General features: G+C 39.9%; 1 protein-coding gene across 3 annotated transcripts; it reads left to right on the top strand.

Annotated features, from left to right (window-relative positions):
* The first annotated feature begins 23,690 nt into the window (after window positions 1-23,690).
* On the top strand, window positions 23,691-85,817 carry BCKDHB (branched chain keto acid dehydrogenase E1 subunit beta). Of its 3 annotated transcripts, XR_016281785.1 has the most exons (12): window positions 23,691-23,849; window positions 33,045-33,122; window positions 36,075-36,143; window positions 37,817-37,950; window positions 41,578-41,733; window positions 43,237-43,345; window positions 48,854-48,951; window positions 50,905-51,015; window positions 59,208-59,294; window positions 77,961-78,109; window positions 85,157-85,298; window positions 85,500-85,817. XR_016281785.1 is itself a non-coding variant. In XM_089530858.1 (11 exons), exons 1-10 carry the CDS (start codon window positions 23,732-23,734, stop codon window positions 78,099-78,101), a joined length of 1,101 nt encoding a protein of 366 aa, XP_089386984.1. In that variant the 5' UTR covers window positions 23,691-23,731; the 3' UTR covers window positions 78,102-78,109; window positions 85,500-85,817. The 3 variants fall into 3 exon arrangements, 2 of the variants coding, with proteins under 2 accessions (XP_089386984.1, XP_089386985.1); XM_089530858.1 differs by lacking the exon at window positions 85,157-85,298; XM_089530859.1 differs by lacking the exons at window positions 85,157-85,298; window positions 85,500-85,817 and having other exon boundaries at window positions 73,445-78,054.
* The last annotated feature ends 58,362 nt before the right edge of the window (window positions 85,818-144,179 follow it).

Below are 144,179 nucleotides of genomic sequence, written 5' to 3'. Positions count from 1 at the left end.
GCATTCCTTCCATTGTCTTAGGTTGCATTCAAGGGGATCTGCATGGAAAAGACTGGGGGCAGGAGAGGAAGACTCATTATACCTCCCCAAGCTTTCTAGTGTGTTTGCAAGTAGTAAATGAAAGGAGGAGACTTCTACAGGAAATGTCAAAAGAAGGAGGTCAACCCAGTGCCTGCACATGACTTAGAAACTGCACACAAAATTGCAGGCAAGTCAATTGGCATAGCTGACAATGAAGATGTGAATATTTATTAAAATGAGGATTATGTTGGGATTTATATCATAACCTTAAAGTCTTGCACCATGTGCAAGATGTGTAATGAGTGAAGTGTCAAAAGCTAGCAGGGTTTGCATTTCCAAAGATGATTACAGAATCAGGTCACAGTCTGTATCAATGTGAATGATCAATTGTTCAGTTTCATCTAGCATGATACTCTCAGTGGTAGCCTCGTTTCTTAATTTTGTTTCTTAATTTTAAATGAGTGAAGAGGTGAAAGGTACAGTTTTCCACAGTGCACAAAAAGCTGTTAATGTTCTTGGAGGTACTCAAAATATTTCTGATTAAGAATTCCCCTTCCTTCATGCACCTGCTGTTTTTTTTAGCCATTTGTTGGTATGTTTCAGTCACATTGAAATAGGGACATAATTCTTTTTTCACCTTCCCCAATGCAAACAATCCAGATCACCTGAAGGCTCAGCACACAGCATGTATCCTGGTGGGGCTTGAAAGAAGATGACTGACCAGCTTTAACTGAGCAGGATTTAGGTCCCAAGTTTAAGGGCAGGCTTCCCCAGTCTGGCATCTTCCAGATGTATTGGACTACAATTCCCATAATTCCAGCTATCAGAGTGTGAGATTTATGGTTCAAATTATCTGGGAAGTGCCATAGTGACTATAGACTACAAAAATACTCCATTGGAAAAAGTCAGCAAAAATGTTCTCTCAGAGTTCAGTTGTGACATTCAAAATATATAATCCCATGGCTTCATTAAACATTAATATCTGATTAACAAATGAATAGGCAATCAACATCAGAGATTAAATTCTGTCTGCCTCCCTATGTTAACAACAAACTGATTGCTCAATGAACAGTATTTACAAATTAATTTTTAAAGTCATTATGGTAAGGCTGTGAATATAGAAGCAGGTAAAAGACTTTGGAATATGTGATATAAAGACAAAGTATTCCAACTTCTACATTTTCCTCAAGCCCAGCTATAGAGTCAAGAGTCTTGAAAAGTTCCAAGTCACATTTTTATAGCACCTAGATGCTCCTAGGAAACTTTGTTTGTAAGCCTCATGTAGAATTCTATTTCTGATGTCATCTTTGTGTTTATTGGGCTGTTAAATTGCCATTTAGTGTGATAACAGATTTTTAAGGTGAAGGAACTGGTATTTGCTATAGCCATCTGGCTTGTGTCATGGCCCAGAAGAGACTGTGGGCTCTTCCAAACTGGCGCAAACAGGCAAAAACTCTCTAAACAGGTATTGCTGGTTGATGCTGTTGCCAATGCATCCATCTGCCTCAGATCCTGCACGCTGTCTGCTATATTCTGGTGAAACATGCTGTCTTCTGATTTTAAAGAGTGGCTCCTCAACTCCTCCAATGAGTAGGAAGGCCCTGTTGAACATTTTTGAATCAGATCCGTACCCCTCATACTCTGACTCCTAGAAGAAGCCAATGGCTGCAGACAAAGGCACTGCTCCTTTAAAAACACCTGAGGGGGCAGAGCTAGAGAAGTACTCTTCTTCCAGGCCACAGTTTCTCAAACACTATTCCCTGAAATGCTAGAGTTCTCTGAGAGGTCACTAGGAGTAACACAAGAAATCATCATGAAAGAAATACACTTGTATTGAGCTGTAGCTATAATAATTTTTATGCAGGGGTCCCCTGAGAGTAAAAGGTTTTTCCAGAGTAAAAAGCCTGAGAAAGGCTGTTCCAGGCTATAAAGCCTTGGCAGTTGCTCTAGGCCAATACTGGATTAGCCTATCTTTTATCTTATTATCTGGCCATGGCCCAAAATCCAAGTGAAGGATCTTTGGGCCAATACCTGCAGTAGTGTTCAAGGAGGGGAAACAGATGAGTGGCTTAGAGGAGCCTCTGGCTGATCCAGCCGCAATCGGCCCCTGATTGGCCCAGGACCATAACAACCAGACAGTCTGCTCTGAAAGCGGGCCGCTGTCACAATCCCAAATGAGCCGCTGGCAAGGAGTGGATTTTTGCTGCTGTTTTTGCTAATGGCTTCGGGCCACCTTAGGCAGCTTCAGAGTAGCTTCTAGCCACTCTGGGGGCATGTGTCATCTGCACGCCATGCCCCAAAATGGTAGGAAACCACTCCTTTTGGCCTGTTCGTTTTGGGCCCAAGTTCTTGAATCTATTCTAGTCCAGATCTATTACACTCAGCCATCCAGTCATTCCTCCATCTTACCTCCCCTCCCCTCACTTCCACCTTGGGCCCATCTCATGAGCCGCTACTTTGTTTGGATGATGGAATCCGTAATAGAACAGGGTGTCACAACTGTGCTCAAAAGGGTATCTTGCATTACTTAAGGATGGTTTTTCTTATATGCCCATTAAAAGAAGAAAATGATATGAAGCAATTGAATTTCCAGTAAACAAATCTATGCATATACACACTCCCTGCCATTTTCTTTAATATGAGAGAATGAGTGAAGTCTTCAGAAGAGCCAGATGTCTGAATGGTGGAAACTGCTACACAAAGATATCCAATTGCACTAATAGTTATATGGCCCTTGCTCTGTTTAGTTGACTTTCATGTCTGTGAACTGGCACTGCTTCCTCCTCCTGCTGTTCAATAATTAAGGAAAGGGATTTCTCAGTCAAAGAGATTTTAGACAGGTAGCTGTGTATGTGTATAAGCCTGAGTAAGAATAAGGAAGGAAGATATGCTGAGGGTCAGGGAAGGTTATATTGCCTTCAGAAAATGATAAACTGATCAGCAGTTTACTTCAGATCACTGGTGTATATTTTACCTTTTTTGTCTATCATTAGAGTACTATTCAGAAAGGAGAGGAGAAATACTACAAGTGAACATAGCCTGAATCCTAGTCCCAAATAAAATAGGGTAATTGAATCAATGGAACTTACATCAGGGGTCAATCAGACATTGTATTTATTTTTTTAGCATGATGATGTTATGATTATTCAAACTAACTCATGCATTTCTCTAAAGATGCCAGCCCCAGGTACTGGTGAAATGTCAGGAATAATCTCTTCCAGAACATGGCCACATAGCCCGAAAAACCCACAAAAAATATCATGCATTCTGGGTTTGTTATTCACAGTATTTTTTCATCGGAGACACATCTCTTTGTATCTGTCCATGTTCTGTTGTTCAGCATGCTCACCATCCCTGCACCTCCCCCCGCCCCAGGGTGCCAGCAACCCCTGGGAGAAACTGTCCCCAGCCGAGTGTGTCGAGGTGGTGGCAATAGCGGGAGCCACTGGCTGCCAAGGGACAGTGGGGGGCAGGGGGGAAATGAGTGGGAGAGTCCTCCTCTCCTCTCATTGGAGGGGAAGGATGAAGCCAGGCATGCAGGGTTCAATCTCAGGTCTATTTGCATTGCTAACCATGCAAATGAAATGAAAAAAAAACTCGGGAGAAAAAAGGATTAATGCGGGTTCAGTGGGTTTTTTTGGCAGCCTCCCCAAAATCTGAATTGGGTGCATTTGGGATGCGTGTGAATGACAAAGATTCAACCTGGATTCATCCCAGTTTGTTTTCACCATCTGAATAGCCCCTAAGAGTTGACCAATCAAGTTGTCATTAATTCAATGGTCTGACTGTAGTTGAGAATAACCATAGGATTTAGACCAATATTCAGGGGCATGCTTTCCATTTTCCAGGCTGTGAATACTGAACTTTGAATCTAGCTAAAAACAAATTTGTTACACCAACACACACACTTGCCAAATTTACTAACTGAACTCCCTCCAGGGCCTTAACCTTTGTTCTATATCATTCATTAAGCAGTCACAAAGTGATCAAAATGTATCAGAAAATATGGTTAGGTGTTTGTAACAAGCATTAGCATCATTGGGGGTGTGTGTGCAGAACACACTGGGTGACTCCCAAGAAGGGGTTGACACCCAGTTGGCCCCTCACCCTCCCACAGTCACTCCTTGTGCTTGCTCAGGTGCTCCAGGGGCTGTGTAGGTGCTCCTTGACCCACACAGTGCCCCTTGTGGCTGTGCACATGCTCCTCGGGGCCATGAACATGCCATTTTGGCCTGCATGGGTGCCCCTTGGCCTGCACAGGTGCCATTTCGGCTTGCGTAGGTGCTCCTCCAGCCCACATCAGTGCTCTAGAGGCTGCGCGGGTGCTCCTTAGGACTCTGCAGGTGCCTCTAGGGGCTGCGTAAACACTATTTCAGCCCCCAGAGGTGCTCCTCCACGCTATGTGGGCACTCCTCCAGCCCTGGAAATAGGTAGTCCTGACACTGGAGGTCCAGCACCAGATGTTGCGCACCCCAAAAGTCCCGCCCACCACAGCAGGTGTCACCCGGTGAGGGACAGCCAGTGATAACAAGAACCCCCTCTGCTTTTGCACTGATTTATGGAGAGGTGATACCAATGTTGATAAATGGGTATCCTGCACAGGATTTCCAACAATGCTTCAGATTTATTCTATAGCATTCATTAAGCAGTCACAATGTGATCAAAATGTACCAGAAAATATGGTTAGGTGTTTATAACAAGAAGTAGAATCATGGGGTGGGTGTGTGGGGATGGGGGGGGGGGGGCTCCACGGTCTTTTTTAGGGAGTTAAAATAGCATCCCATGCTCCCCTTGTAGATCCTGAACACAGCACCTAGGAGATCTGTGGCCTCAGTAGCTACCCATGGACACCATCTGTGCTTATACTAAACCTGGTCCTACGTTCCACATGTTATTTGACCCTACTGTTCAATGCATATCTGATTGAAACATGCATCAAGAAGGCGGTGAGAATAAGGTTCTCTCTAATACAGTCTGATTCATTTGTCCTGGTTTCCTGAGCAAAATTTCACTTGCCTGCATTAACAGGAAAAAGATCTGGTTCCAAGACAAATGCAACTACTTTCCCGTAGGACTAACAGAATGGCCAAAAAGTCATTCCTAAGAGTCTGGGGAGATGAACTTCAGTGCCATCTCCATATAGAAGAGCATGCTGGCTTTGATCTTTATTGGAGATTAGAGCTATCAAAGCATAATAGGAAAATATCTTAGCTTGGATTTTATGTATTTCTTCAAAGCTGTCCCATGTTAAGTTACAACTTAATTAATCTATACCATAATTATCAGAAGAAAGGATTAATTGCAGGTAACCAGTTGTATGTAACTTGTAAAAGCCAAGCTCTCATTTTCATCAGAGCACACAACCTGGTTGAATGTTATTTCTCTTTCTCCATCTCTTTCTCCTTAGTTCATGTCACTTGTTTCAGCCATGTGAGGATTGCTTAAGCCACACCTTGGTTGGCTATGAATGAAAACAGCCTGGTGCAAATAAAGGTTCAAGGTAACAACTCAGGGTCACATTGCTGTTCAGTTTACACTGTATAAAATGATCAGGAAGCCTATCTTGTTAGAAAAAAACACCGGTAATTTGTATTTTACTGTTATAGTGCTGCTCCAACCAGTTCTTAGAGCTGCAAGCAATTTCTGATCCAGGTTCCTTCCAGGAAGCTGCTATGGCTTTCCAAGGGCCATTTGAAAAGAGTGGAAAATATTGCAGCAACTCACCTTCTCCTACCAGCATCCTCTATGGAATCCTTAACAGTGAAGAGCAAAGGAGGAGTCAATGGACCCATCATGATTTCTCCCTTCTCCCTTTGTTTCCATCTGTCAGATGTCCCTGTAGGGAGAACAGACGGGTTGTTCTGAAAACTCCAGACCTCATTTGTGTTAGAGCTTCAGAAGTGCTTCTGAAAACTGTCGCTTTTATAAGAAACCTACCTACATTTTTTCAGCTCCCTCCAGAAGACCAGATCCTACTGACAGAGCAGTGTTGGGCACCTCTCTTCATACTAGGCCTGGCTCAAGAACAAATCGATTTTGAACTGGAAGAGACCTCTGTTCCTAGTTTATTGAAAATGATCCTTCTTAACCAAACTCTGACAGATAATCAACAGCTACAAAATTATCTTTTCGGGGCATCACTGATGGAAGTTCAGAAGCTAAAAAATTTCCTGAGGAAATTCTGGGATTCAGATGTTTGTGCAAAAGAATATGCCTATCTCAAAGGAATTGTCCTTTTTAACCCTGGTAAGTCCCATTAGTGCAACAACTGCAATCTTGTCCCCAGTTCCTTGTGTTGAGTCCTATTAAATTCAAGAAGGACTTTTGGTTATGCATTTTGCTAATGGCCAGTTTGCACTCCAAGTGTGTACACTTTGGAGTAAGCTTAGAAATACATTGAAAGCAGTGTAAAAAAGCAATACTCTATCCCCATTTTGGGCTGAGTTCTAGGTGCATTTTTAAATTTACAGTTGACAATTTATAAATTCCATGGTGTAACCAGCTGTTTTGGGAGGAAGTGGGTCTGAATACAATAGTTACTCCTAACTACTATAGTAGATCCACTGACTCAGTGGGTAGTTTGGATGTGAACATTTATGTAAATTCCATACATTCAGTGAGTCTATTCTAGTTGGGAATAACAATTGGATCTAGGTCTTTGTATTTATAGCTCTTCAAATCCTTTAGGTAGGTACTACATTAGATAAACATGCACATGCTGGTATGTGTTCTCAATGAAATAAGGAGCATGTATATTTATGCTGCCAATTAAGATTTAAATTGTCTGTTGCAATGAAGGTGCTTGTAGGTGAGATGTTCAATGTATACACTGCACAGTTTAAATATAATGTTACTGCTCCAATGTAAGAAAAAATTCACTATGAAAATTTGGGATCCTCTTTGCAATTAACAACCAACCAAAATTCTGATTAAATATCAAGGACACTGTAAACTTTGTTTGTAAAATCAGTTGTGTGTGTGTGTGTGTGTATGTGCAATTCTCTTTTGTGTTAACATTGCCAAGGAAAAATCATTGGGAGTATTTCATACTTCTTTTTAAATCGATGGGGAGGGAACATTAATCTTGGTTAACAGGAAACTGGAACAGTGTGGGTAAAGAAGACAAACACATCAGAACTTTTCCAGTACATATCACCTGTAGTTCATTTATGTAAATAAAATGGCCATGTATCTTGCTGGCAGAGCTGTGTTGGGCCTCACTTTTGCTTTCTGCTTTTTGAGACCACCCGGGCATTTATGCAATCTGGCTGACTGGAAGGTTCATTCTATATTTGAGATTTCTTATTAAATATATTGTATAGAACAAAAATATGCTACATATATTGCGTACAACAACCTGCAACCTAAGACTCTGCAGGGATTCAGGGACTGCACAGAGTCCTCTGAATGATAGGGCCTACCTACTGTCCTCTATGCCAGTAAATGCATTACATGCCAAATAGGCAACATGTATGGTATGCATGGAACATTCCTGAACAGGAGGGGCAGGCAGCTAACTGCATGTATGGAACAACTACACATTAGAGTCCCTGAAGTTCTGAGAACATTGTATTTATCCCCTCCCTTTACCAAGCTATTTACATTTGCTGCCTAAGTAAAGGAATGTCTTACCATTTGGGAAAAAGCATTGCCCCAAAGATAATTTTAAAAAAGGAAAGAATAATCATTCATTTTAATACAGTAAAGTAATGATGTTAACTATTACTTCTCATTTCTTTGGAAAATTTCTCTCTTTGTTGAAACCCCTCCCGACCTCCAAGGGTTCTGATGAGGGCAATTTCATCACATTTTAATGGCCCTCTGGCCTGTTTGGGGCCCATATCCAACCAGGATGTGATAAGAAAACCTGCACCTAAAAATGGCTAAGACCTCTTAAAACAGAGCATTGCCCTTAAGGTTGGAGGAGAGGGGTTATTCCCAGGAAATGCCTTTGTTAAAAAATTACAGTATAAACAATGTTGGCAAAGATGACACTTAGGGAGGTCTGCACTGGGACCGCTGGGGCCTTACATGCAGTCTAGGGGCAACACATTTCCCATCTCAGCCTGGAGTACCTGTGCACAAGGGCGAGTTCAGAGAACGCAACGTTCCTTAATGTAAAGAGGATGTCATCTGCCATCTCCATAGCCCAACAAAGAAATTGCCATGTTTTGCCATGCTGCCCTGTCTTTAGGAATCAGCACAGCAGTGTGGCCCTGCCTGCAGTTTGTGGGAGCGGGAGCCTGGGAACTCTCCTTCTTCCCATGTCTATGTCAAGTACTCACCACAAGCTCCTATAGTTTGCTTTTACCAAGTTAACTTTATTGTTGCTAATTTCTCAAAGGTAACCTTCTTCACACTAGGGGAGGGGAAGAAAGACAAATGGAATAACCTACACCAATAACATCCAATAAAAGCTTCTCCCTCGGGTTAACATAAGCAGTCAGTAACTTTGTCTCTTCACTACTTCACAATCTTCAGACACGCCATCCCTTTTGGGAGTGGACCATGGGCCAGTCCATCTCTAGAGGTTTCCAATCTGATTTTTCTTTTTCATGGCAGACAGGAACTTCATGGCCGCTCAGTCCCTCAGAGGCTGGCATTTGTAGGTGTAAGAAGAACCCACCTCCTCCCCCCTTGATGACTCCTCTTGTTCATCATGAATGAGGCAGGTCACCCATAAGTGGACAGCTTATGGTCCTGTTGGGGCAGCGTTTCTTCTGAGTTTCCTCTTGGACTGCTGTCTCTGTTCTATGCTTCTCAGCACAACTGCCTCCAGGCCTCTCACTTGGTTTCGCAGTCCCTCAGTTTGTTTCTCCTTGACCACCTCTCCCTCTCCTTCTTCCAACTTGCTGCTCTCTGACTCCCCTGGTTGCTACTCTCCTCCATTCTTTTCCCTTTTTAATAGACCAACGCTCCCCATTAGCTTCACATCTATTGAATCCATCTCCTTCTGCTGCTTGGCTCTGGCACTTTCAGGTTCCTCTCACCTTCTGGTTGAGTCTTGGACGTCCTGGTCCCAGTGTTCTGATGCAGGTAAGGTCCAGGCAGGTTATCAGGCAACTGTAGGCCTGCTCCCTGACACAAGCAGCTATAAGAAAAATATATTTTCTTGGTTATATTTCTAATTTTATAGACCCTGGTGACCTAAAATATTGTCATTCCTTTACAGGCTTCCAGGACCTAAAATGCCGTACTTTCATCCAGACTCTTCAACAGGAAGCCCAACAAACTCTGATGGAGTTCATTTCAATGATTCATTGCAGAAACCTGAGGAGATATACTTGGCTGATGGAACTGCTTGGACTTCTGAGGAGTTTCCAAACAAATATTATTGGAGACCTGTTTTTCAAGCCCTTCTTGGGAGATGTCAATTTAAGCAGCTTATTTCAAGAAACACTCTACTCCAAATAAGATATTTCTAAAATAATTTGAGGACCCATCACAGAATATTTTTATAATGGAAACATGGCTATCAAATTGGGGGAAAAAAGAAAAATTGGCGGGGGTGAGGAAAGAAATATCTTATTTCTCTGGAGCCCAACTAAATTCCAAACAGAAATACAGCAGAAAGCATTACTGGGGCGGGGGAAGAGAACTTTTGTATGTGATCTACGAGGCTGCTGGAGAAGACCTTTCTTCCCATTTCTGGCACAGTGGGTGGCTGCATAGAGTAGTGAGCTACATCAAGAACTGAACCCACCATAGGATTGTACATACTTTTTGGAGTACCCTGTAGAAGCACACATTCCAAATTATGTTCCACATTTTAAACTAATTCAGGATGACTATTTTAAAAAAATAAACTCTAAATCAAATTCAGGGAAAATGTCTCCTGGTGGCCAGTGTTGTTTTTACTGAGGATGCATGTGTGTTCTTTGAGGAATGAAGCTGAAGCAAAGGAGAACTCACCTGGAGCAGATGATTCCTCATCTGCTTGTGGTTTTTCCTTGGCACAATCATGGTTTAACAGTACCATGGCACATCTGTAGAGCCAATGAGTGACTGAGGAGTCATCATCTGAGCTGCAGTTGGGCTGTTATCCTTCCAGATCTCCACTGTGTACGGCTTAACACTGGAGATCCAGGAAAGTGGCAGCTCTTGATTTTCCCAGCTGCCCAACTCCTGCTGAATGATGTCCAGGTTGCTTGCCCTGGCCACTAGTTAGCTAGGGAAGTGCACCAGTGTTGTCAAGCTGACTTGCATGGCCGCAAAGTGGCAAAAAACAGTGTACTAATGCTAGTAACCTTTATGCTGTACCATTTTACTGTTGAAACTCAGCCTATATTTGCAGATACGTCATTACATACCCAAACATGGATTTTATCCTGGCTTTTCTTTCCCAAGCTTATCATTTTTGAGACTTCCAATTTCCTTGGATGCTTTCCTCAAACATGCAGTTTCAAGAAAATTGACCTTTCCCACTTTAGATCCTATTTGGGCATTTTGAAGCACTCTCTGGTCTGTCTTGGCCTATGTACTGATTCAAGAGCATAACACTCTTATGGTTCACATGATGCAAACACACAGCAGTAGTATTCATAAGAAAACCTTCCTGATGAACAAAACAATCTTAGAAAAACAACATTAATTTTCAGCTAGCAATACATTAGCTTAATCTTCACCTGTACACTATCACAAATGAAGCAGCATTAATTTAGGTGTTTTGTAGTGTAATTGATGTAGATAAGTGGGTGTAATAACCCTCCCCATCTCTGTTGTGGCTCTCCATGCATGGAGAGTGAAGGTCTCAAGACTATTGCAAATCCATGTGTAGTTATGCTTTTCCTCTTGAATACTGAAGTTACCATATCCAGAAAACAGAGCAGTGGTTCTAGCATATATATTTTATATACTATATGTATATACATATACTATACAATAAGGTTTGACTAGAAGATGCAACATTATGGAAACCTCCAGCCTCTCCTCTCTCTATAGTGATTTAACTGAGTGTAATGTACTTTTGTATTTTGAACTCAGTTTGCAGCAACAGAAGTAAGCAGAAGACAGAGATAAAGGAAGGAGGAGAGGAAAAACAGAGACATTTTTAAAGCAGTTGATAAAGTAGGATGGCAGAGGATTAATCATGATGGTCTCTGCCAAGTTGGGATAGTATGGATTTATACACATACTGGTAACTAATATTATGTTATAATTCCAGCAGTTACAAAACTGCTGCTAGATGATTAGCAAAAGGTTAATCATAACCCCAGGTTGATCTTATCTCCATTTTTGTGAGCCCAGTTCTCAAAGGCTTCATGATGCAGTCAGTCCCTTGAGGGCTAATTAAGTGAATGAGATGGCAACGTTTTCTGGGATTTGATACTTTAAAATAGAATTATACTGTTGGTTTAGAATGAATCTTTATTTCTGCATTTTCAATTACATCTTTACATGATTTATATGCCTTTCGAAACAGTTTTCACGTGTTTTTAATGGAGGTAGGACTGAAGGAAGCCCAATTTTTGGGGTCTCAGGAATACTAAGTATACTAAGTATTGCTATCAAAGTATATTAGATTACATGTATCACAGAATCATAGAATCGTAGAGTTGGAAGAGACCACAAGGGCCATCCAGTCCAACCCCCTGCCAAGCAGGAAATCCAAATCAAAGCATCCCTGACAGATGGCCATCCAGCCCCTGTTAAAAGACCTCCAAGGTCTTTAAGTATATGAATATCATGCAATACTGAAACAGTATATACTACTTCACTAGTAGCACATGCATAACAAAGCGGTTCTCCTTTTCCCTTTTCCCCCAAGTGCTAGTTAAAATTAGCTAAGGTTATTGGTCCTAACTAGCATAGACCCACCGGCTCAATGGGGGTTACCCACCTGTTGACTCACAATTCAACCATTTATTCACTGGATCTACTTTAGTTAAGATTACTCAAGATGATGTCAGCCAATGTCTTTTATATCAACCAACAGTGGCTGGGATAGAAGTAGGTACAGTACTTAGCCTAATCAACACAGAAATAGGATACATTTTTATTTCATTTCATTTCATGATTTTCTCTTGAAATGGGACCCAAGGTGGCTTACAATGAGGCTGAACCAAGACAGAGCTAACATTCTGATAATAAAACAAATTAAAACACAATTAACAAACTATACATAGTAAATACACTGCCTACACAATTTTATAGCAATAGATAGAATAATAGAATTATAGAGTTGGAAAAGACTACAAGAGCCATCCAGTCCAACTCCCTGCCATGTGAGAATACACAATCAAAGCATCCTCAACAGATCCACCCTCTGTTTGAAAACCTTCCAAGGCGGAGACTCCACTACTAGGGGTGGCATGTTCCACTGTCGAACAGCTCTTACGATGAGGAAATCCTTCCTAATGTTTAGGTGGAATCTTTTTTCCCTGTCGTTGGAAGGTCCAATTGGGAATGAATCTTTAACTAGAGGATGACTGATGACCACAGATCTAAACGAACCTCCTAAAAAAGGCAAACTGGTTATTAAAATTATATGAACTTGCAGAAATAGTCAGATTGATTACTTTGAGAGAGAAAAACCCTATAGATTAGTTTTAAAAAGCCTGAGAAAATGTTGTGGAGTTTCTGGAGAAGAGCCAGAGTGATGTAACAGTTTTAGGATTTGAAACATAACAGAATATATTATTAAGTGGAAGTGGGACACAGAAGTAATTATTATTAATATAAGCATGTAGCTTTAATTATGAATTAAAGGGAGCAGGAATAAGAGATAATTATAACCATTAGTGGTAAGTTGTTTTATGTTAAAAATATTTTATATGTGAATAAAAACATATTTTTTAAAAAGATGTAAACAAACCTCCAATAAAACAAAGACCTGATGTGTTTGATGTGTTTTCTTCAGTAGCCAATATTAAAATTATTTTAATCTTCTAATTTTCCCAACCAGACTGAGTGAAATACATCAGTGTAGAATTCCTCACAGAATAAGAATAAAAATAACTCTTGCATTCCTCATCCACATTACTTGTCAAAGATCATGATATCCAAAATGTTTTTTTTAGGAATGGTCACACCACTGCCACTCTAAGGGTAGCAAAACCCACTCCTTCACACAAAAAATACATTCATTACAACTTGAACCCATGTGGCCATCTCCCTTTGGTTAGCTTTAATCAGCCATGAGGTATAAGGCTCAAGAGATGCATTACTGCAAGCACACTGTCCATGACTTTAGGCCACACCAATTGAAACTGATCCTATACAAGTGGGATAAATGTCACATTCTTCTAATGTGACTATATGGATTAGAATGTATTTAACATTGCTATATTATGTACACCTTACCTGGGAATAACACCTATTGAGTATACTAGGACTTCATTGTACTGCACTCAAATGTAATATAGATGTTACAGGGTGACCGTGTTGACTCATAAGTTGCATTCTTATGCATGTAGAACTTGACTTTGGGAGTCAGTTTAGTCTACTATAGGCAGTAAACCTTCTACTCTGCGTACACAGGGCAGCCACTCTCTCCTTTGTAACATTAAGGTGGTTCAACAGAATGAATATTTGATTCTGCCAACTGACTAGGAAGTGCCTTGCTTCTTGATAAATTCATCTTGTTGTTGTTAATTGACCTCGACTCAACCCTGACTCATGTATGAGACATTTCCAGGACCCCCTATCCTCCATTGCTCTCCTTAGGTCCTATAGATTCAGGCCCTTAATTGAGTCAATCCATCTGTCACGCAGTCTTCTTCTCTTTCTGCTGTCTTCTCTACCTTCCCTAGCATTATTGTCTTTTCTAGTGATTCATGCCTCCTCATAATGTCGCCAAAGTATGCCAATCTCAATCTGATCATCCTGGCTTTCAGGAAGAATTCATGCTTGATCTGTTCAAGGACCCAGTTATTCATCTTTTTGGCCATCCATAGTATCCTCACCACTCTTCTCCAGCACTCCATCTCAAATGAGTTGATCCTCTTCTTATCTGCTTTCTTAATGATCCAGCTCTCACATCCGCACATGGTGACAGGGAATAAAATGACTAGGAGGACTCTAACATTAGTGTTCAGTTGTATATCTTTATACTTTAGGATCTTGTCTAGTTCTTTCATCGCTATTCTGCCCATTCCTAGTCTTCTTATTTCTTGACTGCAGTTTCCATTTAGATCAACGTTCAATCTAAAGTATAGTAAATCTTAATTTCATTTTCCTCACTATCTAGATTGAATTTATGTAGATTCTCCATGGTCATTATTTCTGTCTTAATGTTGAGGAATAATCCTGCCGTTGCACTTTCTTCTTTGACCTTCCTTAGTATTTGTTTCATATCTGCAATATTTTCTGCTAGTAGGAGGAGATCATCTGCATATTAGATTGTTAATGTTCCTTCCACTTATCTTCACTCCTCCTTCTTCTAAGTCTAAACCTGCTCTCCGTATATTTTCTGCATATACATTGAACAAGTAGGGTGACAGAATGCAGCCTTACCTGATCCCTTTGCCAATTAGGAACATTTCTGTTCTAACAGCAGCCTCTTGTCCTAAGCATAGAGCTCTCATTAGGACTATTAAATGTAGTGGCTCTCCCATTTCTTTAACAGCAATCCATATATTTTTGTGATCTAAGATTTGAAATAAAACACATGCTGATTTTTTTCTGGAATTCTTTGATGTACTCTGCTAGCTATCAATTTAGACCTAGCTTTTTGTGCAAGTCAAATAGCTGACTAGTGTTCCAAGAAAAGAGATCATCAAGAGTGCTCAGGCCATGCTCAATTTCATGGTCTGCTGTTGAAGTGCAAACGCTTGAGGATTGGGCTATTCCTTTCCCACCAGGGCTTTTGACTGGCTAACCCAAAGTCTCCCTAACAGGTTAGTCAACTGGGTGTTAACATGGCAATCCGGCAGGCATCTGTTTGTTTTCCAGGTTACTGGGAACAACTCCCTTCAATCTAAGTAAGATAGAGACATATACACACTATAGTTCCTTTAGCCTTATGGTGTCCCAGAGTCTTAATCCCTTTCCTGACAGCTACTGAGGCTGTGCCTTTTGGAAAAAAAATCGATTCTTGAGTCAAGATGTCAGGATAATGCAAACAAATACACTGCATACAATATCAGCAAATGGTGATCCAGTATGTCTGGAATTCTACTGTAACAAATGAAAGCATGGGAGACAATAACCTTTTTCAGTGTAACTGCCCCCCCAACCCTTCAGTTTTAAGAAACCGGTTAAGTGGTGGAACAAATGGGCAGGAACACATGCTGCAATCTTGATGCTGGCCCCTGCTGCAGTCCCAAATAGACTGCTTGGGATCTGAAGTGTTTTGAATTTCAGATTAGCTTTTGGGATTTTTGAATACCTGTATTTGCATATAAGTACATTATAAGATATCTTAGAGATGGGGTCCAAAATCTAAATACCAAATTCACTTATGTTTCATATAGACTTTATGTACATAACCTGAAGGTAATTTTCTATAATATTTTAAAATAATTTTGTCCATGAATACACTGTACCATCACTGGTGTCACTATCTCAGCTACCCATAAAAGAAGTTTTGGCTTTTTAAATATTTCAGATTTTGGAATGCAGAATAAGGGAGACTAAACCTGTAATTGTAAAGTCTCTTACAAACATACCAGAAAGCATGAAAATGCTCAGTTAAGGCGTCTGCCATAGCTAGTGCCATATTAGCAGTAAATAAAATTCTTGTGTATTGTACCTGCCTGCAGCCTATGTACCAAGAAAGATACAGCAGCATATCTCCTAAATGTACAGAAGCAAACAGCATCAGAAATGTATGTTTCCTATTCTTACTCCCACCCTTCACAAAGAGCACCACCTGCCAATGTTTCTTGTAAGCTTGCTTCTAGCAAAATTGACTTTATTTGGCAAAATTAATTTTTCTTTTGGAAAGGACAATTGCTTATGTCAATCAATTGCGCTGTATAAGAAGCATTAGTCAACATGTCTTCCTTCCATTTCTGTTCTTGGAATCTTTCTTCATAGGAGTTTAATACATTTGTCTTTAATTTACCACCCATTAAAAACAGTACAGTCGGTCCTCCTTATACGCGGATTTGCCATGTGCAGATTTAAGCATACGCGCATGGCAAATCCAGAAGTTGTCCCCAACTCTTTCCTTCCCTCCCTCCCTCCCTCCTTACTTACCTTTTTGTCGCCGGTGCCGCGTCGCTGCTGCTGCCGCCGCCGCCTCAGCCGGAGCCAGGGGGAAGGCCGGGTGGGGGTTTTGGAGGCCAAGAAGCCTCCAGCCTGCCCTCCGCCGCCGCCGTCGCCAGCACCTCTGTGCAAGGGCCGGGTGGTGGGCTGGAGGCCTCTTGGCCTCCAGTCCGCCACTCGGCCCCTGCATCGAGGTGCAGGCGCCGGCGGCGGAGAGGGGGCCGAAGAGGCCCCAGGCGCTCGGCCTCCTCCTCTTCCTCCTCTCCGCGGTGTCGCCAACGCTGCCAGGAGAAAGGCCGGGTGCTGCTCCTGGAGGACTCCAGGAGCAGCACCAGGCCTTTCCCCTGGCTGTAGCCATGGAGGGGAGGCCTCTGGCGCTGGAGGACCAGCACCAGAGGCCTCCTCTCCGTTGCCACGGCTGACGGGGGAAAGGCCGCCAAACCACGTGGCTTCCCTTCGGAGGAAAAAAGAACCCGGAAAAAACAGGTTCTTTTTGCGCTGCAGGGCCGATGTAACGAGTGCACCACTGGCGCACTCATTACATAAGCACTGTGTGGCGATGTGCAGATGCCACATGGTGCTTACGTGACAATGGCGGAGCCAATGTACATGGGGCACTGCCGTTGTTACGTAAGTGTCGTGCCATGTTAGGGACCATGCAGTGGCCACACGGTCCCTAACTCTAAAATCGGCGCCAGCACTGTGCATTGACGCAGTCTGTACCATGCCAATGATAAACCTTGCAACCTTAAGCATGCTCAATCTCAGAAGACCAATATGCAAACATCTAGAATTGCCACCATCTCTTCTTCTCAAAGGCTTTAACTCTTAAAACAGGACTGCATTTGAGCAATGTTACTCCCTTACTGCTAGTGGCATTACTTTGTACATATCACCGACTGCAAAATCTAGAGCAAAACTGGCTTGTGATGGCACTGAAGGACAATAATTTGTAACAATATGGTGGTACAGTTTTAGTTTCCATGGCAGATATGAAGAGTTATGGAAAGCTGAATCATTCTTAAAATTGTGTTATATTAAGTTAATACTATACTCATCCCTGACAGGCACAATGAGACGACTTTAGAATTTGCTCTATGGCTTACATGGCACTGAAGTTAAGGTAGATGCCTTAACGGAGCATTTTCATACTTTTTGGTATGTTTGTAAGAGACTTTACAATTACAGTTAATACTATACTAGTCCCTGATGAGGAAATGAAACTAGAAATTTGACATTATGGGCACTTAGTGGGAACTAAGAGAATAGGAGAGATCAAAGGCAAGCTTTCTACACATTTACTATTCCCTGTTTTTGTGTGCCATCTCCTGGTCCATCAGAAAATTGCAGTGAAAATAATACACAATGCAGCAAATAGAGTGCTTGAAAATGTAAATTGGGTAGTGCAATTTAAGAACTAAAAAGAACCACCTTATACTTCCAATATGCTGTAACTAGAGATATGTGGCTGCTGTGCTGATGAAACAGTTATTATATCCTGTCAGAGGATAAAACAGTATGTTGTTGTTGATATGTGCCTTCAAGTCAATATGGGCTTATGGCAATCCTATGAAAGGGCTTTCTTGGGAAGATTTATTCCAAGAAGGTTTGCCACTGACTTCCTCTGAGGTTGAGAATGTAGAACTTGCCCAATGGGTTTCCATGGCTAAGCAGGGATTTGAACCTTTGGTGCAAAACACACTGCAGAAATAATCCAGTTTGAAGGCCCGAACAGCCAGGCCAAAATAAAGCTGCTTCGGGTCACTTTGGAGGTATGCTGTTTAAATGACACATGCATCTTAAAAGGCCAGACTGGACTGAAGCATGGCTTTGGCGTGGCTTCCAGCCTCTTAGGACACTGCATCATTTAAACAGCATACCTCCAAAGTGACCCAAAGCAGCTTTATTTTGTCCTGTCTATTTGGGCCCTCTTTAATTGCCCTGGTTCAGTGTTATGGAAGTCTGGGAATTGTAGTTTATTGTAGCACCAGAGCTCTCTGACAGAGAAAGCTAAATGTTTCACAAAACTACAGTTCCCAGGGCAGCTAAAGCAGTCACAAACTGGATTATTTCTGCAGTGTGTTTTAGACCTTTATCTTCTGGAGTCCCAGCTCAACACTCAAACCACAACATTATGCTTTCTCTGCAAAACTACACACACACACACACACACACATGTGCGCGCACACACACCTGCCTATCCACTTCTCCCCAAACATCCTGCCAAAACCTCTCCTCTGCCCTCCTGGGAGCAGTGTTGCCAATCACCTTTGAAGATATTCCCCAGGATTGGTTCCCGGGTTCCCCAGATCCTCCCCAAATTACCCAGAATGGGGTGGGGTTTCCGGTTTGGGGACAGGACTTCTGGTTCGGGGGTTCAAGGCATTATGGGAAGGCCTAAAGGGGGTGGGGTTTCGAGTTTTTGGGGGGAAGGCTTAAAGCTTGCAATAACTGGTAGTTCTTTCATCCGGACTTCCTGATTGGCCACTGTTTGGGAGGGAAGGTTTAATTCCCTGGAAATTCCCCGGAAATTTTGCAAACACAGAAATTAAATGGAAAGAGATTAAATCCCTGTTTCCAGGGAATTCCCCAGAAATTGGCAACCCTGGCTGGGAGTTGAATCCATGCTCCCTATATATTCCAAAAGAGGCCCATCCACCATAGAGGAGTGGGAGGTTGCCCAGTGGTATCAAACTCCCTGATCCCGCAACCCCTGTTAAGCCATTTCATTCTAGTATTGGTCAGGGGGAGGAGTCCTATCCATTAACCCCACCACCAAACCTAGGAACCAACACATGGTGCCAGTGACACACTTAAAATCTTTAGTGAATAGCACCAAGAATAGAGTGGGATTTTGCAAAGACAGAGACACATCTATGGGGAGATGTGCCCTATTTGCTCAGTTTCCTATCTCAACTGCTCCTTGTGATTTCTGAGGAGTTTATCACATGCGAAATTTGAACTGCAATCCAAAGCAAATCCAAAGGGAAGGGGAAGCAGAATCAATTCGAATCCAAGGCGATTCACATGATTAATTATCTCACGTGAAGAGTGGAATTGTGGTCATTCCTGAGGCAAAGCAAAGGGAGTGCAAAATAAATTATCACACCAGTACATGCCATGCAGATTCGACAATTCAAATTGGCACCCTTGCGCATGCTCAGTGGGGATCTGAACGCATCATAGAGAATAGGCTGGCCCAGCATCATCAGGAGCTAGCCTGAAGATAGAGCACCCTCCCTCCATAACTGTCATCTTTCGGCCTGTGAGGGAGAGAATAGGCTGGCCAGTTCCACCAGGGCTAGCCTGAAGAAGAGCCCTCCCTCCGGTCCATCTGCCTTGGTCCAGGCCTCAGAGGGAGAGAAGAATGCTGGACCTGATCCCCTCCCTCGCTCACCATTCCCTTCTACTTTTGTGTCGTGTCTTTTAGATTGTAAGCCTGAGGGCAGGGAACCGTCTGTTATCCCCTCTGTTGTAAACCGCTCGGATTCCCAGTGATTGGGTGGTATATAAATAAAAGATATTATTATTGTTATTATTATCATGAACTTTGCACTTCCAGGGTGAAGAAGGGGACCACTTCCTAATTCCAGTTTCACGTGAATGCTAGCCTCATGGGAATGATTGCTTCATGTTTCTTCTTCCCTTCTATTTTATTCTATTTTTACTCTATTTACTCTATTTCAACAATTTAGCAATGCCCGCAACTCCCGCCATGTGTGGTCTCGAGTATACATACAGCCACATGCCAATGTGTCCTCCCTGACATTCATGCTATCCCTTCATACAACATCCGAATGTGTCCTCAGTCTATCCATCCCTTCATGCAACATCCAAATCTGTCAGCCATATCCAAACATGTCCTCAGTCTAGCCATTTCTTCATGCAACATCCAAATCTGTCAGCCATATCGAAACATGTCCTCAGTCTAGCTATCCCTTCATGCAACATCCGAATGTATCCTCAGTGTATCCATCCCTTCATGCAACATCCAAATTTGTCAGCCACATCCAAACATGTCCTCCGCTCTTGAAGGGAGTACTGGAAGCAAATGGAGCAAAATTGCAGCTTTGCATGATGGGAAATTTGCCACCTTGGAGGTTTGGGGGGTGTGTGTACCAGGACCAAAGCAAAGTTACATTCCACACCAGACCAATTTGGATTGAAATCGAAGTGAGCTTGGAAACAATTTTTGTGAATTTGCTTGTTACCGAATTCACCTATATCAGGAGTCACTTTGGACTGACTTTGAATCTGGCTCGGAACTACTCCCCATAGAAAGCAATCACGTATGATAATCTATCATGTTTTAACGTGAATTCGCATGGTTGGACCAGGAGTGGCTTCGGATTGGAGCTGCAAAACCCATTGTGTGATATCATTGTAACATTTGCAGAGTAGTCCCATGGTGTAAACCCTGAGTCCTGATCTATAGACTCTATGTGCTGTTGTTTGTTGCTGAATTATACCATATTTTGGGGAGGTTTGGGGGTGGAGGCAATGTGGAAGGGATAGTTGTCAAAATGGGCCATGTTTTCTTAATTTGTTTATTACTCTCTCACTTAAGTCTACAGGTCCAGGAATGGTGAGGTTGGTGGCAGCATGGCTGTGAATGGAAGTGCATGGAAAACTTACTTTTCAGATCACAACTCCCAGAAACTCAGCCAATATAGTCCATTATATCACTCAGCTCCAAGCTACGTGAAGGGCCATATCTTCCCACCTGAGTTCTAGGATCCTCAGAGGAGGCACTTCTCTCAATCCCACCACTTCACAAGCATGTTTGATGGGACCATGAGAGCGGGCCTTTTCCATGGCTGCTCCCAAAGTCTACAATTCCCTTCCTAGGAAAGCTCAGATGGCTCTTCTTGGCCTCAGGTTTACTCCTTTTTCTTCCACCAAGCTTTAGGGAACGGGTGGTCCTGTACTGATTTTGTTCCTTGATTTAAAGTAATTTTAAATTATTTTAATTTTGTTATTAGTTTAATATTGTTTTAATCTCAACTTTTGATATGTTTTAACTGTATTTTAAAATTTATTTTGTAAGCCACCTAGAGTCTCTGTTTAGAAAAAAAAGCAGGGTTGTAAATGATGTAAATGATGTGATGGATGGACATGGTGACTAAGGATTCTGGGAGCTGAGGCTCAGAAAAATAACTGGCCCACCACTGATATACTGGGGATGTTCCAGTCATGTCATTGTTATGCTGGTTATGTGTCTAGTGTCCAACTAGTTTAGCAGGGCTTATCTTAAGACCTAAAGCCTGCCGTTTGATGCAGCTCCAAAGCAAAATGGAACCATTATGCAGTTAGGCATGCTCCAATAATGACTGATGGAAAGTAAGAGTAGGTGGTCTTGATCTGAGGGCCACATTTGCTGATGGCTTCATTCCTTGCCCTAAATGACCTATGCTATTCCAGTAATTTGATAATCAAATGTCAGGTTATTATTTGCTTTTCCTATAGTAATTCCTTCCCTTTCATAGTCATTCATTAATAACAGTCAGCATTACACAAAATTTCCAACAGCTGTCAGCATTGTTAAGTAACAGATGTACATATGGTGAATTGTAGACACAAGATAAAGAAATATGTGGAAGTGCATTCCTTGAAATGCAGTGGGCAACCAGGGAGCCAGAAGTCTGTCAACATTCTCTAGTAAGAGAAATGGCTTTATATAATGAAATGAAGAATGGAAAATATTTGACTCCAAGAATGCAATGACTTGACAAAATATTATAATACTAATAATATGGCAATAATCACTATGTGTTTGTATATACAAAGTTAAAATCACCAGATGGGACTTGCAGTAAGAAGAAATTCCACAGTTATTTTTCTACTCATTTTCACTGTTGGGTTTTTTATTTTATTTTTCTGCCTTCCCTCCAATCAATTTATATCTGCATGTATTTTGTTTTTGCAGATGTACATTTCCCATTGTACGTTTTCTGCCTCAAGAAGGCTGTGAGATGTGACAGCATTGGTTCTGTTTCTTAAGTAGCAGCATCCTGCAATCTGGTCACTCCCTATAAAGGAGTCTATGGCTGTAATCCTATTAGCAGTTTAAAATGGCATATCCCTCAGTTACCTCAGATTAAGACATTGCACCAGGTGGTTTCCAGTGCCACCTTGTGCAATGGTTTTGCCTTGGTGCACAAGGGTAGCCAGAGGTTCTTGTGCCACTGACTGGTCATAGGTGCATTGGGAGTGCCACTGAGCTTCCCTTATGAAGCTGGGAAGAAAGTGTCTGCAAAGTGAGGGCTGATTCTTATCTATGGGTGCAGCTGGATGACTTCTGGGTACACAACCACAGCTGGTTAGTGGCTGCATGGGAGAAGCTGTGTCCTGGAACATTTAGTTGTCATTGAACACCTGGACAAGAAACAGCAGCTGTTGCCTACCAAGCAACAGTGAGGGGATGCTGGCAGAAATTTACATTCCAGCCTGCCAAGAAGGCTTGGGCCCATTTTTCATTTTTATCTGCTTTCCCCACTGTCCAGCTCCACATCCATACAGAGGGATGGGGAACCCCATGGCTTGGGTGGTTCTAACTTTAGTGCTCAGTTCCTTATCTTTACACTTTAGGACCTTGACTAGTTCTTTCATCACTGCCCTTCACCTTCTTAGGTCCAAAACACACTGCAGAAATAATCCAGTTTGAGACCGCTTTAACTGCCCTGGCTCAATGCTAGGGAGTCCTGGGAACTGTAGCTCTGTGAGACATTTAGCCTTCTCTGTCAGAGAGCTCTGGTGCCACAATAAACTACAGTTCCCAGGATTCCCTACCATTGAGCCAGGGCAGTTCATGGTCTCAAACTGGATTATTTCTGCAGTGTTGATTGGACCATAGGCTGCATCCACACTGGAGAAACAACCTGTTTTGGCACCGCTTTAACTCCTTCTGGCTCAAGGCTATGGAATTCTGGGAGTTGGAGCTTGTTGAAACTCCAACTCCCAGAATTCCATAGCCTTGAGCCAGAAAGATTGTTAAGGTGACAAATCCATTTTATTTTACTAAGGTCCAAATCACATTGTAGAAACAATCCAGTGCGAGACCACTTTAACTGCCCTGGCTCAATGCTAGGGGAATTCTGGGAACTGTAGTTTTGTGAGACATTTAACCTTCTCTGTCAAGAGAGAGCTCTGATGCCACAATAAAGTACAAGCCCCAGGGCAGTTAAAGCAGTCTTGAACTGGATTTATTTCTGCAGTGTGTTTTGGACCTAACTGAGCATTTTAGGCAGCAGAAAGAATGGCCAGGAAAAAGCAGACCAAGAAACTCCCCCTTTCAACAATGGGAGTGGCACTCTATACTTATTAGTTTATGTGGCATCAACTGATCCCAAAGCGCTCCATCTTCAAACCAACACACTCCCCGCGCATGCGTATTGCACCACCTCCCTCTTCATTTCCCAGCTGCAGCTTCTCTCCTTTTACGCCCCAACAGGGGAGCATCCTGATTGGCTCCTTCTTCCCTCCCGGCCGGCCAATGAGGTTGCCCGAGAGGCACCCCCCCCCCGACTGTTTAGAACGTGGTCGCGCTCAAGTGTCCTCGAAAATGGCCGTTGCTGGGTTCGCGCTGCGTCGGTTGGCGGCAACGTCGCGCCTCCGCTCTCAGCCCCACAGGCATGCGGCGCATTTCGCTTTCCAGCCTGACCCGGAACCCACCCACTATGGTGAGTGGTTTGGTCCACCGCCCTGTTAATAGATAGGGAGGAGGGGTGGACCGTACCACTTCGCCTCTGAGGCGCGGGGGTGTGCGTGTGTGTTATTCATTCCAAAGACGCCACGCTCTTCCGTGGCAGACGCAGGGGCTGCGTTGGCACGTTATCCCCTCTGCCCTGCTCGCCAATGAGACTTGGGTTTCATTTGAGGAAACACTGGACTTTTTTTTACACACACACACCTGCCCCCCGCCATTGACCGAAGTGGTACAGTCCTTTCCTAGAGATTCCTAGAGAGGACACTCCACTAGGCATGTGTAGCCCCTCCAGCGCAACTCTATGGTCAATGTTTGGCAGATTTGATTATTCAGATTTTCTTAATAAGTTCTCTCTAGGAATCTCTAGGTCCTCCAGCGCAACTCTGTGGTCAACTTTAACCAAAAGTCACACTAAAGAACCTATAAAGATTCCTAGAGAGAACACTCCATTAGGCATTTGTAGCTCCTGCAGCACAATTCTATGGTCAGTGTCTGGCAAATGTTGACCACAGAGTAACACTGGAGGACCTAGAGATCCCTAGAGAGGTGTTCTCTCAGGTAAAAACATAGTGTTTTTGTTATTTGTGGTTTTTCCACATTCACGGGGTCCCTGTGCCCCTAACCCCAGCGAATGTGGAGGGACGGGTGTATATGACCAGGGGTGACTGCCTGTCCTCCTTTCCCAGGACACGTCCTCCATTTCAAGCCTTCTGTCCAGGAGGGATTTCCAAAATGTCCTCCATCTTGAGCATGACTAAGAAGAATGGATTTACATTTCTCAGTGTTTTAGGTTTTACTTGGTCATGTCCTGCATTTTGTCTCAAAGTCCCTACATTTTGTGGTGCCTTGCCCTCCTTTGTGGTGAGGACATCTGACCACACTGCTATGTGGCTGCGTACACACTGCAGAAATAATCTAGTTTGGCACTGCTTTAGCTGCCCTGGCTCAATGCTAGGGAATTCTGGGAACTGTAATTTTGTGAGACATTTAGCCTTCTCTGTCAAAGACCTTTAGTGCTGCAACAAACTACAATTCCCAGGATTCCTTAGGATGGGGCCATTGCAGTTCAAGCGGTGTCAAAGTGGATTTTTCTGCAGTGCAGGAGCAGGAGTTTATTTTAGGAAACACATATGCCTCATAGCATCTACCTGACACTATGAATCTGGAGCTCAATGCTGTCTATCCTAAAACTAAGGCTGCATCTGCACTACAGAAGTAATCCAGTTTGACACCACTTTAACTGCCATAGCTCAATGCTATGGAATCCTGGGAACTAGTTTTGTGAGACATTCAACCTTCACTATCTGAGAGCTCTGGTGCCACAACAAACTACAAAACACAGGATTCCATAACACTGAGCCAGAGCAGTTAAAGTGGTCTCGAACTGGATTATTTGTGCAGTGCCTGTGATTGCTTTCACACTGCACAATTATAGCACTATGATTCTGCTTTAACTGTCATGGCAGTATCCTGTGGAAACCTGGGATTTGTCATTTTAAGAGAGGGGTATTTTGAGATCTCTAGTGCCCTGTCAAGACTAAAAACCCTAGCATTCCATAGAATGTTGCCATGGAAGTAAAAGTGGAATCATAACTCTATTTCTTAACCTCTTGGATCCCAGGGTGGGAGAAAGGTGGATGCAAATTAGAGTGAGTGCTCCGTATCCACAGATTCAAGCATCCATGGCTTGAAAATATTCAAAAAATACATAAATTCTGAAAAGCAAACCATTTTACTATCCTCATTTTACTATCCATTGTATTTAATGGGACTTGAACATCCATGGATTTTGGTGTCCCTGGGAGGTCAAGCAACCAAACCACAGCAGATACCAAGGGCCCTAGACCATTGTATGAATGAATGTAATGAGATGTGGAAGGGCCCTAGACCTAGGGTTGCCATAAGTAAGGACCTCCAAACCGGGACAAATGTAGGGCAACATTTTCAAATGTAGGACACATTTTTTTAAAAAATGGAGGATGCGCAAAAAATTGAGGGTTTTTTTTAAAATGTTAATATAAATGCATGTTTTTTAGGCATGATCAAAATGGAGGACATTTTGCCATTATTCCTAGACAGATGGCAGAAATGTACTTGCCCTCGGGTTCAACTGTGCTTCTCAGAAGTGTGTACTTGGGCAAGGGACTGTGGTTTTTCTTCACTGCGCATGAGTTTGTAAAAATCACAGCAAGTTACATTGGCCGTGCCTCAGAGGCTTGTTGATATCAATATCACCATCATCATCATCATCATCATCACTATAATTGTCCAAGAAAGGCAGACTTGTTAGCATTCAAAGCGCCATAAATACACAGAAAATGCACTTGCATATATTTAATAATAAAAAATAATGCAGAAAAAATAAAAAACAAGGCAGAGGTGTATATATTTAATAATAAAAATTAATGTAATAAAATAAAAAAGCAATAATAAAAATTAATAAAATAAAATAATCAAACTGTGAGCGTGGTGTAGTGATTTGAGTGTTGGACTATGACTGTGGAGGTCAGGGTTTGAATCCTGGCTCAGCCATGTGATGTAAGCCCAGTGGGTGACCGTGGGCAAGTCACACTCTCTCAGCCACAGAGGATGGCAATGGCAAATCCCCTCAGAAAAAAACTTGCCCAGAAAACCCCATAACAGGGTTGCTGTCTGCAAAGAGGTCTCAGAGTGGGTGATTTCTGCAGGGCAGCCATAGGGTGAATCCACACTGTAGAAACAATGCAGTTTGACACCACTTTAAACTGCCATGGCTGAGTGCTAGGGAATCCTGGCATCTGTAGTTTCTTGTGGCACCAGAGAAAAAGAGAAGGCCAAGCAGCCCACAAATCTACAAAATCCCAGAATGCCATAGCACTGAGCCATGGCAAAGTAGTGTCAGGCTGGATGGTTTCTGCAGAGCAGAGGCAGCCATAGGATATAGCTATATCAGTGGTCCCCAGACTGTGCCCTTTAAGGGATTTGAGACTTCAGCTCCCAGAATCCCAGACTGTTGGCTAACATGGCTGAGGCTTCTGGGAGTGAAGTCCAAAAATCTCTTAAAAGGCATAGTTTGGGGACGACCACTGATCTCCACTGTAGGAACAATGCAGTTTGACACCACTTTAAAACTGAGTGCTGGGGGACCCAGAGATTTGCAGTTTTTGTGGTGGCACCAGAGAGAGGAGGCTAAGCAGCCCACAGATCCACAAAATCTCAGAATGCCATATACCACAGTTAAAGCGGCATCAAACTGCATTAATTGTTCAGTGTAGATGCAAACTCCCTGCTTGCTGGAGGGAAAAACCCAAACACTCCTGCAACATCTCTGGCAGAATAAGCAAGCTGCCCAGAAGGATGGCAGGGGCTTTGGGGGGCGGGGGGGGGGGAGTGATGAGCTAAAAAGGTGGGCTAAAAGCACCTCCCCACTTACTTTTTGACAGCCTCTATAGATCCAGGGATGGGGACTCCGCCTCCTTGCCTCCACTGTACTCATAAAGGACCCCACTGATGTCTAATAGCAGCCCTTTAATGCCCGCCAGGGCTTTTGCCCACTCAGCCATAACCCTGAATGGAAGCAAGAGCTGAGCAGGGCTATGGAGACACATGCTCAGAGCTTCCCTGCGCGCAATGGCCTCTGGGAAATGTAGTCCTCCCTTCACAACCATGGACCAAAAACTCCAGTCCTCCTGAGGAGACTCTGGCCCTAGTGAACTCTGCGACCTAAATAATAATAATAATAATAATAATAATAATAATAATAATAATTTATTTATACCCTGGCTCTCCAATGAGATCAAGGCTGCTTACAACAATATTAAAAACACTAAAATAATAACCACAAAGGAGGACAAGGCAATGCAAAATGAATGCACCACATTCCCAAATAAAAGCTCAAAACACTCCTATAAATAAATAAATAAATAAATAAATAATCATGCTTTTTAGTAAAAAAATTAATGAAATAAAATAAAACAAGCAATAATAAAAATTAATAAAATTAAAAAATTAAAAAGCAATAATAAAAATTAATAAAATAAAGTAAGTATTTTATATTTTTAAAAATAATTTAAAACCCCCAAAAATCCAAGGCAGACCTAATGGCCACTGACTCAGCTTTCCTCCTCCTCCTCAAGGCTATGGAATCCTGGGAACTGTAGCTCTGTGGACTATTCAGCCTCCTTTTGTCAAGAGAGCTCTGATGCCACAAGAAACTACAATTCCCAGAATCCCATAGCACTGAGCCATGGATGTTTAAGGGGGGGGTCAAACTATTTCTGCAGCCTTTTGCCACCCCAAAGCCCTTCCTATTTACAAGCAAGGCAAAATCTCTTCCTTCACCAAGCCATTGAAAACCAACCCAAATGGAAGGCTGATTGCTTCTTTCCCATTGGTCAGCTTTGGGAGAAATTTGCATATTACAAGTAAAGGTGTTTAGGGCCTCAAAAACGATCCTGTGATAAAGAATTACGAGAATACTGACGTGGTAGACATTTAAAAGATGAGGCATTTAGACTCCCAGTGAAACATGAACGATTTATGGCCTTTTTTCCCCCTCACTGTAACCTGGAAAGTAATGCCTTTTGCAAGACATCTATACCAAGTGGGCTGGCAATAGCTCTGAGTGGCAGGTCTCCTGAAGACCTGCTCTCTAGGCTATCCCAGGCAGGGAGGTGGGGAGGGTGGCCCACAGCCACGGGGAGGGAGGGGTGGAGATGCCTCCAGGGCCTCGCTGGGGGGGGGAGTCCTGGGGGCAGGGCCAAACCGGGACAGGACCATGTGGCCCCGCCCCAAACTGGGAAAGTCCCGCCCCCAGGCGGGATATGGCAACCAGTGTTGCTAATTTCGCGACTTTCACGTGAAAACGGGGACTTTTCAGAGCTTTTCGTGTGATTTTCGCACCTGGCTCTTTTTCAGTGCCTTTTCAGCGACTTTGGCCCTTTCAGTTCCAGTCTGCTGGAGTGTAACAGTCTTCAGCCAAGAGGGCTGGAGAAAAATCTCTCTCTCTCTCTCTCTCTAATGACTCCCTCTGAGAGCCAGGACAGAGCAAGCCCAACCAACCCCAACTGTTTGGAGGAACAGTTCAGCCAATCAGAGAGAGGACAGTGATTATTGCCCCCCCCCCCTCAGGCATTCTCAGGCTCCAGGGGCAAAGCTAAGTGGCTGCAGTGCTGGAGAGAGGCAGGGAGTGAGCGATCTTGGCTGGCTTCTAAATTGCCTTGGATTTCCAAGTAAGAAATAAGTTTTCAGGTACACAAAGGCAATAGTTGACAATGGTATCATGGCTTGATGTTGTGGACTTCTGTGTGTGCCTTAGAGTGACATTTGAATTTATGAATTCCTGAGCTTGGGCAGAGTGCCCCAAGCCTACCTCTCAGGGTCGTTGTTGTACTGGGAGGACCATTTGGGTTGTGTGATGTGAATGTGATGTCCTTGAGTGTGTGTGTGTGTGTGTGTGTGTTAGTGATTAAATATGCCTCTGAGCATGGGCAGAGCACATGGTAAGTTGGCATCCCTGCCCTGTCTTCCCAGAATTTTGTTTTGCGGCTCTCTTTTCGTTCCCTTTTCCATTGCCATCCATACTGCAGAAATAATCCAGTTTGGCACTGCTTCTAACTGCAAGGCTCCCTGCGATGATGGGATTCTGGGCACAACAAACCACCAATCCCAGAATTTCATGCATGGAGCCCTGGCTGCCAGTAAAAGCAGTGTCTCAACATGTCACAACAAACTACAATTCCCAGGATTCCCTGGTTGAACAAAGGAATTGCCTGCACGCTTCCATATCACAGCCCCAGAGAATGAGTCTACAGGATATCAGTGTTGCCAATTTAAGTCCAGTTCTTCAGCTGCATTTGGATTTAATAATGATAATAATGGTGATGATGACAGAGAGATCTTGTAGCACCTTTGAGTCTCACTGAAAGAAAAGTTGGCAGCATGAGCTTTCCTAGACTTAAGCGTATTTCCTCAGATGCATGGGAACTGTAGTTCATTGCGGCACCAGAGCTCTTTCTCACAAAACTACAATTCCCAGGGTTCCCTAGCACTGAGCCAGGGCAGTTAAAGCGGTCTCAAACTGAATTATTTCTGCAGTATGGATTGGACCTTGAGCATTTTTAATAACGAAGGTCCAAAACACTGCAGAAATAATCCAGTTTGTGACCGCTTTAACTCTCCTGGCTCAGTGCTAGGGAATCCTGGGAATTTTAGTTTGTTGTGGCACCAGAGCTCTTCTTGATAAAGAAGGCTCAATGTCTCACAAAACTACACTTCCCAGGGTTCCCTAGCACTGAGCCAGGGCAGTTAAAGCAGTCTCAAACTGGATTATTTCTGCAGTGTGTCTTGGACCCAACTCAGGCTGCATCTTCACTCCAGACTCCAGAGACAATCCAGTTTCATACCGTTTTTACTGCCATGGCCCAGTGCTATGAAATCCTGGAATTGTAGTTTGTTGTCACACCAGAGTTTGCTGAGAGAGAAGGTTAAATGTCTCCGAAAACTAGAATTCCCAGGATTCCCTAGCACTGAGCCATGGCAATTAAAAGGGTGTCAAACTGGATTTATTTCTGCAGTGCGGTTGCAGCCGAACACATTTCTATTTGGCACAAAGCTTCCTGAACCCCCTTCATGTCAAAATAAATATCTTAAAAGGACTGAAAGATTCTTTGTTTGGTTCAATGGTGATTTTGAGGGTTGAAATAAGTTACAATTATTTTTATTCAATTATGTTTACGTTTATTTGCAAAACATCCGCCATTTTAACATTATGGGAATTTTCCGGGAATTGTGACTGAATATTCCGTGAATATTATCTTTGAGGCTTGTTGGCAACAGTGATGGCAACCCTACCTAGACCAGGATGTACGGCCTAGATCGGCAAAGGACCCTCTACTTCTCTCTCTCTCTCTCTTTCTGTACCCTCTGGAATGCCTGACCACCTCATCTTGCAGCCCTCAAGGACCGAGGCGTTAGGTGCAAATATTGTTCCTTGGCATTTATAATTACAAGGAAGAGGCAAAAGTACTTGCCCCAGATGTGGACTCCAGGACTATATAAGTTTATATTTTGAGCATGGCTATGATCACATGAATCAAGGCAGACAGCCTTGGGGACTTTTATAATGGTTCTTCTGGAGGACATGGCACTTATAATCATAGGATCTTGGAACTGAAAGGGATCATGAGGACCAAATTATTTCAACCCCCTGCCATGCATCAATACCCAAATACAGCACTCTTAAAAGATGCTCATATAACTTCTGCTTAAAGACCTTCAAAGATGGAAAATCCACCATCCTCCGAGTGGTCGATTTCTTTTCCACTGTCAAACAGCTCTACACTTTTAGTTGCTCCTGAGTAGGGGAAGAAGGTTATACTAACGTCCCCAAACCATGTACACAGAAGGACTCGTATAATATATTTTTGTGCAGAAAAATGATTATGCTAATTTATCCATAAATTGTGCTAGCAACTTTTAATCTTGTTGATTTGTCAACCCATTTAGAGTTCCCATTTAATGCACGTCATACTGAGGCTTGAGCCCAGTACTTGTCCCTGTGCAAAGCATCTGTGGAGCACACAAGACCAGATTAATTCTGGTGGGGAAGTAGCCATTCCCTCTTGTGCATAATAAGTTGCATCCACAAAATCCTCCTGTTTAGTGAATGACTGCTTCCACTCATAGGGAGTTTTTAATCTGGTAGTGATGTTCCCACCGAATATAATGCTGAATTTAGCCCAGAATTTAGTAAGTGTACAGAGTAAGTCTACATCCTTTATGTGTCTGAAATGAGATCTTCAGAGTGTTACCATTTCTTTATGGCAGATGGATCATAGCTGGATGGCTGTGTTTGTCTTTAGCTTAATTACAACAGCACAGATATCTTTTTGAGGCCAATATTGAAGTAGTCCCTAGAGGTCATGTTGCTATTTTTTTTTAATTCCTCTACATATACTGGAACTTTGCCTTTGTTTAGGAATGTTGTTGTTGTTGTTGTTGTTGTGTGCCTTCAAGTCATTTCCAGCTTATGGTGAACCTATCGTGAGGTTTTCTTGGCAAGTTTCTTTGGGGGGTGGGGTTGCCATTGTCATCTTTTGAGGCTGAGAGGGTGTGACTTGCCCAAGGTCAGTGGGTTTTTAAGCTTTAGTGGGGACTCGAACCATAATGTCCAGTCATAGTCCAACATTCAAACTGCTACACCATGCTGGCTCTCCATGTTTATGCCAAATTGTGTACTTATGTGTCTGAAAGAGAAAATTTGAACTTCCCAGCAATTATTTTTGTTCACTGTTAAAATTTCAGCATGTTGTTTTTGGATACCTGAAAACAGTAACTTTTAAAGTCTTATCACACAGGACTACTGGAACAGTACAAAAGGGTCCGGGAAGGGAATGGAACGAGTGAGGGATGCATTTTATGGCATACAGGAAGTCCCTGTTCTGTTCCGTTCCCCATCCGTCCCAGAGGAGGAGATTTTTGAGGACTGTTCAGAACAGTTCTCAAAAATCTCCTCCTCTGGGACGGATGGGGAACAGGTGGGGAACAGAACGGGGACTTCTGGTGGCGGTGGTGGCAGCGTTCTGTGTGCTGTAAAATGCATCCCTCACTCGTCTCGTTCCCTTCCTGGCCCCTTTTGTACCGTTCCAGCCAGCTCTGTGCGATAAGACTTTTAAATTGGCATGTAGGTCAGCTTGAAAATACTGATGATGAATGAACACTGGAAATTTCATGTTTAAAAGCCATACTACACTTGGTGTGTTCCTCTCAACACATGAATGGCTCCTTCTGTTAATGGTGAAAATCGAGATCCACTAGTACAATATAGATTCCTATATTGTATCAAAAAGTCCCAAAACCATTTGGAAGAATATGGGAAGTGGCACTTGATGTTGTAGAGGGAAGGGAAAAAAATGGAGAAACTTGTTTTCTTGATTCCCTTCTAATGCCAGGTGGAAGTCTACTGAGTGTAAAATCTAACCCTGCCTTACACCAGCATAGTTTTCAGGTAGCCAGTGAATTTTGCTGTTAACTTATGGACACTTTGTGAAATATGGACAGTGATGGAAAGCTGTGAATAACTGAAGTTACAAGCCCTGCAGATTTTCAAATGGTCCATGCTGGTATTGAAAGTATTTGATACTTCAGTTTCTTAAACAATGTGCTTTATCTATATCTTCTCTTTGTACAGGCCAGACACAGAAGATGAATCTTTTCCAGTCGATAACAAGTGCCTTGGATAATGCCTTATCCAGAGATCCAACTGCAGGTATAATTTTAGCCTCATCTTTTGACTACAGACTCTTAAATATCTACAGAAATTTAATTATTTAATCAGAACTGTCTGATTAAAAATAATATTGTAAGCTGCCCTGAGAGCCATTAGGGCTGAAGGGCGGGATATAAATACCTAAATAAATAAATAATAAATAGGAAGATTGCTGATCTTTTTACCTTTACCACAGATGGGTGCTGCAACATGCAAGGGACTCGGGAGGCAAGTGAAGTAGTTTGCGTATGCATGTCCTTGGGTTGGTCAGAGTGGAGTCTCCTTCTTTAGAAGTCTTTAAACAGAGGCTGGATGGCCATCTGTTGGGGATGCTTTGAATGAGAGTTCCTGCATGGCAGGGAGTTGTACTGGATGGCCCTTGTGGTCTCTTCCAGCCCTATTATTCTATTATTCCATGAATTTTACCATTGAAAACACAGTTTGTACTTGTAGAGGAGAAGCATCTTCCTGCATAATTTCTTGTTGCTCTTCCTGAAAATTACTGTTGTGGTTTTCTTTCTAACAAACACAAAAGGAGTTCTGGTGGATCTAGGGTTGCCATAAGTGAGGATCTCCAAACCTGGACAAATGTAGGACAAATGTAGGGCAACATTTTCAAATGTAGGACACATTTTTATAAAAATGGAGGACGCGCAAAAATTGAGTTTTTTTTAAAAAAATGTTAATATAAATGCATGTTTTTAGGCATGCTCAAAATGGAGGACATTTTGGCATTATTCTTAGACAGATGGCAGAAATGTACTTGCCCTCGGGTTCAACTGTACTTCTCAAAAGTGTGTACTTGGGCAAGGGACTGTGGTTTTTCTTCACTGCGCATGAGTTTGTAAAAATCACAGCAAGTTACATTGGCCATGCCTCAGAGGCTTGTTGATATCAATATCACCACCACCATCATCATCATCATCACCACTATAATTGGCCAAGAAAGGCAGACTTGTTAGCATTCAAAGCACCATAAATACACAAAAAATGCACTTGCATATATTTAATAATAAAAAATAATGAAAAAATAAATAAAAAACAAGGCAGGGGTGTATATATTTGATAATAAAAATTAATGTAATAAAATAAAAAAGCAATAATAAAAATTAATAAAATAAAACAAAAACAAGCAATAATAAATTAATAAAGTAAAACAAAAACAAGCAATAATAAAAATTAATAAAATAAAATAAAAACAAGCAATAATAAAAATTAATGAAATAAAACAAAAACAAGCAATAATAAAAATTAATAAAATAAAATAAAAACAAGCAATAATAAAAATTAATAAAATAAAATAAAAACAAGCAATAATAAAAATTAATAAAATAAAACAAAAACAAGCAATCATAAAAATTAATAAAATAAAACAAAAACAAGCAATAATAAAAATTAATAAAATAAAAAATAAAAAGCAATAATAATTAATAAAATAAAATAAAAACAAGCAATAATAAAATTAATGAAATAAAATAAAAACAAGCAATAATAAAAATTAATAAAATAAAAAATAAAAAGCAATAATAAAAATTAAAAACATTAAATAAAATAAATATTTTATATTTTTAAATATAATTAAAAAACCCCAAAATACCAAGGCAGACCTAATGGCCACTGACTCAGCTTTCCTCCTCCTCCTCCTCCTCCTCTGGCCCGATTCTGCCTTGGCCTTCAGGCACCCTTCCTCCGGCTCCTTCCTCCTCCTCCTCCTCCTCCTCCTCCTCCTTATGATGGCTGGCGCGGGAGGAAGGGAAGCAGGGCAGGTGCGCGCGCGCGCGGAGGAAAGCAGGGCAGGCAGGCGTGCGCGTGCGGGCGGAGGGAACCGGGGCAGGCGTGCGCGGAGGGAATGGGGCAGGCGCGCACGCTGCCACTGGCCCCTGCTGAGGCCTGGGCGGCGCGTGAGCCCTCACAGTGGGGGCGCGGTGGCGGCGGCGCTTCTGCCGCCGAGGAAGAGAAGGAAGGTGGGGCCGGAGGAGGAGGTGGGTTGGCGCCGCAGCAGCCGCATTAGCAGCGGCGGCAATGGCCGGAGCGGGCCCCCAAACCGGGAACAAGGCATGGGTGGGGGCCCGGACCGGGACCGGGAGGGGCCCCCTGAAACCGTGATTGGCACGGGGGCCGCCGGGTTATGGCAACCCTAGGTGGATCAGACCAAGGAAAAAAATGTTAAATTTTAGGGTGGGAACTCCCCACAACATAGCAAACCACGGGCCACATTTTACATACTTCTGTTCAAAAAATGTATTATCTTCTGTCTTAGCCACTTTTTTTTAATGCTGAAAAATACTGAATATTACTGCTTTTCCTCATGGAAATTACTCTGGACACTTTATCATTTTGGTTACACTGTTGTACACATTTTTCTGTTGTATAGCATGCTTTTTGAGGTGCAGTGACCAGAAGTGTATTCCATATTGCATAAGGGCAGTATGATTTGATACGATAGTGGCAGCTTTACTTTTAGGCCATTTCCCAATGATTCACATCATTTATTTCTATAGTGGCATCAAACTTCCCAACATGGAATTGTTTTTCAAAATACTTCACATTTTCATTATCTAGTCATGCTTTCCAATCATAGTGTGTGATTTGTTTTGGCCACATTTACACACTTTACACTTTCTTACATTAAATTTCATTTGCCATTCTGATGCTTATTCTCCCACTTTCAAGAGATTGTTCTGGAGCTAGACTCCTTTTTTTAAAGTGGACTAAATAATTTAATGCCATGTTCCTTTCTTCTAATAACCACTGTAAACTATTGAAAGTGGCTGACATCTGGCGCTAAAAGGGGAGGTCTGTACAACCCCTCAGAAGCATGGAGTCTTGTAACCTGTAAGACTGAATTTGACATTCCTTTTTATTGTTATTTTTTTAATGATTCTAATTCTCACTGGCTAACAACCCATATTTGGGAAAGTATTTATTTCATTCCTTATTGTATACCTACAGTAATATTTGGGGAAGATGTGTCCTTTGGTGGAGTCTTCAGATGCACTGTTGGCTTGAGAGACAAATATGGTGAGTTTTCAGTATGTGATCCATCATCCCTCTGCCCCTCCAAAATGTATGATGAAAGTTTGCTTAAAAGGTTATTCTTTATATTAAACAGAGATAATGTGAAGGCTCTTTTAAAAATGAGCTATTCTGTTTCATTCTTGAAACTATTATTTTATTTATCGTAGATATGTGCTATTGAAGCAGAATAGAGATTTGTTTAGTTTGGCTCAATGACAATAATTCTGGGAATAATCAACATTCCCATATCTGTTAAACTGTAGATATTGACATATTGACTTACCTAAATTTGAGAAAAAGGGTGCACAGGTGTTGTGAGCACATGTGTTTTACACTTCTATTACAACATAAAGGAGAACTTGTATACCTCTTCATTCTTGCAGATTTCTTAGCATAATCTACGTGTTGGGAGACATAATAGGAAATTCTGAAGGTGAATGTGAAAATTTGAAGGCAGGTATTAGCATGCAGTTCAAAGGTTGAAGTAAAACCAGGAGCCCTGGTGGCGCAGTGGTTAAATGCCTGTACTGCAGCCATTCACTCAAAACCACAAGGTTGCGAGTTCAAGACCAGCAAAAGGGCCCAAGCTCGACTCAGGCTTGCATCCTTCCGAGGTCACTAAAATGAGTACCCAGACTGTTGGGGGCAAATTAGCTTACTTGCTAATTAGCTTACTTGCTGTTCACCGCTATGATCTTTGGAATAGCGGTATATAAATAAAACAAATTATTATTATTATTAATTAAACATGTAAATGCTGTGAACAAAAAAAACTTAGTAATTGTATCATTAACAATTATTAGTTTTCATGTTCTTTTTCTAAAATTATGAGTTCTGTATAATTCTACAGAATGCTGCTTATCTCCTCGGATTTTTAAAGCATATTTCTAGCATGGTTGTTGTGTGAGTTCAACCTATAACTTATGGCGGCCCTAAGTTGACCCTATCATGGGGTTTTCTTATCAGGATTTGTTCAGAGGGGGTTTGCATTTGTCTTTCTCTAAGGCTGAGAGAATGTAATTTTAATTTGGCCAAAATGACTCAGTAGATTTTAATTGCTAAGCAGGGATTTGAACCCTGCTATCCAGAGTTGTAGTCCAGTGCTCAAATTATTGCACCACGTTGGCTTTCATTTCTAGCGCTATGTTATAACTGTAATATGAGTAAGTTTGTGATACACATACCTTGACATTTTGTAAATACATTAAACCATAATTTTGTGTGCCATCATGTACATGATTAGCTGGATTAAAACCGACCTTATGATAAATGCATTTAAATCACTTGGATTTTATCTAGTGTTTTTAGTTCCTTTGATTTCACTGTTCTTACTATAAATATGACACGCTTTGGATAAAACACAATAAATTTTGTGTTTTAAGTGAGTAAAGCAAGCTTGAATTTGCTAAGATATTTGCTATCGTATATATCTTGTTTTTTCCAGACTTTAATTCTTTTATTTCTTTTAAACTTTAATGCTTAATTTCCAAAGATTTTTTTCTTTCCCTCACTATTTATAACTTAGAAGTAATTTATATAACACTTAACCACCTTGTGAGCCATGTGTTTCATCAGATACCATGTATTCAAAGTTATATTTTATGTTGTAGAGCATTTGCAAAGTCACCATACAATTTTTTTTTTAAAAAGTTTATTAAAAATACATAATTTTTTAGGCAAAGACAGAGTCTTCAATACTCCTTTATGTGAACAAGGAATTGTAGGATTTGGCATTGGAGTTGCTGTCGCTGGTGCCACTGCTATTGCAGAAATTCAGTTTGCTGACTACATTTTCCCTGCCTTTGATCAGGTGAGTGCATATTTTAGGATGCTGAAGATAAGAAAACTTGATCAGGCTATTTTTCTGTAATGTAATGAAAATGCACATAGATGAGATTGAGCATAGAAAGAAGAAAAACAGACTTAAATGTGTAACTGTGCTGGGTTGAATTGTCAAAACTATGGGGAATTTTACTGGGAGAAGCAGAACTGTGTTTGTGTGAATGCACCAATGGTTGTGGTTGCTGCTGCTGCTTCTAACATGGCAAAAAGAATTTACACTTCGATGACAAAATGGTACAACCTCAACAATATACGAGTTCACATTTAAATATTATTAAAAGTATGGTAAAATAGAGATATGGTTGCATTTGCTTCACTTGTTACCTCTAGAAATCTGTTTCCTTTGTGAAAAAATGATGAAATTAGGCTAATACTGAATTAGGCTAATACAGTGTTCGTTCTATCTTTCTCTCATATTCAGTGTAGTACTTGAATTCAATTGTTGCATGCTTTAAAAGAAGTTAGAGAAATAATAAACAATAGCATTTCAGGATTCAAGGTGATGTACAGTTTTTATGCATAGTAGACTGGTTCTATAGTCTTGAAACAGAAGTGGCTTCTTCACCCCAATCTCTTTATTTGAGGGACTTGCCAGTTCGTTGGTATTTGTCAGTTAGGCCCTGTCCAGACCAGCCTGAGAGGCCAGCCTAGGGACAGAGTCAGGGGCGTAGCGTCCTGATGACACCACTGAATCCACCCCCCAGGGTGCCCTGATGCCGTGCACTACTCCAGATGGCACACAGCATCATGGTGCGTCTTTGGCACTGCGTCTAGATGACTCAGCCCCAAAGGGGCGCCATATAGCCGCGCCGCCATGGCTATGGCACCCTTTCGAGGTTGCAAAAAGGAGCCTCTTTTTGTGGCTCCTTTTTACGCCCTCGAAAGGCCTGATGAGGTTGCCACAGCCCCGATCTTGATAGGAAAGGGCTGGCCTGTCGAGCCTCTTAGTTTGTATCTGTTAGAAAGTCCCCAAGCTTGGTCATGTTTGTTTCCAAATTTTGGGCATTGGTAAAGTCCTGGCAGGGAGGCATAATACCAATATTCCCATTGAACAAACTTAAGTGTTGGAATTTCAAAATTTCAGTCATGGAGTTGTAATAATTTTGGGTATTTATTTATATTAGCAAAACAGTAACATGCATTTCTACACTCCTTGAGGAAAATTATAGATATCTCAGTTTAGGTGCATTCTAATTTTAAATTTACATTGCATGTAGGGAATCAACTATCTTACACCACATTGGAACACCATGTTCACCTTAGGAAACATTACTAAGAGGAGCCATATAAACTTAGTCCAGTTTGGCACCTCTTTTAACTGCCTTGGCTCAGTACTAGGGAATTCTGGAAACTATAGTTTATTGTGGCACCAGAGCTCTCTGACAAAGAAGGTTAAATAGCTCACAAAACTACAGTTCCCAAAATTCCCTACCATTGAGACAGGGCAGTTAAAACAGTCTGAAACTGGATTATTTTAGTAGTGTGTTTTGTACCTTAGATTTAGTAAGGAATTAAACATCTCACACAGCCCTTTAGCATAAGTATCTGTTGAACAATTATACAGAAGTTTCATAAAGGTTTTACATATAAGGAATTATATTTCATATTGATGTATCCTAACTCATATTTCATATACGGAGGAGGCCCACTGTGGGGTTCTTCCCTCTGTAGAGCTCACACCCAGGTTGTTTACACTTTTTGTTCAGTGGCAGAACTGCTAGAGTGTCTTAACAACTGATGCAAAGGGAGAGGTAGTCAACAGGAATAACAGAAAAGAACTTGGATGGCTCCTGCTTCTTCTGCTTGGCATGTGGGAACAACCCAGCAGTTTGTGGATTACTCCTATGTGCCATCCAGAGAATAACAGTGACAAGTTAGAGATACGTGTCTGATTGGTGGCCTGTCAAAGATCAGTTAAGCCTTATATGATTGGATGAATAAAAGTCTTGTATAAAAGACCAGTAAAATCTCATCCCCAACTGAATGATGGGTGACCTTAAACAGACAATTATAAGTGTTGTTTAACTGGCCGATATTTCAGTTTTTCTGCCTAGCCATCACGGATGTTCTCCCTTCATTCAAAGCACCTTACATTTAATCAGAGAAGAATTAAAAATGGAAGATAGTCACAAAAAAGGAAAACATCTGATGAGGATTCAGATACTTCTCACGTGTCTTTCCTATCTGGAAAGAAAAGAAAAAGCAAAGCATGGAAAATGAAGAAATAGAATCCGATCAACTCACTGCTGCCTAGCAGATTTTGGTCTAGGAATGCAAACCTATAAATACTACTCAGATGACCACAAAACAGAGAATCTGAGGGTCCTAATGAGTAAATGTTTAAAAGATTTTTTATTTTTACCAAAGTGAGTGAATTTGAACAGCTGTTTTAGTGCCTATGAAAAAAAAAGATGCTGAAGAAAACAAATACAGGCTAATCAGACTGAAGCTTCCTTAAGGAAGGTAAAGAAAAATAAAGGAAAACAAACACAAAAAATCTGCTTTACTTGTTTGGCTGGGGCAAGGAACTACAGATTTAATGGTGGAGAGAATGCCAATAACTTCATTACGCTGCCATCTTGGGAATTGAAGTTGTAAAGCAGGGGATGGGGCTGAGTTATGCAGCATAATTAAGCTTTGACTCAGGCATGAGAGTTGATAGACAGCACCAATGTAAACAATGGCCCGGTACAGATGGCCCACAAAGCGCCATGTTGGCGCCAAAATTAGGGTTGCAGAGCGTCTGGCAACCGCACGTTCTGCAACCCTAATACGTATGGACGGTGCCATCCTTACGTGGCGCTGTCCATACATGACATGCTTACGTCATGAACATGTCACAGCACGCCAATGGTGCACTGATGACGTTCTCCCTATGTGCCGAAAAGAACCCGCTTGCTTTGGTTGCTGCGGGCTCCCTCCGGAGGGAGAATGAGGAAAAAAACACACCAATGAGAAAAAACAATGCCAGAAGGAAGCAACAAGATGCCAGAGCGGCATAAAGACACAACCTTCCACAATTTATTTTCTGAGGATTCATCCGCAGTAGATCAATCCTTACAGGTCCAGCCACACTCATCTAATAGAATAGAGAAAATGATAGCAACTTCCCAGGTATGCAACATAATGGATTATTCCCTCCCCTTCAAAGTAATCTGTATGTCCTAAAACCCTTTCTAGAGGATTGAGGGGATCTACTCAACATTGTAGGTTGGCTCTTATTGTCCTGCAGTATGTGTGTGTGCGTGCATGCGTACACCAGAATTATAAATCACATGGGAATGGTGCAAGATTCTGCTATCCAGTCTCACACAATTCCTTCTTCCCACTGTATAGTTTAAAAATATAATGCTTTGCAGTTCACTTGACCCTCTGAGGAATGGGAAAGATCCATTATGCCAGCTGCCTTTATTATCACATAATGTTGGACATTACCCTTGTATCATAGAACATAAATTATCTTAAAAGCGTAATATACAGGAATAAGTATATAAAATCTAACATATATTTTATGTTTTGGATTGTTTTTTCAGATTGTAAGTCTCTGTGTGTATTCATACACACACATATTTAACTATGAATACATTTTTTCCAGATTGTTAATGAGGCAGCAAAGTATCGTTACCGTTCTGGAGATCTCTTTAATTGTGGAAGTCTGACAATAAGAGCCCCGTGGGGTTGTGTAGGCCATGGTGCTTTATATCATTCCCAGAGCCCAGAAGCCTTTTTTGCTCACTGTCCAGGACTAAAGGTACCTTAAGGATTTTATCGTCATGTTGTGTGCCTTTACTATTTTTGTAACTATCTTTTCATAAGAGAGAAGGGGAGATAAGTCTCCAAGTGAAAGACAACCTACAGAGCACTTGAAGACTGGTGTCCTCTTTTTTCTTGCAGATTTTGTTGTGTGCTCTTCAGTATTTGTTTCCTTGCTATTTTTTTCATAAACCTCATTAATTTAAGAGATTTTTGCATGTGCATTGATCTTGTAATGTACTTGTGATTTTATACCTCAGGGGTTTTGTCTCATAAATGACGCATGAAACACATGAGAGCAAGTAATTTTGAAGACTTCACCTCAAAATTTAAGAATTGGAATCAGGCTTTTATTTTCCTTGGTGCATAAAAAGGTGCTCCTTTGTACATGCATAAGGAATAGTTGTAGCCCAGTTTGAAAGAACAGAGGAATGAGCAACATTTATTTATTTATTAATAGATTGCCTTTCAGTAGCATTCTTCTTGAATGTATCTTTTCAAGGAGAGGATCGTATCTTTGATTAATTCCTTTGCAAACCTTTTTGCATACATATACACTCCTCAGTGTAACACAGTTATCTGAGAACTTCTTACTTAACTAGTTGGTTACCAGAGAATGATCCCTGTAATACTCTAAAGATCAAGGAGTCAGGTGTACATGATACTGTAATACACATGTATCAAATAATAATATGTATCAAAAACTAATTTACCATTATCTAAAAAAATTATGATAATAAAACATGGTGTTCCAAAAATAAACCAGGGACATAAATCAATTTTCAGTTAATGTCCGTTAATGCAAACTTTCAGGTAATGTCTTCCAGTAGTGGGGCAAGCAGTACAGAGTATATGAGTACATCTTAGGTGCAGAATACTGCTTTGAGCATTAAACTCAAAAACTATCCTAAAATAATGGGTTTAAACAGTTCAAGTTACATATTAGTATTATGATGTTTTAGTGCTGGTGATTTTGAGGAGCTGTTTCTGTGTTAACCAAGCCATGGTTTTGTCAGCAAAACTTTCTGCCACACTAATACTCTCAGCTACTGAAGCAAGCCATTTTTCAGTTGAAAAGCTACTCTGACCCATTAATTGCTAGAGAAAAGTGTGGAGATTCACAGTTGCTTGTGTGCTTAAGAAATGCAGTACTCTGTGGTGTTCCTGATTTATCAAAGAATCATCCCCTTGCATTTTGTAGTAGTTGTGTGCACTCTAAGGGAAAAAAAACTTTTTGGCTGCACTACAGTCAAGGAGTATGCCTTCCCCATATATTCACAGTGTTTCCACTTTCACGGGGTCTTTCACCCCAACCCCTGCAAATGTGAAGAGCAGACTGTAATTCTAGTGTAGAGTTGCGGGCTATGTTACATGCTTTTGATCTAATTTTGACACTTCAAAAATGGTGGTTCTTAATGTTTAATACAGAAGTATAAGACGTTTGCAGATATGGTAGCTGCTTCATACATTTTTGCTTTGTATATTCATTTTTTCTCATCAGGTTGTGGTTCCAAGAGGTCCTATCGAAGCCAAAGGCCTTTTGCTATCATGCATAAATGATAAAAACCCATGCATATTCTTTGAACCAAAGATACTATATAGAGCAGCAGGTAAATCTGTTCTCACACAATGTAGAAATGTTCAATATTTCCATATAAAGAAGTATATTCTAATTTTGCAAACATTACTTTTGCCTTTATTTTTTTTTAAAATAGTTTTTATAACATTTGCTTTGATATTTAGAATTTTGTAATTTACCAGGTAATTCTATGTTTAGTTGGAATTAAGTCGATTGGGTTCTCCTGATAGTCAGATTAGGTTGTGCTAATGCTCTTTTTGAAGCTTTGTAGTTTGTTAGACTGGAGGTTGCCTGACAGTCTGGATGCTAGTCTTCTTAATTGTTGTATGCCTTCAAGTCATTTACGACCTATCACAAGGTTTTCTTGGCAAGATTTGTTTAGAGAAGATTTGTCTTTGCCTCCCTCTGAGGCTGAGAGAGTGTGACTTGCCCAGAATCACCCAGTGGGTTACATTGGCTCAGTGTGGATTCAGATCCTGGTCTCCAGAGTTTACTACACTACATTGGCTTTCAGTCCTCCTAATTACTGAAGTGTGAAATAGGAATATTTGTGGTTTATTTGGAAAATTGTAATAGTTGCCAAACAGAGTTTAATGAGAGATAATACTCGCCATAGGGGTGAAAGAGATTTATGCTTCTAGTAAATGCAATTTTGAAATAGTTAAAGATTTCCCATGCATTGGATCAAACAATGATCAGAATGGCGACTGCAATCAAGAAATAAGAAAAAACTAAAAATGGGAAAGGCAGGCATGAAAGAACGACTCAAGGACAGTTAACTACAACAACAACAGTTGTCTTGCAGTGTCAACAGCACATAGTGGCAATGCAAATAAAAAACCCAGTCATCTTGACATTATCATGGTTTAAGTAGCTATCTGTTCTTATGCCTTGTGACCTTTTCAGATTCATTTAATTCTTCCATATATGACATGAGTGGTGTAGAAATAAATGACTTACCTCATTATTATAGAAGATTTTCACATCAGCTCACAAGTGCTGGTAAAATGTTGCTGGATTGTTGAGGAAGCGCGTGTGTGTGAAAGCCTGGCATGCTTCCTCAACATCAGGGAATTGTCGGCTCCTTTCTAATGTCAGTGACAGGGAATTTCCTCTGAACACAAAGTTTCCTGACACTGACACCAGAGAAGAGCCGACAATTCTCTGATGTTGAGGAAGCACGCCAGGCTTTCACACATGCATGCTTCCTCTACGATCCAGCAATGTTTTATCAGCGCTTCTGAGTTGGTGTAAAAATCTTCATAGTGACATAGCAGGTAAGATGGAAAAGGTAGTTGTTTTTAACCAGTGTTCAGATGTACAGAAGTTTTTCTACTGCAATGGTAAATGAAATTCTTGTTCTGAAAAATGCATGAATGTTTGTGAATATTTGTAGAATCAGAGTTGTCTAGACCACTGTGGGAAACCCAAAGCTATAGCCTTCCAAATAGATGGCTATATAGTATCTGAAGGATCCACTATGAGAACCCACTACTCCTCTGAGTAGTTGGTTCTATTAACTAGCTGGCATTATTATTCACCTTGTATCTATACTCCTGTAACATTTTTTTTTTAAAAAAGTCTGAGTTGTGTCACTGAATTGGAGTGTGAAGGAGCACCTGATCTTAACCCAGCCTCCCAGCATCCATGAACTAACAGTATGCTGGTACTGGGTTGTGATGTGGAAACTCTGGTTCATGTCCTTCTGTTCACATGAAATTAACTGGGTTGCCTTTGTGAATTCACAATTTCACACTCATCATTTTCATTTATTGTTTCCATATGTAATTTTACTCCCTCTAGCAATCCTCAAAACACCACATTACAATACAGTGAAATTGTCTGAAAACAACAGTCACCGTTTCCTGGTGTACTTGTGAAGTTGCAGGGGGGAGCCATAAGAGAACTGAAGTATTTTGCCCATTTGAAAATAAGCATTTGACTATATATTACTTCCTCAAAACCTCATATTTTGCAGAAGCTTCAAAATTATAGCTGCATAGCTGGAACACTGTGTATTAGCATCACTGGCATAATTTCCTTAAACGGATAAGCAGATGGCAAAATCAGAAATTCTGTTACCATCTTGCAGGCTCTTACTGTATGCAATGATTATCATACTCAAAGGATTAGCATGGGCAACCACCCTTGGTTGAGGAGATGCATACAAGGCCTGGGAGGGCTGCATCTCCCTCTTCGTTCCTCATCACTGCACAGACCTCAAACAGGCTGTTACATCTGTTTAATGTCATACTTTCAGAAATGTTCCATAGCAACATTTTACCACTTTAAGAATTTGGTGAGGTAGGTTGAGAAGTAATTAGTTCACCACTGCAGTGAGTGATAAAAGGGACGTGGTGACTCAGCAGTTAAGATGGCAACTCTGATGATAGCAAGGTTGCCAGCTTGGCAGTTCGAGACCAATGGCTGCATGATGGAGTGAGCTCCCATCACTAGTCCTAGCTTCTGCCAACCTAGCAGTTCGAAAGCATGTAAAAGTGCAAGTAGATAAATAGATACTACTTCAGTGGAAAAGTAACAGCGTTGGACACATGTTCACGGAGCCGCCTTTGACAATGTTGGCTCCTTTGACTTAGTAACGGAGATGAGTGTTGCTTCCTACAGTTGGACACAGCTAGACAAACTTGTCAAAGGGGGAAATTTTACCTTTTTGCAGTGATAAAACTGGAAAAAAAGATAATGTATGAATAAGCTATGATGTACTCAGGTGCTGTTCTGTTTTGTGTGGCTCTTCATTGCATTGATTTAAGCTGATGGGTCAAACTGGAGTGAGTGAAATTGGAATTTTTAAGACCTAGGAAAATAGGTTTTGTTTAGCAAGGTTTTCAAAGCTTGGTCAGTAGTAAGAAATATTGAATGGAGAAAAATAATTCAACAAAAATATAAATGTTGGAGAGTCGTTTGGCACTGTGGGAGATGGCAGCATAACTGTGGTGTGGTACAGAAGGCGCTAATGCACCGTGCTAGCGCCGTACTAGGGTTAAGGGACTGTGGAGTAACTGCATGGTCCCTAACCCTAGTACACTGTAACAATGGCTGTGCCCTGTATACACAGGCGCCGCCATTGTCATGTAAGCGCCATGCCATGTCCGCACATTGCTGCATGGCGCTTAGTAACCAGTGTGTCAGTAGTGTACTTGTTACGCTGCTCCTGTGGCTTTAAAAGAACCCGCTGTTTGCGGATTCTTTTTCCTCCGCAGGGAAGCCATGCGGTTTGGCAGCTGCGGCTTCCCTGCAGAGGAAAAAACATTGCCGCCAGCCTGGACAACATGGAAGGTATGTACAGGGCCTGTATTTCTCTGCTCTCTTCCCTACTTAATCATATAACTTTAAAAGAGATAAACCAAAATAGCTGCAAGCGAATTAGCTGATAAGCAAAGTCAGATGCCAAGAAATAAGAAACCAACAACAAGACTGACAAGAGGAGCAGAATACAGAGGATGAAAATGAAGAGAAACAAAAGGTAATGCAGGATAGATCAGAGGACTACTGTATAAATGTGAAGATCAAGAGAAGAAGACCAGTGACTAAATATCTGTATTTTTAACTTTCTTGAGGAAGACAAGGAAAATAATATATTAGAAATATTTGTGGCCTGAGGTAAAGAAATCCAACCCAGCATTGGGGCTGTGGCAATCACACACCAGGGCTCCGATCCGGTGTTTTTCCGAGCCAAAAAGAAGTGGCAGCGCAGTGTGTCTAAATGCTGTGCTGAAGAAATGTTGTGATGCTGCCTGCCCTCTAGTCGGACGGGCAGCGTGTATACTGCTTTGGGGTGTGTGACATGCAGTCGGGGTATGCAGCGTGCAGTTGCCACACCCCCATTCCACCCTGACACTGGCTCTTTTGGCTGGCATGTACATCCCCTAGGAAGAAAAGTAAGAATTTGGTTTGCAAAGGGGAAAAGATTGATTTACTAGGACCTGGGTGTTCAATCTGTGAGAAAGAAAGTGGAATAGAGAGCCCTCAGAGTGCACTGAGAGAGGCAGAGAGCACTGTATACAAATGGCAGTCTCCTTTTAAGATTGCATTACAGAATAAAGATAGTGTCCTAGTTACAATTAATTTCTTCTGCTTACAATTTGGGGAGGGGAGAGGGGATGAAGGATACCGTATATACTCGACTGTAAGTCATCATCATGTATAAGTCTAGGGCAGGTTTTGGGGCCAAAATTACACACACAAGCTAATTTTACCTATTTTAATTTGTTCACTTGTTAGTTCACTTGTTAAATTGTTTAATGTGTTTTAGTCTGCTCAAATTGCCATTACTATTAACATTGCTAGGATGGAAAGATATAGTTCTGTTAGTCTGTAGAATCAGCACGTATAGAGATCTTGTAGCACCTTTGAGACTAACTCAAGAAATAAGTTGGCAGCATGAGCTTTTGTAGACTTAGAAGTAGACTTTAGTCTACGAAAGCTCATGCTGCCAACTTCTTTCTATAAGATTTCTCAATATATTACTATAAGATTTCTCCACATATTACTTGGATTGATTTTAATTGTATTTTCCCCTCAAAACCTAAACAATATAATATATAAATATAACAAATGAATATATTCAGAATTGCTCTTTTCTAGTCATGTGGCCTTTAGTGTGTAGAGTGGCATAAGGTTTGATTCTGTCCTGATTCTGGTACATGAGATCAGTTCAAGCAGAGGTTCAGACTGGGATGCAGTCAGTTTGGCGCTGACACCCAGCCTTCACTTATGTTTCCATCGGGGGGGTGGGGGTGGGCAGTGGAAGTTCTCCTGTTTATGAGATTATTTTCAGGTGGCTGGTAATAAATTGCAGTTTTATGAGTACATCTGATTTATCTCCCTCATCAGATTTTTACATTTTAATTGGTCCTGCATGTGATTTTAAAAAGAAGATTCGTATTTAAAATCATATGCATGACCAATTAAAATGTAAAAATGTGATGAGGGGGATAAATCAAATCTACCTATAAAGCTACCTTAGTTAAATTATTAAATTATTTTATTTTTAATTGTAGCCAGCTTTTTTCTCTTGACTTGAGGTGCTATATGTATATAATACTGTCTGAAAGTTTGCACTTTCAGAGGCAATGTCATTAATTTCTGCTTTCCCCATTCTTTTTTGCTTCCAATTCCTGTTCACTCTCCTTTTGAATCTTTCCTGGTTTTCTTGCTTTCTTCTAGCACAGTAGGGAGCTGCTTTTCTATCTTTCTTCTCTTTGAATATCATAATAGAAGAATATCTCATTTTGTTGAAAGCATCTCTTGTGTGCTTCTCATGTTTCAGCATAATATGATAGTCAGGAAGCAGGGATATGGTGTTTAGTAAAGTCAGCTAAAGCTTACCAATAGTGTGGGGACTGAGATGAACTAAAGCCTCTGTCTTAGGCAGTGCTGTTTCAAGCAGGTGTCTTAATTGTTGTATTTTATATCACGTTTGCTAGAGGTTGACTAGATATCATTGCTTCAGGTATTTATAAATTTAAATATGTTTACATTTAGGGACTCTAAATTACTTTGCTTTGCATTTGCTCAGTGGAACAAGTCCCAGTGGAGCCATACTATATTCCACTTTCTCAAGCAGAAGTACTTCAGGATGGAAGTGATGTCACGCTGGTGGCTTGGGGTACTCAGGTCAGTAAGATAACTAGTGGGTTTTGAAATTAATATTAAGAATAGTATTATTTTAAACAGTAGTGTGGGCTAAACTAAGAAGTAGTTTTACTGAAAAAGTAAAATATACAGGGTTGCACACAGACTAAATTCATTTCATGCAGTTTCTGTTGAAATCAGTAAGTGTTTAATTGATTGTGGGCATTAACTTTTCATAAATTATTGACTTTTCCACATTATTTCAGTGAGACTTGCAAACAAACAACAGCTTAGTCTAATTAATTTCTTTAATTATTATGAGGCACAACTTACATAATATGCCGTAAAACTTTTTAATACAGATGAAGTAATAATGCTTTAGAGTTTGGCCATAACGAGCCATCATCTTATTGTTTTTACAAATTTTATGTTTATATCATTTTATATAAAATGTTACAGATATGGCATTGAAAAAGTTGTTTGTTGATAACTGTATAACTATGTCAATGTTTTAATACATCTCCGTCGGAGTAGAATGTATATATATTTGTGCTACAGCAGTACACCTGATGTTATATGTTTTGTATTTTTGCTGTATTTTGGTGCTGGCCATGTGCTGTAATAAATTCATTCATTCATAATATTGTACATTAGAGTTTAGATCCAATTGCTAATCCAAAACAGCGTAGACCCTTTGATTCAATTATTGAACGTTAAGTCAGCACTTGTATAAATCCCTTTGATTCAGTGACTCTGTTGTAGTTGGGACTAGCAATTTCATTTAGGTTTAGGTTTTCATCAGCTGTGGAAGCCTTAAAATTAATGTATATGTAAAATTAATGTGTGTGTACATCCATATGTGTGTATGTTTTCCTTGCTTGAATTTAAACATGGCACCGCCATATATCAGATGGCTATAGTATGCACTAGTTCAGTTGGAAATGCCCATTGAAACATATTTATTGTGTCTACTAAAACAGTTTGCATTAATTATTCATCTGAAAGATATGATTCAACTACCAATCAAAAGTAAAAGTAAAAGAGCACTGAAACAATACCAGGGTTAAAGCATTATAATTGTGTAAATACAGTGTAACTGTAACAAAACACATAATACTTTTTTGTTTAAAGAAAGAGAAACAATACCAGGGCTGAAATATGACTACAACAAAATACAATGCCCCCCCTGCTTTGCGGGGATCCTTTCTGGATCTCTCCACGTAAGGGGAAATCACTGTATGCTTGAGCCCCATAGGAAGTAATGGGGCTTGCGCCCACGACGCACACCCCATTAGTTCTTCTGGGGCATGCAGCGGGCGTGCCCATGTAAAACGTGGGCGCACTGTATAGTACTATTAAAATCAACTAAGTAGAAGATATTGATAAACTACACAGCAAAAAATACAATGGAACAATATCATCACCTAAGCACCGACTCTTCCATTACCTTTTTGGTCATTCTGAACTGGAAAAGCAGAAAGATATGTTGACCAGCATTGACTGTAGATGGTTACTGTTCTGTCAAGGAGCACTGTCCAACCCATCATATAGTGCGCCCTTCCCTTATGTGGGGGATCTGTTCCGGATCCCCATGTAAAGGAAAAAACGTGTATGGTCAAGCCCCATTAGAAGTAATGAGGCTCGTGCACATGGCGTGCTGCGGGGTGTGCACCACAGGCTTGCCCCATATGCTGGAAGTCGCGTAAGCTGCACCTGCGTATAATGCAGGCACACTGTACTTTTTATATGGATTTTTTTAATATGGGTGGATGAAATGGAGATGATGGTTACAATTTTCAGCTTGGTCAGCCAAAACATGTATATTCTTCTAGGTGTTCTTAGGAATTCAGTGGCAGAAAGGGTGTCAAATCAATATTTTTTCTCTATGACAGTATATTCAGATTCACACCACTCCAGTATGCTGATGGAATTCAAAGCTTTAACAATGAACTACATCAATATACTGTTGCATGTTTCCTTCTCCACAATTTCTAGGTTCATGTCATCAAAGAGGTAGCAATTATGGCTCAGGAGAAGCTTGGTGTGTCCTGTGAAGTAATTGATTTGAAGACTATTCTTCCTTGGGATGCAGAGACTGTATGCAAGGTAAGTACATGTAATCTTAGTGCATGTCATTGTACTTGTTTATGTTGGATAGGAATATATTGAAAAGTATTATGCATAAAATATTTTCCTATACAAAATATGTAATATTTAATGAACCCCAAGGAGCAAATGAAGATGGCAAAAGGCTAAGCCTCTGAGACATTCTTTGGGAAAGAGTTGCACAACTGAGAGATTGCCCTTGAAATATTTTGTTCTTCCTGACCTCCAGTTTAATCTTAATTAAATCAATTGCTCTAGCTTTCACTGGGTCAGAAAGAAAAGTTACACAATTTTAGTAGTAGAACAGGAGAAGTCTCAAATAACATATTGAGGAATGTTCTAGAGCTTAAAATAAAAATCCCCAGAGAGAAAGAGAGAGTGTGAGTGACTCTTTGGTTTATAGTAAGAAAGTGTATACTCCAATAAGCAAGGAAATATGAGAAGTTCCCTGCTCCTCAACTCAGAATGGACACTTTGACTTTCATCACAGGTGCTGTATAGCATAATCCCACTTGCTCCTTAGCACATCATTGGTAGGGTGGAAGAGATGAAAGCATACATCTCTTGATAGTATTAAAATATATAAGAAGCAGATTTGCCTAGTAGACGTATGCATGGCTATACCATCATTCATACTCTAATCTGATTTGTTTTTTGGGGAGGAAAGGCTTGTGTTTCATAAAGTGAATCCCAAGTGAAACAAATATATAGAATTCCATTTACAAACATGGTGTAATGTGTAGATACAATTATATCCTTGCATGTAAAGGTTCCTTCCATTGTTTTTCCCACTTGTTTCTAAATCTAAATGATTTCTCTTCTTACTGAAATCTCGTTTCGAAAAAGAGGTTAAATAGCAAGATTTATGAAATCTGAGCTCAGTTTTGTGCTACCCCATTTGTAAACACACCACTCTAGAAAATAATCACACTTCCAAAACAATGGCAATTCAACATTTGATGGTACACTGCTTGAATTAAGATTTTTTTTCTTTTCTGAATTTCCTTACTTTATGAAATGTAGAAAAACAAATATTAGGAAAGGAATCTTAAGGCAAAAGAGAATAAAATGATAGATTAAAAGACTGGAAGAGATACAAGGAACACAGTTACCTGTAACTAGTTGGTTTGAGAGATTTAACAAAATGTAACAAGATTTAACAAAGTTATATGCAGTGCATAGGACCAAAGTTGTGTAATGAGTAATGTTTTCTTGTTACTTTGAAGTGTTACATTTAAGTACATTTTGAGGAATTTTATAAAGAATTGTATATTTTTATGTCTGACACACATATGGGATTTCCCTGTGTCAACCATTTGGAACCTTCTCGAACTGCACCAGCATAGCATGTTTTAGCAGAACCTCTGTCCCCTTTTACTTGTTCCCTTCAGGTTACCCCAGTCACATTTTATCTGCGGCTTAGATATCACATTTTGGAACATTTTCTATGCAGCTTTGAACTTGTAATCTTCTGAAATTGAATTATGTCTCCATACAGCTTTTTAAAATATACATGTATTTTATTGTAAAAATAAATACATGTATGTTACTGGTTGTATCAATTATACATCCCACGTTGGATTAAAAAACTTGATCACTAACATACACCATGTACCCACTTTTTTCAGGACAAGAGTGTGACAAGTACATCCTGTGAGTCACATGCAATCTCTTGGGCCATTTTTGTGGTCCTCAGAAACCTCAAGGGGTCAAAAAAACAAACAAACAAACAAACAAAAAAAAACCCAACAACCCTGAAAAACATTTTTGCACCAAATAGCCTCTGGGGGATGTGAGAGCATTTTTGTCATATTTTAGGCCTCCCTTGGGCCATTTTATATCCAGGAAAGGCTTTTTCAAAACTGGAAGTAAAGCAGAAGTGATTTCCTGTCACTTCCTGTTTTGAAAAAAAATCTTCTCCTGGGCCTAAAAGAGCCTAAAACATCCTTTTCTGTGGTAACCTATCATCAACCACAGCTACACAGATGTCTAGTTCTGGTTACATTTCTTGTTTATGTGTCTTACACACATGAAGCAAGTCATATTTGCTACCCTAAACATATATTGTATTTAGCAATAATTTCAGAATTATCTCTTCAGAATGAGGAATAATGAACCAATTTCATAGTAACTGATTGTGTGTGTGCTGCTGTTATTCCTATTGCTCAGGTGCTTCAGATACTGCAGCCAGAATGGTCAGTACTTGTGGATTCTGAAAGTTGTAATATATTTAACTGGATTGATCCTTGAACAGGAGACATGCACATTGTCATCAGGGACATACATGAAAGTTTAACAACTTGTCAGTGTTTGCACTTCCTGGCATAGCATCTGAAAGCTAGGGTCATTTTTGTGGTATGATACAGTGGTGGAATAGGACTTTCTGGAGGAATAGTATCAGTTATATTTCAGTCTACATAGATTAGCTCAGTCCAATAGAGATCTAATTGTTTTTCCACTGATTTCAGAAACAGCTAGCAAAACAAGTAGTGTGACTGAGCAAATAGTCTGAACTTTCAGGTGTTATTATTTTAATACTTTTCATACCATATGCTACTACAGAATGATCACCACTAGAGGCCACTAGAAGTTAAACTGAGTCTTGACTCTGCTGTACTGACTCTTGTACTTTGAAAATAAAGTATTTATTAATTTATATTTAAAACTGAGTGTCTGTCAGCTTTCCTCGACTTTGTGTTCTGTAGGTATTTTGGATTTCAGTTGACATACACCCCTCCCAGCAAAACATGATCAGGAATTGTAGAAGTTGTATCCCAAAATATCTGGAGGGTGCTGGGTTGTGCAATGCTGTTTTCTATTAAGTACTCAGACTCTGAAGTTATTTTAAGAATATTGTCATTTGTTTTTGGTAGTTTTTTGCTTCTTAAAACAATGATAGTGATAAAGACACCCAGAGAATATGGCACTATCAGTGTAATCATGGCTTTGTTCAATGGCCATGTTCAGAGAATGGTCTTGAATAAAAAGCTTTTGGATATTTTTAAAGTTAAAAATTTCATCTTTCTTTTTCTTTTACTTTGGATGTATGAAATATCTTTGCTAGAATTAGAATAAGTGGTCCCCTTATAAACACTTAGCATAACTGTGGTTCGTTTCTTTTTCTTTCCCTGCTCTATGGTTGAAAGGACAACACCCCCCCCCCCCCCAACACCCGGATACTCAGTGGAATACTAAACATGTTTCTACAAAAGTGTGTGAAAAGTGTCTCCCACTGTTTTCAGTAGTACTTACACTTCAGATAAATACATAGCTAAATATAATTTTTCTAAATATAATTTAAATATAAACTATAAATATAATTTTCAAGTACAGACTCTCAGACAATGAATATGATAGTGAGGTCAGAATACATTTGAAAGTTTGATTGAATCCTGTGAACTTGATATATTTAAATTACTCATTATGTGATAAATGAAATTAGCAGTGTATTGTTTAGATATGTACAGTAATGCCATTCTTAGCTCTAGGTACCAGCAGGGAAGATTGTGGACCAAATAATGCTGTGGCATGAGTCTAAAAAAGTTGGTGTTTGTCATCATTTCCTCTTGTCATTGCCTACCTCGTTTCTTTTCCACAAAATTATTACTATTATTATTATTATTATTATTATTATTACCACCACCCCCTTTCCCCAAAGCTGGGACTCAGAACAATTTAATAAGATTAAAACAGTACAATTAAAAACACAGAAAACCTTTTTATTTATTCTTTTGAGATGTATGTTTCAAATAGTCCAGAACTGAATTGTAGTAAGAATAAAATTTCCAAAGGCCTGTCAGACGTTTGGTATATATTTGATTCTTATACCCCAGAAATACTGGATGGTAGACCCTGGTTGTGAGGCTTTGATTTTTGTGCTGTTTCATTTTCTGGTTTAGAGCATATTTTGAAACAGTTGTCTTTATTAACGATGACTGGAAAGTCACTTATCTTTTAAGTCTGTTTTCCACTTCAATTTGTGATGGTATGGAGTAACCCTCACTACTTTTCATATGAGAGATATGTATGGGAATAGCTGGGCTTTCTTGATTTTTAGCAGTTAATTGTGGAAAGTGCTTCCTCTTTACTAACAAAAAAGTCATTGAAGGAAGTGCTGAAACTCTTATTCTTCTGCAAACCTAATGGTTTATGGAAAAATAATCCTTAATAGCTCTTGAAGAAATCAGTCCAGTTATTTTACACACACACACACACACACACACACACACACACACACACACTGCAGATGGAATACGTATGTGCCATTATAGTTCTTGCCCTGTATTGCCATAACAATGTGCATTCGTGCATTTCTCAGTCCTAAATAGCAATATCATCTGTGTTATGTTAGGGTTTGATCAAAGAATGTTAAGTGTTCTGTTGGAAATAAATGCAGAGTCAGTTGAGGTGTTTAGTTCAGCCATGATGAAAAAGATGGTGAGCCAAAATGCACTTGTAGTCAAATGTTGTCATCAATGGTTTTTTTTTTTTTTTAATGGCATTCATTTTCAAAACAAAACCTAGAATCCCTAGTGGCAAAAACATTTGACTGCATTACTAGGTTCTGGATGATAGAAGTGTTGTAATTTATGTTAGTGGGACATGGTACAAAGTCCTCTGTGGGTCTTTGTACTCAGCATGCAAAGGCCTGTGATGCTGTCTAGTTCATGTTAACATTTGTTGAAGCTTACGTGCATGCCCACATTCATACCACAATTTGTCCCTCCACACATGAAGGTGAATGCCTGAACAGGGCTATATTTGCAGCAGCCATTGCATTTGATATAGTTGTCAGTGTATCATTTATATTATTATTTAATTCACTGATTTACATATATGTTCTTTGGTAAAGCTCCATGAGGAATATGATTTCCTTTTTCTGATCTTGCTGTCTGAGTAGGCTGTGTTTCCTTTTTTAACAATTCCTGTAGCAAATGAAATAAAAACTGATTGTTTTCATAGCAGTGCTGTTAAACATGCGATTCCTAATGGCATACTGGTAAACATGAAAAGAACTTGGTGGAAATTTAAAGTACTCCACCTATCAATGTCTGAACTATAAGAGAAAATTGAGAAGTTATCATCCTGCATTTACATAGAACAAGAAGGACTGAGGACTACAAAGAAATAATTCTCAAAAGTCAAATCCAACAGATGGATTGGCATTAGGCTTGCCATATCCCGCCTGGGGGCGGGACTTTCCCGGTTTGGGGCGGGTCCGCACGGTCCCGCCCCGGTTTGCCCCCGCCCCCGGGCAGGATGTGGCAAGCTGAGGGAGGCTTTCCCGCGCCGCTTGGGCCTCCGCTCCCTGCCGCAATCGCGGTGAGGCCGGGGGCCCAGGCGGTGACTGAAAGCCTCCTTAAGGCGGAGGCTTTCCCGCGCCGCTTGGGCCTCCGCTCCCCGCCGCGATTGCGGCAAGGCCGGGGGCCCAAGTGGGGAGGAAATCCTTCACTCAGGGAGGCTTTCCCTCCCCGCCTGGGCCCTGGGCCTCGCTGCGATCGCGGCGGGGGCGGAGCCCAAGCGGCGAGGGAAAATGTAGGACAAAAATTTCAAATGTAGGACACATGTTTGTGTGTCCTACATTTGAAATTTTTGTCCTACATTTTCCCCGGTTTCGAGGTCCAGAGGTATGGCAACCCTAATTGGCATAGTCCTCAATTTCATTTGTGTGAGTTTTTCACTTTGTGCACATAATAGAAGCTTACAAGTGGTGGTGGATTTCAACAGCATATATATATACACCAGAACAAATGTACATGTTGTACATTATTCAGGCCAGAGGCTTAACTGGAATGAAATACAATTGAACTTTATGGATTTTGATTCTGATAGGCATTTGATGTAGGGCAGATTATTCATGTATTGTTAATGTAGGGCAGATTATTTTGGATAATAGCTTTCACATATCAAAATAATCTTCTGGAAAGTAGTTGGAATTGATTGTACTGTGAGGATTTCTTTATATCCTTTCAATATTTATTCAGTCCTAAAAAAAAGTAGGCTTCTCTTTAAATTAATGATGTCACCTAGTGCTTTTCTTTTTGAAACAGTCTTCTCACATTATGTGTAATTACACTGTGAAGTATAGCAAATCACCATGGTGAGCAAGGGCCTCAATAGAATGGCATAAAGAGCCAGCTTCGGGGCGGAGTGAGGCTGTGGCGTCCACCTGCCAGCCATCCAGATGCTGCCCCCACGCTGCTTGTCTGCCCAGATGGTGGGCAGCATCACACCGCATCTTTGGTGTAGTGCTTACATGCACTGTGCTGTACAGCCCATAAATAAAATAAACCCATGGTACAAAATGCATATAGGGTAGTGTTATTTTGTAGCCTGCTTTAATTTAAATAGCCTCTGCTATAAGTGAACCAAAGTTGGGCTCTTTATTGAAGCATCCCCCCTCAAAAGTGGAAAAACCACAAATATAAATAAATATAAATAAAAATCATGAATGAAATTTTGTTGATTTGCAGATTTGATTACTGTGTTCTCTCTAGAAATCTAGGTTCTCCAGCATGATTCTGTCATCAACTCCTAGCTCTCTAAGACTCTGGGTCCTCTAGCAGAACTCTGTGTCAATTTTTGCCAGACGTTGATCATAAAATCACAATGGAAGACCTAGAGATTCCTAGAGAAATCATATTAATGAAATCTGCAAATCATCAAATCCATTAAAGGGAAACCAGTGAATGTGGGGGACTGATTGTAGTAAGAGATGAAGTGTTAATTGTAAAGTGGTATCAAACTGTATCTTTTATTCTTACTTTTGGACAGAGATGTCACAGTGTTTAAATGTTAGGATGGCAGTTGAAGTGGTGTTTTGTAGATTATAGTAAACAAATGGCTGGCTTTATGAAAAAAAGATTTCTGGTTGGGTAGACTGGTGGTATCACATAGCTTTCTGTTATTTGCAACTGTTGGGAGAATTGTACATGGATAAAATAATGGGTTGGCCAATGCTCAGTTCACATTCTACTCAGGGAGATGTATTTGGGCAGTTGTGGTGGGGGATTTAGTCAAGAAGACAGAAGGGGGAAATAGAAGAAACTATAGTTTAAAGGTCACTTAAGACAACAACATGAAAAGTTTCTCTCAGCTATAGTTAGACTGTGAGCAGCAGGCAGTGAGCTTGAGGTGAGAGTAGATCTTGGACCAGAATGAAGGCTGCAGAAGAGGTCTGGCTAGAAGCCTTTTCTGTACCCAAGTACAGAAAAGCCTAACTAGGAAAAAACAAACAAAGAAACACTTAACTTAGACCCAGAACAGATGGGCCAAAAAAAGTGGCTTCCCGCCATTTTGAGGGTGTGGTGTTTATATGATGCATGCCCCTCAAAGTGGCCTGAAGCCACTCCGACTCCATGCTCTGGTCCTTTGGACAGGAGCAAAAAGGAGCCAGTCTAATCTGTCTCCTGACGGTGTGGGTTGAATCCTGTTGTGGTGGCCCCCTTTTGGAGTGGGCTGTGTGGTCACTGTGGTCCCAACTCACTTGTGGTCAAAGTGGCCTGGGGCAGTCTTTCCCACCTGTCTGCTCTGGCTCTCATCATAGCCAGTCATTGAAAAATCTTACAAGATACTTGGCTATGATTGAGAGAGGATTTAATATGCTTTGATATAGCTGATTTTTAAAAACAAAAGGACATCTGTACTGTATGTAAATGATTTCTTAAAACAAAGTTTATTATAGTATGTGAAGTCAAAGGCTTTCATGGCCAGCATCCATCTTTTTGTGGTTTTTTTTTTGGGCTATGTGGCCATGTTCTGGAAGAATTATTATTTATTCCTGAAGTTTCGCCAGCATCTATGGCTGGCATCTTCAGAGAATGTTGGTGAGCATTATCTGCTGGCAAAGCCCCTGACCCTGGGTGATTTCTCATTCGCTTTTGCTGAGTCCTCATTTTGCTATTCTTCATAATAGCATTCTCTGTTATAGTACTTTATGCTCATAATAGGTTGTTTATTGAATTGTGTATTGTTATATTTATATGATTCTGTTTGAAGTCACCAATAGTTAGAGATCCAGCTCAAATTTGTGGTGAAATACTCTACAGACATAACGTCCAACAAAAGTGATAGTGTTTTAATTACAATTTTGCACTCAAACATACATATTTTGTGTATTCTAGTTGCAGAAAGTAATTATTTATTCTGCTTTATACTACTCATGTAATTTTAAAAATGTATTTGTCTTCCAGTCTGTGGCCAAGACAGGGCGGTTGCTGATCAGTCATGAAGCCCCCATTACAGGAGGTTTTGCATCTGAAATTAGCTCCACAGTTCAGGTAATGTATAGGTTATGGTAATATAGGCCAAGATCCTGTGATGTATTTCACCATCTAGTATCATGGAGTCTAGCAGAAGTACACCACTGGATTCTGGCCATAGTATGCTTGACTGTTTTCTACAATAATATTAATTGTCTTAAGAATTGTATTTTCAAAGGTTGAATTGCAGTTTTCTGGATGCATCTCACTGTCTAAATAAACTTTTGGCTGGGGATTTGGAATGGTTAAAAAAGTTTTGTAATTGTCTTTAACACTTGGATAGTTAGTGCCCAGCATACTGTTAGTGGCATGTGTACATGTAAATAATATTTACACTTGTGTATATCATTTTTGAATGGTGCAGAGAGACTTATTCTCTTAGTCTTACACTCCATCTGGAAACTTCTCCTGTTGTCAGCTGTCAAGCCCCAGGAGGATCTGCTCCCCAGTGATGGAAGATGGAGAGGCGATTAAGTCCATGAAAACATGGGAGAAGGAAAAGGAGGGTGCACTGTATCTGTACGTGCATCCTAATTTTTCCCCTCCCATTGAGCTTAGTTGAATTGCTGCTTCATGGTCTGATTCACTGCCCCCTCCATCCCTTCCCCACTGGTAAAGGGTGAGCAGCACCAACCCCTCCCAGGGCTTGATAGCTGTGGTAAGAGGCAGGTGGAAGGAGATGGGACTGTGTAAGGGGAACTATGTTCTGATATAGGATCTTGGCCAGTGTGTATTTAGCTTACTATCAGGGTAATAAATAGGTACTTCTTAAGAAATTTACTCAGCTTTACCCAGATCAGTGTTGATGCTTTCACTTACAGTCTGAGTGAAACAAAACTTTTAATAATAGCACTTGTAGTTAAAATTTGTTTCACACTAAGAGTTATGCAAAATGGGCCAAAAACAGGAATTTTCTGAAAGGCCAGTTGATCCTGAGCTTGCACATAATTTTTGGTTAATATCTACATAATAAAAAGTTCATTTGTATGGTGTATGGTTACAGTGGAAATTTTCTGGTAGATGATTAAAATGTTTCAGCTGATTAAAATGTTTCACAATTATCTGCCTCCTCACAGAGGTAGTTTATTGATAGCCAATTTACACATTACCACGTTGTTAGCCAATTTACACATTACCACGTTGTTTCTGTATATCTGTGTAATGAGCCATATAAAGTTTTAAAGAAAGATGCATTTAAGAACACATGGGGTAAGTGTGTTGGGTGAACTAGAGGTAACTGAAGTCGAAAACACATTGCTGAAATAACCCACTTTGAGACCACTTTAACTTCCTTGGCTCAATGCTAGGGAATTCCGGGAACTGTAGTTTTGTGAGACATTTAGCCTTCTCTGTCAGAGAGCTCTGCTGCCACAATAAACTACACTTCCCAGTATTCCCTAGCACTGAGCAAAGGCAGTTAAAGCAGTCTCAAACTGCATTATTTCTGCAGTGTGTTTTGAACCTTAGTTTCCTGGTGTACCCCTCTTTTCCAAATGTGTGATTTTCACAATAATGCATGAAATAATTTGGGACCTTGGTTTCCTGCCTGATCTTTTGTGCACTACCCCATTCAACTACACTAAACATTGGAGATTCTTGGAAAACAGAAAGGCCTTTCACTTTTCTAAATGCCTCTGAAGCTTTGTCCAAGACCAGGGAGTGCCATTTTTTGAGCCTTGACTTTCTGAACTTCTGCTGATTTTCTGTCATTGCTTTAAAATGTGTGTTTGCTTTTGGCAAACTGATGGATGTATTTCTCTGCAAATAATTTCACATTACATCAGCATGTAAAGTTTTACACTTTAGTTTTAGTTTTTAAGTGAGAGTTTAAAACTGATGTCAGAAAGAAAACCGATCTGCAGTGGTCTGACTAGTTTACTGGCTTCTCAGTTTTGGCAAAGTCTGGTATTTGCATATTGAACCCTTTCTGAATATTGTATTGTTTAATGAGCTTGCTGTCTCTGGAATTTAGTCACATTAGGGCTGGCATTCTGTTAGCGACATATGGATTGGAGGTGAGTAGTGCAGTAGATGTACTTTGCTGACAGTGATGGAAGAGCATATAGAAATGATGTGCACTGTAGTTGTGCACTGTGCATTTGGGTTGCACATTGCAGTTGTGAATTATGCTTTGAATTCTGGAAATTGCACATTTCACAGCAACATCCAGTCATTGACACATGTTGTGCAATGTTGCTATTCTGCATGGGGGTTGTGCAGGGATGGGATAACATATCTCCATGAGCAAATATTTAAACTTCATGAAAGGAAGTTTAGCCATCATTTGCTATCTTACTTAAGAAAGAAAGCTACTCTATTAAAAAATACACTGAAATAGAAAAGTGAAAAACTCTACTCCCCCCCCCCCCCTAACTTGTTTGACTGAAGAGGCAACAGGACATACCTGTCCAAGGGCACACAACATGAGGAGGTCTGTCTGTTGGCTCATATCCATGCAAAAACATGAATCTTGAGTTTAAGCCGAGTGGCATTTTTGTTACCTCTAACACATGTTTGGGTGATCTGATACTGAAATACTGAAATGGTTACATGAATGCCATGTAAAACTGTGTTAAGTTCTGCCCAAAGATGTTAGCTCCAGTTTTATACATAAAACACAGTTGTCTGTAATACTGTCAGTGATATCAAATGCCAGCTTGTATTCTTACAAGGCTTTGTCTTAAAGTCAGCATGGTTGTAATTTTTAAAAGCAATCTACGGTATTTCACAAATGATTTTTACAAAGATTTTAAAATATAAGTTGGTGCATTCTGAAATCCAAAAAATACTCTAAAGCTAAAACTTTTTTCATGAGTGGTTGAGATATGACATCTTTTCTTTCTGATGGTTTAATGTACTCAAACTTTATTTCATGTGCAAAATTATTTTGAACAATTGTTTAAAATTACCTTCACACTATGTTTTTACAAGTTGTTTATGAAACATAAGTGAATTTAATGTTTACACTTGGGGCCCATCTCCAAGATACCTCATTATGTATGTGTAGATATTCCAAAATCTGTAATAATCTGAAATACGGAAAACATCTGGTCTCAAACATTTTAGATAAGGGATATGGCCATCTGTCAGTACTGCTTTGATTATGTATCCCTGCATGGCAGGGTTTTTTTGTGAAAACTTTATTCTGAAAATTCTTATTTCATGTAGTAGAATTGTTGTTTCACATAACCTAAACCACCTTAATTAGTCTACCCTTCCGGCACATAATTGTTGTTGTTATATTTCTACTCTTTCATACTATATAGCTTTAATGAGCAATCCTTTGCTTCTTCTGAGAGTAGTAGAAGGGCTGCAGAATGTCGTGATTCTGACTGCACGCTTCTTTATATGTATGGTACTAGAAGATGAAGAACAATAACATCCTTATAATAGCCTTTTGTACTGTTGCTCAGTTTCTTGTAGACCTCACAGTACGGATGAAATAACGATATGGAAATGGAAATTTTCCATCTACTCCAACTGGACTCCTCTTATTTGAGTTTTATTACTTCCATGCACAAAAAGTAAAAGCCAGCTCCAGTCCCCGAGATTCTTGGCATTCCCACTTTGCACTTCATCCAGCAAAAATGGATGGGGGGGTATTTTCATGGCACAGGCATGTCAAACCCTGAAACCTTATTTTTATAGTGAAGGCAGTGTATGTAAGAAAGTAATAATGAAGCTGAATCTTTTGTGTGCCTAAAACAACATTCTTTCCCCATTTTATAAATCACATTTTATATCTGATTGTACATTTGTATTTCATGAAAAGTGACAGTGACTTAGCTAAAGCAACAAATTCAAAAAACTTTTAAAAATGGTAATTTGCAAGACAATCCTCTAGGAGTGGAGGAAGTTGCCATTTCCAAAATCATGTGAGCCTGGGTAGGATGCTTTTACCATTCGTCTTCCAACACCTTCTTCCAAGAATCTCTCCCACTGACATCAGTGGGCTGATTTAGTTCATGGCCCCAGTTGTGAGCATATCAAAGGAAGGAATGAACATAAGATCCTCTGGCTTTCTCTACAATGCTCCTTTCCTGGCCTCACCACTGTGAAAGCATTTCCCACCTCTGCACCTGAAGGAATTTTGCCCAAATAGAAAGAGAATCACATTCTTCAGCCCTTCTACTACTCTCAAAAGAAGCAAAGGATTGCTCATTAAAGCTATATAGTATGAAAGAGTAGAAATATAACAACAACAATTATGTGCCAAAGTCACTTGCCATTGTTATTTCACAGAGCTATTTGGAAGTCCCACTGGGCTTTCTCCCACGTGTAGGATTCCAACCTTGATCAGACTGAACTTGGAGCCTATCATTCCATTTGCATTGAGGGGGAACAGAACAATAATGTTAAAATATTGTGTTTAATGGTATGGAATAAAAATTGTGTGCTCATGGAGTCTTCTTCCTGAGATTGCACATATAGGATGAAGGAGGAGCAGAATAGAAGAAAACTATTTCTTCTTTATATTGCTTAATTTAATAGATTTGTTCTTGAGGGGGTACAGAAAAAGAATTCCACCTGTTACAATAGGATAAGTTTCAGTTCTGAGGTACTGTGTATGAATATAGGCAACTTGCCATAAGTTCTACATTTATTGAAGTAAGCTCCAGGAATCTGGCTAGAACTAATTGTGTGATTTGTGAAAATATGCTGAGCTTACCCTTTCTTATTGGCTTGGGAATTTTCCTCTGTCACAGCTTTCATATGGTTTTGGTCTGGAGAGTGTGGCTTTTATTTAATAAGATTCACCAAGCTACAGCAGAAACAGAATTAACATGCCATAAAAAGTAGTGAGCTCTCATATAAGTGCATGCAGGAAAGATTGTTTGTTGAAACAAAGTATATCAAAGGTTAGAGCAGGGTGGGCAAAAGGTGGCCTGTGGGCCATAAGTAGCCCCGCAAGACCTTTTTTTATATCCTCAGGGTTCATAAGTGTTTTTGCACGTACACCTCCCCGAATGTCCCAAAATTATTTCTGTGAGATGCAGAGGCATTTCTACCACATTTATAAACCCCTAAGAGGTTAAAAACAACAACAACAATTTTGTGATTTTTTTTTTGAAGAAAGTATTTGACTTTGGGGGTATGGAGAGCATTTTCACTGCATTTGAGGGCCCATGGAACAATTTAAGCCCTGGAAAAAGCTCACTTTTCTCCCAGTAATGAGACTCACAGTAGCTAACAACATATTTAAAAATACTACACTATACAAAGTTTAGGGCAAGTAAAACACACTCTCTCTCTGTCTCTGTCTCTCTCTCTCTCTCTCTCTGTGTGTGTGTGTGTGTGTAGGTGGAAGAGACTACACCCACTCCAAGGATTACTGAGGGATCAATGTGTCTGTCCCCCTAATCCTACAAAGTTACCCACCCCAGGGTTAGAGGGAGTTTGCTGGACCTAAATATTTTGTCTGGCTTTCTGGAAGAGAAAGTCTTGTTAACAATGATTGATTCTTGTTTTCCAGCTTGTGAAAAAGGTTGATAAGACAATTTCACTCTTGAAATGTTTGGAAAAGATAGTTTATTGGTGGTATCCACCTGTTGCAGAACGCACTAACATTTTATGTTATTGTGAGATGCCATAATTCTGAGTAACAGTTATTCTTAGCTTCTGTAGGCACAGAACCAGTTGAATTATGCCCTCCCATGGTCGTGTCCTGCTGGCCCCTATGAATGGCTGTTTCGGCATCAATTGCAAGGTAGTTTCATTGGGGGACCGCTTATATGGGGTTGCTGGAGGTTGGCAGGGCTACTGACAAAAACGCTTATATAACTTTCTAGATGGTTCCAAACGGTGCTCTGTGCAGGTGCAGGATAACACATTTGTGTGTGTTCACAGATGACCACTCAAGGAACTACAGTAACAGGTATGCAGCCTGCCCATCTGTAGACTCACAATCACTTGTATTTTCCTATAATTCACATCTTGAATGTGATTGACATTTCAGACATTCAAAATTGGTAAACTGACCCTTCTCCACATCTCAGCTTCCAAGTGGAAACTCTTTCTCTTCTCATATTAGTTGTTCAGTCTCAAGCAAGAAGAGCCCGAATAGTTCCCCACGCTGAACAAGCCCAGCCTACCCTTAAAGCAGGCAATTCCTTGGGCCTGGCAAATGCTTGTTACCTCTCCCTGCACCTTTCTTTCTATTCCACCCTTGTTATCTCCTGTCAAAGCCCTGCTTCTCTTCTCACATGACTATACAGTAGTGGTTCCTAAACTTCAATATTTAGAAAGCTGATGGATTTTCTCTTTGTAGCTTGAGTTTTATTTCACCTCTTATCACTTGTGTGACCTGAGAAATAATGTTAACAGTTTGGCTCAGCACTGCTTTCATTGATGGCAGTGTTAGTCATGAAAGTTCACCTCGGAAGCATAAAGAAGATACTATATAGCTTAAATTACAAGTTTCTTCTATCCTGTTAACTTCAGGGTCAACTGGAGCCAATAAACTAATTGTTTGTCATTATCTGGTACAGTATAGAGACACAGAATACAATGATAGCAGAATAGAGGAAATGTTCTCAGTTAAATTTGGGTGATCTCTTATTAGTTCCAGATAACTTGTAAAGTATTTTGCTCAATTCAGGAATACCTTTGTGTGGTCTAGATTTGATATATTTCCTTTTCATTGCTGGAAGGCAGGTTTCTGCATATTCTATATCAAGAGAGACTTTGCCTGTGGTTTGGGTGAAGTTTAACCCCTTTTCAAGTGTTCATGACATACTCTTTTTATAGGATGCCTGGAGTCAAACTCTTCTGCTGAAAGAAAACCATACAGAATCTGTCTTTCCTTGTGAAAATAGTATTACTTTGATAGCTGAATGTGTAACATATTTCTGCATTTAGGATGATTTGCTATGCTGATATAGCAGCTTAGTCCAATCTTTATTGTGTTTATAGTGTTTTATACTGGTTGATTTTTATTGTGACTGTGCGTATTACATAGTGAATCCATGGTTCAGTTCCAGGACTCCCCTGGATACCAAAATTCATGGATGATCAAGTCCCACTAAATATAGTGGCATAGTAAAACGGTGTCTCTTATATAAAATGGCAAAATTAAGGTTTGCTTTTTGGAATTTATGCACACACACACACACACACACACAGAGTCCCCCCTCCCCACACACATTCGCAGGTTTGACATTAGTGATTTATTTTGGTTATTTGCATATGTTAAACCTTGAACACCTCCCACCCTGGAAAGACTTGGAAGAAATGTCTGTGAAGCCTTTCCAGGGTGGGAAGGGGCCAGAGGAAAGGAGCACCCCATTCCCTGAGCCCCTCCCCTCCTGGAAATGGCTGCTTTGTGGGGGAGGAGTTATTTGTGGATTTTCCACATTCATGGGGGTCTTGTTCCCCTAACCACCACGAATGTGGAGGGCTGACTGTATTAATATTTTCAAGCTGTGGAGGGTTGAATTCTCAGATTAAAAAATTGGGGAATATGGACAACTGTATATGGTGTTTAAAGGTCTGTGACCAAAACTAATGTATATAGTCATTCATTTATATTTAATGTAAATATGCTTCTCTTCGATATATTTTTTATTTGCTGTAGATGTCTTATTTGCCTAGGGGAAAGTAGTTGTGTTATACCTGTGTATTTATGTTTGTCAGTTAGGTTATAGTAATGTTTTGTTATTTCAAGAGGACCAAAAATATGTCCACCCCTGCTGAACTGCAATACATTTTGGTTTTCCTTTTTAATCACTTTCCTTCTAGTGGGTTTAGCACATGCCTGTGCCATACCATTACACAATTCACTCTCTCTAAAATGTGTTTTGGGTTATACTTTCTCTAAAGCATATATTTGCAGCTGCAGAAATACATTTTTAATTCAAACCAATCTGGTAGAAACTATACTTGTAAACATAAATTTAACCTGTATAAATGGGAAGACATTGATTCAAAATGCTGCTTCTTATTATACAACTTAACAGTTTATAAACAGTAAAGGTTTCCTTTTTATCTCAAAGAATATATCAATGTTGATAGCATCAGCATTTTGAACAAGTATACATATTTAACCACACAATGACGTATGCTTCTTCAGTATGTATGTTCAGTAGTATTTATTTTAATTTATTGTCCTTTTTTATATTTAATAGAGATCATATGCTACACTGTTACATCTTTAATTTGTAGTTTAATTTCACTGTTGTAAAACAAACAAAATTATGTCAGTCGAATTGGCTTCAGACTGTCTATTATGAGTCACTTCTACTTGACATAAGATTGACTGATGGCACTGAGCTGTAAATAGGTTATTTGAAAAAGTTCTAACATATGCCTTTGCTCAAAAATAAAAAGGCTCGTAAGTATCTTATATTTTGTTTGGCATTGTTATTTAAATAGAAACAGAATAGCTTTGAATAACAAATTGAAGAAGTTACTGTTACATTTGCCAGTCTGGAAAGGCAATATCTGATAATATAGTCTTATGCCATAAGGAAAATGATCGTTTCCTACCAAAATTCAGGATTCATAGGGGATTCCAGTTGATTCTTGGAAAATCCATTTTTAATCATTAGAGATTATTATAGTTACATGTATACACTCCCCATTTTTAGCAAGATTGTTGACAACAAGTGCTACCAATATGTCTGCAAATGCTGTGTATTTCTCACAATCTCAGAGTTCCTTTGGAATACCAATAGCTTAAAAAATACACTACATTTAGATATGTGCACTGTTCAGGCATGAAGTATATATTGAAAAATATGCTTCAGTCTTTCTTGAGAGGAAAACCACTACATTTATCTTACCAAAATAAAATTAGATGGAGGATTAGTAAGGCTTGACTCACAGGAAAGTCTCTGTTCCAGAGTAGATGCCAAATGTCAGTGGTACAAATACATGTACAATATGAAAGTAGGTGGTTTTTTTTATTAATAGCACTCACAGATTTCACAACTGTAATGGCATATCAGAATGTGGAAAAATTGGCTGATATAATTTCCATAATTTGTAGTTCACGGGAAAGATACATTTCACTCATTGACAAGAAGTAATTAACTCCTCATAGCCAAAATGTGAATAATAACCTTTCTCTTCCAGGAATCACTTAGATATTAGCATGTTTAAGATCTGTTACTAGTTAGTGACATATGAACACAGAGAGTTGAGTTTGGCTTATACTTTAGTTAACTCTGAAGATATTAACAGGAATGATTGTGTATCACTTTCAAGTATTTTTTAAAATACGAATGCAACTATTGCCGCAATATTAGCATTACCAGACAATAGAATATATTTAAATTGGATTGCTTTTCATAGTTCTCTCCCCTGCTTACAGAATTGTTAGACTTTCTCACCATTATTGGCTTGTTTAGAAATAGAATCTGCAGGATCATTCAGTTTTGATAATTCTACGACAACAGAGGTTAGTGCATATATATATATATATTCAGACAGGCTTTCCATGCTGTAATCTGAACTGGAAGGATTGGAGAAGCAATCCCTCCCTCGCTTCCCCTCCACCAGGAGCTGTGATGATTACAGAAACACTGAGACCTCTAAAGCACCCCCATAGATGTTAGTGTTGATGTCTCTGTTGTGAGTCCAGGTATTTGGGGGAGGGGGGAGGTATTGCCAGACATCATTTGAACGCCTAAGTGATGCAGCTTCAGAACTTTAAAGTAGATGTGAGGTGGTATATAGGTTAGCATAGCATAAGATCTGCATGCATATTGTTACGCTATGCTGAAGGGATGTTTAACTGCGGCCGTAGTTTTATATGCAACAATCCTTTTAAAAACTATAGTGCTTATCCCCAATATACAGTAGTTTGGTCAACAGTCACAGTGATAACTGGACATAGCTTTCACTAAGTCACATCTACTAATGGTATACTAATGCTAATACTTGGTACCTCAGATATTGATTTGTTCACTTGTTTGTGCAATTTTATGAGTACTTTTATAGACACTGAAACAAGGTACAGGGGCATTGTCTGAGCAGGCTTGGTAATTTAATTGGTCATAACAATTAACGTCTGCCTAGCTGGTACACTCTTTGAACTCCCAGCAACATGAGACAGGGTGCTATTCATCATGGGAAGAGGGAAGCACTTCAGAGTTTCATTTGCAGGTGCTAATAATCCTATGTTCAATAAGAAGGTGGTGAAGGCACCCACAATTTCAGAGGAAAAAAGGCTGTTAATCTTGACTTGGATGCTTCAGCATATAGATTAGTAATAATGCAATGTCATTTTTCAAGTCAAGTGAGCAATGCATTGTAGGTGTTTGAGCCATAGAATTATTTTAAAGATGTTATGGTTGTGAAGACACTTCTTTCATCAGACCAAAAAGAAATAAATGTACAGTTTTTCCAAAGCATATAGATGATACAAACTGAGCATATTTGCCACAATACAAATTTAATTTGTTTCTTTAAAAATTCAAGCATACGTTTTTGGCATTGGATTTAAAAGGTGAATATAAATCTGGCAAACCTGTTCACTTAATTTTGTTGAGTCCTTAGCCTACTGGTCTATGTAGTTATGGGATGCAGCAGATTTTTTAAAGGCAAAAAGATATTTGAGATTATTAATGAGTAGAAAATAAAACCTTGAAAATTTACCTTCCAATTTGGCTTTAATTGCAAAAAGTCAGTTTAAATAAGAAATACATTTCTCTAGTACTTATTAAGTGAAATTGCCCATTTTGCTAGAAGGAGGGAGAGAATCAAAAGATCTTTTGACAGTGACCATCTTGTAAAATTTTGCTAAGTAGATGATATGCTTAAAGCTGTTAGCCTGATGACTGAGTGAGTATGTTAGGGTACGTAGCTGCAGTTGTTATCATTTCATTCGTATTAACCCAAGTTTGTAATGAACCTCTGCTTCTGTTATCTGTTCCTACTCATATCTTCCTGTAATTCTACCTATAGATTTAATTTTGTCTCCTTAAAAATATTGCATTCAGTTATATTAATATGATTTCAAAATGCATTAAATAGTTGCAATGAAACCAAATGATCCAGCACTTTAGCTTTGCTAGGCACTGAGAAATTAGTGTAGAGGTCGAAACAAAAAAGTATTATTAATTTTGTTTGTGCACATTCATGCTCTTTGGAGATTGTACATTTAAATATCAGTGTCTTGATATGTAAAACTTTTAACACAAGAAAAATATTCAGTGTTAGGAGAAAAGACAGCAATATCTAAGTTAAGGTATCCATGCTATGAAGAAAATGTTGATTAGACAAAGTCCACATTACAGAAAGAGAATGGTTAGACCACCTTTGTGAAAACTATTTAAGACATATGCAACAAATACAACTTCCCCCCCTAAGTGGTGGTTTTACCTCACAATGTTTATTTAGTCTTTAAAGATGAATGTGATAGTTTTTGTTAAACTACATACAGAGTATATGTGGAATTGTGCTTAATATTTTTTCTTTCATATATTTCACTTATTTCTCCCTCCCAATCATGTAAATCATTTTTTACTTAATTTATTTAAGACATATGTGCATGGATTTGTACGTGGCTACATCCTAACTATGAAGATTTTGTTCTTCATTGCTGAAGTAATGCTTTTGTCTCACAATTTTTATTTGGTTTTCAATGGTTAATGTTATAATTTGGTAAAGTTTGCATACAAATTCTCTTTTTAAAGATTATTGATTTTATCAGTTTTTCCCTTCTATTGCAGCATTTTGAAGCATATGCTCTGTAATCCCCCACCCCTGTATAGAATAGAAACTTCTTTTGCAGATGGTTTCTGTCTAATAATATACATCAAACTATCTGCTACTCTTTGGCTAATCTATATTCTTGTTCTTGTATATAATGTTAAAGTCTGATTTTATTTTGTAGTGAATATTTGTCCAGGAAGAATTTTTCATGATGGCATGGGTGTTTAGTCATTTTCTAAATATGTTCACATTCATTTTGGAGATGTGAAATCCACTTTATTTTAATGGTATTTTATAACAATAAAGCTAAGACTGATACATGTAATTTAGGTAACGTTAAACCATAGTGAAGAATGTTATATGTGGCTACAATTTATTTGAAAACTGATCGGTAGTAATATAAAGCAAGTTAGATAAACAAACTTTTATTATCCTGTGTGTGCTAATATGCAGGCATGTTGTAAAGAAATGTGTCAGCTGCACAACTGTTATTTTTGTATTTTGTTTCATAATAAGACCTTTTGGCAGCTGTGATTTTTCCAGGACTTATACATGACAGTTTTTTGGCTCTGATTTGGTTAGTAGCTCCTTTTGATCTATGTCATGCTACATTAATATGCTGTTGCTTATTGATTTACTGCTTTGTCATAAATTTGGGATTGTAAGAATTATTATACAATAGTGCTCTGATTATTTTGTAGCTGTGAATAAGATAACGATCGTGCATTTACAGGGAAAATAGCTACACTTTTTATTGTTTTTCGTTTAGCCGTCCATTTTTAGCTAGTTTAATTTTCCTTGTTACTATCTGAAATATAGTCAGCTATGTCCTTTGGGTAAAAAGAACAGAACTTAATTAATGATTATAGTGCTGCCTATCTTGATGTCTGGTTGAAAGGTTTTCTTGCCTCTGTGTTGCCTCTTAGGAGATGGCTGCACTAACTGATGCACTTGATTGTGGCCTTCAGGATTTCAGCTTTGAAAGCAAGTTTCCAAAATAACTCTTTCCAAAGCATTGTATCGAGGCATTGCAGAAAGCATTTTACTTGAAAACTAGGGTATGTTGAGATGGAATTCAGGCATTTGGTTCAACATATGTAGTCTGATTGATTTTCATTGTGATGGAATGTGTATAATACAGAGAACAGATTCCAGCATAGAATTGTATTTATCTTTTAAATTATGAAAAAAAGAAAAAGGAAACCTTTAGATTTCAGCATGCTGAACAAAATTGAATCCCAGTACTAATTGTTCATGCATAGGTTTTCCTTATTTCTTTGCTTAATAATTAAATCATATTCCTTTCTTTTTCTTCTAGCACATTTTTCTGAAATCTGTCTAATAGTTACAGATATATGACAAATGAGATGCTAATGTATCTTTAATTAATTGTTTTCACATGATCATACTTAACATGTATTAACCACATAATTTTTAGTATTTAAAAATTATTAGGCTTTATTTACAGCATGTTAGAAATATTTAAATTAAATGTAATACCAGATAAACATGATTGGACAAGTATTTAGATATATTTAATGGGAATACAATGTAATCACTATTTAGACATTTTTAAATAGACTACAATTTAACTTAAATACTACTAGTATAAATAACTCCCAGTAAGCAAATCACATGCACTCAGCCTCTGGGGAAAGCAATGGCAAACATCCTCTGAATAAATCTTGCCAAGAAAACCCCATGATAGGTTCGCTTTAGGGTCTCCATACATTGGAAATGCCTTGAAGGCACACAACAACAAAGCTAGTTACTCTAGCACTTTTTTTTTTTTTGCAGTTCGTTACCATATTTTAGGTAGTTAGCAAACAGAACTTTTTTAAAAATATGTTTTTTCCTGTTTCTAAAACTTAGCATGTGATTATCAAGTTTAGCAAGAACATAATTTTACATTTTAAAATGTGTTTGCATGGAAACTATTTTACCAATACCATTGAAAATTCAGTAAATTGATCTATGAAACCTTTTTTAGGGAAAGAAAAAATGACCATAGCATTGATAATGAATGATATAATGATATTCCTTGTTCAGTTATAATGAGTAAAAATCTAGCTGGCATAAACTTTTGATGTGAGAGAGTGGGAATCTATTGTTAAAGACATTAAAATATAATAAAAATTGTACCAATGTTTTCTTTAAATAAATCATAAAGATTCTTAGTTTTGTTTCATTTGCACTTTCATATCATCTAAAATAATATATAGCAAGATACTATACTATAAAACATAATGTAATCTAAATATGAATTGCTAACTAATATATTTGGTATATTACGTACCAATCATTAAATATCACGTTCATGAAATAAAGTGTGTCCGATTCAAAAAGAATTTGAATTAACCAATAACATAAATAAATGAAGATGATGTAGTTGATATGAGAGCTATTTAAAACTTACTGTAAAAATTCAGATATAACTGAACATTATTTTTATTGTTTCATTTTACTTTAAATGATGTTAATGTTTAAGTAGAAACTTTTATGATTCATTGCAGCAGCACAGCTGAACTGTAACATCCATGTAGTCCAAAAGGTATACAAGAAACAGCTTGCATATATGAGAGTCCAAGGACAACTCAGATGGTGATCTTGAAAAAAGAAAATAATTTGAGAGCGCCGTGCTTTTATTGGAAAGCTGAAATGTATGAATCCTAAAGTATTTAAAGATTGGCTGCTCATCCAAATGCAGTCAAACTTTTACTGTTCAGCATTGTCACACAAAGGAGCTATCTACAAGACCAAGTTTCTGCAATTAATTCCTGGAAGGTCCCTTGGGTGGCTAGCACTGAATGGTGTATTATTAAAAAGAGGCTAGTATCACATTTCGTTTAAGAAATGTGAATGTTACAATGCCATGCATTTGGTCATATAAAAAGCTGGGTTTTCCTACAAGTGCCTTTCAGTTTAAAATGCATGTGAAAATATATAAAATCTTTATGCTGCTTTCTGTGGGGTTATGTCTTTTTTCATGTAAAAAGCTGAATTTTCCTGAAAATACTTTTCAGTTTAAAATGCATGTGAAAATATATAAAATCTTTGTGCTGCTCTCTGTGAGGTTATTTGAAGTTGACAAACCTGTCATAGCATCTGTGTAAACCGTCAAAAGATATCAATATAGAGCTGTTCTAGTCTCTAAAACATGAGAGATCACTTATGGTTGATTACTCTTTCAACAGTTAATTGGATGAAAATTGGGGGAATAAACAGACCTTTAGGTGAATTAGAAATACAGTTTATGAAAACATCTTCTGTTGTACAGTGAACCCTTGGTATTGGGTTTGGTTCCAGGACCTCCCCCCAACTCCTTAGACACCAAAATCTATTTATGCTCAGGATACACAATGGGGGTGTAAATTAGTGTCCCTTATATAAAATGGCAAAATCAAGGTTTGTGTTGTGGTAGGGGTTTTTTTATATAATATTTTCAAGCTGTGGTGGTTGACACTGTACAGAGGGATTCCAAGGGCCAACTGTACTCTAGAGTATTGTGGACCTGATTTTGGGCAACATTTTATTGGAGAGGTTCATCCTAACCTCAGTGTTTTTGTTCATGTTCCGTAGTCTCTGAACACATATAGTATAAGAACAGTTGATATTGGTTAGATCCAGATTCAGTTACAGGAGGTGTTGTTAGTGGAAATGCTAGAGAAGGCAGTTTTAACTTCTCCCACTAGCAGTTATGCTTCCTGAAAAGCTAAGTGTTGGGGATTTACAGAACATGAAATAAAAGTTTCTGCCCTCCCTTTAGCTGGATTGGAATTCTGTCAGTGGAAGGAATCTTTCTGGATCTCGCATGGTGAGATGAGTGAGTTTTGACTATCATATCATTTCTAGCTAATGCAGTAGTAGGATATTTCTTCCATGTACCCTTGTTGCATTTGTGTGCTTTTAATGCTGATAATCAGGAGAGACAGGCACACATTTCTGCTAAAGCTAGAATAAGTGGGAATGTCTCTTTACAATTTTTATAGCTCTATCCCACTGAGCATTAAATCTGTTTCATCTGATTTGATCAACTGCTATTCTTTCTGAGAGTATTTTTTTTCTATTTTGCCTAGGAGGATAAGATGGAAGTCCTGTGGAGCAAAGGAACCATTTTTATAATCAATGTTAAAAACAAATTCACATCTTGCACAAATGTACAAAAACATAATATAGTACATTACTGAAAGACATAAACTAGACATTGCAGCATTTCTAAGAAATATTGAGGAGAAAAAAGTAAAGTGTTCTGGGATGTAATCTAAAGGAGGGAAGGGCAGTGATGTTGCATTTAACTCATTTAATTTTCATTATATCATTTAAAATTGCTTTTTTTAAAGAAAAGTTTTATTAGTTAAAATCACCTGTTACAAATCATACCAATCATACAAATCAAGCAAGTCAAATAATCTAAATAAGGATTCAACATGGATATAAGAAGCGTACATTATAAATTGTACACATACCTTCTTCTATAAATCCTATCCTCCCCCTTCTTATAAAATTCCAAGTAGCATCTTTCTTTGTAATTTTATCATACTTTGTCAGCTGAGTTTCAGACTGATACTCTGATTAAAAGAAAATAAAAATTTAAGCAGATGAATAACATCTTACTGAATAGGTTTATTAATTGCGAAGAGAGTAATTGAAGGAAAATCTGGAACCAATGCATAATATTAGAAGTTGCTTTTGTCTGTTTGAAAGGGAAAGTGTTGGTAAAAATAACTTGTAAAAGTATAATCCTAACTTAATCTGTATTTAAAGCATTGGATTCATGCTAAATTTAAGAACATTTTTAAAACTCAGAAAGGCATTATCTTAGGCTGAAATTGTTTGCATGCATGGCACCATGAGGTAATTGCCAAAGGTCCACCGCTTTGGCAGAGCTGACTAATACTGATGTATTATTTAGGCATCCTTTGTCCCTATGGCACAGCTGTGAGGCACCGTTTTAAATTTCTCACTGTGTGTTCCAACACAGTGTTAAAAACTTCCCAGCTGGCCACTGATAGACCTATTCTCAGCAGTAAGAAGGCAATTATTGAAGCAAGTTTTAAATAATTTAATTAAATAATTTAAAACATATACCTAAAGGGGATAAATTGTAGTTAAATATACAGTTAAAGACCTATTGAGTGAAAAGAGCTTCTAAAGTCCTCTCTTCAAAAAGCTTAAGTCCTAAAAGCCTGTCATTTTTTTTTAATGGCCTTTGCTTGCTGACAGAAAGACTACATTAGGGGGAGGCACTCTGACCTCCCTGGGAATGGAGTTGCAGAGCATTAGGACAGTCACCAAGAAGGCATTGACTTGCATCCCCATCATTTCTGTGAAGGTGGCAGGGCTAAGAGAAGGCTCTGTCCTGAGGATCTCATGGCACGGACAGGCTTATGGCCTGATCTAGACGGGCCTAAAGTGCACTCTCGTCATGTGCTAGGGGTTGGCCAAGGGCGCACCGCCCATATGTGCCTCACCCCTAGCACGTGACAAGGGTGTCAAAATTGTGGCACCCTGTACACAGGCACTGCCAATTTTATGTGACGGATGCATAGCATCCACACGACCCGGCATCATTGGCTTTTTGCAGGTTCTTTTTGCTGCGCGAGGGAGCTGTGCGGTTTGTCTTCTACGGCTTCTTCATGCAGCAAAAAAAGGCGTGGATAGACCGCCCTTTTTGGGTGGTCTGTATCCCGCGATGGTCTGTCAGATAATTTGGACCTAAGCCATATAGGACTATAGGTCATCTCCAACCCTTTGACTTTTCCCCCCAGAAACAGACTGGCATCCAGTGGAGCTTTTGTAACAGGGGAATTGCATAGTTCCTGTGTCCTGTCCCATTTAACAGTCTGGATTCAGCTCTTTGTAGCAGCTGAAGTTTTCAAACCCTCTTCAGACCCAGGTAGAGCATTTTACAACAATCCAGACAGGTTGTAACTAATTCATGTACCACTGTAGCCAGATCATGAGCCAACAGGAACAGGACAATTGGCCAACAAGCTTTAAGTGTGCAAAAGCACTCCTGGCCTTGTTGCCAAAAAATGGGATGTTGGACACTGGCTGACAATTATCCATATACAAGTAGATGGAATAATGGATTTTTTCTTTGTTTCAATTGAGGTTTTACAGATATCTCCTTTAGACAAGCTGGCATTCTGCCTTTGTGTAAGGCAGCCTTGACTAGCCTCTTCACCCAATCACCCAGTCTTCCTCTGGCCTGTTTAATGAGCTATGAAGGGCAAGAGTCCAGCACACATGTGGTAGCTCTTCCTTCTCCACACCTTCAGGCTGTACAAATGAAAAAGAATCCATTATTAATGGACATGAAAGGGCCAAATTGCATCCATTGAGACTGTTGTGAACAAACATCCTGGGCAGTGATGGTGAACCTTTTCGAGGCCGAGTGCCCAAATTGCAACCCCAAACCCACTTATTTATTGCAAAGTGCCATGTCCCTCTGGCTTTCCAGTAACAAACTCTGGCAAACGCTGTGCTGGGGTGACGGCACATGTGTCCACAGAGAGGGCTCTGAGTGCCACCTCTGGCACGTGTGCCATAGGTTCGCCATCACTGATCCTGGGGATATTTAGCCTGGTGAAGAAAAGGTTAAGAGGTGATGTGATAGCCCTGTTTAAATATTTGAAGGGATGTCATATTGAGGAGGGAACAAGCTTGTTTTTCTGCTGCTCCAGAGAAAAGGACCTGGAACAATGGGTGCAAGCTACAGGAAAAGAGATTCCACCTCAACATTAGGAGGAACTTCCTGACAGTAAGGGCTGTTTGTTTAGCAGTACTAAGTGAAATCTGTTGGAAGAGAGGTTAGACATGATCTTTATCTGTTCCCACATCCTCTTTCCAAGAAAAATTATTCAAATGTACTCAAGAAACTTACAGGTTGAGCAAGATAGCAACTGCCACCCTCCTCTTTTACTTAATAATCAGAAATACATTAAAGGATATTAACATGTGAAGGTTGGCCTTTGAACCTATTGCTATTACTCGCCTTCTCTCTGTTCTCTCTCTTTTAATTAACAGGAGGAATGTTTCTTGAATCTAGAGGCTCCTATTTCACGAGTGTGTGGTTACGACACTCCATTTCCTCACATTTTTGAGCCATTCTATATTCCAGACAAATGGAAATGTTATGATGCACTTCGGAAAATGATTAATTATTGATCATGCAGGTGAGTAAAAAAAAGCCTTAAACATTTTAAAGTAAAATCTTAGCAAATATCATTTACCATCGGCTGTTGTACTACTAAAAAAATTCCGCTGGTAATTTTTCCCAGTTGGAAATGTGAAAGAGGAATTTTATAATTATTCAAATCTTCAGTAAGTGATTTGTTTAAATCTATTTAGAATGGAAAATAAAATGACCTGAAGATGGCATGCATATATTTCATGCCCATGTATTACGTTAGAGAACTTGTCAGTTTCTTACTTTTCTGCTGTGAGATGGGACACCTTCATTAGCTGTATTTTACACTAATGCTCATGCAGTTACCTTTGTGATTGGCACCCTGCATTATCACACCCACCTACCTTTTCCAGACTGCTTACATGGGGCTATCCTCTTCTAATCTTAACACAAATCTAGAAGGTAAGATTAGCCAGTGCTTCTCAATTTATAATTTCTTATGTCCTGCCATTCATTCTTTAAGCCTGGGTAGAAACAAAAACCCACTTTTTTCAAGAATGGCATTCATATATTTAAACAGACATTCTGTTGTTTTATTTATCATTAATGGCCAGTCCTAAGGACATAAATACAAAAATAGTAATTTCATTAGTACAGTGGACCCTTGTTATACGCTGGGGTTTGGTTCCAAGATCCCCTGTGTATAACAAAATCCGTGTATGCTCAAGTCTCATTAAATATAATGACATAGCAAAATGGTGTCCCTTAAAAAAATGGAAAATCAACATTTGATATTTGAAATTTACACTTTTTTTCAACATTTTCAAACCGTGTATGCTTGAATCCGTGTATAAAAAATCCATGCATAAGAAGGGCCGACTGTAATTGAAATCTATAATAATGCAGTTGCAATAAATGTAAAAGCTCTAATCGTCTTTGTGGCTGAAGAGTATAAATATAGTATACCCTCCGTATCCACAGATTCCCTATCCATGGATTCAACGATCCACGGTTTCAAAATACTTAAAAATATATATAAATTCCAAAAAGCAAACCTTGATTTTGTCATTTTATATAAAGGAAACCATTTTATAATGCCATTGTATTTAATGGGACTTGAGCATCCATGGATTTTGGTATCTAGAAGGGATCCTGAAGCCAAACTTCAGTGAATAACAAGGGCCCATTGTATTCTAAATAAATAAATAATAAAACACAAGGGTAGCAGAATCTTAGTAATTATTGTGAAAACCATGTGTCCCATCTAGAGAACTTCATCCCACCAGTTTATATGTAGTACAATTTAAGTGTGATAGGATATATATAGGATGTAAGACCACCCATCAGGCTTCATTCTGAACAGTGGTTTGAGTCAAGCTGCTATTTCCCATTGGCTTTTCATATGAGATTTCAGCAGCCACAAATCCAGTGCAGCTGGATTCCTGAGAAATACTTTCTCCCTATTTTTTTTTATAGTTGTGCTTTCTAAAATGCAGTATACCATAATTCAAAGGGAAGCTTTGGACACATCCTCCTCATATTTTCAGAGCAGTGGGATTAAAAAGTTGAAAGCCTATCTGTTATGTTTGAAAGACATGATTCTCACATGAAGAGCTTTTGAACCAGTTTCTGTAAGAGTCTATAAGGTTCTGCTGGGTTCACATATGACAGAAGTATTTGATCAATCTTCTATGTTTGCTTTTTTGCATGCTTAAAAACAGCCTTCTCAAATGTGTACACAGAAGTAGTTTGTTTCCAAAAGTGACTTTTTGAAAGCATAAAAATCTCTCAGCCAGCTTATTGTTTCTTATAATTTTCATGATATATGTGGCTGTTTGTCTAGAATTCATACTTAAAACTAGCCTTTTGAGTTGTTTTCATAGTCTGAGAAGCTCACATTAGAGCTGTATATAAAGATATACTACTTTAAATAATATTAAAGTAGCTGCTGTATTTCTTTAAACCAAAATAGATTATAATAAGAAAGCAGTTATTGCTGAAAAGGGCTCACAGATATATAAACATTCCACCTAGTATGTAATAAATGTCTACAGCTCTGAAACAAAAATGGTATGACGGTGCTGGGTGTTGTGAACAGAGATAGGAGTAAGAAAATCCAGACATTATTTTCCCACTTGCAGAAATGCTTTGTATAGTTTGTGCAGGTCTTTGTTCCTGTTTTTTTTTTATTTTAAAAAGTACCATCTATGTAATTAACAAAACGAGGCCCACACTATCCCAAAATTAAATGTACCAACCGAACTACTGTAGTTATATGTGATAGAATGAAGTTTTATAGATTCAGTTATAATTTATGTCTTTTAAGTATTTATTTAGCTGTTAACCCCCATGTCTTCAGGGCTTGGGAGACAGTTTAAAAATACACAGAAAACCCCCTGTAAAATCAGACCAAGCAAAATAAGCAACCCTCCCCCTTATATTAAAAGCTTATTCTTGGCTTCTGAAAAGCACTGCAAATAAAAAAAGTTTTATAATGTTTCCAAAATATGCTAAAGCTGCTGTTAGAATCCATTCAATACTTGTGGGAGGCTGCTAGGAACGGCTGATTGTTTGACTTTGCTGTTCACACTTAGCACATGGATAGAATGATCAAATTCTTTCTAGATAGATCAGAGACATCAGGACTTCTTTGAATGTGAGACTTCCTACATGATACATAACTGTACAAAAATAGGGGCAAATTGTGCTCTCTCCTCATTATTTTACTGTGTTGTCTTGACCAGATAATAGGTTAGTTTTATGACTTAATGGAAAAAAGTCATTAGTATTTTAGAATAATGGTGAGAAATTGTATGAGGACATGATACAGCCCTGTGAATATAAGATGATAATTGGACTGAAGGCCCATCCAGATGACATCCCGTTCATACAGTGGCTAACCAGTAACATATGGGAAGCATATAAGCAAAGCACAAATGCAGCAGCTCTTGTTTGCCAGAAACCAGTTGACAGAGGCATACAGGGGGAATCCAAACAAAAAAATGGTGATGTTTCAAAAGGCAGTACTGTTTTCATTTAAACTATCATGTGTTTTATTAAATTTAAACTACCTTCTGTTGCTGCATGTTTTCAAATCCTGCATTAATTCGCTTCCATCCTGGGCATGTTGTTTTGCTGATGACAAAAGCAAGGTTACGTCCAGCTTTTCCAGCTACTCTCCAACTCTTCCCTCTGTAGTTTTTTGTGGGTTTTTCGGGCTATGTGGCCATGTTCTAAAAGAGTTTATTCCTGACATTTCGCCAGCTTCTCTGGCTGGCATTTTCCCTTTATATAGAACAGTATATGGCGTGTTGGTGTCCAGTTTAAGATCACAACAATTAATGGAAAGCAGCTGTTCATCCTAGATGTGTGGAAAAGGGAGGGTGGCAAAAGTGTAGATTTGTGACTCACAGCAAAGAGTTAGGAAATTGAAAAGGAAGTAGGGCTATTGGAGCCCACAAAGCATCTGGATGCAACCACTTCAAAATTAAAAGCAAGTGATTGGTGAAGGGTGTGAATCGTTGATAGAAGCACATTGTGAAAGCTAGTGGAGCATTCAGAGAAGGTAGTCTCTGGGAGGTGAAAGGCAGTTTGAAATACAATAAAGTAGTAGAAATATAAAATGTACATTTGAACATAGTGGAAGCTGATGTTTTAAATTCACCCTTCTGGATTCTACCACTGGTTCTGATACTGAAGGTAATATGTAAGAACACTGATTGATAGCCTTATCCTTCATGAATTTACCTCTTTAAAAAGCCATACAAATGAATGATTATCACTATATTTTGTGGTAGCAAAGTTCAGTGCTTAATTATATCTTTTATGAAGATCTGGCTTCTTTTATCTATTTACAGTCACACTTAGTTTTGGTGGACAAAACTGGCTTATAGTATTATATGAGAGAGATAGAAGAAATTTTCTCTGTCTGCTCTCTCTACACCATGCATATCTATATACCTTTAATCATGTTTCATCATTTTTAATATGTTAAAGAGAAACAAACATTTTAACCTTAATCTTTCTATTTTAACTGTAAAGCTCATAACATTTCTTCAAACCTCCGTGGGCCCGCTTTGAGGACATCATGGCCCCATAGGGTCCATGGATTACATCTTAAGAACTGCTGCCCTAGAAGGTTAGGATAGTTTACTTGACACTGCTTGTTAACGTTAAATCTAACCTTGAGCATTCTGAAGAAATTCAACCCTTTTGACCTTTTTTCCCAACTTCCCTTTAATAATAATAATAATAATAATAATAATAGGATTTATTTATATACCGCCCAATCACTGGAAATCTGAGCGGTTTACAACAGAGGGGATAATAGATGGTTCCCTGCCCTCAGGCTTACAATCTAAAAGACACGGAACAAAAAGGAGAAGGGAATGGTAAGGCAGGGATCAGGTCCAGCATTCTTCTCTCCTTCTGAGGCCTGGACCAAGGCAGATGGACTGGAGGGAGGGCTCTTCTTCTTCAGGCTAACCTTGATGGAGCTGGGCCAGCCTATTCTCTCCCTCACAGGCCAAAAGACGACAGTTATGGAGGGAGGAGCCTCTTTCTTCAGGCTAGCCCTGGTGGAGCTGGGCCAGCCTATTCTCTCCCTCACAGGCCGAAAGATGACGGTTAAGGAGGGAGGAGCCTCTTTCTTCAGGCTAGCCCTGGTGGAGCTGGGCCAGCCTATTCTCTCCCTCACAGGCTGAAGGATGACAGTTAAGGAGGGAGGAGCCTCTTTCTTCAGGCTAGCCCTGGTGGAGCTGGGCCAGCCTATTTTCTCCTTCACAGGCCGAAAGATGAGTTAATAAAAAAATAAATAAAATAATAATAAAATTTATTTCTATACTGCTTTTCCGCAGTGATCAAAGCGGTGTACATAGTAAAATGATTAAAACAACATAAAATTAAAACCACATTACATTAATTACAATATACAATTCAAATCCAGTTAAGGAGGGAGGAGCCTCTTTTTTCAGGCTAGCCCTGATGGAGCTGAGCCAGCGTATTCACTCCTTCACAGGCCGAAGGATGACAGTTATGGAGGGAGGAGTCTCTTCTTCCAGGCTAGCCCTGATGGAGCTGGGCCAGCCTATTCTCTCCCTCATAGGCCAAAGGATGACAGTTAAGGAGGGAGGAGCCTCTTTCTCCAGGCTAGCCCTGGTGGAGCTGGGCCAGCCTATTATCTCCCCCATAGGCCGAAGGATGACAGTTAAGGAGGGAGGAGCCTCTTTCTCCAGGCTAGCCCTGGTGGAACTGGGCCAGCCTATTCTCCCCCTTATAATCCGAAAGATGACAGTTAAGGAGGGAGGAGCCTCTTTCTTCAGGCTAGCCCTGGTGGAGCTGGGCCAGCCTATTCTCTCCGTCATAGGCCGAAGGATGACAGTTAAGGAGGGAGGAGCCTCGTTCTTCAGGCTAGCCCTGGTGGAGCTGGGCCAGCCTACTCTCTCCGTCATAGGCTGAAGGATGACAGTTAAGGAGGGTGGAGCCTCGTTCTTCAGGCTAGCCCTGGTGGAGCTAGGCCAGCCTATTCTCTCCGTCATAGGCCGAAGGATGACAGTTATGGAGGGAGGAGCCTCGTTCTTCAGGCTAGCCCTGGTGGAGCTGGGCCAGCCTACTCTCTCCATCATAGGCCGAAGGATGACAGTTAAAGAGGGTGGAGCCTCATTTTTCAGGCTAGCCCTGGTGGAGCTGGGCCAGCCTACTCTCTCTCTCTCAGACCGAAGGATGACAGTTAAGGAGGGTGGAGCCTCGTTCTTCAGGCTAGCCCTGGTGGAGCTGGGCCAGCCTATTCTCTCCCTCACAGGCCGAAAGATGACAGTTAAGGAGGGTGGAGCCTCGTTTTTCAGGCTAGCCCTGGTGGAGCTGGGCCAGCCTATTATCTCCCCCATAGGCCGAAGGATGACAGTTAAGGAGGGTGGAGCCTCGTTCTTCAGGCTAGCCCTGGTGGAGCTGGGCCAGCCTATTCTCTCCGTCATAGGCCGAAGGATGACAGTTAAGGAGGGTGGAGCCTCTTTCTTCAGGCTAGCCCTGATGGAGCTGGGCCAACCTATTCTCTCCCTCACATCTCCTCAGTTTAGAAATATTTTCTGTTTTGAAGTCATATGTAACTACAGTGGGCCCTTGGTAACCCTGGGGTTTGGCTCCAGGACCCCCCCCCCATAGATACCAAAATCCGTCCCATTAAATACAATAGCCTAGTAAAATAATGACCCTTATATAAAAAGTCAAAAGCAAGGGCTTTTTTGGGAGGGGGGCATAGAATTTATATACAGTGTGCCCATGTTATACGCGGCATCTGCCAGTTTGCAGTGTCAGCCAGAAAAATCAGCAGTAGCAGAACATGTTATAAACCATCCTGGGCATGAAATACTGTTTGATAAAACTGAAATTCTGGACCATGCCAACAACTTATCAGGTCAGAATGCACAGGGAAGCCATTGAAATCCATAAACATCTGGATAATTTCAACCGGAAAGAAGAAACCCTTAAAGTGAATAAAGTTTGGCTACTAGTCCTGAAGGATAGCAAAATTGAGGACTCAGCAAATGCAAATGAGAAACCACCCAAGATCAGGGGCTTTCCCAGCAGACAGTGATCACCAATTAGCAGACACTAATCCTCTTTGCATATCCTCCCACCCTGAGGCCCTGCCATCAACAACAGAACAATGCACAGATTAACATGGAATTCCTCCAGACCAGGGTCACACACAGTGTGTCTGTGTGTATATATCCAGCTCTCTTCTAGGCCTGCATTCTCTGAAGATGCCAGCCACAGATCCTGGTGAAACGTCAGGAATAAACTCTTCTTGAACATGGCCATATAGCCCGAAAAACCCACAAAAAATTATGAACTGTTTTTCTTTGTTTTAACATAATTGTTTTAACACTTTTAAATCTCTGTTTTGCTCTGAGAAGGAGGTGATTTGTAGACCAGCAGGACCCAGGTTATTTTGGGGACCGTCTTCCTGGGTTAAAGATGCTGCTGTTAAATTCCATGAAAATAGCAACCATCCAGGTTTGGATCTTGGATAAGAATGATGACCAGGCTTGTATAATGGTGACATCACTGGGTAAAGCTGGTTTGTATTTTTCAGCTTTGACCTGTATGTGGAGAGCTGCAGGAAGAACAGGCAGCTTTGCAGAAGTCTGATCGTGATTAATTCAAAACTGCCCTCTTAAGCAGTCTTCCAGTTCTGAGTGTGTATTCCTGAAAAGAGATACTTGGTTCAGTGTATTGTGAGCTGATGGTCTGCCCTACTATTGTGTTATATAAACTACCCACTCTAAAATAGACAAGTCAATTCTGTATATTTGTAAATGAATCCAGCTATATTCATTGGGGCTTTCTCCTATTAAGTGTGCAAAATAATCAGAACTAAATGTTGAGAGATACATTTTGAAACTATAAAACATTGTAATGTTTTGTTTCTGTTCTAGGAAAAGGGAGAAAAACAGGAATAAACTGAAGTTCCGGTCTATCGTCATGCACATTCGATTAGGACATACTTTATTTTTTTAAAAAAGCAAAGAACTACTTGAGATAATGCTATCAACAACATTATTTTTAACACGCATCATGGCTGTTTGTCAAAGTTTCAAAATATTTGCCAGCTGTGGAATCAAGAATGGGCAAGTGATTGCTAGAAAAAGTTGGTTATTAACTTTCCCTTTTGTACATAAAAGAATTCTAAATATATTACCATATATATTAAGTTTTGGGGCATACTTAATAAACTTACTGTTTGTTACAATAGACTTTTGGTTTGTGTTTTTTGCCTTAATTGATAAGTCTGTGTTTACAATTATTTCACAGTAGATCTTTTCTATTAACTCTCAGTGATTGTATCCTTTAAGACCCCTTTGCATAATTAGCAGCCATAAACAGTTACTGTAAAACAGAAAATCCTGTATTGTAAAACAAGTCATAAAAGAACCTGTCAACCCATTAGTATAATAAAATATTAAAAGAAACACTATTCCTGAACAGCTCCGCTGTCTCAAGTCTGATTCAGTTATGTGAATAATGGTATGTTTAATGAGGATATTCATAAATTACAGACTTAATGAATATACTTTGAAATATTTGAAACAGTTACACAACCCCATCCCACCCTTGTTTTGCTATGTGGAAGCTGGTCCCTGTTATAGTTCTGCTGCATATAAATTGAGGTTGCACTGAGGGTGTGATTTTCAACCTTGTTCTGGTGATTATCCCCATTCAGTTTAGGAAGTAATTGGGAGATAATTTGAACTGACCTGGGTACAGCTCAGAATATCACTTTAGGAAATTCAAAGCTTTGTGGTTACCCTTGAATATCAATGGTAACATCAACAAAAAGGTTGTTAGGGTTTTCCTTGTTGTGGACAAGTTGACTTAGGTTTTTTGGATCAATTTTTAAAGTAAAATTTCTAGACTTATACATTAGATATATAGTATACTAGGGAGATAATGATAAATGAGGTACGATTTGACACAATTTGTGTTTAATAGTTTTTGGGACCACCTTATACAGAACAGTGTGCATAACAGTGTCTCTTTTTTCATGTGATGGTAAATGCTACGATAGTCAAAGACTAGAAACGCTCATAGTCCCCAGTGTTAGTTGAATAATATTAAATCAAAATGAAACTGGGCCAAAACAGAGGATAGGGAATAAAATTATACTATCTGTACATTATCACTATTAAAAAAAACCCCAGCTAACTCTTTAGTCAAACAGTATAAGAGATGGATTTTAGAAAAGGAGAAGGTCTTAAAGAACCGGATGAATATTTAAGGTACTGGTTTGGAAAGGAAAAGTTTTTAGGAGAGAATTGTTTGGAATAAGAAAAGAAGATGAGTAGATGATATGAACTAGTAGGGAATATATGATGTAGACCCCACAAGTCTTTAAACTTCCATGTTGAGAGGTAACAAAGAATAGACTAGAAGCAACTTGATACATGAATTCTGCAGCCTTATGCTTGGTACAGAGATGTGGGACACATCTTAATCTTGATTTGTTATATTGGCTGCAAAAAGGAGGGGTAAAGTGGCAGGACAGAGTCTGTATGCAAATGCACACAAAATACTTGTTCATTGAGCCATTATTGTTGGCTTTATGTTCGATGCAGATGTAAAAATCATGATGATATAGTAGTAAGTTGAGGTGAACTATTTTGAACTAGAAGATGCTATTAGCAGAATGTGTAGGGTTCAAAGGGTTCAAAATACTTAAAGGTTGCTTTCTAGAGGGAGTAAGTCTATTTCTTCTCATTATAAACAATTATCTGCCTTTATGTTGCAAAAAGTGTATTTATTAGCATATCTAATTAATATTCTTTTTCTCTCCCTGCCCTCCGCCCACAGTGCAACAGATGAACAACCGTGGTTTTTCAGATATTGCTGGGCTGTAACCCCCATCAACACTAGCTAACACAGTCAGTGGATTAGCTATGTGGGAGTTACAGTCCAAGGCTTGAGTTGACTATCCCTGCTTTACAATGTTTGGAAGTGTAATAGAAGTCCTTCTTTGGATCTGATATCTAGTTAATTATTCATGTTCATAGAATCGTAGAATTCATTATAATTTTGTTTGCATACAGAGCTTAAAAGGTACTTTGTACATTAACTACTTATTTTCCCCTCCTAAATGGCTTTATATTTGCATTCCAACACACTGTATTTTAGCTAATATATAAGATAACCTTCTCCATTTTAATGTATTCTAAAATAGCAGTTCATTGTAATGATAATTGTAATTTATTTTCAATTTAATTGCTGCTCTCAAAACCTTGTCTAGATGGCAGTGTACACCTATTCAACCTGTATTTCTGGATTGGTTTCCCCCCCCCCCCCCCAAAAAAAAAAAAGCCTTTGAAATCTATTTCTGAAAGAAAATGTGATACTTGTGGACATGTACATTTCACATGCTTTTAAAATACAGCACAGGACAATGAAATATTTGGAAAGAAAGAACACTACAAGCAAAACATGCTTTCATTAATATTGCACACTAATGTCATGTCCTAAATATTTTGAAAAATGACATTTTTATGTAAATGGTTAAGTATTTTTTAACATTCACTTTCAAAATGAAATATAATATGATAAACCATGCAGGTGTGTGTGTTTTCATTCAAAAAACCTATTAAAGGTCTTTTGGTTGGAAAATTTAAAACCACAGTTCAAAACAACAACCCTGATTCATGCAGTAATATAGTATGGAACAATATCTATCTTTGGAGAGGCAGGAAAATAAATAAAAACTTTATTATTATTATTATTATTATTATTATTATTATTATTATTATTATTAGAAACTAGACAAGTACCTCTTATTCTGAAATTAACATTGATTTGACTATATGTCTACAATATAAATGTATTTTCGTCCTATAAATGGATCTATTCATGAGGTAAGTATAGTCAGTGTTAGCAAACACTTCTCCTATTTTGTTTTTATATATGTTGGAAACACTAATAGGTTCTACACTTGATATGAGCTTTTAAAGATCTGACTGCTTGTGAATAGCATGATTATGTAAACCCATCTTCTAATGGGCTTAAGTGATTGTAGATCACATTTTAAATCCAACTGGTTGATTCAATGTGATTTCATTGCTCCATGTGAAATTGCTATAGGCTGCTGTGGACTACATCCAGCATTCAAATTCTTTATAAATTATCAAGTTACCAAGGGGTAAAAATTAGCAATACTTATTGACAAAGTCTAGTTCTCAAATTTAGCAAATTGCTGGTGGGATAGATTGATTTAAATTGAAATTATTTAAATCAGTAATCTTTCAGTTTGCTGCTTTCTTGTTCCAACATGTGTTTCTCACTTAAACTTTCCAATGTTAATGACATTAAAAACTAGCGCAGATGCATATGTGCACTGACAAAAGCTCCATTCACTTGTTGCTTCTCTCCCATGTTACTCCCTCTTGGTGGGGGAAGTACTTGTGGCCCCTCTTCACTTTCATTGCCTTCTCATTGACACATCCCCTCATTCCTCTGATCTTCTATGGAGGGAAGCTTCCTTTAATCATGACGCCTTTGTGCAAGACTGAAACCATGTGCAATCATGGTTATAAATGGCACAGAAAGCTTAAATTAATACAGTAGCTTGTCTGCCACAGAGCTTGAATCTTGCAGGGATGGATGAGCATGAACATCCTGAGACAAAACCAATGAGTAAGTCCCTTCTTTCTTCATATAACAGAAATCACATCTGGATTTTTTTATTTCATTAGCCAACCCAGTTGTCTTCTAACAACTTGGCCCTTGAAATCAATCATTGCCATAATAGGCAAAGTCAAACCCGCATTGCCAACATGAAATTCCAATTGCTATCATTTTCATTTTAATAACATAGCAAGAGAAGAACTAATTTTAATAACTTGGCTTTGACAACTGTATCGAACTGACATTTGCAACCAGAGTGAGTGGTTTGGCGCTGTTAACATTGTCGAGGCATTCTCAAGTGGACCATGCCTTTGGGTCATGGAACACTATTTACAGCTCCAAGTAGAAATGGGGAGAGTTTCATCAGAGGCTCAGGTAACCTGAGTCCTTCTAAAAGGTCACATAGGCCCCATACAGACAGGCCAAAATAAAGCTGCTTCGGGTCACTTTGGAGGTATGCTGTTTAAATAATGCATGCGTACTAAGAGTCTAGAAAATGCACAAAAGCCACGATCCAGTCCTAAGGACTGGAGTGCAGCTTTGGTGCAGCTTCTGGACTCTTAGGACGCATGCATCATTTAAAAAGCATACCTCCAAAGTGACCCAAAGCAGTTTTATTTTGGCCTGTCTGTATGGGACCATAGGCCCATTCCGCATGGGCGTAATAGTATGGACCGGGCCCGTACTAGGGTTAGAAAGGGGCGTCCCTTCCGGACACCTCTAACCCTAGTACGGATCAAGTCCGTACAAAATGGTGCCGCCTGTTCCACACGGGGGCTGCCATTACGATGTCACAAATACGCTGCCTCCAAATGAGGCGGCGCGGACGTGATGTTTTTGTGCCGCATGAGGGCACATAGAGCGCCCTTTTTGCTGCGCTAGAAGGAGCTCTGAAACGGAGCTCCTGTGATTTGCGTCGCTGGCGCAGCCTTTAGACAGCTGTGCCAGCGACGTAAGGGAGAAAGGGGCCGAGTGGCCCCTTTCTCCTCCCCGCCGCCACCGGGTGTCCTTGGGGCTTGAAGCCCCAAGGACACCCCTTTCCAGGCCGCGGGGAAGTGGCCTGGAAAGCGGTGGATCGGGGCCCCAGAGGCTGCCGTTCTGGCAGGTGAGGCCCCGATCTGGCGGGGAAAGGAGCACCTACAGGCCGCCCCAAAGGGGTGATCTGTAATGCGCCACAGGCACCCAATTAAGTACCAACATAATACTTTGTGCTAACAGACCAGACCGGATGTTTGGCTATATTAATATCTCAGTAGGATGTCAAGGGCTATAATTCCCATGGCAGAGAGCTGTGTTGCTTAGAAGAAGGTGGCACTGCCCGTTCTCAAAGTGTCCACACAAATTGCTTTCAACATTTTTTGCACAATTGGATATATGGGACTAGGAGAAGTCCAGCTTAGGGAATGGAGGGTATTGAGACAAGTCCTATTTGTTTAGGGGACCTTACACTACACAACTATAGTATACATACGCTGGAAGCCGCACCAGAAAAAATGCTGACGTGCCCCGGAAGAAGCAAGGGGCACGCTGTGGGCACGAGCCCCATTACTTCTAATAGGACTTGAGTATATGTGTTTTTTCCCTTATGCGAGGGTGAGGGGTGGGCTCTGGAACGGATCCCCTGCATAAGGGAAAGGTCCTGTACTTTGATGCCACTGAATCAACCATGGCTTTATCCTAAAGATTCCTGAGATTTGTAGTTTGGTAAAGCAGTAAAGCTCTTGAAAAGATTCTAAATACTGCATGAAAGTACAAACCCCATGGAGCCATGACAGTTAAAGTGGCAGCAAAGTACTATCACTGTGTTGTGTAAAAGCGACCTGAGCTGTGGGGAAGAATGGAATCCATTGGCTGAAGGGATTGTACTGTATATGGTTCTGCTAGAAACACCTGCTGCATCCTCATGTATTGCAGACATACTAATCGCTAGACATATTTACGTGCCTCTGTTTTCTGCCTGGAACATACTACCAAATCCATAGTTTACAGCCAAGCCCTCTGATATAATCTCAACATTAGAGGCACTATCAGTTGCTCATTCACTAATGTGATAAATGCCATCCTCTGTCCACAATGTCCTTCAGCATTCTACATTGAGCAAACAGACCAGTCTCTGCACTAGAGGATAAATGGACCTAAATCAGATGTTAGAAATGGATATACAAAAAAACCAATTGCAGAACACTTCAGTCCTTGTGGGCATTCTGCTTCTGACCTCAGGGCAGTGGTTCTTGAACAAAAAAGCTATGAAGCAAGAAAAACAGCTAAATTAAAATATACCCACAAACTTCAGTCTTTCAACAGTGGGTTGAATAGAGACAATGGCGCGTTACACACGCGCCAAAAGTATGCGCTCTGCACATACTAGGGTTAGGAAGGGGTGTATTAGGGTTAGAAAGGGGCGTCTATTACAGATGCCCCTCAACCCTAGTACACATGGAGCACGTAGAAAATGGGGGCGCATCTTGAGGTCATGGACGCATAGTGTCCGGACATCACACGACGGAAATGACACCGCGAGTACGTGACTAGCGCCTCGCGGCACCACTTCTGAGGCACAGAAAGAAGCGCCATTTTCGGGCTTATTTTTTGCTGTGTCCAGGAACTGGTTTGGCCACTGCAGTTCCTGGACGCAGTAACCGTTGGCGGTGGCAGACTGCCGCTTTCAGGCGGTCTGTAACGCGCCAATGACTTCCTGGGACACTGGTTAACTCTCCAGCCTCACAAGGCCACTCTTAGGCAGCTTATCACATCTCCTTTCTGGTTCCTAGCCCACATGCACCACATTCCAAAACTCCCACCCAACCTGGCCTTGGGCAAGACATCTTACCTCCCACCTTTGTCCCTCAACAACCATTGTTAAAAATGAACTTAGCCACCGCACCACCATACCCACCAGTCTTGCATTTCTATGGCTAGTCTGATTATAAAAGTCTTTCCTGGGAAACAGTTCACTCCATACATCTGAAGAAATAGACTAAGGCAGGGGTAGGCAACCTGTGGCCCGCGGGCCGGATGCGGCCCAGCAAGGCCTTGGGACCGGCCCCAGCCCGGTCCTGCCACCGATTGCCGCCGGAGCCTTTGGCCTCTCATGTGAGGGGCATGGGGCCTTTGGCCTATCAGGAGGAGGTGGGCAAGGGGGGGCAAGCGGCGGGCAAGGGGGGGCAAGCGGCGGGCAAGGGGGGCAGTTGTCTATAGAAGCCTCTGAAACATGCATTTATATTAACATTTTTTTAAATTTTAAATTTAAAAATCAGCAATTTTTTTTTGCGTGTCCTCCATTTTTTAAAAAACATGTCCTCCATTTGAAAATTTTGTCCTACATTTGTCCCGGTTTATTTATTTAATTAATTAAAAAAAACTTATTTAATTATTTATTTTTTGGCTTCGGCCCTCCAGTTGTCTGAGGGACAGCAACCTGGCCCCCGGCTCAAAAAGGTTGCCTACCCCTGGACTAAGGCCTGGTACAGACTGTCACTTTACCAAGGCCAAAATTAGGGCTTGGGAAAGCGGAGCAACCGCACATTCCCGAGGGCTGCCATGATGGTGTATGTATGGCGCAGCGTCCAAATGGTGCTGCACCATGTGGACATCATCAGTGCATGCGAGGGCACCAATGGTGCCACACTGGCGCCCTTTAGGGATCCCGGAGGCCACAGCATTTGGTTGCTGCGGCCTCCGTGTGGGGCAGAAAGGGGTGGTGTCTTGGCGCTCCTTTCTGCCTGTCTGTCAGGACCAGCAATGAGGAGGACCCGGAGGATGACGAGGAGGAACCTGAGAGAGTGCTAGACCTCAGCCCTGCCTTGCCAGGTCCTAGTTCTGCCCTACCAGATCTGGGGTTGTTGAGTCTCTGTCAGGGGACACTCTGAATCAGCAGCTTAGCCTTGTTTCAGCAGAGGTGCCAGGCCTAGGAGATCTAGAGCAACAGCCAGGCATTGAAGTTCTCAACTTCAGCCAAAGGAGGGCAGAAAGTGAGGGCCTGCGAAGGTCGAGAAGGATAGCTGAGAAGCATGCATTAATCACTCAACAGCTGTGATAAGGGAGCGGCTCTGTCTTTTAAGACAGATGTGAAACACTGACTCCCTTTGTCAGAGATTATTGCGCTTTCTATTTAGTGAACGCTGCTGACTGGCTTTCCTGGACTCTTTGCTCTCTAGATCTTTGACTGCTCTTGAACCTACAACCTCAGAATGGACTCGGCAACCAAACCCTATGGCATCCTCGACCTCAGACTGAACTGGATTTGTGACTTCTGAAATCCTGAATCTGGACTGGCTCGTGGCTCACCCTATTCAGAGGACAGGGCTGTTGTTCATAAGCTCTGTTGGCTGCCCAGCCTTGTTTCCTTTGCTGAGCTGCTCTTATCAGCATGTGTGCGCGCGTGCTGGCAGCATTCCTGGTCACTGTCTTTCTTCTTCGTGGTCTCTGCAAATCATACAAATGGGTTTTACTGCGCCTGCGCAGTGCTGTAAAACCCATTTGTATGTATTCGCAGATGACCAACCACTCGAAGAAATACTGTTACAGGTAAGCAACCTGTCCATATCAGGCCTAAGCCAATGAAAACCTACGCTACAACTTCGTTCGCACAGTTATTCACACACAGTTAGTCTACAAGATCTCTTTGAATATTAATGTTCCAGATTAATGCAGCAATGTCTTTGAATTCTATCTGTTATATCTGTAAATTAAGATTTTTTTTGTCTCTTCTTGATGATTTTCAAACCTGTATTGGTATGATGAACCTGATCCAAGCCCTAATTCATAACAGCAGTCCAGGTGGGGGAATTTTATCTCATGTTTCTAAACTCTACAGTGGTTTACTGTGATACAACTCAGTGACTCAGATAGCAATTGGTGCTGTTTATACTCATTCCACCACTCATGTGCTTGCATTTTGGTTAGGCTTGCTCTTGATGTTGAAACCTGGCTCCCAAATAGTTTCTAATCCCCAGAAGAGCCACAAACAAAAGATGAACACAGAATATTATGACTATTGATTTTAGCGATTAGCACCTCACACTAGGATATGGAGTGAATGGTAAAAGGAATTTACTTCTGTTACAAAAATAGCAATGGCAACAAGTAAACACAAACAAAAACATGAAGATAACTCATGAAAAAAGCAATCTTTTGTAAATTGCCTAGCATCATTTCTCTGGTTTAGAATCCTATTGTGGATAAATGATTTTCAAAAAGAAAAATGATTGTCAGAACTTGTTTCAAAAGCCATGTTGAGTGGCTTTTTCACTAAGTAATTTCTTGCATCCAGCCTTTGCTAATGTTCTTTCTTGTATTGACACTGGAGATATGTCTTTCAATTTATTGATTCTGTTTTAAAAACAATCAATAAATGAATATATAAATAGCTCTTGTGCTCCTTTTGACACTAGTGTTACAGATGCTTAGATTGCAAAATGACTTAAATCTTATAGTTTCTTACAATTAAAGTGAATATTTTCTCCCTCTTTTTCCACTGAGGTTCTAAGAAAATGTATGTTTTGTAGTTAATTTCCTTGTTAATGCCTTAGATATACAACAGGAGATATCTACCTTGAAAATGTTCTTTTTTCTGTGAGTAACAGGCACAATTTTACACAGATACAGATACTTGCGTTGAATGATCCAAGTCTGGTACTCAGTAATGAAAAACTGATTTGCCGTTTGCCTAAATTTGGATTGGATTTAGGAATATATGTTAATGGAGATGTGTTGTCTTTGATTATGGCTGCATCTACTGTACATTGCAGAATTCATGCTATCTGACACTGCTTTAACTGCCACGGCTCAGTGCTATGGATTTCTGGGATTTCTGAGCTATTTAGCCTTGCCTGTCAGAGAGCCCTGGTACCACAACAAATTACAAATCCCAGGATGCCATAGAATGGAGCCATGAGAGTCAAAGTGGTGTCAAACTGCATTAATTCTAGCCCACATCTCACTAAAATGTACTCATCCCTTAGAAACATTTAAAGGAGTCATTGTGCATGTATGGTTTAAGCCTAAGAGATTATTCTGTTTGATATTGAGAAGATATAGTCTCTGTATCAAAAATAGTTAATAAAATTTGATGTTTACTACCCCTTTTCTATCCCTTGCTTGTACCACCTTGGGTTCGTGTGTACTAAACATATCACTTATTAAAAGGTAATTCTGTTTGGGTTTTCCTTTTGGTTTTTCTTCTGATCTGTTTTTTTTTTTTTTTCTTTTCTTGTTTTGGTTTTTGCTGCTCAACAGTTTTGTTAATTCACTAGTTGAAAAGCATGGGTGTTTAATGAATAATTTCTTCCTGAAGATCAGAAGTCTATTTGGATTTTATTCATTTTTACTCACAGATGACAGTTCAGACCTGCCATATGAAATGCAATTCTTGTTTTAGCTCACTGAACACTTGAAAGCATTGATCATACTAGTTTAATATTGTTACAATTATACTTTTGTTTCAGTCCATTTCACTATAATTATAGAAGAACTAAAGTCAAAGAACCATGAAAACTTTTGCTTGGATATCTAGCTTCTAGAGGCATATTCTTCTTCTTAAAGAGTTCAAACTCTCACATTAACCATGAATACTTTTCTCATTAGTGAGAAGACTGGCTAGAATTGTAAAATCCATGCCTGATGTTTTGATATTCTTACACACTTTGAACAGAAGCTCACTTTTGTACGTCTGACCTGTTTGAAAAACAATTTGATCTCCAGACATTTTAAGAACTCTTTTTTAAAAAACACTTTTATCCCTTTGCACTCTTTGCTACTTACTGCTTTTAATTTGCTTTTATATGCTGATATATTTTTATTCTCTCCTGCTGGTTATATATCTGTTTCTTTATTCATTGTATGATTGTGGTATTTTATATTTTTACCAGACTATATACTATCCAGAGAAATTTGATAAGTGCAATAAGTAAATAAATACACAAATAAGGAACTCTGTTTATAGACTCATGTATAACTCTAGAAATTTTAGTAAAAATAATTGACCTCAAAAACCTGGGTTGACTTATCCACGGGTGAATGTTAATGCTGTACTTTAACTCTTACCAAAAAAATAAAATAAAATAAAAGGAACCATCTCCCGGTGAAAGGTGGGAGATTAATCCCTTCTCAGAGCACCTAAAAGAAGCATCAACCCCTCTACTGTCTCATCCATCCAGCCTTTAGAATGAGCACAAACAATTATGTTTGTCAATTTTTTTAAAAAGATCTTTAGCATCCTTTTCCTTTGCTTCCTCCTTTACATCCTTTGTAATGTGCTGCTACGTTTACCCCTGACTTATCCATGGGTCATATCAAAATCCATAATTTGGCCTCAAAACCTGCCCTTACACATGAGGTCAACTTATAGTCGAGTATATACAGTAAGACCATCTTGTGTACCACTGGCCATAATGCAGCTAAGACCAGCACTTTTAAATTTCATTAGGTTGGATCCAGATGTAATATGCTCATAGTAGATTCATTGAAATCAATGAGACAAGTAAGGCACAACTAACTCAACCTCTGTTTATTCCATTGAATCTACTTAATAGGAATATTCATCACATTCAAACAAATCTTAAAAATACAGCTGAACTGGCCTCTTTTGAGCCCAATGACTATATACCTGAACTTATAGCACAGCCCACATACATGTTTTAACCTGGTTTTAATCTTTTCTGATTGCTTAATTGTGATTTAATTTTTGTATTTTGTGGTTTTTAGCAATGCTTTTAAATCACTGTAAATGCTCAGTGATTTAAAATTATTACTTTTCTCTGATGGGCTCACATGATTACAAACATTATTCTATGAAGAGCCAAGCTTTCAGACCTTATGCTCTGGTGCTGAAATTCTCTACTGGCAAACTAGTGGTATTTCAACATATTTTGGGGGAAAGTTTTGAGACTGCTATTGAATATAGGTTTTGGGGTGTAATGTAATGTAATATAGTTTATTCAGTCTTTGACCAGTATAAAAAATAAAAATAAAATAAAAACAGCATCAGTATAATTTAAAATATACATTGTACATACCTGGGCATGAATAGTACTTAAGCAATTACAGTTACAAAAATGCCAGATCAAATCATCTATGCAGCAGTAAAATTTTCATTTACCAATTGAGGGCGGACTTTACACACAATGTAGCAGAATTTGGCCACCTTATGGATCATACTAGGGTCACGACTATCCAGAAGGAGGCGTAAGTAAAATAGATCGGTATTACCTGGGAAGTTTTGGGGTGCTATATGGTAAATCTAATGCTGAAGACACTGAATTAGTGAAAGATCTTCCATACACATTAATCAGAACGTAACTGCAGTCACAAAATCAGAAGACTAGGACTTGGAAGGGCAGCTGTTAAAGAGCAAGACAATTTCCTCAAGTGTAAAGATATGCAATTGAATATTAAGATTAGATTATCCATGCCACCATATTTCCAATTTCTCTGTATGATTGTGAAAGCTGTACAGTGAAGAAAGCTGATAAAAAAAAATTCATTTGAAATGTGGTGCTGGACACCTTGGACTTCTAAAAAGACTAATAAATGGCAAATCAAGTCTGAACCCTCCCTAGAAGCCAAGATGATTAAACTGAGGCTGTCATACCTTGGACCAATCATGACAAGACATGACTCACTAGAAACGACAATACTGCTTGGTAAGGTAGAAGGCAGTAGGAACAGAGGAAGACCGTAGTCCAGATGGATAAATTCAATCAAGGAAGCCACAGCCCTGAGTTTGCAAGACCTGAGCAGGGCCGTTGATGGCAGGATGACTTGAGGGTCTCTCATTCATAGGGTCACCATAAATTGAGGTTGAGTCAATGGCACTTAACAACAAATAGTCTAAACTTCCAATAAAATCAATCTCCTTGTCTTTAAGGGAGCATAGTTTGAAGGTTCTTCATAGATGGTATCTAACACCACTTGATACTGTACCCAAAGAAGTGGGTTTATGTCCACAAAATCTTATGCAAAAATAAAGACCAGTTAAGTCCTTTTTAAATAGACCTAAATATATTAATTCTGATTTAAGTGGATGTTATAGGCATGGATTCAATGTTCTTGGCACCCACAAAAAACTGGAGTGGTTTTGCCCAGGGGATGAAGTTTTCTGGATTAATAATCATTGCAGAAATTATCTTAATTACAAGGCAAATTAGGGTTTGGGTCAGGGTTAGGCAAGTGGCTCCAATAATTGGACTTATCTCATCATTTATTAATGAAGATTCACAGGTACGGCATAAAAATGATTTTGTTTTATGTTTGCAGCAACACATTAAGAAATTACTACAAATCAGGGAGAGAGTTTCTAATCCATTATTTTTGTAGTTAAGGAGGCAGGTTGTGGAATTTTACTCTAATGGAGAAATTAACAGCTAAATCTAAAATTGTGATTAACATACAACTGACTGCAAAGTTTTTTTTTTAAGATAATGTTTCATCTCCATATATTGAATGTGTCACTAAACATTCTGGTACTGCTTTTCTTCCAAAATCACATGTAAACCTTTGGAATGATGTGCTCTCCCCTTAATTTTGAATCAATGGGTAGTTTATGTAATTTCTTTCTTTTAATTTTCCTTTTGAAACCAGAAATATCCATTGTACAACTATATTATCTACAAAAAAATTCTAAGCCTCTGATTTTTATGGGTTGTTGAACTTTCCACCAACTGTTGCACCATCCTGCCTTTTGCACAGAATCCTGAAACCTGTAATTTTTGAGTACATCATATGAAGGAGCACAAATCTTCTCTCTTTCAAACTACAAGTCTTAGGTTTAAATATACTGGCATACTTTTTCAGTTCCAGGAAGGAACCTGGGCCAGTAACTTACTGTTAAGAATGTTTTACGCTAATTTTGCTTCTGAGTGTTAACAGAAATGTTTTACAGCATCTGGGCAATATGTGCTTGGATACAGTGACATCCTGATCCCAGGATCTTTCTGTTTGTTTAAAATAATTTAGTCCACATTACAGAATGCAAAATCCTCCAGTGGCAGATTCCAAAGTAATAGGTGAATAATAATAAACATCTAATATTGATCAAAGCAAGCAATAATAATAAAATAAGCGGCTAAAATCCAGTCAATAAATGCAACTAAAACCACCAGGAATCCAATAAAACACAACTGAAGAAAGTCCAAGAAAAAAAAGGGTCTTAGAGGGATTTTTAAAAAGTCTGTAAGGATACACATAGATAGGCCCCTCACAGAGAATGCATTTAAAAAGCTTTGCTCTCAGTGGTAAGCAAGATCGGAGAATGTCTGCTGCTGAAACTAAGGTGTGGGCAAGATGATATTGGTGAAGGAGTTCCATCAAGCAATTGGGTCACAAGCTATTTAAGTCTTTAAAGGTCATGAATAGGCCTTTAAAGTGGGCTCAGAAATGCACCAGCAAACAGTGGTGCTGGTTTAACAAAGAGGTAACACAAAATCAGGTGACCGCATTCTCTACCCAACGAAGTTTTATTTTTAAAGGTTTCCATTACAGTAGTCAAACCTGAGCAGTACCAGCAAATGGATAACTGAGCAAAATCAGATTATTGTTAGGTTGGGCCACAGCTGGCAAACCATCATATGCTATTAAAAAGTACTTCTGTTTAGCATCCAGGGCTTTCCCCCTGCATGGTAGTCAATCTCTGGGTCCCATTAGAGTGCAGCCCCTCCTTTCTTTTTCCACTGGGCCTTGAGTAAAGGAGAGGGACAAGAGAGAGTATATGGCACTGATGATCCTGCATTGACTGTGTGTGTGTGATATTCAAAGGAGGGGAATGCTTCATTTATTCCATTATTTAAACTTGTTTGACTCTGTCCTTTTCCTGGTTAAGATTTTCTGTAGCAACTCAGTCTTACACTGTGCAGTCTGTTGCTTCGCAACAAGGAAGCGACAAAATACAGACAACTTTGTGACTCATTTTGAAAGTTCCAAATTATCAAATAGAGCTCTGATCAGTTCCATGACTTGCAACAGACAGCGTTTTGTTCAAAAGAGGAGGAGAATTCAGGCATAGCATCGGAGGTAATCTCTCAAATTATATAGAATTTGATGTAATTAAATGGTTATTTCATCATACTACAATTTACTGCTTTACCTTTTATGTCCCCAACTTTGATGTTCATCATAGATTTGAATAGTTTATTTCAGAGAAAGTTGGCCCACATATTCAATGTGCAAATTGCAATTACCCCCTCCCCCCCAGCAACCATGCAAAATATTGTTGGTTGTCAATTTGATTAAAATCAGGAACATATCTGTTATACTTAATCCAGGAACTGGAATGGCTAAGCAAGAGAGAGGAACCCAAGAGTATACCAAGTAAGTAGACCAAGAAGCAGGAAAATAAACTAAAATTTGGCTGTTCTTGTTGTTGTGACCTTCAAATGGTTTCTAGCTTATGGCAACCCTAAAAAAATCAGGGAGTTTTTTTGGCAAGATTTGTTTAGAGGAGGTTTGCCATTGCCTTCCCCTGAGGCTGAGTGCATGTGACTTGCCCAAGGTCACCCAGTGAGTTTGATGGCTGAGCAGGGAATCGAACCCTGGTCTCTAGAGTCGTAGTCAAACCACTATGCCATGCTGGCTCACCAAAGTCTGGCAGAGGGAGCATGTTACATAACCAGAAGACACTTCACTGGAGATTTTTTTTAAAGGCCATAACTTTATCATAACAGCTTTATAGAACTGGATTGGCATGAGGGAAAGATCCAGTGATCAGATGCCGTGTGTGCCATCCAGTAACACAATAGCCCATGATCTGACTGGCAGTCGGCCATCACAGAATGACAGAGGTGGAATCCCCTCTGATGCACCACTATGTGTGGTTTCTCTGTCACGTGAGAGTGAGGCATGCTGTTATGCCCTCAAACTGGTCAGTCCTTGTATCCCTCTACCCCTTAATCCCTTAAGGGGATGCTCCAACAAGTTATGAAGGGCCAACCACCCCATTTCCCCAGGAAATTGGCTCTTACTACAAAAAGAAAATACAGAACATTGCACAATGTTTATACCTGGCATTACTCAAGATTTTAAAGCAGAGGGAGGGTATGTGGGAAAGGCAAGTTCAAGTCTGAATGAGAGGAGCCCCTAAGTGAAGTCTGCAGCTTCACTATTTGGCAATTGTAAAGCCCTGATCACCTCAACTGATGACTGCCCATCTTTCCATGCCTGCAAAAACAGTCTATAGGTTCCTGGGAAGAAGAACCTCATGTGATGTTTGTTCTTTTGGATCATTTAAAACATCATGCTTTCTATATTTGTGAAAGGAAGATACCATAAAGTTCCGTATCAGGAACACACATGCCTTTCTATCAGTAGAGATGCAGAAACCTTTGGTCATGCTGTGTTATATTGTTCCTATTTTTGGATATCCCAATTGTGTTTTGATCACATCTATTATTTTTTTAAAAACTTTTCAGTAGATTTGATTAATTTATCTTTCCCCATGATTCCCAGATTATAGATAAAATAGCCAGAGTCTCTGCAGCTGCTATTGTTTGTCATAAGTTCCTTGATAATTGGGTAACTCAGTGGAATCTATGACTCACAGTGTTGATTATAATTGTAATATATTCTATATTTTATGTGCTAGTGTTTGACTATAATAAAAGTTTTACTTATTAACAGTACTTCAAGGAAACTCTGGATGGTTTACAAAAATTTTAATAAGAAAAAAAGTCTTTAAAAATATTCTGAATATATCAAAGTATATCAAAACAAACTCTCTTTCTTGAGTACTGGTTATAATGTGGCCAGAATGGCACAATCTCCACAATAGACAGGAGATGCCAGTAGGCGAAGATTTAAATTGTGCCAAGTGTCACAGAGCTGTTGCTAAAAGAATCACCTTCACCACCACCACACAAAACAACTAAAGGGAAATGCCCCTCCCTCTGTCTTCCTATTTTGAGCAAGCTGAAATTTTTAAAAAAAGTTTACAGCAAATATGATGTAGAAGTTCTGATGTTGTTAAAGTAGGGTTTAATATTTTAGCTATGTGTTGTGGTCCTTCCTCTCTTTTTGGAGAAGATGTGTCTATAATGTTCTATTTTGATTTCCTTTTTGGACCATATAATTATGACTGGAAAACAAACAGGACATTTTAAGCAAAAGAACTTTCAACACAGAATCTCACATAAGAAAAAGAGCACTGAAGCTTCACTTGTCAAACATTTTTGATAACTTGATTCTAGAATGCATAAGTAATAGATAATGCAGAGCTGCTATGGTATATCTGGGGAGTGGTGAGCATGTTTCAGTTTCTCCACTGCAGTACAATCCAATCTGGAAATAACAACAACAAAAGTTTAGTTTATGAAACCTGAATGGGTGAATAGATGTAAGGAGTGAATAGTGAGGTCTATGAGATGCTAGTGGGCAATATTTGAGGCTGCATTTCATAGCGGCACCACTAGGGTTGATGTCAACCAGTGAAGTAACTCATGGTGTCACCCCTCTCACTGACCTCCTTCCATACCACACCATACAGAATCCTTAGTAAATGGGTTTTTTTTTGTACTCATGTTACTCATATCATAATTCCCATATATCACCGAATGTAATGGTAATAGTTGTGACATAAACAACTAGCACAATTAAAATTATACTTTTAAATTACAAATCATACACACAGCCTAAATGTATTTACATATACATAGTTTCATGTGATTAAAGTGAACATTTGGTAAAATGGGATGTTTTTAAAGAAATTGTTTTTTAAAAATATTTTAAATATATATTTTTAATTTGAATCTCCCCCCAAAAAGTGGAGCCTCTTTTTTCTCCTCCCACTGAGCCTCACCCCACTCACACAATCTTTTTAGCATTTTAAAGGAACACAGGAGAGTGCTACAGCTCATTTCAACAAAAAGCAGATGTTTGAAGGAAAGTGGTGTCACCCCTGCCTTAGGTTGTCACCTGGTGTGGTTCACCACCTTAATGTTTCCACTGGCCTGTTACAGACTGCCAAAATAAAGCTGCTTCGGGTCTCTTTGGAGGTATGCTGTTTAAATGATGCATGCATCCTAAGAATCCGGAAGCTGCACCAAAACTGCACTCCAGTGCTTAGGAACGGAGTGTGACTTTGGCGCGACCTCCGGACTCTTAGGACCCATGCATCATTTAAATAGCATACCTCCAAAGAGACCCGAAGCAGCTTTATTTTGGCAGTCTGTAACTGTTTCTTAGCATTACCCCCACTATGAAAATAAGCTGTTTGCTATTTAATTTGGTGCAACAGAAGGAATGGCAAAGTTCTCGCTTAAAATCTCTACTTGATGTAGGAAGCACAATCCATTGCTACAAGGGGTTACATTTCCTCAGTGACTACCCTAGGCTTGTAGAGCAGCTTGTTCCATTCGGGTTGGATGTTCTCTCAGATTACCTTCCATTGGCTATTAAAGAATTTTACTTTCTAATTTGGCAGGCTTTTAATTTGCTAGGATGAGGTAATTTAAGGAAGACCGCCATGCCTTTTTATCACTTCTAATTTTAGCTATTGTGGTTTTAATTACCGTAAGCCCCTGTACATACACAGAAAACTGAGGCATAAATCTTTCGAAGAAGTTTTACCTTACAGTGATTCTTTGGGTTTTGTTCACTGATGATCATTTGGATCCCCCCATTCTGGTGCTTTCCATATGTTTTCAACTATAACTCCCTTCAGTTGCACCACTATGACCAATTTTCAGGTCTTTAGGATGATAGTAGTTGCAGTCCAAATCATCTGAAGGGACCCTGGCTGGGGAAGGCTGGTATAGACAAGCAGTGTTAGCAGCTGGTGATGTGTTGAAAGAAACCAATATGCTGTCATAATATTGGAAGAAATCCACAGAATCAGCACAAGTAAATAGTAAATAGCACCGGGGGGTGGGGAGGGGGAGGTGGAGTCCATAGGGATAGCATAGAACAGAAGCCACAGTATTGAACACCATTTTTGCCATTCCATGGAGGACCTCTCTCTGGCTTTACTTCGCGAACAAAGATTCAGGAAGGATTCATCCTGCGCTTTCTACAAGCACGTTGATGACTGAAAAGGCCAATCTTAGATAAACAAGTCCGGTTACAGAAAGCACAGCAGAAAGTCTCCTTGGGTGATGTTTCTGGGTTGTGGTTCTTTCTGTGTTGTCATTTCTCTTCAAGACTTGTTTGACGTGAGCTTTCAAAAGAGGCTGCAGCATCGTGGAGGATCAAGCTGCTTTCAAATGGCATCCTGGACATACAACTCAGAAGACTACCACAGTCAGTGGTGTTTAAAGCCACTGAGAGACTTAGCACAACCAACAAAGACACAGAGTTCCTTTTGCAGATCATTAGCTGTGGTGACCACAGCTATCTCTTTCTGGGCTTAAAACAGACTGAAATCGAGACAGCTCAGTGTGTGCCTCAGTACCTTTGCCCAAGAATGGAATAACAGAACAATGGAAACTCCTATCATTTTTATCCAAATCCAGCCTCTAAGACAGGTGAAGGGATTTGTGGCCCTGAAGATCCTGTGGGACAATTCCAGTCATCTCTAACTATTGGCCATGTTGTCTGGGGCTGATGGAAGCTGTGAATTCAACAACATCTAGAGTCCAACAATTTCCTCCCCCTAGCCTCAAGTTGATCAATGTCCACTGCTCTCCTTTAAAACTCCCCAGTTTTTAAAGAAGTAGCCATATTAGTCTGTTGTAGCATAGAAAGGAATCATGTAAGGGGCATAAAAAAAATCTAGCAGCATTTTAAAGACTGGTTTTTATTTAGTATAAGCTCTTTTGGCATCAGTCCACTTCTTCAGATGCAATACAGCCTTTTATGAGAGTTAGGTTACACTGAACTGATTAACCAACCCAAGATATTCCATGACAGTGATGATTTCTTCAGCTATTGTCAGCCAGGCTAACGGCAGTGGTGAGATACAACAAAATCCAAGATCCACAAGCATCAATACCTTTATTGGGCCAGCCCCATAGCATAAATTACATCATGCAAGCTTTCAAAGCTTCATTGGCTTCTTCATCAGGCAAAGATGTTAGAAAGCAGACAGGAGGAAAAAATGTGACAATATGGTTAGAATCACAGGCCTACTTTCTGTTTGAGATGTCAGTTAAGATGGTACTGAGGAATTTCAATGCAGGCAGGAGCCACTCTCAGTGGTGGGATTTGTGCAGCCCTCTAGATGTTGATTGTGAACTTCAGATCCCAGCAGCTGTAGCTAGTATAGTCAGTGGTAATAATACAGGGAACTGCAGTTAAACAACATCTGAAATACCACATGATTCCTGTCCCTGCATTATGGCATAAATGCCTCTCCTGACTCAATGTTTCCTCTGATAATCAGTCCAACTATGAATAAGAATCATTACCTTCTCATAGAATAGTTAGGAATAATCCCATAAGACCATAATTGTTTATTTCTTCATCTTCTGAACATAATTTTGCATGACCACTGCAACAACAGCAACAACAACAAAAACCGAAGTCTTGTTTCAGTTCTTGTCTCTCCCAGGTGAGGGATCATAGGTATTCTTTTTCCTATGTGCCTGTATTTCTTCCTTTCAAAGAGACTTGTTCAGATCAAGAAAGCTCTTCAGCATTAGAAGTGTTGTTCTTTCAAGGTTTCTAGTTATTATATAGAAAAGTTGTATGATATAGGCATCAAACATCAGTCAAGGTATTTTGATTTCTTTTATTTGATCATGGTTTACACTCTCTCTCTCTCTTTGAAAAAAATCCACAAATGAAGAAAAGCAGAGTTTAAAATCTATAATTACTTGGAAGCTCACTCAGTCTGTTGTTATAAATTTACCCTTGAGTAAAATACATAAAAATATTTGGCAGGATAATGTGGCTGAACAGAGAAAAAAAAAAAGGGGGGGGCATGTCTCAAGCTGGAATATCTTCACACAGGAGGAAAAAGGCTGTGCAGAGACCACCAGGCTTGTTTCTTTGGCAACAAAAGTAAGGGCTAGAAAGGTGCCTTTCAGATCATTTGTAAGTAGAGCCAAAAGGTATTTCAAGCATGCAATCTGTACTGGATTTTGTAATGTTGAACCAGAATCCAAAGGTACTCTTCTCTGCATGGCAGGCCTCCTCTGAATGCAGAAGGGAAATCCTAATGTGGGAAAACAGAAAACTAAAGTTGTTTTCCTTTATTCTTTTTGTTGTGTAAGGTCTTACTGCACACCATCTTAAGATGAATGCAAGTGCTGGGAAATGTAAAGCCTTATATCATGTAATGCACCAATTGCCGATTCAGCCCAACGTTATCTACAATAAGTACTATCAGTTTCTTAGGGTCATGAGTAGAGGGTTTTCATACTATCTGCTTCTAAGAGGAGATGCCATATATTGAACAAAGCATGTTCTCTACCACTAAGTGATGGTCCCATTCTAGTGGAAAAAATATGATATAGTTCCAGTAGTCCTCTAGATTATTTCTCTGTGAGTGACAGTAATAGAAGTAAGAGTCTATTTTGAGAATGGATCTACTTCTGTGTCCACATTTACATCCATCTAGTAGAAGATATGAACTGTCTGTCACTTTGGGACATTGTGTATCGCATGGATACAATGCCACTCTATTGGTCCAGGTTACATACAGTATTGTCTTCTCCCATATAATTCTCTCCGTACATTCAGGTATTCTGAGACACATCTTCAGTTAACCAAAACTAAACTGACAGTAACCCAGAGAACATTTTCTTCCACTCCTTGACTGTAAAATGACCTGCCTGAAGAGATTTAACAGTTTGAGATGCTCTCTGAGTTTAAATCAGCAGTAAACTCTCTTACAGCAGGCCTATCCTATTATTTTAAAATTATGGTGTTAAAAACATTATATTTTAGTAGCTATTGGTTCTATATGCTCTTTTAACTGATGTTATGTGAGGTATTGTGCTATTTATTGTGGCCCCCACCTCAATCTGCAGGAAGAGCGCAGAAATAATACTAATACTAATAATGATGACAGTGTAGTGTATGAGATGCAAATGTTCATTGTAATATCAAATGTTGCATGATGATCTGTTGCCAGTACTTTGAATCTGAAAGTGATTGTTTCCCAAGCAGATTTGAAAAATAGTCTTTTAAAAAATCAGATGAATTGAGAGAGATCTATACTTCGGGATGAGCTGTCCAAGGTCATGCACTCCATCTTCAGAACAGAGTAATCATTCATCATCTTGAATAACTCATTTGTAGTTCAGACTAAAACACAGAGCAGATTCACCATTTCACTGACATTTCAGCCACTAGCTCCCACTGTTCTGTTTTGTGGATTTTTTTTGCTCTGTGAAAGTTAGGATGAATTGTTTGGGGCCATCCATCCATCTCCCAGACTTATGTACATCATTTTTTTAAGAAACAAAAGTTGTGTATCACTGCAGATAAATGATATATCCAATTATATAGCATATAAATAATGAATTGGCCCCAGCTGTTTCTTTCCATGAGTATAAGGTGTTTTTTTCTTCTTTCATTCACCAAGGCATTAATCCAGAGCAATTTTTTCCCTAGCATTTGGCCCTTTAGATATTTTGGACTTTGATTCCTTGAAGTTTCAGCCAGTATGGCTGCCCAATGATAAGGGATTGTGGGAATAAGTCCAAAACATATGGGGGCACGGCTGTTGAGAACCACTAATCCCTAATACGAATATCACTGGTGGAAGTGGACGGTAATGAATTTTTGTCAGTTTCTCCTTCCCTCTGCAGCTTCTCTGAAATTTTGTTCTGGAGTGTATGGAACAGATTTTTGGAGGACCCAAATGGGCACAGGGATAGGAGAAACTTGCCAAAAGTTATCTTCCACTTTCCATGACGATGTTCCAGCTGCTCAAAAGTCTGGTTTCAAAGTAACGTTTTCATTAATATGCATGTAACTATAGTGAGGTTGTACTTTGGAGCTATCATGTGATAATGTTACTCAGTAAAGTGGAAAACAGTAGGAAAAGAGGAAGATCACACTGCAAGTGGATTGATTCAGTAAGGGAAGTCATGACCCTGGGTTTGGAGGACCTTAGCAAAACTGTAAATAATAGTGTGTCTTGGAGGTCTCTCATCTGTAGGAATGCCATAAGTTCAGGTCAACTTGATAGCAAATAAGAACAACAAAATATACCATAATATAATAATGGTTTTAAAATGTCTTCTGAAGTGTGTAGAGAAGGTCTCATATCTAAAGGTTGTGGGAAAAACAGAAGTACAGTCGGCCACAGATTTCCCCCCCACGCATTCAAACATCCACAGCTTGAATTTTTTTTTAAAAAAAGACAGACACGCTATCCCACATGTGGTGGTCATGTAAAAAGAGGGGAACCCACCATCTAGCTTCTACACTGGATGCTGGCATCTGAAAACATGTGCAAAGATGGTGGACATGAGAAGATCACCTACCTGCAGAGCAAGAAATATGCTCCCTGGGAGGCAAGGGCCTCATATGAGTTGCTTCAAGGTTCCAGACTCTTGCTTGGACCCTTATAGTCCTGAATGCAGAGAGCCCCCTCTAGCCTTGGAGTGCCTTGATCCTGCTTCCAGAGATCATCTAGCCCTGCCATTGTATGATCCAAAGCCCCAGCATTGGTTGAATTTCTTGCTCCCCTTTGAGATGTATTTTGCTAGAACTTTGTTATAAAAGTGCTTGTGCTTGTTAGTTATACTGTTTTTTTAATTTTAAGGTTTTTTGTTTTTTTTAAAAAAAAATCTCTTGTGGATTTTTAAAAGCAGGTGTAATAGGAGCTCATTACCTAAAAAGTATGTTTACTGGGAGGAAAGCTTGCAAAGCCTAATTATATTTTCTCTTTAACTCCTTCGAGCTTTTTTTTAAATGAAAACCATTTTTTACCTCAATATTCCATTTTTAATAAGTTTGTTCCTTCTTTGACATACATATGTTTGCTTTTTCCCACTCTTTCATTGACTGTTCTAAGACTTTGATGTTTTCAAGGCTATATTCTGGTGTACCCATTTAGTAATCTTAAAAATATTGTAAGCAATCTTCAGGACTAATGGTGAATAAAATCCCATTTTGCTTCAATCTGTAACTTGCATTAGTGTATCAGTTTTGATTGATCATCAGTACTCATTTTCTGAAGAAAACACAGGTATGCTTTGGTGTGCTTTGTGGTCATTCACCTGCTGAGCCATTTCATTCCAGAAATGGAAGGAAGATTAGGGCTTCATTGAATTTTATTTTTTTTTGAATTCCTGTTAGATCGACAGTAACCAATATTAATTAGCTATAATAGTTTGGACAGAAATCAAAACCCAACATATAATTGACCTTGACTTTCTCTCATTACACACAAACAAATCCAGGTTCATCCTTGAGTACAATTGGCCCTCCATTTTCATGGGAGATCCATTCTGGACCCCCCCTGCAAAAATTTAGGTTTGAATAGGGCACATGCCCATGCACATGCACCCCTTTGAAAATAGTGGAGGTTGCTCCTCTGTGGATGTTCGAGGTTGCAGATCTGAGATCTGCAATATAGGAGGGGTGACTGTATATGCATCCAGTCATTTCTCCTTCTAGGGGATGGATGGAGCAGAAAACAAGACTATGGGGCTGTGCAAGCAGCCCTGACGGGGTGGACTCCAGCTGTTCCTTCTCTGGCCAGATCAGGGCTGTGGCAATGCATACCACAGCCCCGATCTGGTGTTTCCAGGGCACGAAAAGGACCCGCATAAAGTGGCTCTTTTTTGTGCCCTGAAAAGGGCGTGATAGCCATAGTGCAATGGCTATATGGCTCTCCTTTTGCACTGTGTCATGCAGATGCAGTGCTGGAGGAGCACCATAATGCTGCACGCCATGTGGTGCAGCACATGGCGTCACAGAACCCTGGGGGCAGAGCCAGGGCATGCGTCATGTAGATGGTAAGTCCTGACTCTGCCCCAGGCCAGCCCAAGTGCCGGTATGCACAGGGCCTAAGTCCACTACGCTTGTTCTGATAGCAACACATCTTGTGTCTAAAATGAGGGGCTCTTCATGCAAGCTCCTCATGCAAGTGGGAAATGCAGACACCATGCAAATACTGTATCCTGGTGTCAGGGTGAGACCAATGTCATAGTGAGATTCCTCTGTGTTTTCTCTATATGCACAGATGAGTAGTTCAGTGGATGGGATAGAATTACAGGTAATTCTTGGAAGCCTTCTCAATGGCTGCTTCTAGGCCCAGGAATTTCATTCCTAGGGAGCCTAGAATGGGCCCACATTTGTCTTTCTGCCAGCAGGCAAAGACTTCAAAAGAAAAATTCTGGCAGGCTTTTGAGAACTGAATATTTTTAAAGAGTGCTTTTCATATTTCATAGGGTACTGCACTGTCTTAAATGTACAATTTTAAACTGTTTTTTAATTTTTTAAAAATTAATGTTGATGTTTTAACTCTTGCATTTGCTTAATTTGTAAGCTTGCATTCCAGTTTTTTGGGGAAAGGTTAATAACAACCATCACTATAACTTTTTGACAAGTATATTTGTTTCTCGCAAAATGTAATGGGTGGTGAGGCTCTTAGACTAGTGTTCCTCCATTCTGTTTCTCTTATAATCTTTGTTCTTTTAGTAACAAAAATTCACAGTGAAGTATTTAACTTTTCCCCATTTTCTCATCTCGGTGATCTGTAAGGTAACCTAAATAACTGAAATGGAGAGATAAAGATCTCTAAAAGTCATCTTCATGGCTAGATGGGATTTTGAACCCAAGTCTTCTGAGTTCTTGCCTGACACACTAATGCCAAGGCGGGAACCATTTGGCCCTCCAGATGTTTTGACCTTCAACTCCCAGAAGTGTGTTAGCATGGTCCATGGTAAGAAACAGTAGTAGGATTGCCAGTTTGTAAACTGGAGAGGACTCCTGTACCTTTAATGATTGTGTAGAAGGGGAAATTTCAGCAGGTTTTGTTGATTATATGGCTACATGATAAAGAGCTTGCTGAAATTTCCTCTTATACAGCACCATTAAAGGTACAGAAGCCCAGTTTTCAGTCTCTCAACCCTACATTGTAGGAACTGCCTCCAAAACATAGAGACTAAAGGCTTCCCACCTTTGCACTAAACTCACTACAGAATACTAACTGGATTCAGATTAGAAGAAAAGAGATCCCACCTGAACAATAGGAAGAACTGCCTCAGAACAGATAGCCATGGAGAATGGTTGATTCTCCTTCTTTGGAGGTCTGTAAGTAGATGTTTAATGGGAGTCTTTCAAGTAGTGGCATCACTAAACCTGGCATCGCCCATTGCAGTAACTGATGGTTCACTTCTCATTGACTTCCTCCCGTACCATACCATACAGAAACCTTAGTAATGTTTTTTTTTGTGGTAATGTTACTCATAAATAATAATTTCTGTATATCACTGAATATAATGGTAATAGTCGCGACATAAACAACTAGCAAAATTAAAATATCTTTAAATTACAACATCATAAGTACATCCTAAATGGATGGTTGTCTCTCAGGAATGCTTCTGCTAGGTATTCCTGCATGGCTGTGGTTTGGAGTAGATAATCCTTGAGGTCCCTTCCAATTGTGTAATTCTATAATCCTATAATTTTATGACTGTTGTATCTTTCACTTCCCCCTGAAAACTCATTTGCAAAGCTTCCCTGCTAGTCACTTTATCTTAAATATTATAGCAGCCTTATATGTATAGACATCCCCAGGCTTGATGTGGCCACCAGTGGGGACTCTTCTCTGATTCTTTTATGTTTCAGTTATTCATTTTGCTTTAACAGACCAAAGGAGAATTTGTAAGTGGCTTGCCCTCGTTACATCTATTGACATTTATAGAAGTTAATGTTCCTTTCTGTTCCATTGCCTTCACTGTATAGCAGTGGTCCACAAAGCTTCAGCTTGCAGAAGATACAGCTACGTAATTGTTGCAAACCCTGTGCTTTTGCAAGGGAAATGGTTTTTGCACAGGGTGTGCATGCTACATTGGCTAATTAAAATTGCCTTTGGATACAGACATTCTAATGAGGAGTTGCTGATGGGTCTCCCAGTTATAAAATTAGCACTTCTCTTGCTACAAAGCTCTGTAGGCAGTCAAAGGGGAATGTCTAATTATCTTGCTAAGCATTCAAGAAACACCCACATCCAACATTTATACTAATGAGCACCTTCTCCACATTTATCCATTACACTGTTTGTTCCAATTAAAGGTTAAAGAACCTCCAGAGGGCCATTAGCAAAAGATAAAGATTAAACTGATGAAAGCAGTGAAAAACTGCTTTACTCACACCAATGTGAAAAGTGAGAATTGTATGAGTTTCTGTGTTGCACATCAACTGAATAGGCAGAATGTTTGTTCTGGATTGTCAGTGGTGCAAGGACATACTTTGTGGTGAGTAGGGGGTTCTGAAAGGAAGGCAAAGAAATGGGGGTGCAGAGATAGAAGAGGATTACATAGAACTGAAGGGGGAGTCAGACTGGGGCAGGTATTTTGGAGTACAAATCGCAGGAGCCTTGATCGTTGGTGATGCCCTTTCTCGCTTGCCCATTAGGTACATCAGTCCCACTGGGTGTATGGCCCCTCTGAACATACACCCCTAGGTTGTCACCCACAGCAGTTTATATCCCTCCCCCAATGACACCGCTCTTGCTTTTAAAACACCCCCGCTCCCAGCCTAGTCCCCTCCAAATTTTTTGGAACATAACTCCAGCCCTCCCAGGCCAGCACTACTGATAGTCATGCTGGTTGGGGATACTGGGAATGTAGTCCTTTGGAGGGTGCCAGGTTAAGGAAGCTGCTTTAGACGACTGCATTTCATTACAGGGAAGTGGATTAGGTGACTAAGCTGTCAACCAATACTGTTCCCTTTCTGTCCTCTACTTTTTAAATTCTTTTAATTTACTTAGATTTTTAACACCCAAGGGCTCATTGTGGGTTACCCAGCAATGACTGAATAAAAATTCTCAGGTCCATTAATGGAGTCCATTCATCCCACAGAGCAACAGCCTTGCATTTGAGACACCAGCAGGGGGAAGGTACAACCAGTTCTTTCCTGTGGAAGCTGTGTGTGGCAAAGCCTTGCAAAATGCTTTGCCTGGCTATCACCGGGAATTGCCTTTGGAAAATTCACTCCTGTTGGAGTGAAGAAAATCAGCTGCTCTGGCTGCTCCATTGGGCACGATGATGTCATCAGGAAAGAAGTTTACATTTGAAACCTAGCTGTGACAGCAGTAAAAGGCCTATAAATATATTTAAGGTTTTACTGGGTTGGCTGGTATTGAAATATCTTCTGAAGAATTTCACAAAGACTTGCAATTGTTTGATAGTTTCAAGGACTGAACACTTGCAAAAAACAGGCTACCGTAAAGTAACTTCACAGGCAGGGCACAAAGGAGTCTGTTTTCATGTGACCTCATAAACAGTAATCAGTGGAATGCATTTATGAGCAAAGGGATACGTAAAAGGTAATAAAGTGACTAAATGTTTACATAAAGCAAAGGAAAACGAAGCAGGTTACTGTTAAATACACCAGATGGTGTCATAAAAATGTATTCAGAAATAATAATTGATATATTTACAAGAGAGAGAGAGAGAGAGAGAGAGAGTGAGAGAGTATCAGATACAATCCAAATAACATATTGCATTTGATCATATCTATGTTTAAAGCTGAGATGTGGCATGGATGGCCCTCTAGATGTTGTCAGATTGCAATTCTCAGCAGCCCTAGCCAGGAGAACTGATGGTGCAAGATGACAGGAGTTACGGTCCAGCAACATCTGGAAGGCTACATGATTTAAAAGGCATTTAGTATCTTGGGAACAATTCCCACATTTTTATATAAACCTCTCACTTACATTTCACACCTACTTTTGTTGTTTTTTAATTGGAAGCCATTTTTGATTGAGTAGGACTTCTTTTCTTATCTCCCCTGCTTCAACATGAAATGTGACGTGTTCTGAAGTACACAGGAATGATGGAAGCTTCCCAATGGAGGTGAAATTAGAACTCATCCTCTGACTTGTGGATGAGGCCAGACAGTTTGCTGTTACCCTAGGGTAACTGGTACTTGCTGCCAAATGTTGTTTCTGGTCAGGAAGGGTAAAACAACCTCCCTGATTCCTTCTATGGTTAATGGATCGGGAAAGACTGATCTTTCCCTTGCCATGATAGTCTTCCTAGAGTGGTGACAAGCTATGCTCCCCTCCTCCTACTCTCACTTTAAGATGTAGAATAATCAAAAAATTGAAAATTGCAATACTTGTTGAATTGAACAATATCTTTTTGACTTAATATCTGCATGAAAATGTGTGATGCATAAACAGAAAGTTATTTTTCTTCTTTACAATATATTCTGTCTACCTGATATTTATGAAACAAATTGCATTCAACTTATTACTTGTGTGGGGTGGAATTGTTGGGAAGATCCATTAATCAATAAAAATAATACACATGACTGCAGCAGCAGATAAAAACCTGAGTTAACAGCATGGTACACTAACATTAACCAAACATAGCTTGTGATCTTACATCGTGCTGGTGTTGTGTAAATCTACACTCATGTAGTTATTCAGTAGTTGTGCTACATTGCCTTTTTGCTGGCATGTACAGTCAACAATGTATTTTTAAGTATTCCTGATTATTGTGCCCTTGTGCAATGCACAGTAGTTATTTATGCAGTCTGGCAGGATACAGACCGCCCCTTTGGGGCAGCCTGCAGCTGCCCCTTTGTGCCATGTATTGGGGTCAGGGCAGCCACAGTGGCAGCCCAAAGGCTCCAATCTGGCGCTTTTCAGTCCTGGTCCTGAAAAGGGGTATCCTTGGGGCTTCATGCTCCAGGACACCTTGGGGAGCTGCTGCCAGGAGAGAAAGGGGCCACTTGGCCCCTTTCCCCCGGCTTTGTTCCTGCAGCCATTTGGTGGCTGCGGGAATGAGGCACTCCCCAAGAAGGAGCTCCATTTCAGAGCTCTTTCCAGCACCACTGTTAGGCCGCCACAAGCAGCCTGACGCGGTGCAAAGACTTCACACCCGTGCTGTGCCGTTTGGATGTGGTGCAGCCGTGATGTCATAATGGCAGCACCCATCTGTACAGTGCTCCACCATTTTGACATACGGAATACATACTACGGTTGTGGGGCATCTGTAAGCGACATCCCAAGGCAACCCTAGCAGTATTCCTTACATGCTAAAAGGCCCATGTGTACTGGGCCTGTGTGAGTAATCATGCAATAATGGGGTTTCATGTTATTGTGTGAGAGGTGATCACAATCAATTTCAGGCAATAGCAAGCTATTTTGGGGCAATAGGAAGTCAGTTTGAATGCAATTCGAATTCACATAAATTAATTGAACTAGAGAATTCACGTGAATATGTTCTGGCCCCTTTCTTTTTATTCGAAATTAAGAGAAATTCCTCCCGTGTGATAAACTCCTATGTGAGAAAATGTGCTTCTCTCCTTTCCTCACTGCTGTTAGTGTGAGAAACTCAGGTGCAAGGTGGTCTGTCTTAAACAGCTATCTGAAAAGCATTGTTTCTTAGGTGTTGTGCTTTTCCATCCATTTAATTACTGTTTTAAAAAAGAAAATAGCATCCATAAGTCTCCCAGGCACCAAGGCCAATAAATCTATCTATTTTGTTCCAGGTGTTACTATGATGATTCATTTTATATTATGATGTGACAGAAGCCCAAAAGATTTTTTTAACTCTCACAGATTGAGTTTATGGCCTGAACAGGTGGGAAGCATCAAGTTGAAATACAGTCAGCAATACCATAATGACAACAAAGGGATATCCTATACTCCTGGTTTCTGATATCCTATAGTCTTAGTTTTAGGAATAGATCTTAAGTATGTATGCCTGTGCCTTCAAATCATTTCCAACTTGTGGGGGTTTCTTGACAAAATTTGCACAAAGGAAGTTTGACATTGCCTTCCCCTGAGGCTGAGAGTATGTGACTTGCTCAAGGTCATCCAGTGGGTTCCATGGCTGAGTGGGGAATTGAACCCTGGTCTACAGAGTCATAGTCCAATGCTCAAACCACTATGCCACACTGGTTTGCATAGTTATTGGGGTTTTTTTAAAAACAGCTTTGTGCTTTCCTAGAGAGCCAAACTGCACGACTCCTCCGCTCAACAAAAAAGAAGCTGCAAAATGAAGCTTCTTCGTGCAGCGCGAAAATGGCTAGGTGTCCGCGACGTCAAAATGGCGGCACCCATGTAGAACGGGTGCTGCCATTTTGTACATGCTCGGCGCATACTAGGGTTAGGGGCATCCGGAAAGGACGCCCCTTTCTAACCCTAGTACGTGCTGAGCACGTACTAGGGTGCCTGTCTGTAATGGGCCAATGTGTCCAAATCCCTAGGTCTGGTGTTCCATAGACGTTCATGAAGAAGCAAATGAATCATAATACCAATGATTCCAGTTCTATAGAATGGAGCAAAAACAATGACAAGCTCTGTGTACAGTCGGCCCACCATCTCTCTGGATTCTTTATCCACAGATTCAAGCATCCCCAGCTTGAAAACGTTTTTTAAAACATACACATTCCAAAGATCATACCATGATTTTGCCATTTTGTATATGGGACACAATTTTACTATCCATTGTATTTAATGGCATTTGGAACATCCATGGATTTTGGTATTGATGCAGGGTTCTAGAACCAAACCCCACCGAATATGAAAAGCCCACTATATTAATCTCTGGTACTAATTTAAACTAGCTGTGTGGACAGTGTCATGATATGTTGTTCCATAGTCATTCAATGGCAGTAGTGTCCGGGTGGAGTTCAAGATTTCCTGTAGCTGTTCTTGTTGGAGGGGCAGACAATAAAGTTTTTGTCTAGCTTCTTGACTGGTGTATCCTCTGTAAGCCTTCCATGACACTAGTTGATATATGCACACATAAAAATCCAAGCACATTCTGACATTTTTCCAACTTGTTTTTCTAAAGAGTAATGCATTTATGCTAGTTATTTTGGTGCTGTTTCAGACCAAAATAGTAGCAGAAAAAGTTTTTGTGGTCCATACCACAGTGAGCTTTAAATCTTTTGGACTCACTAGTACAGTCTTCTCTTGAAAAAAATAAAGTAAAATGAAGTGTTTTCTGTTTTTTTTCCTCTCCAGAAAATACCATTCTGGGTGTGGGTAGTGCTAAAGGAGTCTGTTCAGGCTATACTTTTATGAGTAGCTTGGAATTAAAACTCTCTATATAAACATCTACTTAACTCATAGCCTTTCCATGTCATAATTACATGCCACTACTTGTATTCGTTTTATTTTGTTTTGCTTTTATGACAGTACTGTGGAAGCATGCTCTAATATGAATATTAAACCCAAGGGAACTTAACAAAGCAGCCTCCTAACAAGTTTATCCTGTTTAATTCTACAAAAACAGTGACTTTGGGGGAAATGGCCATTGCACTTCCAGAACCTTGCAATAATCACTGTCTAGGGCATTGCTCTACAAAGACTGCCATTTTGAACCACAGAAATGACGAATTCCTTGCTGTTCTCAGCAGTGAAATAAGTGACAAAATATTTGGAATACTTTGTTAGCTTTTGCTCATACTGTAAAGCACAGCCTGTGCTGATTTGTAGCACTATGATTTCATTTTAGGTTGTTTTCACATTCTGGATGAAACCCCTTCCTCTGGACCCAATTCCATTAAAAAAACAAGCCTGAATCATCTTAGTGTTTGAGCCAGAAAATCCAAATGGTGCACTCATACCCCAGTTGGTAGTAAAAATGATATACTCCACTAACAGACATTGTGTTGCCCTTAAATGTGTTACCTGTAATAGGTCTCCCCATTTTTGGCTTTTAAAACTTCCTTAATTATGACCTGTTTTTGCTTCCTGAGCAAGGACTAGCAAAACATGGCTCTCTTTATTTTCTTAAACGGACGTATTATTTGATTATTGGAGCATAGGAAGTTGCCTCATACTGTCAAAATAGTCCAGATGTCAAGCCTTTAGTGAGAAAGAGGGCTCCTTCATGTGGTGAAAATCACTGAATCAGAAAGACACATTACTTCTTGCCCCCAACCATGTATTTGACATTTCCTGTGATTTGTTTCAGCTGTATAATGCTGCATTCCCACATTTCAGCTTCTTACGATAGAGATAAATAAAGAACATCTAGCCTCCCTGCAAATTTCCCTTCCTCACTGCTAATGTTTGTGAGATAATTTTTCCATAAAGTAGTGTCAAACTGGGTTATTTCTGCAATGTGGATGCAGCCATTATCAGTATCTTGAATTCAGATTGAAAATATGTTGGTGAGACACTAAACTTGTGATTAAAAGTATGTTTGTAATTTGTAATTAAATAACTTGTAATTAAAAGTCTCATCAATAAGAAAAGTTCTTTAGAAATACAAGTCTTGGCAATCAGACTTGGAAATGAAGCCCATCTTCACCTAAAAACGAATAATTGCAAATTCTTCAAGTTATCTGAAGGTGCCACAACAAACTACAATTCCCAGAATTCCATAGCATTGAGCCATGGTAGTTAAAGTGGTGCCAAACTGGATTATTTCTGTAGTGCAGATGCAACTAATGGCATTTAAAACCCCAAATAGCTTGTGACCTTGATACCTGAAAGAACGCCTCTTCCTATATGTGACTGCCTGAGGTTTAAGAACTACTGTAGTGGCCTCTTCTGTGTCCCATTGGTCAGGCAATATGCTCTGGGATGACAAGAGAGAGGGTTTCTTTTGCATCGCAGTTATGAAACACCTTCCCCTTGGAGACCTGAGTGGGACCAATATTGCTGTGGTTCAGGCAGCAAGTGAAAACATGAAAACTCTGGGGGGCTTAACTGGTTTTATTTAAAAAATACTCCCCTGTACATGACTTTAACTAAGTTCATTTCAAAACTATTTTAACTCATCTAATCTCTTTTAATCCTTTAATATGATATTTAGCCTTTTAAAATTATTTTAACTATTAATATATTTTAAACTTCATTGGGTGGTTTAAACCTCTTACTATAATGACCAATGCAAGGAAATAGAAGACAGTAACATAAAATGGGGAATGAGAGACCTTTTCCACAAGAACCGGGAAATTAAAGGGACATTCAAACTGAGGACCAGGATGCTCTATGATGATACAAACAACATAATTCAAGACAAGGAGGGAATAAAAAATAAGTTGGAGGCAATACACAAAAAAGCTATACAAAAGAGATGAAAAAATGAAGGATGCATGGGGTGAAGAGCCATATGAAGATGAACCCCAAATTCTAAAAAGTGAGGTAGAAGCTGCAATAAGAAAAACGGGGGAAAACAAATAACCAGGAACAGATGACATTCCAATCGAACTACTCCAACTCACACTAATGGAATCAACTCCAGTCTTAACCAGCATATGTCAACAGATATGGAAAACAAAATTTAGGATGAGACCTCTTAACTGCAAGCCCTTTGCTAGAATTTACAGCATCTTTTGTTTCTATATATTACATGGAAACTGGCTTGGTGGCAACATTTAAGGGGCCATACAAATCTTACTCCTCCTGTAGAAAGAGGAAGTACCAAAGAAAGAAAGAAAGAAAGAAAGAAAGAAAGAAAGAAAAGGTATAATATATTTTATTTGCTTGCCTGTATGGCAAAGTCAAAAAGTTCAAGACACTTCTAAGGGAAAGAAAAGATTTTCCCACGATTGCTCTGCCTCCTCAGTCATATTTCCATGGTTTCCTTCCACATGGGAAGTGGGAAAAACTCAAACAGGGAGCCTGTTGTGTACACCCAGACTCTTTATGTTGTTTAGAATAATATGCAATTGGAGCCCTGTGCTAATATTTCCCTGCTCACACACACAGCCAAACCTAGGGATGCAGACATGAGGATGCACAGAAATTCTACTGCCTAAATGTCCCCAGACAGCCAGAAGTGAGGTTAGATGGATGGGTAACATCATAAAGGACAGGGCAATTTCCCTCTAGACTCATTGTGAGCTGTACCATTCTTCACCCCACAGCAAGACCAAAAACCTCAGTGAGAAGGACTGAAGAAGAAAATGGAGATTTTAGAGGTAGCACAGGTTTTAGTGATACTTGTGAAGGTAGATGGGGTTCTGCATATTTTTATGTGTAGTTGAGACTGTATGATTTGGAGTAAAAAAATGGACTGAAAAATGCATATTTTTGTAAAAATTGGGGGACGGGTGGGGGGTTCCAGGAACCACAAAAGTAGCATCCAAGGGCTGCACACATCTTGCAAGCTCAGTGATGGTGTTTAGCTGAATGAGGCCCTCCCGAGACCATTGTAATAATTTCTAACTTACTTCTGGTAGTGAAGTGAAGTTTGAGGCAGGGCTTAAATGACCCCACATGTCCTCGGTTTTATCCTGACACACAATCAAGGAAACACTCGAAGAGGGCCCTGGGCTCTACGTCAAAAAAGAGAAGCCTATACCTCCTGCATCCAGACATTGACAGCAGTATGACAGAGAGGGCCAAGGCCAAGAACAGTGACAATCTTGGGGCCCAGCATGGCAGAGTGAGGCAAGAAATCTGGGGTATCATGAAAAAATAACTGAAATATAATTCAGATAGTATGCAAAGGGATGTTGTAGCACCTTTGAGTCTAAATAAAAGAGAGAAGTTGCTAGCATGAGTTTTTCTGCACTTGAGCCTACTTCCTCAGATGCAATCCCCAGGCATTCTTACCATGAACAAAATAGCTGCACTCTCCTTTTCTTTAATGAGGTCACTATGCTTAATTTGCTCCATGTTTGTTGCTGTAAAGTAGAACTCTGTATGTGATTGTCAGAAAGAACAATTGTGAGAGATTAGACATTACTTTAGTAAAAGAGGGCAGAAGAGTAAGCTTTGAAACCATACTTGGAGTGTTTTGCACATGTGCATGTGCTCTCTCTTTCTCTTTCTCACATGCACTGACCCCTTTTTGCTTAGGAAGGCAGATCTTTCAGTTAGGAAAGTAGGCTCTGGCTCCAGTTTTATTTTTTTCATGTCTCCAAACCAAGCTGTCTTACTTTCCTTCCTAGGGTTTTCCATTTGCCACATCTGTATTTTCGGTGAAACCCTCTCCCCTGAACTGTTCGTATTTGTTTCCATGTACCCAGCCTACTTTTGTTCTGGTGTTTGAAACTCCCGCATCCTTTTCAACACTTTAATCCAACACAAACATCTCCTTTTCAACACACACAGGACCCTGCTATTTGTTTTAGATTGGAACAAGGCAAGGAAGTTATTGTTTCTCATCTACTCTAGTGCACATCAAAATCTGTGGCATGTTGAGGTGGATTGGTCATCAACAAAAGACCTTGCCATTGTGATGTTTATCTCAAAGATCAAATTAGCCTAATCTAGGTGACATTTTAAGACTATGTAACAGCAACTTTATTAAAGAAATCGTGACCACAATCACAAACAACCTCAAAAATGTTACAATAAAGTATTTGCAAAATGTTTTTTTATTTAGTCTGAATTTACTGTTCTTGGCACTCAGCTTTTTCCCCATTCAAGGAAGAAATAGGGTCCAGCCAAAAGCAAGAAAAAGCAAGAGTGGTTGGAAGCATTAACCTTTTCCTAGAAATGACCATTTTAGGCCCTGTGCTATCAGTCACCTCAATTGCCACTCATGAAATTCCTAGGGTAGAATATGATATACGTTGAATGCTACAGCTAATTTGAAATGCTGAACTTCATAGAGCTTGGAATTATAACTCCCCCCTCCCCCCAGTCTTTAGATTGGCAATATTTATTTTACTTCACTTAATTCAAAGTATGGTAAGGTAGCCCTGTTATGCTTGGGGACCTGCTTGCTGATTTTACAGTGTGTATCCCTAGACATTTGCCCCCTGCCCAAATGCTCTGTTATCACAGATGTCAGCATCACATAAAGCTAGCTGTCTCTTAATGCCAGGAGCCAAGTGACCAACATGCATATCTGATTCAGCCTGACTGTCCAATCACTCTTTGTAGCATCATGCTATCTTGCATTTGTCAGTCCACCTTCCCAGTTTAATCACCACAAAGGAAACTTTCAGATTAGATAGTACTATCTCTCACACAATACTTTCAGTAAAGACAGTTCATACATTCAGATGAGATCGTCTTACCAGGCTGAATTAGGGATGGAAATAATAGGCAAAGATCTGGGAAATAATAGGCTAAGACCTGAGGGGGAGAGAGAGATAGAAAATGGGGCTTCTTGATGCTAGAAAATCCTGATAAAGAGGATCTTAAAGTTCTTTTTTCATCCCTACCTCAAGTCTTCAAAAGGACACGGAGAACTATTTCAGCTTCCTCATTGACTGTTTTCTTGTCTGTTGACATGACCATGTAGTGACTTGGGGGGGGGGGGGGGGGAGGAGACAGCTGTGGATCTACATCAGGCTATCAGTGCACAGTGACTACATCATTCTCCAGGACCTCTTGTGGATCTGCCAGGTGGTCCTAAAGGAGGCCTTCCTTGTCACGCACTGGCTATTGGAACATAGTGGGACAATGATCCTCAGCTGCCCCTTCCCTTGCCTCAGTCACAATACCTCTGCGTTGGGTGGAGGGCAGGAAAATTAAGAGTGTGGAGGGAGACTTAATGTTCCTGTCAGACCTCTCCAAAGATAGTCTTTGAAGATGGTGCTACAACAAGAAGAAAATTGATTAACTATTTGTTCTTGTCTGTTGGAAAGAAGGGCAATCAGAAACACATCTCTGTCCTACACCCATAATATCTTGTCTGATTTCAGAAGGGTCAACCCAAATTAGTGCTTGAATGGGTGGCCACGGGCAGCCACCAGAGAACAGTAGGCACCTTCTGCTGGAGCAAGGAAAGAATCCTGCCAAAAACACTGAAATATTTGACAATATTGGTTTAGTTGACTCATTATAACTCAGGGGCCATTCAGACTATCCTTTACCCCGGATCAGAATCCGGATTAACCACAGGAAGTTCACATTGGCCCTGATCCTTTCACAAGCGTATCTGAGGCTCCCACACCTGTTCTGGGGCAAATGCCCCTTGGCGTGGGTCTTTTGAAAGTGGAGTAAAAGCGGTATCTTTTGAAAAAAACCCAGGTCCGTCGAATATGAACTTGTCCCTGATCATGATCAGGGCAAGTTCAGGGGAGGGATTTATGTCAGAGAGAGGCCAGAGGGCAGAACATTCTTCCCCTTCATGAAGGAGGAGGATGATGATGAAGGAGCCGGAGGAAGGGTGCAAAGGGCAATCGGGGTGACTGATGGAGCAAGAGGAAGGAGCAAGAGAAAGGGTCAAGTTCAGGGTAGGTCAGAGGGAGGGCACAGAATGGAATAAGTCTCCCTCTCGCACCAGGCAGCTTTCTCTCTTTTTATTTTTTTTATATATTTGACAAACTATGCGAATGTTTTTTGCTACAGGGTGATTCGTATATAGATAGAATGTGTCTGCTTGTGCTACATTTCCCTTTCATTTCCTTGCTCCCGGAATAGAATGTTTGTGTGCTTGTGCTGCAAGAAGCTTTTTTCTAAATTCTTTTTTATATGTGAATGCTACAATGTGAATGTTACAAATGTTTCTTTTTCAATTTGGCAAATTGATACAGAATGCTTTTGCTGCTGTATGTGTCTGTACGGAATTCTGGGGTGGCTGAGGGAAAGCAAAGGATGCAGAGATGCCATTTGGGGTGAGGAATTTATTATTATTATTGTTGTTGTTGTTGTATGTGTATGAGGCATTCTGGGGTCGCAAGGAGGGAGGATGCAGAGATTGCATTAGATTGCATTTTGGGGTTGAAAATGGAGGCAGGGGAAGATCCATAATCTGTAGTGACCCAAATCCACACAGCACACACACATACCTGGAGGTTTTTAAAGTAAATTTGACAAAATATGTGCATACTGCTGCCTGTTTTTTTTCAAAGGAGGGGGGAAGCACACTTCCAATTGCCCAATTGCTGTAGGAAACGTCACCTTGATGAAAGCGGAACCGAATTTGATTGACAGCAAAGGTGCCTTCATTTTAAACCGGTTCTGCAAATGTGAACTCTCCGCAAAAGCTGCAGTGGAATTCAGAGTTAAATTACCCTGATTGAGGTAGATTTCTAGTGGACATTTGCTTCCGGAGGGATTTGGAGGGGGCGAATCTGCCCAGTTCCATCCAGCGCAAATAGGTGAGTGGGAATGGGGCCTCAGTTTCCTGTGTTCCTAATTAGCAAGTGATAGCACAGGCATATGTGTTATTTGATGGTGTGCCATGGTGTAAACCAGTACTTCTCAAATAGTGGGGCCCCCCCAGGGGGGGCGCGAGGCTCCGTAAAGGGGGGCGCAAGGCTCAGGATACAGTGTTATGCAAAGGTGTACTTATAACAATTTTATAGACAAATGATACTATTTACAGTCGCGCGGGGGGCACGAAATGTTTTCTTCTTCCTAGGGGGGGCATGACAGAAAATAATTGAGAAGCACTGTAAACCATGAAAAGGTGAATGGAAACAACAAGAGCAATTAGTTTGAGGTTGGTCATCTCTTGCCACATATTTTATATATAGTTCTTTAAACAGTCTGGACCAATAGATTTGACCAGAAATTTCAGTTATTGAATCTTTTGAATTTCAGTTCTAAACTGTTGATAGATGCAGTATTTCATGATTAATCATAAGAGAGTCATTTTCCAATATTTCAAAAGATGGTTTTCTCAGCAAATCTTTGATTTAATGACCCACTACTTGCCAATTATTTCTGCAGAGGTCTGGAGAATAACTTTCTTTACTTTGGGATTCAGGGTTAATATTGATGAGACTTTGTCAAATATTGATTATTAAGTTGTAACTGAAACATTATGCAAACATAGCTTTCCTAGTTATATTTCAAAGCTCACAAGCTAGATAATATATCTCCCATTGGTGCAGCTAAGCCTAATGAAATTGTCATGAATAACCTGTTTTTCCTGAAAAATTAAATTAAATTACTGATTGTCAAGTGTGAGCAAGGTGCACTGAAGAGTGCCACTGAAGGGCCAACAATGTTATAATTAATGGTAACTGCATATCAGTCAGCTGAACTGTCTCAACTACTATTAATCGCAAATGCCTTGCAGGACGTCCTTATGTACGCGTTTTCCCCAGAGTCTCTGATTTTCAATTTTTGCTGTCCCAAGCAGTGCAAGTCTATTCAATCCTAACCACTCTAATGGAGTACAAAATGAATTAAAGAATAAATGTTACAACAAGCACATCAAAGATGTTGGCTGGAATCCTGTATGGCAGTTACAAATGTGTAAGCTTGAGTTACATGCTTACATGCCATGACTGCTACATAATCATTGCCCCTACATAGCTCCTGCTTTAAAGGCTAAGATGGGCCTGTGAAACTCTCCCAGTTTATATTTACTGGGCAGCAGTTGCTGCGATTGACTGGGATATGTTCCCTGTTGCTCTGGAAGTAGTTGGCTGCCATTTCTCCCATCTCCCATGTGAGCAATCTCCAATGTGAGAAGAAATTGGGACAGAAACACTGTTTCTGCCTGTTGCAATGGGGATCACTCATGGGTGGAAGTGGAAATTCTGGGAGAATTATGTCATTGATAAACAGGGACAATAAGGAAGTGAGGGCAGGAATCAGGCTTCCAAATAGAGAGTTTTCAGGACAGAAAGGACTCCCCTCTTCCCATGAGAAGAGTGATAGAAACTGAAGATGAAGGGAATGGGGTTAGTGTCCCTCCCCATCATGTACTTATTAAGAATACTGAAATAGGGCTATAACATATTCTGCTTCTGCCACCATGCCCACAGTTCTCAAAAGAAACATCTGAGTCAAAACAAATCTATCTAGCTCAGTATCTAGCTGAGTAACAAAAGAAATCTATCTAGCCCAGTATTGCCTACACCTACTAGCAGTGGTTCTTCCGAGAGTTTCTCAGGTTTATCTAGAACCTGAGATTAACTGATGCAAAGTGAACACTCTGGTACTCAGGTATGGTTCTTCCATTGACAGATCCTGCCACCTGTTTGGCCCATATCCTTTAACTGTCCTGATTTGGCCAGGACAGTCCTGATTACTCCCTGACACCCACTCTTTCAACCACTTTAAGAATGTCCCACTTTCTTTCTCCTCCTTGTACTTGCCTCCTTCATAACTTCAGTTGCTGCAAGCTGATTTCAAAGTGCAAAAGTAGTTGGCACTCAACTCAACAGGGCAAAGAAGAGAAGAGGTGGCAGAGTCTTGCCCTTCCCTGTAGGCTCAGGCAAAAGCAAACTGCTGCAGCCACTTTGCCATTTGGGCCATAGTCTAATATTGCTTGACCACACACACCTTGGTTTCCATCTCTGAAATATTAGAGGATATGTTGGCCTTGCTTAAACTATTCTTTATGGGTGTTTGACACAGCAGTACTAAGATTCTTCTTTCTGTTTTTGATCTGTTGCAGGATATAGTTCTTCCTCTATCAAATTTTGTGGTTTTATTGAACAGATAACAGTCTTTAAAAGTATTGATGGCCTTTTTTAGGTGGGTACCATGGAGAAAATGGCAGAAGAGAAGTGACGAGAGAAGGGGGAAATGTGTTTGAGAAAAGGAACAGAAAATAAGAAAGTACAAAGGCACTAATGCTTATGTATGCAATTCATGACCACTATGGTTTATATCACAATATATAACCCACTTTTTTCCCCTCTGAGAAATGGTATTCTATTTGCAAAATGACAGTGTGAGGCTCTAAAGAAGTCTCTCTTCTTTTGGATATGGATTCCCATAGGCCTCAGGCCTCTCTGCCAAAGGGCTTATCATTAGCCCTATTAGCACAACTCTAGAATGCACACTTTTTAAAATGCTGTAAAGTTCTGTCTTGTTTTGTTTTTATGGTTTGAGGTTGCTTTACCACAAATTGATGCAAAACATAATATTGTAAGCAAAGTTCAATATTTCCACATCTGTTTCTGTATCAAAGTCAGATGTCTTCAAGTTGGTATAGCACCACAGAAATTTCATCCGCTGACAGCATGATTGTGCTGTGCCATCATATTAGAATCAGACTTGCTCTGACATAACATAATATCCCATTTGTTGGAGCCAGTGTTTTCAAATCTTGTTATTTACACAGCAATTTGGAATGTATTTTGGTAATGATGTCGATTTTATGAAGACCATAACATGGATGATTCATGCAAAACATAATTTTATTTTTCATTTTGGGGAAAATGCATGGCACAATTTCCAAAACTCCAGCCACTAATATAACGTAATTGACAAGGGGAAACTTTTCTATTTCTAGAGGTAACTGTATTTTAAATGGTATGTGTGTGAGGAGGGAGAGTGGAACTGTGTAGACTGGCCAAATTATATTTCATTTCTTTTTCATTTTACATATTTTTATCATTACTTCTAGACAGCTTTGACCTTTCATATATTTATGATAATATACAGTATATAAATGACCTTCAAAAAAGCCCCTCATATCTATATGATAACAGGCTCTTTGGAGAAAAAGAATAAAGAAGACCACTTTTAATAGCCTTCTCCTAGAGATCAGAGAGTCTTCGCAAATGAAAGAAAAGAAGTAATGGTTTCCTCTGCATGCCATATAAATGTCAAATCTACATTAGTAATTGCTCTGTATACCTCCTTGCTGGTGCAGAAAGCAAACTTTCTCCTGAAGCCGTTTCTCCTCAACATTCACAGATGCATATAGTGTAAATTTAAATCTGAAAAGATTTGTAATAGATACATACTTTGCTGTCAGAGAAAGGTGTGTGTGTGTGTGTGTGTGTGTGTGTGCATCTCTGTGTGCTCATATGCAGTCAAATGTTCAAACAGAAAGAATATTGACAAAAATAGGTTCCCCAGAAATTTCTTTAAAAACACATCTTGCCAAATTTTCACTTTAACCAGATGAAACAATATACATATAAATACATTTAGACTGTGCATATGATATTGTAATTTAAATATATAATTTTAATTTTGCTAGTTGTTTATGTCACAACTGTTGCCATTACATTCAGTGATTTACGGGAATTACGATTTATCAGTAATATTACTGCAAAAACATTACTAAGGATTCTGTATGGTGTGAGATGGGAGGAGGTCAATGGGTGATGGGGTGAAACTACGAGTTACTGCACCAGGTGACACCAACCCTAGTGATGCCACTGCAGTGTATGTGTGTGCATGGGTGGTGATGGTGGAAGAAATTACTTCTCTCTCTCTCTCTGTGTATGTGTGTGTGTTTTTTCCTTGCTTCATCTTCTTCTTTGCAGATGCGAGATTTTGAACCTCATCACATGCAGTAATGTGTGTGCTTCTATTTAAATTGTAGTAATTAATTTTGAAATATAGCCTAGAATGCCAATGAATACCAGGTTTCAGAGGAAGGAACTGGCAAAACCACCTTTGAGTATTCCTTGCCTAAGAAAACCCTGTGAAATTCATGGGGTTCCCATAAATCAACAGGCAGCTTGAAAGCACACACATCATGCACACCGAATTAATTCTACATTTTTATTTGTTGGTATACATTTGGACATTTGCCATCTTTCCTGATTGGAATTTTCTTTATGCTCTTTCCAATGCTAAGCAAAAGACTTTACCAAAAAACAAACTCACCAAGGCCTTTTACAAAAAAACCAAAAACACTCACCAAGGCCTTTTAAAGACTCCATGGGCTCTTGCTGTAATGAAAATGTTTGCAATTTGAGTTGGTAATTGTTTTATGCTATCTTTCTTACAAAGACAGATTTTTATGGTATATTTTCATCATTACTGCTTTTAATTATGGTGTTTTATCTTCTGAATATTTTATTTTGTTTATCTTAGCCAGAAGATATATGTTGATGTATGACAATATTAGATCAACATACCAAATTAACAAACCAAATTAATAAGAGCTATAGTGCTGTAGTGGTTTGAGTGTTGGACTAGGACTCTGCGAGACTGGGTGATCTTGAGCAAATTATACACTCCCAGCCTCAGGCAAGGCAATGGCAAACCCACTCTGAACAAATCTTGCCTGCAATAGGTTTGCCTTAGGGTTACCATGAGTCAGAAACAGCTTGAAAGCACACAATAACAATAAGAAACCAAATCAATATAGTGAAGAAAATCGAAAATAGGACTCCAAGGATATGGACTGCAGCATTTATTTTGCTTGGTGATATCATTTCCAGTCCCCTTTCCTTTGTATACCTTGAAATCTCCAGCAAAATTCTCAGAGTGGAAGAAGCTTGTGAACAAAAGCACTACACAAAAATGCACTGGTCAGATTCCTGTTGTGGATTTGTGCATGGCAAAAATGCAGTTGCACAGGCAGTTTCTTAGTGGCTGTACAAGGGTCACATCCTATTCAGAATTCTTCATGCCCTGTCCTGTGATTCTGAAGTAAAATGTTCCACAACTCTAGCAGTGCAGCCTTACAGGTAGGTGAGGAGTTAAAGTGATTATTGTGCAACAAGAGATTATGTCTGCACTGTCTGTTCCAAGACTGGTTACAACAGTGTGATCCATTATTGTAGTGCAGTTGTATTTGCATAATTTATGCCAATGGTGGACATAGTACAGGCTGCAGGTTTCAAAGCACCTCAGCATCCCAGTTGTTGTTAACTGTCCTCAAGTCAACCCCAACTCATGGTGACTCTGTTGACAAGATGCCTCCAACACCCCTTGTTCTCTACTGCTTAGGTCGTGCAAATTGGTGTGTAGTCTTTCTCTCTTTCTATTAATTCCTATCTCTCCTAGCATTATCATGTTTTTTAATGAGTCATGCCTTCTCACGATGTGTCCAAAGTATAATAGCCTCAATTTCATTATCATGGCTTTCAGGGAGATTCTGTTCAAAGATCCATTTGTTTGTCTTTTTGACTATCCATGATATTCTCAGCACGCTTCTCCATTACCACATCTCAAATGAGTTGATTTTCTTATTATCTGCTTTCTTCACTGTCCAGCAATCACACCTGTACAACTTTAGTGCTCAATTGTATATCTTTACTCTTTAGGATCTTATCTAGGTCTTTCATTGCTGCCCTTTGCATTTCTTGTCTGCAGTCCCCCTTCTGTTCAGTGTTTGATTCAAGGTAGGGGCACTCTTTAACTGTATCTCAGACTGCTTCAAAATACAACCCATAAACCCACACTATCCCCGATGTACCTTTGTTGTCTCACCCTGAGTGGTTTTCATTTGCATTTGCAGGGTCTTGATTTTGGTATTTTTCAGTACTGGTAGGCAAACGTTGTTTACTTTAAGAGTTTCTTCTTCCCTGTTGAAGTTGTCCAGGTGTGTTTCCCTGTGCATTCTGACCTGATAGTTGTTGGCATGGTCCAGAATTTCAGTGTTTTCAAACAGCATTTTATGCCAAGTATGGTTTATAACGTGTACTGATACTGCTAATTTTTCTGGCTGACCTGGTCTGCAGTGTCTCTCATGTTCCTTGATTTGTGTTTGAACACTGTGTTTGGTGTTCCCTATGTAGGCTTGTCTGCAGCTGCATGGTATCCAGTAAAATCCTGCGGCACAGCATTTGCTGGATTTTCTTGTTCAGTTTGTAGATCATTTGGAGGTTGAGTTTCCTCACCAGTTTTCCTGTTCTCTCTGTGACTCCTTTGATGTATGGTGGTTGTTTATCTTCACTCTTGTGAATTTTTCTGGGTCTGACAGCCCTTCTGATGTCTGATTGGAGTGATCATTTGCCTGTAGAGCCCAATCTAGGTGCTTCAATTCATCTTCCAGGAAGTGGGCTTCACAGATCCTTTTTGCCCGGTCTACCAGTGTTTTTATTGTGCTTCTTTTTTGTTTTGGGTGATGGTTGGAGTTCTTGTGTAGGTATCTGACCATGTGTATAGGTTTTCTGGATACTGTGTGGCCCAACCATTGGTTCAGTTTGAGGATGACCAGGACATCCAAGAATGGCAGTGTTCCTTCTTTTTCTTTTTCCACCATGAATTGGATGTTCGGGTGGATGTTGTTCAGATGGTTCAAAATGTTTTTGTTTCAAACTGAACCAACTCTTACTATGCATTCATAACTACTATAGAGGATTATGGTGACAATAACAGTAACAACAATTATAAGGGACTGCAAAGGAAAATAGAGGTTTTGGGACTTGCTGTGTGTGTGTGTGTGTGTGTACTGCCCATGAGAGGGGGTCTGGGAAGGAAAAATGAACCATAACCCCTAAACTGTTGCCCAGCCCTCCTTTGTGTTATGAAACTCATTAATGGTATTATGTCCCCTGTGTTCATTTAGGTGTTCTTTCCCAGTGTTATCTTTGGCTAAAATGCCTTTCCTAAGAAGGAAACCCAATGTTGTGTGAGCAAACTTCAATTCATGCTGTAGAACTTCTCTTCTTTACTTCTGCACCCGCAACTTCCCTGAGCAGATTGCGGGAGGAACATGATGGAGGCTGCAGGGAAGAAGTGGGAAAATGGTCTTTCAGTAGTGTCTGTTCCCTTAGAAGAAAGACACAGTTGGTAGATATACAGCCTAATAATATATTCTTCAGTGTTTGCACAAAGTTTACTGATGAAGTGACAGCAAAGCAATTAAAACAACAACAACACCCACAAAACAATTAGGAGAAGGCCAACAAATCAGTCATGCAATTACAAAAATGACTATTTGCAAACATATACATCTTTGTCTCATTCATCATTTACTTTCTGGGCCATGTCTAAATTAAGTGTGTAAACTCTTAATTAATATCAGCCATATTTGATATTTTACATGAGCAGACACCCATTCAGGCATTTATATTCACACATTGGTCTAAATCCGAAATCTGACTAGAGTAGACTCATTTAATCCATTGGATTTATCTATGGCTGCATCCACACTGCAGATATAATCTGTTTTGACAACATGGCTCAGTGCTGTGGAACTCTGGGAACTGTAGTTTGTTGTGGCCTCAGAGCAGAGTGGAGCTTAGCTCTAGAGCCACAACAAACTACAATTTCCAGAGTTTTACAGCACTGAGCCATGGCAATTAAAGTGGTGTCAAACCAGATTATATCTGCAGTGTGGATGCAGCCGAAGTGTTGTTTTACCCTTGAACAATTGATCGGATGGGTCTATTTCATTTATGTCTAACCAACAGTATATCAGCCATTGCATATGGACTGTTATTTGGTTCATAATCTCCAGAACTGGTGACTTATTTCTTGCCTGTAGTTTTGTGAAGCAGAAACAGAGATAAGAGCAAAAAGGTGGTGCAGTGTTTTTACAACACAAGCACCGTTTTTATTGGCTGTTTATCTCTAGGAAGCTTAGTGAGCTTGATATTTATCAATTTGGGGCTGCATGTGTTTATGGCATTAGTTCCAGAATTTGGCACCCAATGGTTATTAACATTTTTGCATTCCTCTTCCATGACTCAATTGTGTTTTCATCCAAGGGTGAACAGCTGAAATGGTAAGATTAATACTAGCAACATGGAGAATATCTTTTGAAATCAAGCAGGACAAAGAAATAACTACCAAGAATGTATTTGTAATGACAAATGTGATGACTCACACATTCTGAGTTCACATTTTGGCTGGTAATGATTTCACTGAAATAATGATCTCCTAAATATGAATATGCAGGAGACATATGAATACGTAAGAGAGACATTGCAGACTAAACTGTTAAAATGTGATATGCACACTACTGAAAAAGTATAAAATAAACAGAAATGAGGAGTGAGGGGCTGTGCAAACTGGCAGTTTGGGCTGGCTTGGGGGCGGAGTCGGGGTATATTGTCTACACAACGCATGCCCCGGCTCCATCCCCAGGGTGCTATGATGCTGCGTGCCGTACCGTACTGCATGGCATCACAACACTCCTATGGCTCTGTGTACAGATGACACAGTGCAAAAGGAACACTGCCAAGCTGTGGCAATGTGGCTATCGTGCTTTTTGCGCCCTGCAAAGGCCAGATCAGACATGTGGCATGCAGTTGCCATAGCCCCAATCTGGCTGTAACAGGGGTGGCTCCAGGCCACCCCTTTGGGGCTGTGTGTACAGCCCCTGATTCATCTTAGAACTGATTCAATTATTCATGTACATCATTTAATTACCTCATACTTAATGTAGCTCCAATGAATGGGCAAATGATGTCCCTTGAAATTCATGGTGTTTGAACCAGCAGTATAATGAAAATTCTTCCTGGTATCACTGATTTGCAAGGGATCATTCTCACATGGTATCAGCTGAGGTTTGGTTACAGGACCCTCCGTGGCTGTTCAATGGAATACAGTGGATAGTAAAATAGTGTCACTTATATAAAATGGCAAAAATCAAAATCTGCTTTTTGAGATTTATATATATTTTTGAATATTTTAAAGTTGTGGATGCTTGAATCTGTGGATAAAGAATCCATACATATGGAGGACCAACTGTATTCCATTGTTCCTACAATCACTGAATGATGTACATGCGAGGAGAGGAAAGAACATTCTTATATTCGAAAGGGCTTGTACATGAAGGATGCCTGGCAGAATGTAGATAATAATAATTAGCACTTTTAAATATGACTTCGTTGTTATTGTCTGCCTTCAAGTAGTTTCTGACTTATGGTGATCCTAAGGCAAAGCTATCATGGGGTTTTCTTGGAAAGATCTGTTCAGAGAATATTTGCTATTGCCTTCCCCTGAGGTATCCTTTCCCCATGAAAACACAGAAAGTATCTCCAATCCATATTGCAGATGGAAGCTGTAGTAGGTAATGGCTTCCATTTTAGTGGGGCAGTGACTCCAAGTTTTAGAACAAACTTTAAAAGAGCTACTGAAGAGGTTGGGATCAGCACCTTGACTAGCTATTCTAAAGTTAAGATCTTAACTTACCCTCATTTAGGAGACCCATAGGAACTGTGAAAATCTGCCAGTCTCTAAAGTTAAGACTCAAACCCAACGTCATTTAGGAGACATATAGGGGCAGTGGAAAACCTCCAGGCTCTAAAGTTAAGACCTAAATTCACCCTCATTTAGGAGACACACAGGGACTATGAAAATCACCCTCTGGCCCAGTTCTTCTCATTTTTCAGATCTCATATTTGCATAGCTCTCTTTACAAACAACAAAAAATGCAGTAATATTCATTAGTAAAGAGTTCAGCAAGAACACTAGTACAGTCGGCCCTGCTCATACACGGATTTTTTATATGTACATGGATTCAAGCATCCACGGTTTGAAAATGTTCAAAAAGAGTATAAATTTCAAATATCAAATCTTGATTTTTCATTTTTTATAAGGGACACCATTTTGCTATGTCATTATATTTAATGGGACTTGAGCATCCACTGATTTTGTTATCCACAAGGGATCTTGGAAAGCCTAGCGTATAACAAGGATCCACTGTATAGCACACTGACTGACTGACTATTGCTTGATCCTGTATCCTGTTCATATATCATCCTGCTCTTCGTGTTCCTGCATTTCTTTCTTTCAATAGAGCTAATAGCACGCTGTCAGCATGATATAGGATTTTGGCACTTGCTATCTTCTAAATACCTCACTAGACTACAAATCCCAGGAATACTTAGGATGAAGCCATTACAATTAAAGTTGCACAAAACTAATGTAACTGTATAGTGCAGATGCACTTATAATTTCTGCTGTGTACAACAGTTTATTTTATTTATTGAAATTATACCCTGTCTTTCTCCTGGAATTGAATCCAAGGCTGTTGTCTCACTGTCTGCAATTGAATTAGGCATTTGTCCATTTTCCATCCCTCTGCAATCAAAATCTTAATAACAATTGTCAAAATGTCTAGCAGCAATTTTAGATCTTCTTCTGTTGCCATGTCCTTTAAATCTCTCTTTCTGTACAAATTTTATTGGGTTCTGTGTAGAAATGTTGTTTGGAGAATTGCATTCTAATGATTGGAGCTCTAATATGCCAATGGCTAATAAAAGTGAATGCGGTGGGGTTTGCTTAACTCTGTTATCACATAATCAATAGCCCTGGCACGCCAATCATGCAGCCCAAATGTCACCTCTGCTGTTTTGACACAGCTTCCCAAACAGTGAATCATTTGTGTACAAATTTATCAATGGTTCTACATCTACAAACTTCACTAAGATGTCCTCCAAAAACAACATCTGAGATCCGGTTTGAGACAGAACTTTGGAAGAACACTAAGTGACTTTTCATCAGCATGGGTCTCTGAGAATAATGTTTTCCAGAACATTTCTTTGCACAGACGTTTCCAGACATTTGGACAACTGCGCTGGTGGTTTAGACCCACAGTGCATTCAGAAATGAGATGATGTTTGAGAAAGCTATTGAAAACATTTTTCCAAGGCAATGGTGAATGCAATTAAAAAAAGAAGAAACATAATTCTGAATTCCACATAAAGAATCTGAGCGTTTCATCATTTCTGACTTTAGCAATGAGCTGAAAGTCCATTGTGTATTCATAAACTGTGCCCTCAGAGCTATGAAAAACAATATTCTCCTGGAAAAACTCATTGTCTTTTGGTGCTACTTTAATGGAAGCAATACCTGTTTTGTTCAGGGTCAGGTGTTTTGATCTGAGTGGGGCTATTTTGTAACAGAGTAAAGAACAAAGGCCATCGTTGACCTCCCATTCTTCTCTTCAATTTGATGAGTTCAGAAATATTCACTTTATTCTTTGAAAACATGAGTCCAAGCCTTACAAAACACAGATTATGAAGTGCATTTTAAACAAAGAAAGGGAGAAATAGAAGTGGCAGAACTTTGAAGATCTCCTATAGTGGAATTCCTCATGGAATTGCCTCAGGCTGCCAGGAACCCCTCTTTTCCTCTGCTTACTTATCAGGCTGCTGTATTCTGCAGGGCCCCTATTTCTCTGAGGAGAATTTTGGCAGAACTGCTATGAGAGCCTTCTATGAAAAAGAGGATGCAGGCAGGCACACCTCTACCAGCACTGTCCTATGCCTCTAAACCTGGACCTAGCAGAGTAATATTAAAAAATTAACATGATGGCTAGGGGGAGAGTGGGGACTCTTTGTTGTTGTTCTCTAGGTGTTTTTGAAATCAGCTCCCATAATTGCTCACTGGTGGTCATGCTTGCTAGGTTTCTAGACGTAAAAATGCAAACCATCTAGAGCAGGGGTCGGCAACCTCCGGCCCGCGGGCCGGATGCAGCCCGCGGAGGCCTGGCGACCGGCCCCTGGCTGCTGTTGCCGCTGCTGCTGCCGCCGCCGCCCGTCACAGCTTTTCGCCGCTCTGGGTGCCGCCATTTTGGGCGAAAAAATGGCAGTGCCCATAGTGGCCTCTGGGGCTATGGGCGCCGCCATTTTTTCACCCAAAATGGCGGCGAAGTCTCTCGCGACCTCAGGGGAGGTCTCGCGCGACCTCGCCGCCATTTTGCCGGCCAAAATGGTGGCGCCCAGAGCGGCGAAAAGCCGCCATGGGCGGCCGCAGTGGCAGCGGCAGCGGGCCTCTAGGAGGCCCGCTGCCATCTCCGGAGCCCTCCAGGAGGGCTCCGAGGGTGGCAGGGGGCCTCTGGGGGGTCTGCTGCCGTCGCCGGGGCCCTCCAGGAGGGTTCCGAGGGCAGCAGGGGGCCTCTGGGGGGCCCGCTGCCGTCGCCGGGGCCCTCCAGGAGGGTTCCGAGGGCAGCAGGGGGCCTCTGGGGGGCCCGCTGCCATCGCCAGGGCCCTCCAGGAGGGCTCCGAGGGTGGCAGGGGGCCTCTGGGAGGCCCGGTGCCATCGCTGGGGCCCTCCAGGGGGCCCTCCAGCGCTGGCGGCCCCCCCAGCTTTTTTGTCAGTCTCTGACGGGGCCTGAGGCCCCGTCAGGGGCCAGCAAAGATGGGGAGGCCTCGCCCCCGGAGGGTGGAAGCTCCGCCCCCGGCACACGGCCCCGCCCCAGAGGGTGGAAGCTCCACCCCCCGCACCAGCCCCGCCCCGGAGGGTGGAAGCTCCACCCCCGGCACGTGGCCCCGCCCCAGAGGGTGGAAGCTCCACCCCCGGCTTCGGCCCCCCAGTCGCCTGAGGGACAGCAACCCGGCCCCCGGCTCAAAAAGGTTGCCTACCCCTGATCTAGAGGATCACTGTTGTAAATATCCAGAGCCCTCTGTGCATTACATTGCTACAGAATGTTACATAGTAATGTAATGAAACCTAGACCAATCCTCCCCCTTATCCCCAATGATGATGATGATAATAATAATAATAATAATAATAATAATAATAATAATAATAAATTTATATTTTCCCGCCTCTCCCGAATGGATCAAGGCGGGATTACCACCCATAAAATACATACAAGAACACATCAATAAAATACAGTAAAAATAATTACGGTGGACCCTTGCCTTACACAGGGGATCCATTCCGGACCCCCATGCATAAGGCGAATTCCACCTATGCTTGAGCCCCATTCACTTGATGTGTGCGGCAGTGTGGCAGTGTGTGCGCCCTGTGCGCGTGCACCCCATTCATCTGAATGGGACGCACTGCTCCTTGTGCTCCGCGCGCTCCCGTGCGGCTTTAGCACATATGCTTAAAGCTGCGTATAGCGCACCCATGTATAACGGGGGCGCACTGTACATTAAAACTAGCTCATTGTTATACAGCAATACAATACAATTATACAGTGATCAGAAAGTGGAACAGTATTTCTTACATGAGGTCAGGTGGGTAAGCTCGCCGGAAGAGATCCGTCTTAAGTGCCCTTTTGAAGGCTTCCGAGGAGACAATAAGACAGATCTCTTCCGGGAGACTATTCCATCATTTCGGAGCAGCCGCATTGAATGCTCTTTGGGAAGTCATTACAAATCTGGTTGGTTGATGTTCTAATAGATTCTTCCCAGTTGTTCTGAAAGTGTGGGGTGAATTATGTAGGGAGAGGCGTTCCCACAAGTAACTCGGACCAAGCCATGTAGGGCTTTAAAGGTAAAGGACCGACACCTTGTATTGCACCCGGAAGCTAACTGGCAGCCAGAGAAGGGATTTTAGGACAGATGTTATGTGGTCAAACCTGGATGAACCAGTGACCAATCTGGCTGCCACATTTTGAACCAACTGAAGCTTCCAAACTTGGTACAAGGGCAGCAACCATTGAAATTGATGGGGGCCTGCTCCCTGTCACCTGAGAAGTAGCTAACATGCCACCCTCTCATGCAAGTGATCTTCATTGTGACAGACAGAAACATTGAAAATAAAGGGGAATGTATTGCAATAATTTGTTTACTTTATTTTAAAAAATGCATGCTGCTTTTCACTATTGGGGAAAAAAACGGATTGGTTTATAATATAAATGTCAAGAAAATGAGATAAAATGAAAGAAATGCTAACATGAAACAATGCTAATGTGAGAAATTATTTAAATCGGTTGTCATTGGCCGGCAGTGGGGGAGAATGTAAGAGTGAACTGTACAGCTTGGCACCTTTTTGGGGAAAGGTAGGGCTCTGTAATGGCCTCTTTACATCCTGAGACCTGGGGTGGATGGGTGAGGAAGGAGACTGCCATTGGGGCTGACTTGGCCTCAGCTGGACCCACATCAGGTTGATTCCCTGTCTTGCTCCTTCCCAGGTTCAACCTAATTTAAAAAGATTATAGGTCAAATAAAGTGGCCCTTTTAAAACCCAGTTTTCTGTTTTTGGTCTCATTATTTCATGGTTGGTCATCAAAACCCCTAGCTTTTGCCCCTAAATGTGTTGCTGTCAAGCCAAGTGTCACTCAGCACATATTTATACATCTGATTTTTTTCTACTTTAATGTAGAACATTTTGTTGCATGGAATACATGTAAATAATAAATATATCATATTATTAGACATGTGTAGAGTATGAAATCATTGGGACTTAGTCATTTTATTATATATATTTTCCACTCTGACTAGAGCTATGCCCCATTTTCTCTCTTGTAAAGGGACTTGATTTTTTTTTTAAAAAAATAACCAAACAATGAACACAATGAAAAAGTCTTGGATCAAGCACCTTCTGCCTACTTATGACTCATCCTGCCCGCAGCTATGTGGGCTTCCTGAAAATTTTATTAGACTTGACAAGTGAACTAAAGATGTGGGCATTCACAAAGAATTATTTGTTGGATGGTTTTCCATTCTTAGTCAGTTGCGTTTTAACAGGATACATCTGTGTGTATTCACATCTAATAGGTTGGGGAATACTGGAGGAACAGACACATTAAAATTCTACTAATGAGCGCATGTTCAGCCAAACTAGCATGGCCATGCCTTGTGGCCCTCAAGGGATCTTGTAGCACCTTTGATACTAACTGTGTAGAAGTTGCAGCATAAGCTTTCATAGACTTGGTCTGCTTCCTCAGATTCTCCCGTTCTTGAAAAGATGTGGGAGGAGCCCAGAGAAACCCGGGATGCAAATGAGCTGTGTATTCCTTGGCAATGGGGAAATGTGATAAGATCTGACTTCTTAAAGTTACATCCCGTATCTATCATGGGAGAAAAGCCAATGCGAGAAACTCCCTAGTAATCACATTGATCATGGAACCTTGGAATAGTGTTAGGTACACGTGACTCATTGTAGATCTCGGACTGCAATTCTCCCAGACAGGATTTCCCAGACAGTTTGGCTTATTGTGGTCCAAGAAAGTCCAGTCTGAGAGTTGTAGTCCCGAAAAGTATCTTTTACATGGTTAATTATATATAAGCACACAGAAAATAAGTTAAGCTTCTCCCTAGTGTCATGCTTATGACAAAGCTTTTCATGATTGTACAGGCCTGATAGCGCACATTGGAACTTCTCTCCTGGAACTAATAGCAGCCTTGAGGACTTTATATGTGATTTTCATTGGTAAAATGGTGACAGGAAAAAGGTTTGTGATATCAGTTTGCTCACTCTCTTACAGTGGCTATGTACATTTTGTAATTTAGAAAAAAATTGTTTAACATGATAATGTTTGCATCTCACAGTGACTGATCTATTTGGAGGTAGTGTGGGGCCTTGCTGCAGGCATTAAGCAATTCTGATATTCTTTTGTCAAGGCTGGGTTAATTCTTCTGCAACCCATTATTGGTTCCAGGAGCCTTTTCTCTCTCTCTCTCTCTCTCTCTCTCTCTCTCTCTCTCTCTCTATATATATATATATATATATATATATATATATGTAAACCAGAGGTTGAGTTGACAGCAAGGTAATAGACTGATATCCTTAACTCTTTAGCAATTATGGGATATAAAGGAAATGTTACTGAGAAGACTAATAGTAAACAGGATAATATCTTTGTCCAATATGATCTAAAAAAGGAAGGACAGAAATGAGTCAGAAGAGATTACTATGGAGTAGGATGATTTTTAGGGAGTGTTTATCTTGGTATAAATCCATAGCTAGGTTCAACTTTTGCAAGTGACTCATATGATTAATCACTGCACTATTGTAGTGTTTCCAACTTTTTCTCTTTAAAAGTTCCCATGTTTTTAGCAATTGTATGACAAAAAGAAATTTGGGGAGAGAAGCTTTTCCCAACATGCAAAAATCTTCAACGATTGAATTTCAAGCTGCCTTGAAATAGGCAAGAGGTTTGCCCCCACTGCCCCAAATGTTATTACCTAACCAACCTGACTGTGGGGGAATCCACACACAAATATTTAAATATTTACTCCCTCTAGTTGTACTTCAGCAATTTTTTTTGTTTTAATTGCCCTGTTTCATATTAAATTGATGCCATTGTTCACATTAATTATCAGAATAGTTCACTTTTCTGCCCTCTGATCCTTGACATACTGTATTATCAGAAAGAGATAACATAAATTTCTCCCTGTTTGGATTTCATCTGTACTGGCATTTGTGTTTGATCAGAAGAAATATTAGCACTGGACCTTTCCCACCATCCTTTGTCTTTTAATACTGTGGCTGAGATACTACACTATACCTGTGTAAGATGTGGAGTTGTTCATTAATTGTGCTAGATAACCCTTGTGTGGAATAGCAATGTTGCACAACTGAACCAAGACAGCAAATGTGCAACCAAATGCACAATGTACAATTAATACACAATGCACATCCATGTGCATTGTCTGTCACTGCATGTACATCTCCTCTTCTTCCGCCTTGAAAGAAATGGAGACCAAAATGTTCAACCAGTTCTGTAGAGGAGCATATACATGAACAGGGCACTAATAGGATTCTGGTCAGTGTCTCATACAACTTTTGTTTCATTTTCTATGCACAGAAAAGTATGTAAAGCACAGTGTATCTACACTACACAATTATAACAGTTTGGTAGTACCTGAACTGCAACCCTGTGGAAAGCTGGAATTTGGAATTTCAGTGACATATTTAGTGTACTCCTATGAATTACAGAACTAGAGATGTGGAGACCAATTCCTTACATGAAATTCTGAAGACCCGGACCCTGTCCCCCGCTCCACACACAACAGCTTCATTAAAAATATCTAAAAAATAAAGCCATTTTCTTGTTTAATTAAGGGTTTGCAAATCTGTGTTTCAGGGATCCAAAGAACTGTCACTTTGAATTCTTTTCATACAGTCCAAAACAGACAGAATTTGAAGCATTTTTTAAACATATGAATATATTTTCTATATTATTTGCTTATCAAAGAGACTCTTGGCTTTACTTGCAGACAGAAATGTGTCTGCTTTGCCAATATTTCTGCCAGTTATAATACTCCTTAAGCACTCTTCCATTTCAGCAGGCTGATATCAGCACTGCAGAATTACCTTGGGAGTAAAACTAACCTGAATATTTCAGTTCAGTTCAATTGATTTGTTTAAAACCAAAGGTCACTGCAAAGGAGAGGAAGTAGAAATTGGGGAACATCTCTGGAAATATGCAGAAGGAACTGGAGACACATCTCAAAATGCTCCCATGCATTACAAAGGCAAAAAACCATTTGTGTATGTGCATGTACAATAAGAATAAAGCATGACAGTTTACAACTAGCAGTTCCCATAATATGACGCCACATTTTGTGGCACATGCTTCTTATATCTGATTGTTTTTTTATATCACAGATAGACTTGGGCCAGGTTTAGCCAAAAATATTTTACTGTCTGAAGCAGAATTGGAACTGGTGACCCTCTCCACTCACCTAAGTCAAAGTACATAATATCCCAGGCCAGCCAAGCTTGTTTGGCACATGAGGCAGAAAGTCTCAGAAACACTTTCCTTCAGTCCCAGGAAGAAAAATACCATCGAAATAAACTAAGGACTTTATTACACGGGGAAAATTGGAAGGTTCACCAAAGGTTAATCCAGGGTCATCCAAGGTATTTAATGTAATTTTGAAAAAGACTTTCAAACGACATCGCATGCAAACAGAAGGCAATCCAAATGCAATAATGAGACATCCCAGGATTAGCTGAATTTGGAAAAATATCGAATTTATATATCCTCTTCCACTGAGAATTCACAGTCAATTTGCATTTGTGTTAGCATGAAATGCATCTCCAATTTGGCCATGGGATTACTGTTGGCCATGGGATCCTGTCCTCCCTGCACATGCACAAACATGCTAATTCAAAATCAAGAAACTGATGAGTACATACTCATGTGATGAGTTCATTCACATTCGCACTGCGTTCTCTTTCGGATGGATACTGTGTTCATATGTGTGTGTGATAAGCTACAATGTAATTTCTTGCATTTTCGCCCCCCCCCTTCTTCTTTCGGGAAAGTGATACATTCCTCCATATGAAAAAGTCCTAAGTGACTAACAATTTGCTGCCTTTTCATGACAACAAATACCAGGTGCATGAAACAGCACTCATCCTAATGATAGGGCTAGCCCTGGATTGTGTGCAGTCAGAAATCAAAAGGCAGTAATCAATCTTTCTCGGTGGACAGAATCTCATACCATGAAGATGATTTTCCAGACTGTGCTTGTATTTCATAGAAGAGCTCCTCTGTAAAAATTGTCTGTTAAAAACATATTCCATATCTGATTGATTTGCCATCAATGTCTTTTAACCCATTCCTGATTTGTTTCTTGGCTGCACCATACTATATGCTTCTTAGTTCATCTCAAGCCAGCTCATACTTGAATTTGTAGTCCTTGTTCCATTATTTGCTGCAATAAAAAACATTAGTTGTGTATATCAGTGAAAGGTAAATATTTATTTTCTCAGCTCAAATTTTAATTTAAGCCATATGTTTTCATGTATCCATCAAATTCAGTGTGCTCTGCAAATATGTCTTTCATTGCTGCTGAACATATTCTTTCTTTTGGTTCAAAGACAAAGTTGACTGATGCACAGGAGAAGAGAAAAACATGAGAGACATATTTATAAACTGAGGCTGTAACCTAGGGATGGAACCCATATGGGCTTCCAGATGTTATCAGGCCACAGCTCTCAGCATTCCTTACCATTGGCTATGTTGTCCGGGGCTGATGGATTTGCAGTCTAACAACATCTGGAAGGCCACATGTTCTTTCTCTCTGCTGTAATTCTATGCACATTTGTTGTTGTTGTTGTGTGCCTTCAAGTCATTTACAATTTACAGAGATCCTAAGATGAACCTATCATGGGGTTTTCTTGGCAAGACTTGGTCAAAGGAGGTTTGCCATTACCTTTCCCTGAGGTTGAGAGCATGTGACTTGTCCAAGGTCATCTAGTGGGTTATTTGAGAGTAAGTTCCAATGAAACCAGTGGAGCTTAAGCATGTGTAATGTTATGCTGTGAATGGTCATGAGTGATGTGGCTGTTGGATCTTGCAGTGCTGATTTTGTACACGTGTATGGCTGAGGGGCTTTGATAAAATTAGCAGTGCTGGTGGTTAACATTTGAGAATACAGATGATGCAACAGACATATGACTATTGCTCCTATACCTTTTAAATGCTTAGCATTTACTTAGTTGTTTTACATAATGCTATCTTGCGTTTTCCCAATTAATTAAAAAAAAAAACTAGAACGAAACTCCAGGTTGATAATTTATGTAATCAATATGTCATTGTAAGTATTCTTTTCCTCCCTATTGGTAGAACACTTCACCATCTTTGGAATAATGTTGTAGACTATAGATAATGAAATTTGGCTGCTCACAGCTCTGGGGTGATCAGTTAATTGAAAAACAATTATTAGAAGTTTACATGTTTATTTGAGTACAATATCATCCAAAATCCACAAAATAGTGATTCCTTTATTGGACCAACCAGAATACACATTACACACCTTGCAAGCTTTTGAAGCTTAACTGG

Source organism: Sceloporus occidentalis, unplaced genomic scaffold (assembly GCF_023333645.1).
Source record: "Sceloporus occidentalis isolate IW3139 unplaced genomic scaffold, rSceOcc1.0.p SCAF_6, whole genome shotgun sequence".
NCBI lineage: Eukaryota > Metazoa > Chordata > Lepidosauria > Squamata > Phrynosomatidae > Sceloporus > Sceloporus occidentalis.
The sequence above is the reverse complement of the archived record's forward strand: the minus strand, read 5'-3'. Positions and strand labels throughout refer to the sequence as shown.

Excerpts from the sequence above, each read along its gene's own strand:
- BCKDHB (XM_089530858.1), top strand. The coding sequence starts at position 23,732 with ATGGCCGTTGCTGGGTTCGCGCTGCGTCGGTTGGCGGCAACGTCGCGC. Across the intron at positions 48,952-50,904 it reads TGGTGGCTTGGGGTACTCAG|GTTCATGTCATCAAAGAGGT; the intron begins GTCAGTAAGATA and ends CACAATTTCTAG. Across the intron at positions 59,295-77,960 it reads AAATTAGCTCCACAGTTCAG|GAGGAATGTTTCTTGAATCT; the intron begins GTAATGTATAGG and ends TTTAATTAACAG.